This window comes from Sparus aurata, chromosome 12 (genome assembly GCF_900880675.1).
Source record: "Sparus aurata chromosome 12, fSpaAur1.1, whole genome shotgun sequence".
Classification (NCBI taxonomy): domain Eukaryota; kingdom Metazoa; phylum Chordata; class Actinopteri; order Spariformes; family Sparidae; genus Sparus; species Sparus aurata.
Genome location: NC_044198.1, coordinates 2,020,439 through 2,164,617, shown reverse-complemented (window position 1 = coordinate 2,164,617; position 144,179 = coordinate 2,020,439). Strand labels below are relative to the sequence as shown.

The window sequence follows — 144,179 nt, the reverse complement described above, 5'->3', positions numbered from 1 at the left end:
TAGGCCAGGACCCGACTGTACTCAGAGTCTGTGACTGAGAGGCGTCTCTCTCTCTCTCTCTCTCTCTCTCTCTCTCCCAACTCACTTCATGTTGTTTCCCTTTTAATACGCTGGCTTCTCTTCTCTCTTCTTCTCTGCCAAGGCCAGCTGCTCCTGCACTCGAAGCAGCTCATGTTTGGTAGAGATCAGGTTCTCCCTGCAGGTCCTTCACGAAGGCAGTGTATATAAACACATAAATAAATAAAAACATTTAAATAATTGTATTTGTTTAAATCTTAATTTATTTAAAACTGAATGAGAACTTTCTGTCTTCAGCAGCTGTAGGCTTACACACACACACACACACACACAAAACACACACACACACAGCGCTGTCCACAGTGTTGTGACGATTGGTCACCACTCACCATCTCCTGTTTAAGAAGACTGCAAGTTTATTTCAGAGATCTTGACTTGGTAGTGTAGGTGATCCAGGTGTTCACGTGCACTGCTGTGCCGAACTGTGCCACTGCACATGGTCTCGTGCCAGTGTGAAATATATCATGGCTCTCAGGGAATTTAATTGTGTTCATTTTTTTGTGGTCAGAAATGGCAGCATGTACAAAGCACTTGGTTTTACCAATGATCATCATTCCTATTTTAAATAACACGAATAACAAGAATAAGTTGAAAAGCTGCTGCAGTCTGTGCATTTTCAGCACCACGGATGTGTGGACAGCGGCGATGAGAGAGCTACATATTTCACTAATAACACACTTTTCCACTGATAAACAAAAGTGAAATACCTATCCACAAGAACCCCCACGGCCCCCCCACCTCTAAAATCAATCCAGCGCCGCTGGAATCATGCTGTGGGGATGCTTTTCTTCAGCAGGGACAGGGAAGCTGGTCTGAGTTGATGGGAAGATGGATGGAGCAAAATACAGGATAATCATGGAAGAAAACCTGTTAGAGTCTGCAAAAGACTTGAGACTGGGGCAGAGGTTCTATTTACACTCTCCATCCAATCAGACTAAGCTTAAGCTATTTTGCAAGGAAGAATGGGCAAATATTTCAGTCTCTATATGTGCATCGCTTGTAGAGACTTACCCCAAAAGACTTGCAGCTGTCATTGCAGCGAAAGGTGGTTTTACAAAGTATTGACTCGGGGGTGAATACTTTTGCACACCACACTTTTCTGTTTTTTATTTGTAAAAAAACATTTAGAAATCATGTATCATTTTCCTTCCACTTCACAATTATGCAACGCTTTGTGTTGGTCTATCACCTAAAATCCCAATAAAATAAATGTACATTTGTGGTTTAAACATGACAAAATGTGGAAAAGTTCAAGGGGGGGTGAATACTTTTGCAAGGCACTATAACTGTTGACCCAGATAATGATATAAGAGTCCTTTTTTTCTCATGCAATGTGCTTACTGTATGTAGCACTATCACATTTATCTTTTTTAAGTATGGCCCCTATCAATGAGATTTTCCACTGAATTGCACGAGTCACCAGCAGCCTAATTGTTAGTAGCTAGTAGCTGTGTTGTTACTTAGACAGAAAAATGCATTGGGGACCTCACAGCCATATCATAGTCTCTGAATTTTAAGATGATAGTAGCCGTTGAGCAACATTATAAAAATGTTTTACTCTGTGTTTAGATTAATTGGTACTACGCTTAATTGTCTTCACTATAACCATCACCTTACAATGTGATACAAAAACAACCAAAGTGATCACATATTCTCACAGTTTGAGTGAACTTTTCTGCTTCCACTCAGCCTCCTGTTTGTTCTGGTCTTCCACACCCTGAGCTATCTTCTCCCATCTGTCTCTCAGCGGCCCATTGCTGAATGACCTCTTCTCCTCCTTTTTTGACAACATTGTTTCCTAAAAAAAACAAACCAAAACAGATAATAAAATGGAACAATGTGTTACTTGTGGCGTTAGGTTGCATGACTGTGAAACATAGTCCTCTGTGGCTGTATATGGTGTGTTCAAGTGCTAGTGAAGAATCTCCAGACACCTGATACTTGAAGGTCAGGTGTTCACAAGCACGAGGATGTTTTGTAATTGTGTCATTTAAGCAGAATGTTAAATGTACATAGTCAGAAGTTCCAACAGCACATGAACACATCACAACATGTCGACTTTCTCGAGTCGTGCATTTGGGTCCATGCCAAGGCCCCCCAAACAGAATTAGCTTCTGGCCAGGGACCCCCAAACCCACAGACAGTGCTACAAAATATGTAAAGAAACATCAACTTTTAGAATGATTTTTCTTACTTTTATTCACTACTCAATAATTATTACATTTGTTTAGCATAAGAATATTAACGAACATCTAAACAGTGTTTGGGGGACTTAAACCACATGTAGTTGAACTGCATAGCTAAACTACAATTTGCTGTAACTCGCTGCTAGTTAAAGTACATTTATATTAAGTATTCAGTATACATTCATAAGTATTTCAACTACTTTTTGGGTCATTTTTTTGTAGTTGTACAAAAGTGTGTACTCAATTTACAAACAACAATTTTGGCCATTAACAATAAATATTTCTTTTATTGAATAAGACCTATATAATATACATTTTATTGTATTTTTCTTTGAAAAAAGGCATGAAACATGCCATGACATACTAGACCAATGCTACCTCTGATTGGCTTGCCCTGGCAGCACTCAAATACTTCACAGAGTGGGTGGGTCTTTGTGCCAGGAAGGCAGTGCTAATATGGCACAAGCACGTCATGGAAAACCTGTCGTGTCAACAAGCGATTCTACCCTGGCATCTAGTTCTAGTGCCTAAGTGTTAGTGCCTCTGAAGTTCCTGTGTCGTTGACCAAAAATGTCAGCTTTTGTTCTTTAAAAATAAAACTTAAAGTGAAACGCTCACCAGAAAGCAGCCGAGGCTTTATTTGTGGTCAAATATGAGTCAAGCCTTCATGTAAAAGTATAATTACGATGAAAGAGGCACTTTTAAGATTGACCATAGTTTCGTTTTCAGGCAAGCTAATTTTCAATGGGGTGCAGGGGCACCTTTACGCTTGCATCAAAATCTCTATTTTTAAAACACTAAGAAGGCTCGACACAACATGAAACTTTGCTCGTAGTATCACCGGGGTCTCTACACATGAACACGAGCATTAAGGTCATTGATTGTGTATACAGAGTTTACCAAAAAGAAGGTTTTTGGACAACTCACATTAGCAGTAGCATCTCCGGCGCGCTGCCGTCATGGCAGACAAAAAGTGTTGTTCCCCAAGTGCGACCTAAGAGGCAGGAGAGTAATGGTGGACCGCTCCTCAAGCCTTCCTGTTATGTCGCAATCGGGGATCGGCACTTTTTTAAAGTTGAGAGGCATATTTCTGCTGGCATGTGAATTTTTTGTAGGCTATTATATTTTGTTTCATATACACCATATGTTGATTTATTTAACGCTGAGTTAAAGGGATATTCCGGTGTAAGTTTAATCCATGGTCTAAATAACTGTGAAACTCTGTTTAGACTCCCTCTCGAGAGATCAAGTTAGCAGACCGCTAATTTACAGAGTTTTATCAACCTCAGAAACGACCGCACGACAACAATAATCTGCAGTAAAGGGATCCAAATATAAACCGCCACCAAAAAGCCACAAACAATGCTCAGAACAGCACCAAACTTCAGCAACAATACAAACAGTGTCTCAGCACATAGTCCGGGGCATCTAACCTCCGCTAGCTTAGCTGGATTTCTATTGTGAAGCAAAAAACAGATTTCAACTCTCCTCCATCAGCTTCCGGGTCGGGGAAGTCCCGACACGACGATTACCGAGTGCGGTTAGAAATGTTCAATTCCGTTCTTTTCCCTGTCCGCTCTCGATAATAACTGTTATAAACTGGCAGGTAAGACACATATGAACTTTGATTGCTTGTCCATGGAGTCATAATCATACATTTTCATCCATGAGCCGCAGAACTCTACTGCACTCGGTATTTGAGTTGTTGGGACTTCCTGTCAACAGGAAGCTGCTGCAGAAGAGTGGTACATTTTGTCAGCTTGTCAGTAGAAATCAAGCTAAGCTAGTGGAGTTTTAATGCCTCGGACTATGTGCTGAGACCCTATTTGTACTGTTGCGGAAGTTTGGTGCTGTTCTGAGCATTATTTGTGGCTTTTTGGTGGTGGTTTATATTTGGATCTGTTTACTGCAGTGTAATGTTGTTGTGCGGTTGTTTCTGAGGTTGATAAAACTGTTAGACCATGAATTAAACTTACACCGGAATATCCCTTTAAATGAGTGTAATAAATATAAGTAGTTGCTAAAGCTACTTTTTTTAGCAGTAGTTTTACAGATGGCATTTCTACAGAGCTAGAAATGTAGTTTGTTCAAACCACAGACAGGCTAAACTACATGTAGTTTTACAAGCTATGCTTGCAAAGAAGCTTCCCCAACACTGCATCTAAACACTCCTTTGAGAGGTTCTCCAGACAGAGGACGCATTTTGGGCAGTCATGGCCATTTTTCTGTATGGCTGTAAAGCCATACTTGACGTATGCTGCCATATATTTTCGGATTTTAGTTGGCCATGAGTTCTTAGGGTTTTTTCGCCGCAGAGTCCTCCACGGCAGGGCTGTTGGTCTGCTCTTTCGGTCTATTTGTTGTCAAAAACCTGTGCATTTTGCGCCAGCTAGCTACATGCTAGCTTGAGGAGCATATATGTGTATATATCATATATATATATATATATACATATATATATGTATATATATATATATATATATATATATATATATATATATATATATATATATATATACTTTTGGGGCCACAGCTGGCAAAAATGCTGGGCCTCGTGTGGCATAAAATGTGGGGCCCCAAGCTGTGTGCTCAGTACAGTGTATTACTGAAGACTGAATCAGTCAAACTGAGATGCAAGATGAGAGGCATCACTCTATAATTAAACATAGCGCAGCAATTTGCTTCAAGGAAAAACAAGGAAACACAAGTGTACTGAGTCTGTAAACACAGAGATATTGGTTCTAATGGTGAGTTTGAGATTTAAAAATGTGTTTTTTTCATTACTTAATAGGAAAACTACATTATTAAACTTACTTACTGATTTGCTTATTTAATTGTTTATACCTTATACCATGCTTTTATTGTCTCCCTTAGGAGAAATTTGTTTTGGACACAAGAGAATGTCACATGTTCACATAAAGCACATCACAAAACACAAAACAACAAAATTGCTGTGTACAATAAAGGTCACAGACTTTAATCCCTGTCTATCTGGAAGATCAGTTTGGGATTTACCACTGTCTGTGTTGATGTAATCAGGCCGATTTATCCAAATGACGATGTCTTAAAATTAGGAAATGAGTTCAGACCTCTGCCCACCACCTCCCTACACATGATGTTATTAAGAGATCCCCAATGAAAGCCGCTAAGAATCAAATTACAATGACCAGTGATTTTCTTCTCTCTTGATGGTGGTAACTACCAGTTTCCTTGTTGCTAGTGTTGCTAAAATCATGTTTAGAACCTGACTGAAGGGCTGGTTGCACTGAACCGAAATTAATGCCATCTTCTTAAAAACCCTTTTGGGCCTATTGTGATATTGGGTTAATAAACATTGACTTAACATATCTCTTTCTGTTAATCATCAGCTAACATGCTTATTTTATTCTGAAAGATAAGTGATTAGATTCATACAAAGTCTACTACTGTGGTTGCTAGGGGTAGGGCTATACCTTCGTCATCAGATCCCAGCAGTGTTTTCAATGGAATTGGTAAGCACTGTAGGAAGAAGCATTGAAAACACAGGTGTAGTGGTGCCAGAGTGCAATCCCAGCAAGCATACTTGAGAGCAGATCCACTTCCACCTGGGGCTAACTAGCTAGCTAGCTAACAGTGGTTATATTCTCAAAATGATGAAGTCACCCTAACATTTATTCGTGTGGTCAGTAATAACTGACTAATGTCTGTTAACTTGACACTGTAGGAAGGTCACTTCCAGCTGAAACTGTCTTGAGGCATCTACCAGACTTCACACAGCTCCCTCTTGAAACACTTAGCCCTGCATTATTTTCCCACAAGCCGTAAAAATCTGCATCACCTGTAGACGGACTTAGATGTCTAAAGCAGGATTTGAAATTGTCTTGGGCTTCTTTTGTCAGAAACATGATCTCTAGAATGTTTAGCCTTGCCCTAGCATAGCACAAAGACTGCTCCTTCAAAACTTAAAACAACACAGCAGAGCACAATTTTTGAACTGCATAATTATAATATTGTACATTTTCTGGTTAAATAAAGAGAAATCAATAAATCGATCTTAACTTACCTGATAGCGAGAAAAGTCTGCCTGTCTGACTGTTTACATCTCCTGCTGTAACTAATGACAGTATACATTAAGGTGAGCCAAGTCAAACCCACAGTATCTCAGCTTGTCTATCTCTAATCTTTACAGTAGCTACAAATGTACCTGTTCGTCTCTCTGCCTGTCTTTCTGCCTGTCTATCACACTCTGTCTGTCTTCAGTCGGTTTCAGCAGTTAACTTTTACCAGCTTACACTTAGTCCTTCCCGTGTGTTTGCTCTGTTGTGAGCAGGCTTCCCTCTCCTTGCTATTTTTACATCATACGTTGACAGATCCAGAGCTGCAGCTCTATATTTAGTGTCTGGTCAGGCAAACACGAGGAGAGCAGCCGGTAGCCTGGAAATGCAGAGAAGTGTCTTGAATTCAATGAAACACATATGTGAAATTAATCTGTATTCAACAGGTGTAATAACACAAACAAACAGGGCAGCTAAGAGCATGTCTGCGCCAATCAGAAAGCAGTGCTGTGAGCTAACCAGTGTCATTCTGCATGCTGAAACACAGCAGTGACATATGTTACTTTGGCAAGAATCCAAGTTGAAGCTTTCTCCCACTAGCGAGCAGCCAGTCAGTGGCTGTGTCCCAATTCAGGGTATGCACACTTCAAGGACCCACCCTTTGCGGTCTCACCAAATGAGTGTACTTCGGTGCGCCCTGCAGGCCGCGTCAACTCTTGTTATATGTGTCAGTCTACCCTTCACAGCATTTCCTGGTTGCGTCACCAGATGTTCCCGCCTCTACTCGTACATCACTTTTTCTGCAGCCCAGGTCCGTGAAAGTGACATGAAGAGTAAAGTTTGACTGTCAAATATGTTTGAGCTTCAGGAATTCCTGATTTTCTTTTCAATCCTTCTCCATGTGGAGGAAGAGAAGAAGCGGCTCTGGTTTATCTCCGGCTGAGTGGACTGTGGAGAGGTAAACCTGTTACTTAACCCTCTGGCCTTGTTCGTTTTGACTACCCTCTCAGCCAAAAATGGCCACCAACAGATTGAGTCTGTAATTTTTGGGATTTTGTATGTTTTTTGCTGCTTTTACTGCATAAAATGTTTAATTAATATCAGTTCTTGTCATAAGTACAAAAAATTAATTCATTTTTAATTTTTTAACCCCTCAAATGCCAATTTGTTAGCACAATGCGCTTGTTGGAAAACTACCACAAAACTGATCACTGCCTATCTTCTCAGTGCTACCGGTTTATCTTGTATTATCAATAACACAGTCTGAGATATGTAACTGATTAACACCAACATTGATTATTATGCATTGTTATTTTTGTGCAGGGAAGGCAAAGTAGATAAAACTCCCTCTCAGCTTGTTCGTGGCCAAAAGTGTCCACCTCTTGTTTACATTTCCAAAATGCTATAAAACTAATATACTGTATATATTTAAAAAATTCCATTTTTTTTACCAGTTTTTTAAATTTGCATCAGTCCTGGTCATGAAAACTAAAATTTCATTCAAATTCTGAATTTTAACCCTTTAAATGCCTATTAGATAACATAATGCTGATGATCTGTAAGGGAGAATAGCATTAAATCACCATTAAATCACCATGCTACCTGAATTATTCTTTAACCATCATTGCAGCTTAATGTGTGTCAATAATAAACAGTATCAATGATTTTTATGCTTCATTAGTTTTTTGTGCAGTGACAGAAAAACATAAAAACTCCCTCTCAGCTTGTTCGTGGCCAAAAGTGTCCACCTCATGTTTACATTTCTAAAATGCTATAAAACTAATACATATATAAAAAAAATTCCACTTTTTTAAATTTGCATCAGTCCTGGTCATGAAAACTAAAATTTCATTTAAATTCTGAATTTTAACCCATTAAATGCCTATAAGATAACATAATGCTGATGATTTATAAGGGAGAATAGCATTAAATCACCATGTTTTTGCAAAATAATACATGCTACCTGAATTATTCTTTAACCATAATTGCAGCTTAATGTGTGTCAATAATAAGCAGTATCAATGATTTTTATGCTTCATTAGTTTTTTGTGCAGTGACAGAAAAACATAAAAACTCCCTCTCAGCTTGTTCGTGGCCAAAAGTGTCCACCTCATGTTTACATTTCTAAAATGCTATAAAACTAATACATATATAAAAATAATTCCACTTTTTTTTCCCAGTTTTTTAAATTTGCATCAGTCCTGGTCATGAAAACTAAAATTTCATTCAAATTCTGAATTTTAACCCTTTAAATGCCTATTAGATAACATAATTCTGATGATTTATAAGGGAGAATAGCATTAAATCAGCATGTTTTTACAAAATAATACATGCTACCTGAATTATTCTTTAATCATCATTGCAACTAAATGTGTGTCAATAATAAGCAATATCAATGATTTTTATGCTTCATTAGTTTTTTGTGCAGTGGCAGAAAAAACATAAAAACTCCCTCTTAGCTTATGCATGGCCAAAAGTGTCCACCTCCTGTTTGCTTGCAAAATGCTATATACAAACACTATATACTGAAAATATTTGCTCCTTTTTTCAAATTTGACATCAGTCTTGATCATGAAATACAAAATTTTAATCAATTCCAGAATTTTAACTGGGTCGTTTTCCCATCTAAATCTCCATGCTCCAGGCATAGGAGGTTGCCACATCACAGGTGAACCAGATTTTAATGCCATACTGTGCAGGCTTGTTGGGAATATATTGTAGATGTCAGTGGTGTGCATGGGGGGTCGGGCAGTAAAATGCACACTAAAGTGCCCTCTTGGGTGCCAAAATGCGTGCTAAAGTGCCCTCTTGGGAGCCAAAACGCGCGCTGAAGCACCATCTTGGGAGCCAAAACGCGCGCTGAAGCACCCTCTTGGGAGCCAGAAAGTGCATTAAAGTGCCCTCTTGATTGGCAAAACACAACAAACTGCCCCCTTGGCTGGTTAAAACATGATAAACTGCCCTCTTGGGTGACAAAATCAGGCACTAAAGTGCCCTCTTCAGTCGCAAGAACGTGCTGTATGTGCCCTTTTTTTGCCTTTCGCCCCTGCCTTTCAAAAGGTCTGTGCACGCAACTGGTTGAAGTCCACAATGACCTATGAATGCAACAAGCTGCTCGTCAACACACACACATCAACCCCTGGATTAAATAAGAGGGAGAGGCAAGCAACCCACTTTTCCCACAGGATGCGAAATGCAGCGAGTTTATCATTCCTGAAGCGTCCTGGGTGGGAGAGCCTGTCATCAAAGCAGATGTTAGCGCTGATCTGAGTGAAGCTGTAGAGGGGCATCGTGGCACAAAACGTGGCCCGTCCTGTCTTGGCATCCCACATGCCATGTGTTGCTTCATGTCTTGAGCGGTAGACGCCAGCCAGAATCAGAATCCCAATGTAGACTCTCATCTCCACTTCATCCACATTCTTCCAATCCTCACACCTTCGCCTTCCATGCAGGTTTGTGTTGGTGCACAGCAGCTGAATGATCTCCTCTGTAATAAAATGGTCAAAGGCAGACCTCAGGTTGCTGATATGGGCAACTGCATACAGGGTGGGCCCTGGGGTGAAACCAGTGGATACTGGATTGTGGTGCAGGGTCTCTTCAGCAGTGGGAAACCACATAATTTTCCCATGACGAGACATCCACTCACCCGCCTGCCCCTCTGTCTCTGCCATCAGCTGATCGGCCTCCATCGCTGTGTCTGTACCGTCCTCTTCCCCTGAGGAAGAGGAACCAGGCACTGGCTGGAAGTCGTCATCAGTGGTGTTGCTGTCATCCTCTGAGGAAGGTGTCCCATCATCTTCAGGAGAGGACGTGTCCTCATCTTGGGTAGAAGATTTCTCCTCCTCAACCACAGAGGATTTCGCCCCATCTTTACTCTCTGAGCCAATCACATACTCAAGTGCTTCAGTCAGGGCATATGACCTTCTTGCCATCTTGCAGATAAAGAAGGATCTGGGAGCTGATAGGCTCACTTATAGCATTAGTACTGACTGCACCTGCAAAAACTCCAGGACAGATTTATAAACAGTGTCAGACTTTGTTTTTGTTTCCCCAGAAGCCAGAGGTCAAGATGACCTGTGATCCTTTTTTTTGGAGAGCAGCTATTTGAGTATGTAAAGGCTATTGTGTAGTTGTGTGTGGCATTTTTTATGAAAAGATCAAAGTTACAGGTGTTTTCAACCTGTGCATCACAGCCAGGTTTGCCTTGGAAACTCAAAGCTCAATAACCTGTACCAAGAGAAATTCACCGAAACTTGTATGGTATGATACACTGTAATTTATGTCACTTTATCTTGCTAATACTAATTTTTTTTTTCATGCACAAACACACATCATTACCTGACATCCTTAGGATCACACCTATGTCAAAATTGTGTCATTCATTTGCTCCATTGGAGTGCAGGAAGCCATCATACGCCCCTAGTGGAAACTAAGAATATTAACTGAAATTGCTCCCTTGCCCAAAAATGGACAAATGACACAATCTGGTAAAAAACATTAAAAACTAAAATTTTCAAGTGTTGAGTTTAGAATGAAAGCCATTTTACCTAAATTATATGTTTTTGTACTGTAAATCACAAGGAATTAAAAAATGTGGTTTTCATGGGTTTCAATTGACCAAAAGTATCCACTATAGAGCCATAAGGTACAATTGTAGATACACAGTATAATATTGACATATTTAAAGAGCAGGTTTTGAAAATTGAAAGATCAGCCAAAAATCCAGACCCTTGGGAAATATCATTCCATATGCATTAACACAGCTAAAATGATCAACAAAAAGGAAGTGAGGTGGACACAAATGGCCAGCATAGAGTCCAGAGGGTTAACCCACAGTAATGTTATCAATATTATCATTATTAGCTAGCTAACCGTTTGGCGTAATTAACATACCGATACATTACGTTAAAGCTAGAGTCTACAATCCTGGAGAGCTAGCAAGAGAGCTAGCAAGATTTGAAAGTGGCACCACCTCTAAGTTCCACCCCCCCTTCCCATCCCGTCAGTGCTCCGTCCAAAGCCACTCCCCCACAAACTTGAACGCGCTTTTGGCAGTGGGACTCAGCAGGGAGAAGGAGATGCTGGAGCAAGACGCAGCCATTCAGCTGAATTTACCATGGAGCAGACAGGAAGTCAAGCGTCAAAATAACAAACTACATCCGGTTACTTTTCAAAATAAAACAATCCTTGTTGACACTAGCACACATCGTGAGGCCAGCTGTCTACCGTACTGCGCCGTTGCGGACTCAAACCGCAACCGGTGGGGATTGCTGGAAGGCGGAGCAAAACCGGATCGGAGCTGCAACGCAGCAGACCCCTATCCAGTGGAAATTGGGCCGACTCATTAGCCATTCTCATGGCTAAAAACAACACACAAAGAAGCTAACGTTAGCATTGGGCTAATACGAGCTACAAACGTAGCCAAGTTGGCAAACCTCACATATTTCATGAAAATAACAAATCCCCCTGAAACAAAACAAATAATTACCTGTCCAACAGAAAGAGAGCAACCTCTGCATCACTTATCAGGCCCTTCACATGCCCCAGTTGTCTCCACTGCTCAAACGCCGCACCGATGTTGACTCGGTCGACTTCTTTCTTTATCCAGAGCCTTTTTCGTCGCAGCCTTTTCTGCCTCAGGCTTTCTTTTCCTTGCCTTTTTAGCGGGGTTAGCTGTTACAAGTAACGCTGGCTGCATTTTCTCTGCCATTGTTTCCAAATGAACGTCTTCTCCTGCAACTCTGTATTTCTGCAGAGGAGTGTGCAGAATATTTCCGGCATCAGTAAAATGTAACGTGTGCGCGCGCAGAGGAGGGAGGGACAGAGGACGAGACATGAAGGCATCTGACCAATCCGTGCTATCCGGGCCGGATGGCACAGATTGGTCAGCTTTTTCTCAGTCCTACAGCTGCCACAGAGGTCCGATTATTTTCGTTCCTTTTTCTGAATACATAATGTATTGACTACTCTCAGGATAGCAGAATCATTTCACCCAGTATAACAAAATGTGTTTCATAACAACTTTACAGACCATAGCTTTAATGTGGACATATAAACTGCTGATCGACACTTAGGGTTTTACTCAAATTTTAAAGTCAAGTCAAATTTATTTATATAGCACATTTCATACGGCAAGCGTAAACTCAATGTGCTTCAAGAAATTAAAACAAAGATACATTGTAGAACATAAAATAGCATATAGGATAAAAAAAATAAAATAAAATAAAATAAAATAGGAATAATGCCTTAATGCATGAAATATTTTTATTCTATTTAAAATGTTTGGTAGATAGTTTTGTTTGTTGTAATGATTTATTATTATAATTATATTATGAAATGGCCTCTTTCTTAAAACATTCTTCATGGCATGGCAGCCGTTGATTGAGTCAGAACTGCAGACCCAGTTGATTGACAATGTGGTGGACAGAGGAGACTGGACCCCCAAGCACCCTGAGTACCGACCCAGATGATGTCCCACTGACACCATCCAGCCCAGCAGCACTGCAGGGACTCCTGCTCAGCCTGTTACTGTACATCATCTCTAACTGTTTTATTATTGTTTTTAATAATTGTTTTTGTTAATAGTTAATAATAATCTGTAAATAGTTATTTATGCTGTAATTTTGTAAATAGTTGTAAATGTTAAGACCTTAATAATAAAATAAAAGATTCAATCCCTTGTTGTCCCTGAAAAGTAGCACTTGATGCTGTTTACTGTCATAAATTATACTTAAGCTGTAAATACTGAATGGAATAGACAATGTGTAACAATAGAACAATATTTTATTTCATGAATTATATAAAATGAACAATTATGAACAAATAATATAAAAAGTAGGGCCGGGACTCGATTAAAAAAATTAATCGAATTAATCAGAGGCTTTGTAATTAATTAATCGAAATTAATCGCATTTTAATCGCATATAAATATTTGACCTGAGAACAATGAGAAGCAATTTTTTTCACATGGATTTTAGTATACCATTGAATAATGACTGAATACAGAAGCTTAAGCAACAAAACATTGTTTTTGTTTTTTCAAGACCAACAGACCAGTGCAATTTTTAAATATTTTTTTGGCCTTTTGTGGCTTTATTGACAGAACAGCTGAAGATATGACAGGAAACAGGGAGAGAGAGAGGGAGGGGTGACACGCAGCAAACGGACCCAGGCCGGGAATTGAACCTGGGTCCGCTGCAGAGCCTCGGCACATGGGACACGCGCGCTCTACCCACTGAGCTAAACGCTGCCCCGACCAGTGCAATTTTTGCCATAAAGTGCAGCAATAGCATGCTCTTATCTACGCTGCCATCCGTCCGCTTTTGAAAACAAAATTTCCCATCCACGGGGCCGACCAAAGCAGTCTCATCTGCTTCTTCGTTCATTGTTGTTGTCTGAAGTCATGAACGTTAGTTGGTGCTCCAGTATAATCGGTACCCCTGAAACTCTTCCAGTGAGAAACGTTCCGCGGTGCAGAAAAAAAGTGCGATTAAAATGCGTTAATTTTTTTAACGCGTTAATTTTTGTGTAATTAATTAATCGTAATTAACGCGTTAAAGTCCCGGCCCTAATAAAAAGAACTCATACATTAACTAAATAACAACAGATATAATTTAAGGATTGTACTCTGAGAAAGAGGAGAGCCTCTCCATCCTCTCTGCAGCCTCATGTCCTCCTTCATCCTCCCTCCTCCTCTTCCTCCTCTGTGTTTGCTCCCTAAAACACAATGAAATGTAATGTTATGCCAACAGACAAAAGGGTTCTAATACAGCAATATGTATTTATATATATATTGCTGTATTAGAACCCTTTTGTCTGTTGGCATAACATTACATTTCATATATATATATATATAAATATATATTGCTGTATTAGAACCCTTTTGTCTGTTGGCATAACATTACATTTCATATATATATATATTGCTGTATTAGAACCCTTTTGTCTGTTGGCATAACATTACATTTCATTGTGTTTTAGGGAGCAAACACACACACACACACACACACACACACACATATATATATATACATATATATGTATATATATCATCATCATAAGGATAATCATAAACTTAGGTCTTATTCAAACCTTTAACTAGACTTTACAAGTGTTGAAAGAAGGAAATCAGATGAGCTGGAAGTTGGTGCCACAAAATGGCGTCATATACTGAAATACAACACACTTAGGAGTATAATGGAGCATCACACAAAGTGGATGCATGTGATGAATGGAATGGTGTTATATCCCTATGAGCTGACTGTGTTGTGAGGTACATAGAACAAACTGTTTTGCCATGCAATCAGACCATCACAATAGCTCTGTTTTTATGTTCTCCCAGTAAGTCATATCATTGTCCCAGCAAACCTGATGTTTTAAGAAGATTAGTGTTTTCTATATTATGTGATCTCCTGATTGTAGGCGGATCACTTAAAGCTGGCTTTTATTTTCACATGGATGTTTTACCTTAATATTTTAAAGGCTAGGAAAAATGTCTGTGTGTAGGGATACACAGGGTGGGAGAGGAGTGTGACATTCTCATGGTTGTTTACAGTCCCATGACTAAACAGATTCTTCACTGGATATTGCTCAAAATGAAATAAAAAATGTCACATACTTCAACCCACAAAGGTTGTCACCCTCCACCATTGTGTTGTTGTTGTTGTTGTTGTTGAGAATGTAGTGGTAAATTTTAATATTCAATTTTTACTTGAGATACTTTGTGTATTTTAATGTCTAGACCTTGTAATTGCATTTCAAGTTTCGGAGACACCCAACCTCTCACTTTCTCATGATATACTCAAACCCTTTTGTATTTTAAATTGTGTTGATTAGATCTCTCAATCACACTCCAGGATGTCGGTGCTGATACCTGTGAAAGACAAGAGTGTGAAAAGACATTCTGAGTAGGGGGCCGACCCCACAGCAGACAAAGGATGTAAAACACACCCAAGGGGTGGGTTTTTCCTCAGGCATAAATGTTCAAGTTTCCTGATGTTCAGGGTCTTTCTTCATTTTGAACTGCTAGCATGTTGATTGACCTTTTCTTTGCAAAGAAAATAAAACTTTGTTGGCCGGCAAGAAATCTCTATTTCATTCTTCACCAAGAGCAGCAAATTTCCACAACAGAGAATATTTGAGATTTGCTGAGAAATGTTTTATATTTACAGATGGAAACCTGGTGGAAACATGCTCAACGCCCCAATGGGCTTGACGTCATGATGTGTCATGCCAAGGTCTTCTCATTCGTAAAGACTTGCATGCTGTATGAAATGACACACTGGATTGGCGTTATGCCAGCCCCGCTTGGTTCAGTGTGAACAAACAAAGTAGAGGTGAGCCTTAATTGCGGCGCTATTGTGGCATCTCAGTCTGAAAAAGACTTTTGTTAAAGTGAAACTCTCGCCGAAAAGCAACCAAGGCTTGATTTGTGATTGAATATGAGTCAAACCTTCATGTAAATGCATAATTACGAAGAGAGAGGCACTGTTAAGATTCACCGTAGTTTTGTTTTCGGGCAAGCTAATAGCGTCAGATTGCCCCTGCACCCTATTGACAATTAGCTTGCCCTAAAACGTAAATCTTAAAAGAGCCTCTTTCGTTGTAATTATGCTTTTACACGAAGGTTTGACTCATATTCAATCACAAATAAATCCTTGGTTGCTTTTTGGAGAGAGTTTCACTTTAAGAGAGGGACAAAATGAAGTTTGATTGAGTAGATTCGGGAACTAAGACCACGCCTCTGAACCAGAAGCATTTAAGCACACCATATCCGTTTCTTTCTCGTTTGACTCAGTCTTCACATAACCGTGACAACACTGGCAGAAATAAACTCACCTCAGAAATGGACCAGGAGCTCCTCCTCTACCATGTAGACAGCGACACATTTGAAGGAGATGAGCATACTCCCAAAGTCCCATAAACCTCTCCATCAATTAATGGCAATATGCAACCTTCTTAGCCACCTCGGCTGTGCTCCATTATCCACATTCCCCTGTGCTCTCGGCTTACATCCTCCAACATCTCCAACATCTCTGACATCGTCGGACCTTCGCCTTCCAGCAGCCTAAGGGGAAGATCCCGTCTTCGGTGTCCGAGGGATGTCGGTCGTTCTACATGGCCATCACCAACCCGCTCGACATCCAGGCGCTCTAGCAGCAGGCGAAACAACTCTGGCCCGAATTCAACCCGCCAACTCTCCGACGGCGCCTCAGCTGCAAACATCTCCGACTGGACAGTCGCTTGCCTCAGGCACACACTCAGCCAACGTAGTATCCCCTTCCATCGCTCTGACAAGAAGGCAAAACTTTTTCAACTCCTCATGGACACACAGCAATACACAACTCTCCCCTGCCAGGCTTCCCGAGCACTTCCGGGTTCGCAATGCCGATGACGTCACAGCGCGCCACATGGCCCAAGACACTCAGCATTCCACATCAGCCCTCTCAGAGGGCCAGGTCGTATCAAACTCTGCACAAGCACTCCCTGTCCCAGAGTTATCTCAACCCTCCTCTTTTTTTCCTCAGACTTCACAAACAACCGGAGCACATGCATCCCTCCATCCCAGCATCCTTTCCTCTTCTCTTGCTTCTACCTTTCCTATTCCATTTTCCTGACCACCTCAGCTCCTCCCACCTCGATACAGGCCACCACTGTCATTCATGTTGCACCCTCAATAGCGACTTACGCCGGTGCCGCTGGCCAAAATCCTCCATTTCCTAATTTTTTCTCATTCCTCATTTCCCCCCTCCCTGCAGTTGAATTCGCATTCACATTCTCGATTTACCGTGACATCATTTGTTCCGCCTTCCCCGACCGCAGGTCAGAACTGGACGACTACTTGTCACTGATCATGGATCTGGCCTTGCAGTTCGACAGTTACGGATTTTACGCATACCACATCCTCTTCGCATCTCAAGCCACCGGACGCCTGCAGCAATTCAACAAGGGAACATACTGGGGAACATTAGACCCCAAGCTGTATTACCGCCTTTTCGCAGCTCGCTCTTTGTTGAATTGCGATCTGTGTGGCGCACCATCGCACCTGGCCACAGCATGCACCCTCTCCGCTCCTTTGCCTCGGGCCTCAGCTCCAAATGCCGTTTTCTGCAGCCTGCCCACGGTAGCCCCCCCGCGTCTATCAACCCGAAACCAGCCAACACCCAGCCAACCCCCCTCGGCCCTCTTCCCAAAGGTGTGGATAAGCGAGGAAGACCAATCCTCTACCAGGGCGGGAGAATGGTCTGTAACAACTACAACGACCTAGGATGCAGCGCTTCAAGTTGCCAATTCCTCCACACCTGGCTCCACCGCAGAAAGAGTTCTGCAGTGGAGCCCATTCCAGGCCAACCTGTCCTCATAACCCCAACAAGCGCAGCTTGTGTAAGTTTCTCAATACCCCAATTAAAATCAATGCCCTCGCTACTGCCTTAAAGAATCAATCATCCTGGCTGTCCATGGCAGACATCACCAGCGCTTTTAAAGTCCTTCCCATCCACTCAGACTTCTGGGGTCTTTTCTGTGTCCTCTGGAAGGGCGCATACTACTTTGCCGAGCGTCTGACCTTTGGATGCAAAAGCAGCCCAAAAATATTCTACTATCTATCTGAAGCACTCTGCTGCGTCCTGACAAACAACCACAAACTCCCTTATGTCCTCCACCTCCTTGATGACTTTCTAACTGTTACGCCACCATCTTCAACCCCATCATACAGTCTTAACACCCTTACCTCCACATTCCACAAACTCTAAGTTCCCTCGCCTCAGAGAAAATGGAAGGCCCCAGCCCTTCCTTGGAATTCCTGGGCATCATCCTCGACTCTGTTTCACTCCAAGCATCCCTGCCTTTTGAGAAAATCCACCAGATTGCCTTACTCATTTCAAATTTCTTTCTGGCTCACACATGCACTTAAAAGCAACTACTCTCACTGCTAGGCCACCTCAACTACGCCATCCGTATCATCCCCCAAGGTCGTTCCTTCTTGTCACACCTCCTCTCTATAGCTGCTTCCGTTCCATTTCTCCATGCCCATGTTCCGCTGGACGAAGCACCAGTTCTTCTCCTCCTGGAATGGCATCTCTTTTTTTTTTTTCCGATGACCACATCACCAAACTAGAAGACATCCAGCTGTTCACAGACGCAGCCCCTTCTGTTGGCTTTGGCGGCTACTACGGCGGCAGGTAGTTTTTAGCCATGTGGCCGCCAGAATTCTCATCTCTCATGCCCCAGTCCCACCGTTTTCAGCCACCATCTTCAACAGACCCCACAGTTGGAACATCTCGTCACCGCTCATTGTACATGACCGGATGGAATTGCTTCAAAACTTTCCATGCTGCATACAGCCTCTGGTTCCCTTCACTCGACGTCTTGACTCTCTTCAACTTCATCACATTTGCCCATTCCATCCTCAAGATAAAATCTTCCACCATCCAGGTCAGCGGCATTAACTTATTCATTAAACTGTCCTGAGGCATGTTAATGACAGGCCTACGTAAGGCTGAACCACGTCCTACGCCGAAACGTCTGCCCCTCACTTCAGACCTCCTCGCCCACTGTATTACTACTCCACACACCGGTTACCTGTCTACACACATTGATAAAGTCCTAGATTCCATGTTCCTATTGGCTTTCTATGGCTTCTTATGATGCTCAGAGTTAACTGCTCTACCAAGCAACTTGACACGCATCTCTTTCCCACGTTTCCATCCATTCCGCCGACACTCTCATCTTTAACCTCAAATGCAGCAAGACCAACCAGTCCGGTCAACCTCAACCCATTTACCTCTTCTGCCTAGACTCATACCTAAGTCCATATGAACCCATATGCAATAACGTAACTTCAAGACTAGCCTGTCAAGATTCCCCCCAAGACCCTCTGTTCATCTCGGAAACAGGTCAAGTTGCCACACGCTTTTGGTTTCACTACCACTTCCGCCAAATCCTTTCCAGATCCGGAGCTATATTCCAGACATTCATTCCGCATCGGAGCCGCCTCCACCGCTTCCAGGCATGGAATCCCCGACCACACAATTATTTGGTGTGGTCTGTGCTGGTGAAGAGACAATGGTGGTGCTCCAACCATGTGCTCAGTGATAGCACATGTAGGTGTGGTATGGTCCAGGCTGAGGAAAGAGTGTGTGTCAAATGGTGCCAGTTTAATAAAGGTGGTTAATTACATCAACAAAGTCAAGTGGAGGAGCCAACTACCAAACACCTGACTACACAGAGATCACAGTAATACCCAAACAGTGAAAATAGTACATATGTTCAGCACATTGTTACATCAACCAGAGCTAAACAGTCCTGTGCTTAGCCATGCTATGCCATGCTGTGTGCTAGCTAGGCCCAGTTTAGGCCCAGGGTCTAGTGATCCTCTAGCTGATTTCAAGCTGGGGAAAGTTATAGTTCCAGTGTTGTCCTTGCTGTGCAGAATCCGATGAGAAGTTGAAGGATACTCGTCACTCCTTTCCTTTTGTAGCAGCTCTATGCTTACACGGGTTGCATTCTTCTTGCTAGTGTTGGGACCCACAGATGAAGTCATTCATTGTGGATTTCAAAATGGACTCTGAACTGAACTCAGTGTCCCAGAATTCCCCATTCTTCACACCTAGGTGCAGAATTCAGGTTTGAGCTACTATTGGTCAGGGTGACAGACCCCCTGCTGATCAGGTAGTCAAAACCCCAGAGCATTCAATGTTCTCTCTCTCTCACTCAACACGCTCTACTCCTTCAACTTTGGATCTTCAAGGGCTCCTCTCCACCTCCCCCCACGGGGCTGCCTGCCTTCAGGATCCCTTCTTCTGGGCCCGACAAGCTGTGGAGAGCTGCAAGCTGCATTGGCAGCAGGCCCAAAGAACTTCTCCTCATTGCAGCGACACGAGGTCCTGCCAATCTGAGGATCTGAGGAACACCAAGCAGGTTAGCACCGAGCAGCTATCCTTACAAAGGAAAGGAGCGACCAGTTTCCTCCTCTGCCGACTTTCATCAAACCTTGCATAGCAAGAACAGCTTGTTCAACATTTGAGCCCCAACTTTCTCCTGCAACCACCAGCACCTTCTCTTCAAAGACTGGTAACGTTGAACTGGGCTTAGATAGCAAACCATAGCACGGCTAAGCACAGGACTTTAAACTCTGGTTGATGTAATGTGTTCAATTTATGTGTTTGTTCAATGTTTTGGTGTTATTGTGACCTCAAGTCAAGTTATTGGTGGTTTGCTTTCCTAGACAGCTAATTCGACAATAGTCGAGTTATGCTTCACGCAGACTCAGGGTCTCTGCATGCAACTAACCATCTTCTATAACCTGGCACCACGTCACACACACACACATACTCACAGACACACACATTCCTTGAGGCTAGAGCATATCACACCCACATGTGATATCATTGACCGCCATTGTTTCTTTGTTCTGCCAGGCACTCACACACACACTCACATCCACACACACACACACACACACACACACACACACACACACTTGTATATAGTACATGTTAGTTAGATTGTGTGTTTCCATTTTGTGTTAAATAAAAGACCTTGAACCTTCTTGCTGTCTATTTAATATTGTACAAGAGTGAATGTTGCCAACCTCTACACTGTCAAGAACTCCAAAATCCTTCAACCATTACTAGCTGTTATGGTAAATTTGGTTGTAGTTATTAAGTTAATTATTAACCAGAGTTATAAACAGTTCAGTACATTTTTATGAGACTGATTTAGTAAAATTGCTATCTTTTCCCGTATTCAAGGGTGGATCTAATGAAAATTGGATCATATTATTTATCATAATTAATAAATATCCCAAATAATCATTAATTATTATTGATAGCCAAATTTGACCTAAATCCCCCTTTTATTGTTGTTAAACACTCCTTAACCGGGCCTTGTGTTAGGCGAGGCCCAACACTAGTGGAGTTTGCAGGCAAGCTTTGTGTCACAGCAACTGGTGCAAACTGAACTTGGGTAATAAAGGGACCTTGCGTCACTGCTGAAGAGAGTAATTATGTAGACCTGCTGGAGCTCCAGGAGAGACCAGGAGGGAAGACGTCTGTGAAAAGAGCTAAGGAGCCACGAAGTGGGAGAAGAAAATAAACAAGGAGGGAGCTGGAGTTTTGATAACCTGACCACCTCAATAAAAGCTGGGTCTCTGGGCAGTTTTTGCACCTAGGTGTGATGACCGGGAGAATTCTGAGGGACTAAGTTCAGTTCAGAGTAGATTTTGTGGATCCCAACATAGGTGACCTCAGGTTTACACCACTTTGGTTTATTTGCAAAAACAGACAGTAACCACAAGGTAAGAGTGGAACCTTTATGCGTCTGCTCTGGACAAACTACAGCTGTTAACACAAGTTTGTGTCACTTAAAGTAGGAGAGTTTTTGCTGCTGCCGTTCACAGGTCAGTTTACTGTGAGGTCCTGCAGCAGCAGGAGACCACTTCACCTGTAACAGGATCCTCAGATCACATCCTGCAGGTCAACTCTAGCTGCAGACCAGACGGCCTCTCCGCTATTTTTACAACAAGCACTCTGTGTCAAACTCTAAGGACCCACTGTGAGTATCTGCAGCTGATTGTGTGTAAAAGGAGGAATGGATTTCATTAATATTACAATAAAATATGTATTTACATTTACAAATGTTTACAAAATTTGTCTGCGTTGATTGCATATAGCAGCAATCACTTTAACTTGCTTGGGTCAGACAATTTGTATGTATGGATACATTCAAATATATGGATTTGAAAGTGCTTGTGTGGCATGTTTAAAACATGTGTTTCAACATAAACCGTCACTAACCAGCTGTTATATTCAGTGTTACATTACATATTTTAGCCTTTTATGGCTTTATTGATAGAACAGCTGAAGAGGGTGAAAGGAAACAGGGAGAGAGAGAGGATGAGTGACACGCAGCAAAGGGACGCAGGCTGGGAGTCGACCTGGGTCTGCTGCAGAGCCTCTGCAAAAGGGACGCCCGCTCTACCAACTGAGCTAAACTGCACCCCCCATGGGTACTTTTTTAAGTGAGATACAGATTTCTGACAGTGTCCATTCACCGCATACCTATGGTGTCTCCACCCACTAGCTACAGCGTACCTTCCAGCAGGCCACTGGTGTGAATGTCTCTGCCCAAACAATCATAAACAGACTTCATGAAGGTGGCCTGAGGGCTTGACACCAGAATTGGCAAGTCCACCACTGGTGCCCTGTACTTTTTACAGATAAGAGCAGGTTCACCCTGAGCACCTGTGATGGATGTGAAAGAGTCTGGAGAAGACAAGGAGAACACTATGCTGCCTGCAACATCGTTCAGCATGACAGGTTTGGTGGTGGGTCAGTGATGGTCTGGGGAGGCATATCCATGGAGGGACGCACAGACCTCTACTGTCTATACAATTAATCCCTCTGTAGGCTGAAAACTTTTATTTCCATTAAAAGATGTGGCATCCTTTTGTTCCTAAGACATTGCCCTGTCCATATCTGTATAGATATCCAACATATTTTTTTTTCACATTGAGATCTGATGTTTTTTCAAAGTGTTCCTTTATTTTTTTGAACAGTGTAGTTACCTGCTACAAGAGATATTAGCTGCCAGACTGAGCCACCTCAAAGACACAGCATTTGCACACAGCTCTCTTCTAGGACTCTTCACTCACATACAGAAGTGAAGGGTTGTAGTGTTCTAGATTGCAAATTGCTTTTTTTTAAAAATGTTTTTATCAGAGAAAATTAGCTTTGATCACAGATATTCAATATACATCATTTTTAATGTTTCTTATCCCCACCCCCACCCATCCCCACCATGCTGCCAGTGCAAAAATAAATAAATAACAAATAAAGAAAGAAAGAAAATGAATAAATAAAAATTAAATTATGAGAATTCAAAATGCACACCTCAAATGTTACACTGAAAGGTTACAAACATGAGAAAATATACAAAATTAAAATAATGACAATATATGTAACAGAAAATAAATAAATAAATAAATAAATAAGTAGAAGGGTGGATATTCAAGACAGTACAAGCAGTGTATTTGCCCTCAATGATTATCACTACACAGGTTTTCTGAGGACCCTGAGTCTCAAAGTAGGTACAAGCACAACAGGATTTATTTATGCTTAATGTTCAGTCTTGTGGGAGGCTCCTCTAGAATAAGATAGAGGAGCCCATGTATCATGGAATTTTTGTGTCGACCCTCAGGTCTTTCATCCAGGTGAAAGCCTTGGGTGGATGTGCTGATTTCCACTCCAACAGGATTCTTCTCCGGGCCAGGAGAGTTGAAAAAGCAAGCACATTTTGAATTTTATTTGTCAATACCCTCTCCTGGGACTACAAATTTAGCCATTTCAGCACTGGGCTGGATATCTCTGTCAAAAGCTTCAGATAAAATTTGAAATATCTATGTAACTTATACAGTTTATTACAGCAGCCATTCTCAACCTTGGGGTCCCGACCCCAATTGGGGTCGCGAGATGATTTCTGGGGGTCGCCAAATCATTTTGAAAAATATAAATTTATTTATTTATTAGATTTTTATCAATATGAATGTAGCGTCCGACCGGACGTTAGAAGGACGACGAGTGGTTGGGCTCAAACAGGCATTTTATTACTCAAAACCAGTTACTGTCAGTCGTAACTACACCAAAACAACAACAACGAACCGGTCCACTTGTCTCATGTCTGCCCTTCTCATTCACACATACAGACACAGCTCTCTCTCTCTACCCGCCCCTCACCGCCATACGCGTTCACAGACAGTCTGAAATCGCAGAACTTAAACTTAAACATTAGGCTACTTAAACATTATAACAGTAGCCTAAGGGCCCCGGTGGACGAAACCGGTGGTGTTTTGACGGAATGAAGACCGCATTTCCCATGAGCCCTAGCCCTTTGGAAACTTTTTTTTTTTAGCAGCTATCTACAGCGTGCATATGGATGAGGTAATGTGTCTATTTGTATTTCTATGTGATATAATATGCCGCTGGTGAAACAAAGTAATGTTAAAACTTGTATCTAAGTTCTCTCTAAGTAATTGAATCATGCCTTGACCTGGACAAATGAGAATTTACACAGACATACATCTAAGTTCAGTAAGCCTACAACCAACAGTTTAGATAACTCGGTAGTAGAACTGTTTTAGTTTAGTTGTCAACTTACCTTAGTAATATTTTATTGTCAGTGCAATAACCCAGCATTGGAAAAAACTGCAGTAGCATTACCAACATAATACGTTACGTTGTAAGCTAACTGTATTACCGTGATGTCTGTGACATAGGCTAAACATGCAAAGACTGTACTATTGTCACTGTGTGTAATGCTGCTGTTGCACTGCAATTTCCCAGCTATAAATATTACCCACGGTGCTACAGAGCTAGCGTTACAGCAAAGTCACAGTGATTGTGATGGATGTTTTGTTCTAAGTAAGAAACTGAATCATTTATAATGACAGAGGATATTACCGATGCATCGTTGCAGGTTGGTTGGGCTGATACACACAGCTGAAATGGATGCGTGATCTAAGACGTTTGTTGTCGTTTTTACGAGTGTAGTATCAAGAGCTAATCTAGTGGTAACGTTAGCCAGCTTTGTTGTAACAATATAAATTCATGTATTGTTGTAAACTACGTCCCGCAATACATTTCATAAATGAAATAAAATTTACATACCTGTCTAGGAGGATTTGGACAAATTCTGGATCCGACTTGAATCCCTTCAAGCCCCGCCACTCTCTCCATCTCTCGAAGGAATCGCCAATGTTTATCCGTGTTTAGCCCTAGCTTGATCGGATTCCCTCTTGGCCTTTCGTTGGTCTTCGGTTCGAATTATTTTTCTTTTCTTTGTCTCATTATCAGCCATGACAAAAGTTTTAGCTCGGTTAGCACTGACTAGCGTAGCAACAAAACAGATATGCTGAGTGTCGTCAGTTCCGGTCTGACTGCCGTAAATCGCTTCGTCAGTGGTCCGACCCGACCAAGGCCTTTCAGAGGTATAGAATTAGACTACTTAGAAAAAGCGTATCTTCACACTGATGGGCTCATTTGCTGTTGTAGGTAACAGAGACACATCAGCAGAAAGCAGAGGCTTTTCTATATCCAGTTAAAAACTCCGTACAGGGGCTTTAATATTAAATCACATAATTTCAAACAGAGAGTTGTTTTAGTTGTTTTATACAGACACAGCTCTCTCTCTCTACCCGCCCCTCACCGCCATACGCGTTCACAGACAGTCTGAACTCGCAGAACTTAAACTTAAACATTAGGCTACTTAAACATTACAACAGTAGCCTAAGGGTCATTACATTAATATTAAATCACATAATTTCAAACAGAGAGTTGTTTTAGTTGTTTTCTGCTTCATTGTTTGTCCAAAATTGATTGTATCAACACAGCGTTTGTATGATTCTGATCTGTGCGCGTGAGATTATGGTCAGTGAAGCACAGTGGGGGGAAAAAAAAAAACAAAGAAAAAGAGAAAAAAAGACAGGCACGTTGTTTTTTTAGCCACAGCTGCAGCAAGTTTGCTAGCAGGAAAAATGGATCGATGGCTTAAAAGAAAAAGTGTTCCAGCACACGACAGTCAGCAGCAGCAGCAGGGGTCCCAAGATCAGCCACCAGAACCACCACCTGAGAAACTTATGGCACTGGGGCCGACACCGGCGGCTGATAAAGGTTTCGAGGCTCCGTAAATATCAGCCCAACTTTTTGAAATATGGCTTTTCCTGCACAACAAAAAACAGCATTGACTACCCACAGTGTGTCATTTGCTCTGAGCGTTCACACCGGAGAACCACTGTATTACAGGACCAGAACATATGGGCCAGGTCAGCCTTAGTGATATGAGACTGTTCACATGTTTCACTGACATTAGGATATAAGAGAGTCTGACTCTGCTATAATGGATTTGATCGAGAACCTTGAACTGAATCAGGCCAAGGCGAGCACTTGAGGTTGACCCATTTACTCTATTTAATGCACCATCCCAGGTTCCATCTGAGATATTTATTCCAAGTTCCTCTACCCAATCTGCTCTGATCTTATCGAGCATCGCTTTGTTGAGTTATGTGATACTATTATACATTTTTGAGATGAGACCTCTATGGTGCATGGGGATTTGCAGAATGATATCTATTCCTTTCTTTGGAGGAAAATTAGGAAAGCACGGGCTGATGGTACGAACAAACTGGCGAATCTGAGGATAGCGGAACAGGTTAGAGCGCTGTAAGTTAGATTTGGTGGAAAGAGCATGAAATGTAGCAAAAGTTCCATTGCCCACTGCCACTGGACAAAGACAGGATCTAATTTGGCTAGGAGAAAGACATGAGTATTGCAGATGGGACTATAAAGAGAGAAGTCTGTCAGATTTGAATTTTGTCTAAATTGTGACCAAATTTTTAAGGTGGAGATTACAATAGGGCATGAGGAGTGTTGTTTAGGAGAGAGGGGGAGCTTCGAGGTAACTAGAGTAGGGAGTGATGATGATATACACGCATTCATTTCAGGCTGGCACCAATCAGCATCTGGTCTTTGAATCCAATAAACTATTTTTTGTATGTTTGCTGCCCAATAGTAATACATCAGGTTTGGCAGAGCCATACCCCCTCTGTTTTATGCCTCTGAAGGAATAACTTGCGAATTCTAGGATGTTTGTACCCCACAAAAATGAAGACAACAGTTTATCAACAAGTCTGAAGAATGACTTCGGAAGGAAGACTGGAATACTCTTAAAGAGATATAAAAACCTCTGCAATATGTTCATTTTAATACATGTTCTTTTGCCTGCTAGGGATAGGATCAGAGCACTCCACTTCTGAAGGTTGCATTTACGATAATTTATCAGGGGAGTAAAATTTTTCTCATACAGACCAGAGAACAAACGGGTAACATTAATTCCCAAATATTTAAATCCTGATCTAGAGAGAGGGAAGAGCAAATCTGTTACTGCAATTTGAAGGGCTAAGTTATTGATTGGACAACATTCACTCTTTAAAAAGTATAATTTATATCCTGAAAACCTGCCAAATCGTTGCAACATATTCACAATGTCAGAGGCAGATGACACTAGCCTCTTTCACACTGCCGTTTGCATGTGGGAAATCCTGCACCAATTCGCCGCACTCTCCTCTGTGTGAAAGTTTCAGATGCGGAGAGGGGGGAAATTTCGCTCCGGTGCTGATCCGCCTCTGGAGGTAGTATCACAGCTGGCTTTTGTCGCTTGTTGTGCCATTCTGAGCCGGAGCTGCAGCGCTGACAGCAGCGCTCCGGTCTGCACCCCGAGCTCTGTACCACCATACCGCAGTACATGTGTAGCCTGAGCACCCTCACCCCTCCTCACAGCGGGGCGCTGTGTCTCTCTGGTGCACTGATTGATGGGCGGTCACTCCTCTATATAGCAGGTGGTTTCACCTGGCGCGCCCTCTCCTTTTGCCGTTCTGCTCGTCCTCAGTGGTGGCGGAGTGGATGTCAGCGTGGCAAAGCTCAGGTGGTGTGGCTCTGCTGGCGTTGGAGCGTCCTTGGCATCTTCACCACAGATGCACGTTATCTCTGCAGATGCACGTTATCTCTGCAGACGCACGTTATCTCTGCAGCGCACAGGTAAGGCGCAGTAAAGCGCACCGCTGCCTCTTCTCCCCACTCACTTGTCGATTGTGTAAATGTGACACAGTTGTCTCCGCTGCAGTGTGGCAGACTGCTGGTGCTGTGGGGCTGGGTCGTCCCACTGGAAGCCCATCTGGGTGTCGTTGTGTTCTCCACGTGGTAAGTCGGCGTTGTCCGCTCCTAGCTTTCCATTCTGTTGTTCCGCCTCCAGCTGATTGCTATTTTGTGTGTTGCCTTAGAATATTTATTCTGACTCTCCACGACGCTGTGCCGGTGAGGTCCAAAAACACCGAAGCCATCACCTCCTGGACCTACTGCTGTTTTGGTTATACTGCAACTGTGTTTTGTGTCTCCTTGGCTCTTCGGAGCTGCGTCGGAGGTCAATTGACCTCAGAGGCTTGTAGCGGAGCTGGCACCGGGGCTTAGATTGCTGCCCCTGGGAACTTCATTAATTAATTAATATAATTAAGATTTGTATTGTGTTTTGGGAATGAGACTCCTCTCTATTAATTTAGTTAACATGGTTTAATAACCTTTTTCTTGATTTGGGTCTTTGTTTATTTCCCTGTTATTCAATTAATGTATTGTTATTCAATTAATGTATTGTGTGTGTGTGTGTGTGTGTTAAAGTGGCTGTGCTAGGACTGTGAGGCTTGGTTATATTCTTTTTGTTTGTGGACAGGTGCTGTGGGCCCCTGACGGTGACCTAATCCCTGGTGGTGGACCCTTTTCTTCACGAATGTGTGTGTGTGCAGTTTCACGGTTGCTTTTGTTAATTCTCCCTCCCTTGATTTGATTTCGGGCACCAAGGTAACCTCAGCCCTGTTCACCCCTTCATTTGGCCACAGCCTAGCAGCAAGTGAGTCAGCCAATGATGTCTGTTTTATTAATTAACTGTTAAATAAAACTGTGTTTAGATTTTTCTAAAAACGTCTCTTGCCTGTGGTAATTTCGGACTGTGCGACCTGTAATAAAGGTAATCAATTATTCCTTTTACCACAATTAACTATTTCCTGAGGCGAAACTCCCCAGGTGGCGTTGTCGGTGACACCTTACTACCCTCCACTTGCCACACATGCATACAGAGACCGGACAATAAAGGAGAGTGCTTGGAGAAAAGTCAGAGAAGAAAAAAAAAAAAAAACCCAGCTCCGGCGTGGAACGGCACAACAAGCGACAAAAGCCAGCTGTTCTATTGTTGTGCTAACTGGGGCTAATGCTCCGTGCTCGGCGCCCCAGAGCTCGTTAACTTTGTACTATACTACCACACTCCATACGCATATAGAGCTCCGGGACAGAAACAGATACACAGAGACTTGGACAAAACAGGAGAGAGCCTAGAGAAAAGTCAGCGAGGAAGTTAGACTCTGTGTGGCCCAGAGACAGCCGGCACACGGATGCTAAAATGCCAGCAACAATCCGCCTCATTGGCAACATCCGTTGCCGTTCACTTCCTTTGCGAGTCACTTCCGTTGTGGCTTTTGTATTTGTGTGGTGGCTTTTGCATTTGTGTGGTGGCTTTTGCATTTGTGTTGTGATTTTTGTATTTGTGTTGTGGCTTTTGTAAATGTGTTGTGGCTTTTGCATTTGTGTTGTGGCTTTTGCATTTGTGTTGTGGTTTTTGCATTTGTGTTGGGATTTTTGCATTTGTGTTGTGGCTTTTGCATTTGTGTTGTGGCTTTTGCATTTGTGTTGTGGCTTATTATTATCACAGTTGATTACAAACCAGCTGCCAAACAGTTTTTTTCCAGTTCTAGAGCCACAAAATGCTTAGTTTCCTAAAGTGGCTTAATTGATAGCCATGAGTGATAATGGGGGGGTATAAGTAGTGTGTGTGTGTGTGTGTGTGTGTGTGTGTGTGTGTGTGTGTGTGTGTGAGTGAGAGAGAGTCTTTGTAAGAGTGGGGGATGCCATTCTGTTGTCCTTGATTGTTTGTTTCAGCTATAATAATAACAACAATGAAGCCGTTCTGGTGTGATTTGGTCAATGCAGACAGGATTTGGATGATCTACTGGCTTACAAGGCAAACATGCCCTGCGGTTTTCCAATAAAAAGTACAGCGAATCAGGGAATAGAGTTGATTGATTGAGATGATTAATGGCTTTCCAGTTACCCAGAGCACAAGCCAGCAGGGTAGGAGGGTTGTGTGTCCCTCCTCCAAAAAACAGTATCTCATCCCAAAAAGGTAGTGGAAGCATTGTCTGTTTATAACAAGACACCATGACTCACCAGTGATAGACAGTATAGAAGAAAAAAACCTTACTCTACTTGAAAGGGGTTGATTTAACTAAGCAAGAGGAAAAGGTATTAACTAGGGCTGGGACAACGGCGTCGTCCCAAACAGGAAGTGGTAGTACCTGCAGAGGCTGAGAATAGCCCCTCTCACACAGAGACGCTGCATTAACGCCGCAGCAGGGGTTCGTCAATTCTCCGCCGTTGGACATTCACACAGTGCAAAGCAGCGCTGGAATAAAGACGAACCGCCATGTAATTCACACAGAAAGCTGCGCTGCGGCTCCTAAAGAGACGTGGCGGTACACATCATGATGATGACGTCGGGGTGTTTCCCAGGTGTTTCCCCTGTCGATGTAAACTCGTGGACCGTTTATAACGTGTAGTGATTGAGAACCCGGCCCCCTAAACATCCTTTTCGCGCTTATTTACATTATTACATAATTGCCATCAGTAAACAAGTCGCTACGTGAATCTGTCACTTGCGGGGACGGAGGCTATTTTCTGGGGGAAAGTTCACTGAAGTCTCAGTCGGGAGGGCTGACCATTGCGGTGATTTCTTTCAACACAACCACTTGAGTGAGTTAAAGGTTTTTGCTGGTGACGCTGCTCCGCCTACAACTGCGGTATTTTTTTCCTCATATAAGTTACCAACGACAGTAACAGTTACTACGTTACTTTTGTTTGGTCATGTCATGTTAAAATTAATCGTTAGATTAGTCAACTAATCGAAAAAATAATCGCTAGATTAATCGTTTGAAAAATAATCGTTTGGGACAGCTCTAGTATTAACCTGAGGCTAAAGCTTGTGCCAATCATGGAGTAGGAAATTAAAGAAGTTAAAAAGAATATAAAGAACAATAAGTCACTGGGGATAGACAGGTGCTGCGGGGAGTTTTGTAAATGTTGCAAAGATGAGATCTTTTGATAAGAGTATTCAATTGTGCCCTAAATCGATCATTTTGGTGATTCACAAGAAAGGGACATACAATTGAAGGCAATATTGAGCACAATATTTGCTATAAGAATTCAGACAAGTATTAACAAATGTAAATTTCTCTTTAAAATATGTTTGTACCACACTGTAACAAAATTACCTTTAAATTTAAAGTAACTTGCTGGCAAAAATTAGCCAGCAACTGTAGAAGAGATATCAATTAAATACTGGGATTTTAGCTGTATTGACAATAATGTTTTATTTAACAGTAGAATAAATATCAATTAAATACTATTATTTTAACTCTATTTACAGTGCTGGTTAATTTACTGAACAAATAAAAACAGGTAAGCACTGTTTTTTGTGATATTGTATATGGTAAGACAGTGCAATTAATGGTAGGTAACAGTTTGTCACTGTTAATTCAGTTTCTCACTGTACAATTCAAATGCTGTATCACTGTGATTTAATATGAGCCATCATTACTAAAATTACCCCTATTGTAAAATATTTCAATTAACTGCAGAAAACAAGGAAATTATTAACACAATTTTTTATTTAAGACATTTGGTGAACAGGAATATCATGAAACAGGTTACCAAACTTTTCAGACCAAGTAACAGTACGAAACCCAATTTCCAAGTACTTCTTCAGATACCAACAATATAACAAGGATGTTTTTAAAGAGTGTAGTCATACACAATAAATCGAAAACAAAAATGCTAGTCTGGCCAACAAGCTCAAAATATTAACAGTCAAGCTTGCGCGTCCAGCTGGGAGCAGGCACCGGAGAAGACCCTGGACTAGGTGAAGGGATTACATTTCCACATTAGCCTGGGAATGCCTCGGGATCCCCCAGTCAGAGTTGGTCAATGTGGCCTGGGAAAGAGAAGTTTGGGGCCTCCCACTGAAGCTGTTAACCCCCACAACCCAATTCCAGATAAGCGGATGAGGATGGGTGGATCTTTAAATAAACCATCTTGAACTTTCAATTCAAAAGCTATTATCAGAACATCACCTGCATCTAGTCAGTTAGCCAAGTCTCTGGTGAAGGAGATTACATGCGGTTCATGTATGAAGTCTTCCGCTTCACCACTCTCCCAGTCTTCCGGCTCGTCTGCTATTTGGCACTGCACTTGGTGGAGTCAGAATTGATCCTGACTAAAAACCTATAAACATGAGTATAGGAGTTAGTGGGTGGGATAATATGTACATGTTAACAAATAACTGGTCAGCAAATCACAACTGGACATAAACCACTCTTCTTTTTCACTGTTTGCAGACCATCTGCTATGCAATGTTAATTTTGACAGCCGTTTTAATTTTAGTCTCAGTCCTAGTCTTCTTGACCAAAATACTTATTAGTCACATTCAGTCATTGCTATCCAGTTTTAGTCTAGTCATGGTCGAACAAAATTATTTCAGTCCAGTTTATGTCATTAGTTTTAGTCATACGAACACATATGCCAATACAGGTAGACTGAGATGGAGATGAAATGCTAACATTTAGTGCTCATGCATACTACTGCGACCAGTGTGAGCTTGTATATCAGCAATGTACACCGTGTGAATCCAGTGAACGACATAGAATAAATTAGGCTGTAGGCCTGGTGGTACAGTATGTGCTGCCTACACCAGATGCACACACTCTCAACCAAACAAGCCACTGCTCGCCGGTCTTTTTTGGTCAAGAGGAAGTATGTTGAATAGAACCCCCTGGAGTGCGACATAGCGTCTACAGCCTCTATTGTGCCCTTGTCCAGGATTAGAAGAATAATTTGATTAGTGAGAAATCAAGCTAAATGGCTGCACCCAAACTGGGTTATGTGATCTACATGTCGTTTGATTGCTGTGAAGGCGAAGCCTGATGAACTTAATGGGCCACATTGCATCCACTTAATTTCTCCCAAGGCTTTTACTTAAAAAGGAATATAGTGTGTTGTTACGGCCTCCAAACAATTAAACTAAGCAGTGGCTCAAATGGGAGACCTCAACATAAAAGGACACCAGAAAACAAGTTGTTTTAAAGGGTTTTATTACCCAACATTTCCCACAAGGAAATAAACGTTCTTTAATGAAATCATACTGAAATGCAATATAAATACTTTACCAAAATGAAGAAGTCAGCAAACCAAAAGAGACCTGGAGATGCAGGCCAAACTCAGGCCACCCCCTATAGGGACGTCGAAGCTGGTTCCCTCCCTACCTGACAAAAACAAATTATAAACTAAAAACTAAACAAAAAAGTAGGACTGCCGCCATCTCCAGGCCAAAATAAAACAACAACTAAATCAAAGATTACTGAAAGAAAAAGGTATTTAACAAATCATAATGTGGGACTGAGGTGTTGCTCAGTCTGAGCCTCCCGAGCAACTGAACATGCTGGCTTATAGCAGGCTGCTAATTGGGCGGTAGCGATTTGGATCTGTTGCAGGTGTGTCAGCCTGATGAGGAAGGAAGACATGGGGGCTTTAGGCATAACACAGTGATTGAATGTCTGAGTGAGTGAGTAAGTCATGGCCACATTTTCTGTATAACCCCATGTTCTCTATCGTCTTGAGACTATCTCTCAACTCCGTTACATATTCCATATGTACGGGATATGACCCCCGCTGCTTGTCAGGGCACTTGGATATTTCTTTAAGACACACCGGCTTGCCCGGCCACGCCCCATTGCGTAGCTATAAAGCACCTGCGCCGGCGTGTAATCACTGATTGTTTGATCTCCACTTGTGCGTCAGGGTGCAGTGTCACACGATCTACATAAAACAAAGAAAGGAAAGTAAGAAAAAGAGGAAAGTAAGGAAGGAGAGGAGACTGTACAGCTGTGTATCCGCTTACCGGAGTAAGTCGGGGCGTCTGTCTCTGGCAGCCTCCCTGGATTGCTGTGCAGAACTCTTTCTGTCCTCTCTCAGCGGAGCCATCATCCTGCCCGGTCGAGCCGGAGGGTCTCAGGCTCCCGGCAGTGGTGGCTGTTGGTTCTTCCCGGCGTATTGCTCGCGGTTCGTGAGCTGACGCGCTCGGTGGATAGAGCCGAGTACTGACAGTGTCGGACCAAGGTCCTCTCCCCGACGTATTGCTCGCGGCTCGTGAGCTGACGCGCTCGGTGGGGTTATTACACATCGTGCACCTGGTCTGGGCCAGCCGGAGGTCTTCGGCCCCGGCCTTGGCGGCGTCCTCTCCCTGGCGTATTGCCCGCGGCTCGCGGGCTGACGCGCTCGGCGGCGAGCGTCTCTCCCAGTTCAAGCACTCTCCCTCTCCCCAGCGTATTGCTCGCGGCTCGTGAGCTAACGCGATCGGGGGATACGCGCTGAGTACTGGCAGTATCCCCTCTCCGGCGTATTGCTCGCGGCTCGTGAGCTGACGCGCTAGTGGGGTAAACACCGCGCACCTGGTCTGGGAGCCGGAGGTCTCTGGCTCCCGGCCTCTGGGCGTCCTCTCCCTGGCGTATTGCCCGCGGCTCGCGGGCTGACGCGCTCGGCGGCGAACGTCTCTCTCCCACTCTCCCCCATCCCCTCGTGAGCGTACGGCCCTCTCAGCGGCAGGCACGAGTACACACACAAAAAAAAAACAAAAAAACAAATAACTAGCAAGAGAGCTGCGGTGCGGCCGGCTAGCAGATAAACAGGAAGTGGCGAAGCACTTCCGGTTTCGGCCCCTGGCAGTATGGCAGACCAGGAGGGGCATTGCTGTGTGGGCTGCGGGGTGGCCATGCCCCTAGAGGATGGGCATGATAACTGCGTGCTGTGTTTGGGACACGAGCATGCTCTGGTCTCTAAGGAAAATCCTCAGTCGTGCATGGATTGCTTTATCCTGCCTGCACGTACTAGGGAGGCTCGCTGTCGCTTCTTTGCTGCAAAGCGTACAGGCTCCCATGTTCCCATGGAGGAGGGAGTATCCAGGAGCCTGGCAGGCTCCATTGCCCCCTCTTCAGCCTATGGTGGTCCGGCCTCCGCTTAGCTCTTTCCCGCCCCCGGCTTCAGGGTCAGGCAGGGAGGAAGAAGAAGCCGAGGAGGAGGACATGGATGTGGAAACCGTTTTTTCCTCGGATGACAATGACCTCTCTTGTGCACAGCACACAGTGGGCGAGGTGACAAGAGGGGAGTTGGCCCACCGGTTTGAGGAGGTGATGAACAGGGCTTCCAGGGCTCTGGGCGTTGCCCTCCCTGAGAACCCTGGGACCGCACCTTCTAGGTTCGAGGAGGGTATTGAGGTGCGCCCTGCATCAACCCAGGTGCCCCTCCTACCTGACTTTAAAGAGCTGCTGTGTCAGCAGTTCCAGTCTCCAGCTGCTACCCACAGGTGGTCTGCGGCAGGTCGCCGTTTCTCCAACGTGCATGACAGGGACCAGATCGCTTGTGGGCTACTTCCCGCAGTGGACCGAACCCTCACTCCACTAGTCTCTCCCTCCAGCTCCATCCTCGGCAATGCCACCTGCCCTAGCAAGAACTGCAGGGTTATGGATAGTCTGCTCGCTAAGCTACACAAGGCTATGGCAGTGCAGACTCGGTTGGCCAATACTGGGGCCATTTTGTCACTCTACCTCCGTGACTTGTCTCATCAAGTTCAGGCGGACACAAGTGTAGGCGAGGAGCTGCGGATGGCCTCCTCATGCCTCTCCTCAGTGATAAAGGAGCAGGCTGAGGCAGCAGGCTGTGCCTTGGCTTCTTTCTGGGTGGCCAGGCGCCATTTGTGGCTGTCTCAGTCCCAGCTTCAGCAGGGGGATAGAGACTGCCTGCTTAAGGTGCCAGTGGAACCCACTGCAATGTTTGGGCCCCACGCTACTGCCTTGATACAGCAGGCTCAGGAGAGCCGTCGCTGTGCGAAGGAGGTCTCAGGTGGCCTGGCCAGGCGTGCCACGGGCCCTGGGAGGCCAAGACTGTCTCGGCCTCAGCCGGCACCAGAAGCCCTAACATGGGGTCGAGGGGACCTTAGACTCCAGTTGGAGGCTTCCCGGCAGCGCAGGTACCGCCGACAGGGCAGAGGGAGAGGACCACCTGCTAAGGCTCAGGGCTCCTCTAGGCGCCCCCCGCCCTCCTGACGGCCAACGGGCCCGGCTGGGGGCCCGGTGGCCGTTGGGAGGGCGGCCTGGGCGGCCCTGGGGGCAGACCCGTGGGTGGTCTCAACCATGACCCGCGGATACCGTATCCAGTTTCTACGACGGCCACCAGTAACAAGGACACCCACCTTTACAACAGTGGGCGATCCTCAACAGAGAGCAGTCTTGCAGGCGGAGCTGTCCACCCTCCTGGAGAAGGAGGCTATAAGGGAGGTGCCCGCTGGAGATCACCAGGCCGGGTTCTTCTCCCGCTATTTTCTGGCTCCGAAGAGAGACGGGGGGCTCCGCCCAATTCTAGACCTCAGGGGGCTCAACAGGTATCTCCGACCCCTGCGATGCTGGTTCCTGACAGTCCCCAGGGTGAGGCAGGCAGTCACTGCAGGAGACTGGTTCGCCACCATAGACCTCAAAGATGCGTATTTCCAGATACCCATCTGGAGGGGCCACTGGCGGTTCCTGCGGTTCGGATTTGCAGACAGGGTGTACGAGTTCCAGATGCTGCCATTCGGCATTTCTCTAGCACCACGGACCTTCACTCGCTGTATGGATGCGGCCCTCTCCCCCCTGAGGCAGGGAGGGGTCAGGATCCTAAACTACCTCGACGACTGGCTGGTCTGTGCAGGCTCGGAGGAGCAGTGTCGCCACCACGTAGCCCGGCTGTTGAACCACGTTCAGGGCCTAGGTCTGCGCCTGAACTACAAGAAGAGCAGGCTCGAGCCTTCCCAGGTGACCACCTTCCTGGGCATGGTCCTGGACTCGAGGAGTGCGACGGTTGCTCTGACCCTCGAGAGGCGGCGGGCTTTCAGGACTTGCCTCGCCCTCTTCCAGCTGCAGGCTCTGGTCAACTGGGGACTCTGCCTTCGCCTCATGGGCCTCATGGCAGCCATGGTGCAGGTGGTCCCCCTTGCCCTCCTACACATGCGGCCCGTGCAGAGATGTCTGCTGGGCTTGGGGCTGTGCCCTCAGAGATCCCACAAGACCAAAGTGGTGGTCTCTCAGAGGCTTCACCGGGCCCTCCAGTGGTGGAAGGTCCCAGCAAACATCAAGCTGGGCCGAGCCCTGGGTCCAGTGATCTATCGCCAGCTGGTGTACACGGACGCATCCTCCTCAGGGTGGGGCGCCGTACACGAAGGCTGTGGTGTCAACGGGGTCTGGACCGGCCGGGGGCCGTGCCAGCACATAAACCTCCTAGAGCTGAGGGCGGTTCTCCTCGCTCTGCGTCTCTTCCTGCCAAGGCTAAGGGGTCACCACGTCATCGTCCGCACCGACAGCACAGTGACGGCCGCTTACATCAACAGACAGGGGGGCCTCCGCTCCCCTGCCCTGTGCAAGCTCGCAACCATCCTGTGGCAGTGGGCTCACCCACACTTCCTCTCGCTCAGAGCCGTGCACGTGCCAGGGGCACTGAACTCCGCGGCGGACATCATGTCGAGGGGAGGGCCCCAGCCGGGGGAGTGGAGACTCCACCCTCAGGTGGTCTCCGAGATATGGCGCCGCCTAGGCAGGGCAGAGGTCGACCTGTTTGCGTCCAGGGAGTCGGCACATTGCCCGCTCTTTTTCTCCCTGAGGAACGACGATCCCCCCATGGGTTGGGACGCTCTGGCGCACCCGTGGCCCCGGGTCCTGCTCTACGCCTTTCCCCCCTTCACTCTTCTCCAGCCTCTTCTCCGAAGAGTTCTGGTGGAGCGCGTGCGGCTTATACTGGTGGCTCCTCTGTGGCCCCATATGCTGTGGTTCTCAGCGATTCCACCCCTGCTAGACGGGTTGCCATGGGAGCTCCCGCACCGGAGGGACCTGCTCTCCCAGGCGAACGGAGCCCTGTTCCACCCCTTTCCAGAGGGGCTCAGGCTGGTGGCCTGGCCCCTGAGAGGGACAGGCTCCTGGCCTTAGGGTTGCCGGAGCCCGTGGTGGCAACAATCCAGCATGCCCGGGCTCCTTCCATGAGGGCTGCCTATTCATATCGTTGGCAGGTGTTTACCACCTGGTGTGTGTCTCACCAGGTGGACCCATATTGTGCCTCGGCTCAGGAGATCCTGCGGTTCCTGCAGTCCCAGCTTGAGGCACAGAAGGCCGCCGTAACACTGCGAGGGTTGGTGGCAGCAATCAAGGCAGTGCGCATCGGGGAAGTTGCACTGAGTACGGAGGACTGCGTGCTCATTTCCCGGTTTCTTCGAGGGGCCCAGCGACTCACGGTGCGTACCGACGGCCCTGCAGTTCCCCCCTGGGATTTGGATATCGTCCTTGGAGCCCTTCAGCGTCCCCCCTTCGAACCTCTAGGGGGTGCTGACCTCAAATGGCTTTCCATGAAAACCGCCCTTCTGCTCGCTGTCACCTCGGCCAGAAGGGTGAGTGAACTCCATGCCCTGTCGGTGCATGGTGACTGCTGTCGGTTTTCCCCAGACGGCTCGAGTGTGGTTCTCCGCCCCAACCCTGCCTTCCTGCCTAAGGTCCTGACTGAGTTCCACCTGGCTCAGTCGGTCGAGCTCCAGTCTCTCTCCTCGCCCAGCGCAGGCGAGGAGGTTGAGCAGAGCCAGTCCACACTATGCCCGGTCAGGGCCCTGACAGCGTTTATTCGTCGTACCCAGGCGGTCCGGAAGTCCGACCAGCTTTTTGTGTGTTACGACCATGGGCGTTTGGGCAGGCCTCTGTCAAAATCCAGGCTGTCGCACTGGGTTGTGGACACGATCCGCCAGGCCTATGCACTGTCAGGTGCGCCTGTTCCACCAGGGGTCCGGGCACACTCCACTCGGGGCGTGGCAGCCTCATGGGCCTTGTGGCGGGGGGCTTCCCTTGCTTCCATATGCTCCGCCGCCACGTGGTCGTCCCAGTCAACCTTTACCAGGTTCTACCGGGTGAATGTGGCCGCCAGCCCCTCCTTTGGGGAGTGTGTGCTGGGCGTGGCCCGATGGTAGGCATTTTTGTCTCCCCCTCAGCCTTGCGTCTTGCGGGCTGATTGAGCGGTTGCTCCGTGAACAGGCTGGCCCCTGCGTCTTGCGGGGCCCTTGCCTGTCCCCTTTGGGTCAGTCTTGCGGCTTGCGGGTTCCCCGGCAGCCCTTCCCTCCCAGGGCCGGCCCTAGCGACTTGCAGGGCCTGCTCCGGGGAGTTGTTTATAGTGTACATTTGTAAATAGTTCGTTTGTTGCACATGGGATTGTGGGTTGCACCGTCTCCTCACGGGGTGTCTTAAAGATCTACCCCGTACATATGGAATATGTAACGGAGTGGAGAGATAGTCTCAAGACGATAGAGAACGTATGGTTACATTGTAACCTTGGTTCTCTGAGTGAAGAGACTATCTCTCCAGCCCCTAGGCCGCTCGGAGACACGTTTCGCTCAAACTATCAGTGATTACACACCGGCGCAGGTGCTTTATAGCTACGCAATGGGGCGTGGCCGGGCAAGCCGGTGTGTCTTAAAGAAATATCCAAGTGCCCTGACAAGCAGCGGGGGTCATATCCCGTACATATGGAATATGTAACGGAGTGGAGAGATAGTCTCTTCACTCAGAGAACCAAGGTTACAATGTAACCATACGTTCTGCAAGTAGTTATTTTTGATTAATTTGTCAATCATCATATGGAAAAGACTTACATTCTCTGACATTAAAATCACAAATGAATGAGCAAAAAAACAAACAAAATTGCAGGAAAACAGTTTATTATGCTCTGACATAAAGCAACAAATCTGCAATGAAAAACTCCCATCTAATAAACTGAAATCAATTAATTCAAACTTGTTTTTCTTTATAAACTGATGACTGAATGATTGCTGATTAATTTAGTTATTATTGTAGCAGCTCAACTAATGTTAATTAAAGCAACTGTAATCTCACCTCCTTTCAAGGACTGAAGAATCTTTCTGCACTGAATGGCTGTGAGCAGGTGTTTGATGTCTTCTTGAATGAACTGCAGACCATCTTGTCCTTCAACACCTACTTTGGTCACAAACCCATTGACCAAAGTTTCAAGTTTCGCTTTATCTAGCTGTGGTAGCATGGTCAACTGCATGGTCAACACTAGTGGTTCTCAACCTTTTTGAACTGTGGGTAGTCAATGCTGTTTTTTGTTGTGCAGGAAAAGCCATATTTCAAAAAGTTGGGCTGCTATTTACGGAGCCTCGAAACCTTTATCAGCCGCCGGTGTCGGCCCCAGTGCCATAAGTTTCTCAGGTGGTGGTTCTGGTGGCTGATCTTGGGACCCCTGCTGCTGCTGCTGACTGTCGTGTGCTGGAACACTTTTTCTTTTAAGCCATCGATCCATTTTTCCTGCTAGCAAACTTGCTGCAGCTGTGGCTAAAATAACAACGCGCCTGTTTTTTTTCTCTTTTTCTTTGTTTCCCTTCTCTTTTTCATTATGTGATTTAATATTAATGTAACGACCCTTAGGCTACTGTTATAATGTTTAAGTAGCCTTATGTTTAAGTGTAAGTTCTGCGATTTCAGACTGTCTGTGAACGCGTATGGCGGTGAGGGGCGGGTAGAGAGAGAGCTGTGTCTGTATGTGTGAATGAGAAGGGCAGACATGAGACAAGTGGACCGGTTCGTTGTTGTTGTTTTGGTGTAGTTACGGCTGACAGTAACTGGTTTTGAGTAATAAAATACCTGTTTGAGCCCAACCACTCGTCGTCCTTCTAACGTCCGGTCGGACGCTACATTCATTTTGATAAAAATTGAATAAATAAATACATTTATATTTTTCCAAAATGATTTGGCGACCCCCAGAAATCATCTCGCGACCCCAAGGTTGAGAATGGCTGGTCAGCACAACCGCCACACCTCGTCATCAAGTGGATTTTTGAGTGATCAAGTCTCCAACCCGAATGGGAAAGAGACTTAAGAGGCACCAGTTTTGAGGGAGTCCTGGCTGGCAAACATGATAATATTTCAGCTGATTGAAAACAGAGTCAAACTTTATTCCTCTGGTGATATCCTGGCTTAGGGCTATCGTTGCCACACTGTCTACTCTCTATGGTTCTTTTAGGACCAGATTTGGTGGGATCTGTTTGAAAAGACTCTGTCTATGATACAGCACAGGCAAAAATGTACGCTTTAACTGAAGTTTTCAGTAAACCCGCCGCAACTGTGTGACCCCAGATTATCTCCAGTAATGGCAATCACAGAGCCTTTTACCTTCTCCTCATCACCACATTCAATTCCATTTTCCTCCCTTTGTTTTTAGTCACTGACTAAAGTGGAGAATTTTTCTTGTCCAAAAAATTGGAAATCCTCCTCTCTGCACAACAGAACAAGTTGCATTGGATCAATGGAAGACCTGTGGCGCAATCTCTGCAAGTGTCATGTACATAGCCAGCATTTTGTGTTTTTTTCTGCCTGAGCCCAGTGGGTTCGCGACTTCAAATGAATCCTGATACAAGATGACTGACAATGAAGATGGTGAATCTCGTAAAAGTATATTCTCTTTCAAGTTTTGACCATCTCTCACATCTTCCAGAACATCAGGAGTTGTTTCTGTGTCAGCTTTAGTTTGGGCATACTGCTCTTTAACAGAGTTTTGAGTGAGGAGTGATTTTATTGTATCCTTGATGGGCACATACTGATAGAACCTCTCTTTGCCTTTAGCATCAATGCCCAAATAAGTCTTAACTAGCTAAATATAGCTAAATCTGCTCTTAAAGAGGGTTTTACGGGTTTGCTCACTCCTTCGTTGCACATTTTCAGAAGGTTAATGTCATCTTTTGAGAGATCATCAAGGAGGCTCTTAATATCCCTTTAGGGCACATTCAGCTTTGTTAACTCTTTGTGCATCCTAGACAAAAGATGAGTCAAAACAGTGTTGTGCACCTCTTGTTTTTCCTCTATTAAGGTCTGAATTGTACTGGCTGGTAACAACATTTTAGCCTGCATTCTGAGATAAAACATGGCCGGATTGTTCATAAAATCACCTGTGTCCACTTCATCATTTGTGTTATCATTGTCATCGTCAAAGAATGTCTCAAAAGTGTGACCTATGTCACGGTCTGCTGACATATTCATGCAGGCACTAGTGATGTTAGTAGCACTGGTAGATGTTTGGCTTTTTGGAGAACTGGAGATCTTTTTGTACTTCCGGTACAAGTGTGAGACAAAGGACGAACGGACACGAAAATATTTTGAACAGTTAGTACAGGGGCATGACACTTTTTTGCCATCTTTAATATGCCAATGAAGATGTTCACATACGGTTGAAAAATTTGCTGACACAAAGCTGCAACCTTCAACAGAGCAAGCCAAATCAACTCCATCAATTTCCCTTAAAAGTCCTGGTTTAGCAGTCTTCTTGTGAAAGCGATACATGTGGCTTTGAACTGTGCCATGTGTCACAAAAGTGGCAAAGCATTCTGCTACACCAAATCAGGGCTTGAAGCAGTTTATACTGTAAACTCACTTAGGTTTAAACTAACAATTATTCCCTCAATATTTGAGAAATCACTGGATATTAAAATATCAGCAGATTGAAAAAAATGCCTGGGTGTCTGGGCTCCGGGGGAGGAAAATTCGGAACATTTGCAATCTAAATGAATTAATCTGGTGCACTTTAAGAGTATCAATCACGTATCACATCAAGATGTTGGAATAACAATTTCAAAGTTTTTAATAATTAAATAAGAGCATCTGAAAAACTATCATTCTTGCATTGACATTTTGGCAAATTCGCCCATTGCCATAATCCCTATAGTTTAGAAATTATGGCAATGGGCGAATTTGCCAAAATGTTGAACTATCCTTTTAACATGAGATCAGATCACTCCCGATAGTTCCAAAATAGGCTGCCGCTGTCATGTTCTTCTATTGCTTTTGAACAGTAAAACATTAAAAATAAACCGTACAAAGGTATATTTACAACTGTTACTGAATTACTGTATGTACATCAATGTCAGCTCTCCAACAAAAGGACATTTTTTTGCTTCAAGGTTTTATTTGTCACTCCAAATTGAAGATTAGCCTGTCCTACAGTAAAAATGGCATACATAAAATAAAAAGAGCAATAGGCCTATATATATAATATATATATATATTAATACAATATATATTTTAGCATCAAAGATGTTCAATTAAACCCACATTATAGTTTGAAACAACGTTCAAAACACACACAGCCAGTATTACTAAGCATAAAGTCCGCTAACTTAATGCTAACGTATAATGTAAAACCTCACAGACGGGCTAACAGTAATTAGCATAGCTATCGCCAGTTCGCGGCAATCGACAGCGATAGCAGTAAAGCTGCTAAAAGCTGTTATAATTCTGGCTTTAGCACTGTTAGCACGTAACAGTTTAAATATTTCTTCATGCGAGAAAGTCACAGTTTAATCCAGTGCAGAGTCTGTGGGAGCCACGACCGGGGACCAGGGCAACGGCTGTCACAGCGTCAGCAGCGCCGGTCTACTGATCTGATCACCCAGGGCCAACCTCCGTTGTCATCCCGGGAGAGAAAATTGGTAGCTGGAACTATCACTTTAAACGACTGGTTACAGTTTAAAAAAAAAAAAAAACACTTCACCAAAATATTGCTACGCCGGATTTCTGGCACCGTGCTGGAGGTCTTCAAGCCCTGCCAAATGGAAATCCAAAGTTAGCTAGATTTCTGTGTATCCTCAAATGATGAACAAATGCACAAATTGAAGCTGTGGTGAATTTACAGTAATTGCATGAGTAATTCATTTTGATGGCAAGCTAACTGGTACGTTAGCTAACTCCTAGCTGGAAACCTGTGGTTCAACACAGCCTGACATAGGAGGCGCAGAGTGAAAAAATATTCCTTTGCTCCAAGTGATTGTTACCGATTTTCTTGAAGTCCTGACAAGTATTTAGTGGAGGATACACGATTCCAGGATGGACACTCCTGCCGAGATGAAGGGTGGGGGAAAAAAAAAATGCTTTCTCCGGGCAAATGCCAAACACTACAATAAAACGGCAGAACTCTCCAAGTGCTGCGTTTTTTCCTGGTTGCAATGACGTGACTGGCCCATTCGAAGTGTGACCGTTGAACTCTCTTGATCCTAATTGGATATTGAATCATAGACAGTACTGTTACTGTGTTTAATACAGTACATAACTGCAGCTTTCACAGCTATTATTTACAGTGTAATTTTCTTGTGTTATAACATCACATCACTGAAACAGTAACAATATGACAGTTTGAAAGTAGAAAATATGTACATTACACAGAGCCAAACACACACACATACACACACACACACACACACACACACACACACACACACACACACACACACACACACTCAACTTTCACCAGTATTAGATAGAATACAAATGAAACCAAGTATTACCCTGCACTGTTTACAATTTACAAAAAAAGTTAAACTTACATTTCTGTCCTTCATGACATTCATGTATGGTTCCCAGAGCTGAACAAAGTCCTTTTGCTTGCCCTAAGCAATGTAAGTTAGTCTTTCCTGGCTGATACAGTCCGAAAGCTCCCTTATTAAAATTTTCAATGATGGAGCATCCATACTCTTTCAAAATAATGCAACTGCTCTCCTGGCTTGAAGAAGTCCAAAGTCCAGAAGTTTAGCCTGTTTCAATGCTTATGCAAAATCCTTTGGATACAGTTACTTTCCTTAATATTTGGACAGTGACACAATTTTCATAATTTCGGCCCTGTACACTACCACAATGTACTTGAAATGAAATAATTGTGAGTCAGCTATTTGATTAGTAAACGATGCTGCTATCGTCCGAAGTAAGCTAGCAATCTACCACTCTGCTCCAACAACGGTAACTACAATCATTAAACTATTAATTTCATTACCTTCATCACATTGACGTTACAGTACCTCTATCTTCTTCACGTTTGTCCTCCCAGCCGAGGACATAAAAGGGGCCTGGCCTTTGAGAGGAGCGGGGGAAACATTGCTTTGTCTTTTTGTTCGGTTTGATGTTGAGACTGTTCTGAAATTGTTATGTTTGTTTGATGAAATTAAAACAACAGAAGCAAAACTGTAACACATAAACTTGCTTAAGCCATATCATGAGCGTTCTGATACACCTGCAGGTGGCGCGGTTGCACAACCTGTGGCCTTAAGTTTAATGTATCCTGCCTCTCCTTTTGATCCTTCGGTGGCAGCGCAGGAACAAGAGGGGATCAGGGCTCCTGACGACGGTGTTCTGCGGGCCAGTCTTAACAACTCTGAGACCTTGAAGCAACTTCCACAGTTGTTACAGCAATTGTCTGAGGACAAGCGTGCTGAGTTAATTAATTTGATTAACGAGTTTCCCATGCTGTTTTCAGACACTCCCACTCAGACCCATTTGTTGCAGCATTACATAGATGTTGGTGATGTTTCCCCAGTCAGACAGCGGTTTTATTGTGTTTCTCAGGAAAAACGTAAACACACGGACACAGAGGTGGAGTACCTCCTTAACCATGGACTGGCTGAACCTTTATCGTCAGCCTGGGCTTAGCCGTGTCTTCTTGTTAAGATGGTACATTCCGATTCTGCATAGACTATCAAAAACTCAATGCTGTCACAAAGCCTGACAGTTTTCCACTTCCGAGGATCAAAGACTGTGTAGACCAGGTGGGGTCTGCCAGGTTTGTTAGCAAGTTTGACCTCAAGGGTTACTGGGAAGTCGCATTGACCGACCAGGCAAGAGAGGATTCTTCATTTATTACATTACAGGATTTGTTCTCCTATAAAGTTATGAGTTTTGGGTTGAGAAAAGCACCGGCCACTTTCCAGCGCCTAATGAACACAGTTGTTGCTGCTCTTGGGGGCTGTGCGTGTATTTAGACAATGTAGTCATCCATAGCAATAGCTGGGGTGCGCACTTGGACATTATTAGAACTCCTTTCCATCCCCTTTCTGACGCCCACTTGAGCATCAACCTCGCAAAGTGTGAGTTTGCGAGGGTGACAGTCACTTACTTGGGAAAGGTGGTGGGTCCTATTCGGGCTAATTTTGGTTTGATATTGAGACTGTTCTGAAATCGTTATGTTTGTTTGACGAAATCATAACAATAGACGCGAAACTGTTGCAAAGTCTCTCCGGCCGTTTCTTTGTTACTTGAGCCAGTAACAGTGCTCTTACAGCCGTGGTTAGAGGCTCAGTTGCTAGCATGAACAGCAGTGGAGACAAATGACAACCCTGTCAGGTAGATCCTTGTATACTAAAGGGTCTTAGACGGTATTATTAGTAAGGATCTCAGTGGTTGGGTTTGTGTATATAAGCTGAATCAATCTGAGAAAAGTTTTGCCTAACCCAAATCTTGGAAGTTCTTCAAAAAGGTAATCCTATTATCCTATTACCCTATTATTATTAATAACCCTCTATCCTATTGAATACTTGACAAGCATCCACTGATAGTATTGCTGTTTATTTTGTATTATGTCTCTGTACATCTATTGCACTATATTCAAGAATCTTCCAATAACTGTTTGAGTAATAATAATAATTGGAATAACCTTGTCTATTTTGTACAAAACCTTGTTGATTATTAATAATCTGATCTGAGGAAGACAGTTATCTAATTTTCTAGAAAGCACTTTGCCAAGTGTTTTTGTGTCACATCCCATTAAACGAATTGGTCTGTAAGATGAGCCTTTAGTTAGGGGCTTATTTGGGTTTAGTATTAGGGTTATTATAGCTAGTCTTTATGAATCTGGGAGCGTTGCTTAAATGATAGATTCTTCATACAGACAATTTACCAAAGTCAAAAATATTATTTGTCTCTAATGGGTCCATAGTTAAGTTGCCAGATACTGACTTTATACTATGAATTGTTTTTTTACATCTTGAGTTTTCGTTATGCTGCGTTATCCTGTGCTGTTTGGTTTTAGAACTCGAAGTAACTTATAATTTCCTCTCTTAAACACCTCCCATCTGATGCTTGCTGGCCATTGTTTCATCTGTATTTAGTTCAAAGTATTTATCAATGCAACTTTCCACAAATTTAACAAAGGCTTGATCCTGTAACAAATGAACCTGTAACCTCCATCTTGAGCAATGCTCAAACCTACCCATATGGATCTCCATCAATACTGTTGCATGGTCACTAATTACTGTGCTATTGTACTAGCATTTTTGATACTGGACAGTAGTTCCATAGAAATGAAAAAGTAATCAATGCATGAATGAGTTACATATGAGCTTGAGTATCAAGAATACTCTCTTTTGTATGGGTTCTGCGTTCTCCAAAATTCAATCAATCGTATATCCTCAATACAGTTAATCAATGTTTGACAAGTTTATACATGAGTTGTATCTTTTTGGGTAGATCTATCCATCACTGGGTCGAAGGTACGGTAAAAATCTCCCCATAATAATATAAATTCACTCCAAGACACAGTTAAGAATAATCTTTTGAAAAATGATGAGTTGTCCACATTGGGCCCATAGATATTAATAAGATTTAGTTTCTGAAATTCTCTCTTGCCCCTCCGGGCTTCCATATAAGAAAGCATAGCTTTGCTTCTCCCACCATTTTAAAGTTGGCAGGGCCTTTGTTGGAAGAAGGTTAAGTTATCTTGGCTTAAAGTTAGTTAGTTCAGCAACATTTAAATGACAGTTATTGGGTTGTTTGCTTATATTGTCAGTCAAATCTTATCATACCACACACAAAGAAGCAGATTACTTCCTAGTGTTAACTTCTGAATTATATTTTAATTATATTGTCTTTCACTGTTGCCTCTAGTCATGAATGTTCATTGTTATAAAGAAATGCTTTACAAATCCTCAGCTGCTTTCTACCTAAGAACACACTCTGGATCAGAAAAATATTTTAGGTATGACTCTTTCAGACTTATTGTTCTGTAAATCATACAAAGTAATAATTGTAGTCTTAAAAAATTTCTATGTACTCAAGAAATAGAAAAAAGGTTCTATTTACTAGACAAAGATATTATGAAAATGGCTCTAAATTTACAAAATTACTGGCTAGGAAATTGAAAAAGCAATATGCAAATAATACAATACATAAAATATGGGACCCTGAAAAAAACAGTATTGAAAGCAAACAAGAACGGATACAAGAGACTTTTGAGTCATTCTTCAAGCAGCTTTATTCCAGGACAGTAGAAGTCCAAGAAGATCAAATTGATTAATTTTTGGAAACCCTAGATTTACCAGCTATGACCGAGGAACAGAATAAGGCCCTAAGCAAAGAAATAACACCAGGAGAGTTAACTGAGGCAATAAATAGACTAAAAACTAACAAATCACCAGGCAGCGGTGGTTTTACAACCGAGTGGTACAAGGCGTTCAAAGTGGAGCTTATGCCCATACTGTTAACTACATGTAATTGGGCACTGAAAAAAGCAGAGACCCCACCCTCTTGGAAAGAGGCTATCATTACTCTCATACATAAAGAGGGGAAAGACAAGACTGAATGTGGGTCATACAGGCCGATTTCGATACTTAATGTTGACTACCGTATATATACATCTATAATGGCCAAAAGAATGGAAAAATTACTCCCCAACTTAATCCATAATGACCAAACAGGGTTTATACATATGCGGCAAACGCAAGACAACATAAGACGCACTCTGCACATTATGCACAATATTAAACAACACAAGGTGAAGGCACTAATCTTGTAACCAATGTTTTTAGAGCCATTAGCCCAGCATATTCGACAGAATAACAAGATTAAAGGAATACAAATTAACAAGGTAGAGCATAAAATAGCGTGTTATGCAGACGACGTCATCCTGTACCTTAGAAAAACCTCAAAAAAACTGAAACCCTTGCATATAATTTTAGTCCTTGTGAAAAATTAAAGGAAACGTACCCTTTGAGATGGAAGACAGAATCTTTCAAATATTTGGGAGTGATTTTACCTAAAGATCTGTCAAAAGTATATGAGAAGAATTACCACTCCCTGAGCCATAAAATCAAAGAGGATCTAATAAGGTGGAATCTCATACCCTTTCTGAATCTAAGCTCGAGAATAGAAACAATTAAAATCAACATCCTACCAAGATTCCTGTATCTATTTCAAACACTTCCAGTCATGATTACTGAAAATCAATTTGCTGAATGGGACAAAATTATATCAAGATTCCTTTGGCAGGGGAAAAAACCTCGAGTCCGATATAAAACGCTACAGCTACTGAAACAGAAAGGCGGCTGGGGTCTACCATCTCTGAGGAATTACTACATCTCAGCACAGATGAGAGCATTACTCTACTGGTGTAATCCCGCATATAAAGCACAATGGAAAGATATCGAATGCAGCGTGATACCTGATTTTCATATACAAGCTGCTTTACCGGACAAAAACTTACAACAATACATAGATAGACTAGAGAATCCGTGGGTAAAATCCTCTCTCAAGATCTGGAGTTCATTAATTAGAAAACACAAATTGTATGAAGATATAAAAATTCTGAGTTGGTGTGCCTATGACTCGGATTTCACACCAAATAAATTCGACAGTAGATTCAAGGTTTGGATTAATAAAGGCATTACATCTCTATGTAGCATTACACAAAAGGAGGTTATTGTAAGTTTTCAAACTCTAATGGTCAACTTTCCTCTACAAAAACAAGACTTTTACAGATACCTTCAACTCCGGCACTACTACAATCATAAAATAAAAAACAAGGATATTAGAGAAGCCAGTAAACCTCTTGTTCAACTATTTACCAAAGCGTATGAATCAAACATTAAAAGAGGGGTTATTTCCCAATTATATAAAAGCCTACAAAATTTAGAAACTTCCTCAACAAAATACATACAAGAAAAATGGGAACGGGAAGGAGGTTTTACAATAACGGATAATGAATGGGAGGACATCTTTGTATTACAATGGAAAATTACAAAATCACATGCATGGAAGGAATTTTGCTGGAAGAATGTAACTCGTTATTTCATCACCCCACTCATGAAGGGGTACCAAAATAATGGTAGCTCTCAGTGTTGGCAGAATTGTGGATGTCGGGCTGCTGGTCATTACCATGTGTTTTGGGAATGTCCAAACATAAAAAATTACTGGAAAGATATACATAAGGCAATACAAGATGTTTTTAACACACATATACCATTTGATTTCAAAATCATGTACTTAAGTTATATCCCCCCTGAACTGAGTGCTATTGACAAATAGTTAATGGGTGCACTACTGGCAGCAGGAAAGAAGGCCCTAACTAAAAGATGGATGCTGCAGACTGGACCTACAATTGATAACTGGATAGATGTAACAATAGAGATATATACCATGGAAAAGGTTACTTTTTCTCTCAACCTAAAGTTAGACATATTCATGACACACTGGGAGAAATGGGTACATTTCATCAGACCTCTAAGACCAGATTTTGTTATGGTAACAAGTTGAAGGAACACTCCCTGTTTATTTGACTTCCTTGTCTCTGGGTTTCCCAATGTATTTCAGAAATGTGAATATAAATGAATGAGTCCAAACTGCTACAGATTTCCTACTTTCTTTTTTTTGTTTTTTCTCATTTTATGCACTTTTTCCCCTCCTTTTTACCCCTCTGGATGTAAAAAATTCATTTGTATGCTTTGTTTTCTTTCTCTTTCTTAACATATATATCTTTACTTATAAAAAGGAAGTGGACAGGGGACATTTGGAACAAGAAATTATTGATACAAAACCCTTGGTTCTGTACAATTTGGATGCTAACTACTATAAATCCACCTGTACTTGTCAATTGATGTGAAACTTCCTAATAAAAAGATAATTACAAAAAAAAAAAAATTATATGTAACTATGTATGTGTATTTTGGGGGTGCAGTGCAAAAATATACATTATAGTGCTGATGGTTTAATTTATTTGATTGAAATACAGTAAGTGGCATTACATTTACTTTCATAATTCCTTGTTTTTCTCCATACGTTACAAACCTTTCAACGTCACAATTTTAAAACTTAACTCAAAGTTGCCCCCTTTAGATGGTCTTGTCTTAATTATTTATTCATTTTCTCTCCTTAAATCGCTAGCAGCAGTTCTGATATGACAGTAACAAGAGTGTAGTGCTCTTGAACAAGACTTTGAATCCCTTCTTGGTCTTGGGACTCGAATTATTAATAATTATTTGTTTGTGTGTGTGTGTGTGATGTTAGTTGTGATTTTTGTATTTTGTTTTTGTTTAATACGTCCGTTGAAGCTAATTTTTTTAAACATACAAACCAGTAAGAAATTCCAGTGCTGTTTTTGTCAACTCTCAGCTGTTCATTTAACATCACACATAAATTCTCAACTAGTGGTGGGAAATAAAGAAAGACTGCAGGCAGTACAGCATTTTTATTATTATTATTTTATTGACAATATTTGAAAATGTTCCATCTGAAATGGCCAAGCTAAAACATGAGAAAGCGGTGCCTTCTATCTGGCCTTGGGGCCGTTCATCGTCTGGTACGGTGGAAGAAGGAACTTCCATGACTCATCCCAACCTGAGAGTGACTTGATAGACATCTGCTTTTTTAGATTACCAGGCCGGACCAAAAACCTCCAGGATTCAGCCCACTCTTCAAAGAACTTTGCCTCTTTGATTTCGTCATCTGTCTTAGGCTTGTTTACTGAGGAAGGGCCTTTCTTGGTACGCGGTTGGGTTTTACCCAACAGATGGCATCCTACCCACTTCCTGTCAGATTTTTTCTCCTTCTCAATGTTTGAGTACAAATGCCTCCTTGTGTTGATCTTTTTAGTCATAATCACCTTTGGGTCAACGGATTCCTTATGCTTAGTTTTGTCTTTGATTTGTGTACTGGCCCCCTGCAGAAATTGATGGGACTTTCCCCAAAGCCTGAAGAATGCAGGGTTGTTGCATAAGTTGGTGTTGGAGTTGATGTTTTTCTGGGTGTTTATTTCTTTTGACCACACGTCTGTATACTGACGTGGATTAGGAGAGGACTCCAACCAAGGCTGCTCCACTTGGGGCATGGGGTTTGCAATCCTGAATGGCATTCCCCACTTGGATCCATGCCCATTGGTAGTGACATGTTGCTGCAGAGAAGTGCAGCCAATTCTTTTCTCTGAATAGCTGCAATGACTCGGTTGATGGTTTAAAAGTAACTCAGCTTTCCATGAAGCGCTCCACTCTTTCTCAGGATATCTTTCCTTAAACATCTGTTTCTCAAAAGATCTGCTCATTTTAGCTTCAGCTCGCTGTATGGTAATGTTCTCTCTCTGGGGTTTGATCTCCATTAACACATCCAACCCATTCTCTCTGGACAGCTGCTCAGTCTGCTGCTCTGTGTTGAAGACAGACCCCCTCCACTGGGTTAAAGAGGGTATGTCATGTTGAAACTCAGTTTCTGAGACCATCCAGGATTCCTGCCAGTCAGAAACTGACCTAGCATGACGTGATTGTCTGACTGACCTGTGTACCTGTGAATTGTCAGGATGGTGGGAAGCCATACTAGACCTTCCTTGGCTGGTCTGTGCCCTACCCTGCCCAGGTTCTGATCCGGGCTGAGACCTAAATAACCTCCATGATTCTGTCCAACTCTGTTCCCCAGTTGGCCCATTCTTAGGGAGTTCAGAAGGCGTAAAGTGGTTCTGGTCCCTCACACGATCTCTTCGGATTTGGGGCATAGTGGTCCACCCCTGCTGCCATTGTTCAGATTGCTGATGCAGAGGCTGACAGGTGAATTTCCATGAGTCTTTCCACTCTGAGTTATTTGGCCTCAAGTCTACTCCATTTTCAGAGGCTCTGAAAGGCCTCAAAGGATCGGGTCTCATTCTTCTTCTCTCCATCCTCATTCTGTGTTTCAGTGTCTTCCAGGAATCTCTCCAATTTGAGGCAGACAAGCCGTTTGCCTGGTGTTCCAGAAGAAGCAGATTTGATCTGGTTAGTTCTCTTTTCGGGAGATATATCATGCTATGCTTCAGTTGCTCATAGCATGGGTCAGTTTTCTCTGATGTTGAATCATGCCTCATTGCATTCCTCTCCATCTTTTGAGCTTCTAAAGCAGTCTCCATCTTTGATGATGCAACCTTCAGGACTTTCATTAATTCTTCACATGGTTTAGAGTTGTTTTTTGTTACCTGCCACGACTTGTTCCACTCAGAGAGCGCCTCAAATTCTTCACAGAGCTGCAGGTACACACCTCTGTACTTATGCTCATGAGACACAAGCATGATTGTGTGTAGATCTGACTCTTCTTGCAGGCTGCACTCATTATAGGTATCGCTATAATCTTGCCTTCGTGAGAGATCAAAATTCTTGTGGTTGTTGAGGACCAGCATGGCTGCTCTCCATGAATTGGCCCACTCTGGACTGTGAGAATTTTTAACTTCATCTAGCTTGGATTTGTTGCAGCCATGGTGGTTGACAAGCCTCCAACATTCTTCCCAGTTGGAGCTCATTGCTCTTTTAATATCTTTCTTGTTAGAAACAGACCCATTCATTAGGCCATCATTTGAAACAGAAAAACTGTCCTGCTGACTTTCTGACTTCATTGATCTCCATGACTCATTCCACTCTGATGAGCACAAGTCTTCATTGTGACGTTGAGTCTCGACCAACAGGGTGAAAAATCCAGGTTTGGGGTTGTTCTTTTCATTTTCCGATGATGTATCTCCTTTCTTATTGTAGTTGTCAGATTTTTTCCAGCACATCTGCCACACCAGAGTGGGAAGACTTAGTTCTAACTCATGTGATTCCACCACCCTGTCAGGTTTCACCCAGAGATGAAGGCTACAGGGATCCATCAGGGCTGGCCCATTTAGCCAAGGTTTGCCTGGTTCAGAGTAAGGCTGCTGGGTAGCAAACATCCAGCAGTTGCCCCAGTTTGATACAGTGTCCTTTTCTGGTAGTGGCAAAGATTTGTTGTACTTCCATGACTTCCCCCAAACCATAGCAGAGGGTTGAGTCTGAGAGATGAACATCAGTAACTGTAGTCTTTCTAAACTCTTGATCTGTCCCTTTTTGTCCTTGTTGTTGGGGGCGGAGTTGGAGATGCCTTTTCTCTGGACTCCTGGTCGGCTGGGCGGACGTAAACCTGGAGCACGTGGAAGAGTAGGAGGAACCTGGGGTTGCTTGCTCTTCCAAACATTGTTGTTTTCTATTTGATTCTCAACAGGTTTAACTTTCCTCTCCACCCGTTTCCCTATTCCAAGTCTGACAGCCAAACGATTTTCCCAGTCCTTGTTAATGCTGTGGAGAAAAGGATAGTGAAAAAAATAGAAGAAAAAGGTCAGGCCCACAGCAAAAAAGTAGTTCTTACAAAGACAAAATCTCTTAAAGAAATGGTAGCAACCTTCTTGGAATTCTATACATGTTTAATGTGACCTAATTCTTGCACCTTACACCCTTTTTCTCCTTAAAGGAATAGTTTGTGTTTTTTTGAAGTGGGGTCACAGTACATATCTATAGTCGATCTGTTCCCTACCTTAATCACAGATCAGCGCACCCTCAGTTTGGAGAAGTAGAGAGCTGCTCCAGCCCAGACGCTCAGCTTTGTACTGCAGTAAACGGGGTCCAGAGAAAAAGCGAAAATTAACCTCCTAACACAAGGCTCACCTACAAAAATATATAACAGTTAAAGTGAACGTTGTATAGAGAAAATTCACAGCGCTTTACATCGCCATCAGACCACCCTTTCTTTTGGCACTACATGTTCTCAATCGTAGAACCTCCGTATCCCTACGCAGTTGCGCTAATGCATAGGGATACAGAGGTTCTACAGTCTGTTAAGTTTTCTTTTTATCGAAAGTAAACCTCTCGTCCAGCAACCGGGCCTTGCACTGTATTTCCGCTCACAGATCATCTGTTGCACAGTTGCGCTAATGCGTAAGGATATGGAGGTTCTACAGTTGAGAAAATGTAGTGCCAAAAGAAAGGGCAGTCTGACGGCGATGTAAAGCGCTGTGAATTTTCTCTATACAACGTACACTTGAACAGTTATAGATTTTTTTTAGGTGAGCCTTGTTTTAGGTGGTCAAATTTTGCTTCTTCTCCGTTCACTGCAGTACAAAGCTGAGCGTCTGGGCTGGAGCAGGTCTCTACTTCTCCAAACTGAGGCTGCGCTGATCGGTGATTACGGTATACGGTATAAAAATGGCAAGTAAAGGCAATTAACAATGGAAGAGAGACAGACAATCATAAAACTTAAAATGTTGGTCTTTACTTTAGAAAAATTGTGAAAAAGGTCAAGGTGTCAGTGAGTACAGCTTCCTTCACTATTAAATGGCACTCAGAAACTGGGGAAAACTCTGACAGGAAGAGGTCTGGCAGACCCAAAGCCACAACAGAATCAGAAGACAAGTTTCTGAGAGTCAACAGCTTGCATGAGGACAACAGCTTCAAGCACAGCCTAATTGTGGTCGTAGTAAGCAAGCCTCAATTTCAACTGTGAAGAGAAGACTTCAAGTTGCAGGTTTGACAGGTCAAGTTGCAGCAAGAAAGCCATTGTTAAGATGTCAGAATAGGAAAAAGAGGCTTGCCTGGGCCATGAAATACAGCCAATGGACTACTGAAGACTGGAAGGAGGTGTTATGAACTGATGCATCAAAATTTGAAATCTTCAGTTCATCATGCAGTTTTTTTGTACACCGTAGAGTAGGCAAAAGGGTGGTTTCTCAGTGTGGGACATCAACACTCAAGCATGGAGGAGAAAGCATAATGTTCTCGGGCTGTTTTGCTGGATCCAGGGTAGGTGACTTGTACAGAGGCACCCTGAACCAAAATGGCTACCAAAGCATTCTGCAGCACCATACAGTACCCTCTGGTATGAGCCTAGTTGGTCAGGGGTTCATCCTACAGCAAGATAATGACCCAAAACATAAGCCAGACAAAACTATGCCCGAAATTCCTTAAGGTAAATAGAACAAGATGATAAGCTTAAAAACATGGAATGGCCAGCACAGTCTCCAGACTTAAACCCCATCCAGCTTGTTTGTGATGAACCCGACAGGAGAGTGAAGGCAAAGCAACCTAGAAGTGCCACATATTTATGGGAACTTCTGCAACAGAGTTTGGAAGAACTTTCTGAAGAATATTTGATTTCCATTGTAGAGAGAATGCCATAAGTGTCTTCTGCTGTTATATCTGCCAAAGGTGGCTACTTTGATGAGTCAAATATTTTGGAATATATTTTGGCGTATAAATTGATTCCATGATTTATTTTTTAACGTCAATTGTTCATTTGTTTTATGCTTTCATTTCAGAGTAGAATGAGACATTAAACTGCATACATGCAAACATTAATAAAAAACTAGAACAAGTGGGGTGTTCTAAAATTTTTGACCACTAGTGTATATAGATAAACACACACACACACACGCACGCACGCACGCACAAACACACACACACACACACACACACATTTAGGCCTGTGGTGGGATAATGTTACCACACAATGCACTAATATCCTAGCAAAAAATACTGACAGCACTTAATAAAAACACATGGTATGGGTTATATTTAAATACAAGAGACTTTTTGATGCTCGGCCAATAAACTATGTTGTGAAGAATATACTACTACTTACTTAGATGTCATGTTACTCTACTCATGTTAAAGTAAAGATACTAGTTTTAACAAATGAGAAAGGTATAAACTGCAAAGTTTAAATGTTATACTAATGAACTATGAAATGTATGAAATTTGTTATTTTCTATTTCAAATGCTTAGGGGACTGATATACATACATACACACACACACATATATATTACATGTATAAATTATTATTATTATTATTATTATTATTATTATTATTATTATTATTATAATATAACATTTATACTTTGCAGTTTATACCTTCCTGTTGTTACTTGTAGTTGGACATCTAGCAAAATCACTTACATCTTGCTTTTCCTTATACTATGACCACACAAATCCTTGTTTAAAACATAGATTAAACAGACCACAAACAGGTTTTCAAACATGGAAGACATTTGACAGAAAGGACTCCCAAATTTTCATTTAGAGACAGCATGTATTTAGTTTAATCAAACCAATAACTGTATGAGAAGTGGGACATCAATCTACAAATTGATTTCTGGCTTCAGAAAATAGTTTTGTTATGTAAGGTGAAAAACATGAAAAGGCGTTGGAGCTGTTACTAAAATACTAAGTACTTGTACTTGTAAAATTATGCATTAATTCAACGTATTTGTTTCACTTTAGCAGTTTCAGTACCACTTCTCATTAATCTGTTAGCTGTTGGAACTGCCTAAAGAATCATGACATATAATCTATCCTATAACTGCTGTTAGAGCTCTGGTTAACTACCCTTCAGTGTGCTGATCTATCAATTTTCTTTCATTCAGGACACCCTCATTTTCACCTCTTTGAAAGTCAGAATTGTTTTTGTCAGCAGAATAAAGTGTTCTTGGCCATACCTCTATTCATAAATGAAGATAAGATCAAAATTTTACAGAATAAAAGAAAGAAGAATATTTTTGAAAACTTGGTGGCAAAATGTGAGTAATCATGACCCTGCAGTTCTTTCCCTGTCCAGCAGTCGTCCTCAGTGTCCTTATTCCTTCATCATCTCCTCAGAACAGTACATCCCCCCACTGGTAGCATTCCAGCCTTCTCTGTTATCCTGCCTATCTTGCTTTTAATTTTTGCCTTCTGGCTTATGCCTTTTTGGTTGTGTTATTAAGTCAATCTCATTGATATGGGTTGGAGAAAAATAATACACCTGTCAGTATAACTCAATACATTCCTATTGCAGATAAAACTACATCATGCAAAATGATCCAAAACGTTGAATGAGCACCTCTGTAAAACAGTTTTAACAAAAACTGAACATTATAACCTTGATGAAGGGGAAGGTCAGGAGTGTTGTATTAGACAGCATTAGTTTTCGTTCAACTCAGTGTACACTAGAGATGGACCAGATCCAATTGTTATTTAAGGAGATTGCACGGGAAGCATTCAGTTTTACCCACATTAATCTGCACAGTAGCCTATATCGCTTATATCAGTCTCAGAAAGGCAGAAATAAAAACAGTTATATGTGCAAATATATTTTTTCAAAGTGAATGCAGAGAGCCTGTACACACAGTCAAACAGTCTGCGTTCTTACATGGCCAGAGCGCTCTTCTCTTTTCGTTCCTGTTCCTGCTGTATCTTCTGTCCATATTCTCTCTCTCTGATCTCCCAGACGTTCCTCATGATGGAGGCGTCACAGCCTACCACCTCAGGGTTCTTCTCACTAGACATCTTCAAACTGCTTCAAACTTCCTGCACACATAGATAAAAAATGAATACATTTCTGAGGAAATTTTATGTTTGCATCTTTCTAGATGGTGATAATATTTGCCATATCCATGAGTGCCACAGAAGAGGTGATGTACCTTATAGTGGTGATCATCTGTGTTCAGGTCAGGCAGCTCAGTTCATATGTATATATACTGTCACTCCAAGTCATTAACCTACTGTTGCATGTTTGAGGGGCTGTCCTTACTAAAAATATAACAACCTCATACACACAGACACACACACATGCGCACGCGCACACACACACACACACACACACACACACACAGGAAGACCCACTGATCTATCTACAACATGACTGTAAGTGGTCTCCCCATTCTGTGGTCCAGATTTGGTGCCTAGAAACTAAAATTACCCACACTGCAAACTATCCCCTAAAAATATAATTTTATCTTCATCATAGTGATACCATTCGGGGACCAGGATTGCTTTTACATTTTACATACAGATTCACGCCAGTTATTTCAAATGGGACTCAAGTGAATCTTCTCTCAGATCAAAGGACACATTTCATCTTACAAAGTTATTCTTGTTAACATATACACTACTCACAATAAGTTAGGGATATTTTTATTTACATGAGTGCTTTTCCTATTTGGTCTGAATTTTAATGAAATAAGTAAAAGTTCCCTTTGATATTACTAATAATGAATTAGAAGAAACACCATCTTCATTAGTTAAATATTTATTACCCCAAAAATGTAGACAATAACAAGGATAGCCCCAAATAACAAAAATTGACAATGTCAGTAGTGGGTGTTTCCACCATTTGCTGCAATGACAGCTTGACAGCGACGTCTCATGCTCCTCACTAGCCTCATGATGTTGTTCTGAGGCAATGCGTTCCACTCCTCCACAAGTGCTACACGCAGTTCTGCCAGGTCACGTGGGGGTGGGGTACGATCATCCAGTCTCTGCTTCAGCTGGTCCCAGACGTGCTCTATGGGGTTCAGGTCAGGGGACATTGCTGGCCATACCATATGAGGCACTCCGACTTCCTGAAGTGGAGCTGTGACAATTCTGGCACGATGTGGTGGAGCATTATCATCCATGAATAGAAAGTTGGGGTGTGCTGGTGGAATTGGGGGATGATGATGGGTTCTATGATGTCTCTGAGGTAAGAATGTGCAGTGACTGGGCCATCTACAATAACCAAATCTGTTTTGCGCTGACTGGTGATGCCTGCCCAGACTGTTGCACCTCCTCCACCAAAGGGAACCCTGGGGACCATGTTGACCTCGGCGTATCGCTCACCTCGCCTTCTCCAGCAACGCTGACGACCATCATTTCTGTGCAAGGTGACCCGACACTCATCAGTGAACAGGACAGTCCACTGCTGCATTGTCCAGGTCACATGGTCTTGTGCCCACTGCAAACGTTCACAGCGGTGTCTTGGTGTCAGTGGAGTCACCTGCAACGGTCGTCTGGCATTCAAGCCAAAGCGGTGGAGTCGGTTTCGAATGGTTTGTCTGGAAACCCTAGTACCCCTCACATCTCGTAACTGGGCCTGCAGCTGTGTGGCAGTTGCATAATGATGTCTGAGTGCATAGGTCCTTAGGTACTGGTCATCGTTGCGGTCTGTCACTTGTGGGGCTCCACTCCTGGGTCTGTCACGAACTCTGCCAGTTGTTCTGTGTCTTGATGCAAGTCTGCTGATGACACTTTGAGACACACCAAGTTCACGAGCAACATCTGACTGCCTGCCACCGACCCAAAGACGCGCTATGGCCAGGTGGCGCTGCTCGTCCGTTAAGTGACGTCGTGTGTTCATGGCTGTTTGAATGATGAACTTGGAATGACTTACTGACAATACCAGCTTTTTATACCCACAGAATGTTGAAATTGATGCCACATTGAAAAGGGTTGTCTTTTGGTTTTTTGGTATTGGCCCCAATATGTAAGGCACACTGTACACAGTGAGACCATTACATGGAAAACACAAAATGAGGTGTGTCTATCACCCCAATACAATTGCCTCCCTATCCCAAAACTCTCTGAAGTGAAACAAACACCGTATGTATGGAATCCACTGAGTCTCTCACAATATCCCTAACTTATTGTGAGTAGTGTAGTTTATCTGATGTTGACTTGTTGGTGTTGTTCCATCCATCCATCCATTATCAACCGCTTATCCAAAATCAGGTTGCGGGGGCAGCAGCTTCAGTAGCGAGCCCCAGACATCCCTTTCCTCTGCCACATCGGCTAACTCTGGCTGGGGAATCCCCAGGCCCTCCCAGGCCAGAGAAGAGATATAATCCCTCCACCTGGTCCTGGGTCTACCCCTAGGTCTCCTACCAGTTGGACGTGCCAGGAACACCTCCCTAGGAAGGCGCCCTGGTGGCATCCTCATCAGATGCCCGAACCACCTCAACTGGCTCCTTTCCACGCAGAAGAGCAGCGGCTCTACTCTGAGTCCCTCCCGGATGGCTGAGCTTCTTACCCTATCTCTAAGGGAGACCCCAGCCACCCTGCGAAGAAAACCCATTTCGGCCGCTTGTACCCGCGATCTCATTCTTTCGGTCATGACCCATCGCTCATGACCATAGGTGAGGGTAGGGACGAAGACTGACCGGTAGATCGAGAGCTTTGCATTTCGGCTCAGCTCCCTTTTCGTCACAACCGTGCGGTGAAGCGCATGCAACACCGCACCCGCTGCTCCGACTCTCCTGTCAATCTCACGCCCCATCATCCCCTCACTCGTGAACAAAACCCCGAGGTACTTGAACTCCTTCACTTGGGGCAAGGACACATTCCCCACCTGGAGTAGGCAATCCACCGGTTTCCTACTGTGTTGTTCCTTGAACATCAAAATTAATGTTGCTCCAGCACCATAATTTCTGATTACTAAAGGACTAACTCTGCATTTTAAAGTGGATGAATGTTCTTCAAAATTATTTTCTCACAATATTACATTTCTCCTGATGGTGGTTCATAAGAAAAAATTGATTTGTTACTTGTTTGAAGTGGTTGTTAACTTCATTCCAGCAGCAAATTCCATGGAATCTCACTCAGAACAACAGTGATTTTCAGGAGCATTGACACAAACTACACTGTGTGCAGGTCTAGAATATATCATAATGGAGGTTCATTCTTCAATTAAGAAATTGTTTGACTTCCTGTCAGTATTTCTTACTGGTTGCTAAGCCTAAATAGGATCAGGGCTATCATGTGTTATTTAAGGTTTAACTTTTATGGAGCATGTAACTGGTTCACACACTGAAACACACACCACCGACTGTAAATAAATAGTTAGCTATGAAGAACAGCATGCTGGGAATGTCTGCCCTCCTACCTAAATCAACCAGCGATTGCCCTTTTTTCACTTCTGCTAAACCATTCACACAACCATCCACTTGTTTCAACCAGAAAACTTATTTGCTTCTATAAAAAGTGGAATATTGCACATTTGTTGTAAGGAGACATACAAAAAAAGCAACAACTGTTCCACCTTGTGTCAGGGAGTTATTACTGCTTATCCTTGACCTCCCCTGACTGCTTGGATTGGAGGTGTGACTCTGTGTTCCTCATGGCATTTTAAATGGATCACCTGAAATAGAAAAATGTCAATCACAATTTTGTGACTTAAACCACACTAGTACTTCTTGGGTAGTCGGCCTGTTAGTTGGTAGGCCAGTTTGAAATTTGTTCAACAGTATTGGATTGTTTCAGAAATTATAGTCTCTCAAGGATGAATCCTAATGATTTTGGTGATGCCCTGCACTACTCCTAGTGCCACAAACAGATCAAAATTACAAATGAAACCTAAATTAACTTTTGCAGTGTTATGAGTTTGTAGGGGTTCCAATGTAATATCAGCTATTTACAAACAGGCTCAAAGGCAGCTGACTGTGATGATCAAGATATATGCTATATGCTCTATATTAAAGATACAATGTGTAAGAGTTCTGCATTTAAAAGTCTTAAAACAACTTAAATACTTTGTTGAGTTGTGTACTTTCATTATTCAAAATGTTTCCAACAATATTCAAACCCAGAGAAATCCATAATTTTACAGAAGGTAACAGTCCATTTCATTCGTTCAGCTGTTGCTATTATAACCTCCAGGAGAGAGACAGAGAGTGAGGACGGAAGTCATTGTCTAAATTTCACCAAAATAAAACTAAAACATTAAACTTATATTAAACATTTGTCTGTGAACATTTTTGCCTGAGTCACATCAGATACATTTCATGTAAACACTGTGTTCACCACCAGCCAAGTAGAGTTTGACCACAGGATTATTTGTTTTAATTTCAGTTTCTCGCACAAGTATTTTTTCATTCTCTATGCAGACATTGTCCTTCACTGGCCAGTAGCCGTGTTGTTTCCTGTCCAGACTTTTCTTTTTCTTGGGCCAGCCTTTCATGTGTTTCTCACACACAGCTTGCAACGCGCTGTCTGCTGCCGTTGCCTTTTCCAGTTGATTGTTTCCTCACTCAGGGCATCTGTGGCCTCTAAGGAATACACAACTCTCATATCACAGGGGTTCTCAATAATATTGTCACCATCTCTGTTCATGGTGGCGCTTGAGAGTGTGTCGGCAATGTACATGTGCTTGCCTGTTGTGTATGTTACGTTTAGATCATACCTCTGCAGTGGTAGAAGCATTCCTTGTAGCCGCATTGGTGCTTTGCTCAGCAGCTTGTGCATGATGACCTCCAGTAGCACAGTAGCTTATGGTCTAACTTCCATTAACTAGTCTGCCATAGACATACTGGTGTAATCTCTTAGCAGCAAACACTATGGCAAGCAACTCTTTCTCTATTTGTGCATACCTCTTTTCTGTGTCAGTGAGCGCTTGTGAGGCATAGAACACTGGGCTGCCATCCTGCAGCAGACAGGCTCCCAGTCCATCTTTTGAGGAATCAGCTTGTTGAGTCAGCGGTTGCTTGTGTTCATACAGGGCTGCCAAGTTTCAGAAAATGACAAGAGTGAGACTTTAGTCATATGATGTGTTCGGCGAAAAAAAATTTGGCCTTTTTTAACATCGATTTATTCCTTAAGACTGATGTCCTCATCTCCATGCCAGCGGCTCTCCCTGCACTGTGGCCTTCTAATGCTAGTCTTAATTAACCAGAAATTTGTATTTTTGACAAAATACATTTATCAGGGTTCTTGCAGGTTTCAGTAAGTCAAATTTAAGACCTTTTTAAGACATTTTAAGACCATAACAATTAAAATTTAAGACCTTCACGACGCATTACCAAATATTTTTTAAAATCAAATAAATTCTGAAAGAATCATTTTATTACAATGAGTTCTGTCATTAACAGATAAACAGGCAAAAAACAAACTTGCCTTCAAAGAGAGCAGGGTTTCTCAACCTTTTGCAAGCTGGGCCCCCCAAAGCTGGTTCATTGCACCCCCCCCCCCACAGACGCGTCAGGGCCTGTTTTGGTGCATGAAATATCTGGGGGCGGGTCGGTAAGGTAACACTGAGTGGCCTTGATGCCTGTCAGTCATGATGAGTCGCATCTCGTCACCTCTCTGATGTGTCTGCAGCTGAGCACTGTGATGCATGTCTCTCTCCCCGGCCGGGAGAGTTATCATACCGTAAAATACCAAATAATAGCCAGGCTGGCTGCCAGGGCGTTTATTTGTTTCAATCACTTAACAGACCAGGCATTTATTTGGGACCAGGCGGCAATTTGGGACAGGCGTTTAATTCCTTCCTCACAATAATCCAGGATGAAAATGTCACAAACTTCTCCAGCTTCTCTGTGAATTTTCCGGCATCCTGCTGGGCAATAGTTGTCTTCTGCAAGTGAAGATGGTGCGGCGGAGGAAACAATTTATCCAACCAGCACTCGCTGCAAACTCCTCATCTCTGCCACTCATGGTGGCGTACATTTGTTTCACCATCGCCCTGATCATTTTGCGGGACACTCTCTCGTGGCGTGCCCGTTTGCTGATAACTCATTCCCACATGTTTATCTCAGGCTCCTCGCTAGCCTTCTTCCTCCATCCAGCAGGCAGCCTGGCCCTGTTGTTGTCCTCCTCGGACAGACGCTTGCGTGAGGCTACTGAGAGACTGACCGCCTGTGAGTGCTTTTGGACTGGGGAGGGACTCACGGCAGTATCCGCTGCTCGTTGAGCACAGTAACTGCAGAGTGATACGTACTTTCAAGTCAGAGTCTCCAAACACACACTCACCCATGTCTCTCTTTCACACACAGGAGAACGTCGAGAGGGTTTTAAATGTCGGCGGTGTTGTGTGTGAAAGATAGTTAGAGATGCCAAGACCTGCCTTACGTTGCTTCTGATTGGTTTATATTGCGTGGTGCCTTCCGTGGTTGGTTAGATTTAGGTACAAAGGACTGATAGATTGGTCTGGGATTGGTTATCTCGGTCAGTCAATCAGAGTTACTCGAACTACGGCAATCCGCGAGGACCAAAGTTTATTATCATTAAAAAAAATAGAGTATTGAATGGGGAAATATAAGCGTGAGAAATGTCAAGTGTGGCGTGTGGTGTGAGATTGGGTCAAATTGCGTGACTGTCACACTCAAAGCGTGACGCTTGGCAGCTCTGGTTCATAGTACCTTAGCACTGGGGCTTGTGAGGGTAGACTTCAGTGTCTGTAGTGCTGCGCTGTGTTGTGGGTACCACTGCCACGCTACATCCTTCATAAGCAGTTGTCTGAGGGGTGCCATGAGTGAGGTTCCATTTGGTATGTACTGTGCCAGGAATTTTGTAATTCCCAGCAGACGTTGGAGACCTTGTTTGTCATCTGTCTCACTTTGACCTTTGTGTTGTCCGCCCTCTGTCCTGCTACCGTGATGACGTGTATACTCCCATATACTTCACTGTATAAACTTTGAACTTGATTTTGTCTTTGTTAAACTTTACATTTGCAGTCTTTGCTCTCTCCATTACTTTCTGTAGGATTTCATCATGATCCCGCTCTGTTGATGCTGCAATGATCATATTGTCTGCTATGACGTATATACCTGGGATGTCGCCAAAGATCTCACAGTTCTTCTGCTGGAACACTTCACTGGCAGACTTGATCCCGAATGAGAGTCTGAGGAAGCGGAACCGGCCACACGGTGTGTTGAAGGTGCATAGCTTAGATGACGGCTCATCTAGCTTGATCTGCCAGCATCCGTCCTTCTCATCCAGGATGGAGAAGATGGATTTCCCAGCTAGTCTTCAGGAGTAGGAATGGAGTAGTGCTGGCGCTTGACTGCCTCATTCAGGTTGCAAGGATCCAAACACACCCTTAGAGCACTGTTCTTTTTCTTTGTGGCAACAAGACTGTTCACCCAAACTGTAGATTCACTGACAGGTGTTATCACCTTCCTATTCTGTAAGTCTTTGAGTGTCTCTCTCAGTGAGTCCATGATAGAGAGGGGTACGTCACAGATATAAGTAGTAGTCCAGTCCAACACAGTCGAGCACCGAGTGCTTGATCCAATATACCACAAGCAGCGATGCGTCTTCCCCTTTGGATTGCATGAACTCTTTGATTTCACCCAAAAGTGACAAAAAACATGCAAAACTCTTCCCCTGCCCAGACATCGGATCTCTGCGTGCAGTAACAGGTCACCATTTTCAGCTGACAGCTCATCTGAAAGCACCTTGTAGCTGGTCACTTTTGCACATAGCGCCTGCTGGTGAATGATGCAGCGGTAATGCAGGCATATTGGGAAGTCTGTGTCACCTCTGCATAGTGCAATGAAGCCTGCATGTCGGCCCATCATGGAAGCAGCCCTGTCTGTAGTCACCGACATCAAATTTTCCAATGGCATCTTTTTCTCCACAAACAACATCTTCACGGTGTTGTAAATGTCAACTCCCCTGGTTGTTGTCTTTGAGGGTCGTAGCGTCAGGAGTTGTTTTTTGTGGAGAAATCATCACACACTATTTAGATAAACATCATCATCAGCTGAGGTGCACTGCTGCTGTCCACAGACTCCTCACACTGGCTAAAGCACCTGCACTTAACCAGATCCTGGTCCAGCTGCTCTGTCAAGTTTCCGCACATAGCTGACACTCTTATAAACTATCATACTTGCACCCAGTTGGACATCGGAGAGAGCGGGGATGACATCGGGACCATTCTTTTTGTCTATGAACACAGGGTTTGCAATAACCATCACTGCTCTTTCCAAGACCTCCCTATTCAAAAAGGCTATCTTGTTCTGTATCAAAACATGTACAGCTCTAGATGAAGCTTCAGATGCTTTTTGTGAATTTTTCACTGGCCTCATGAAAAAAGACTGCTGTTTGCCCAATGCTGCCTTGAACTAACAGGCTTTTTTTGCCTGTAGTGTGTTGCCAGGTGGGTGGCTAGCTAGGACTCGCCACATTGTTCTGCTTTGCAAAATGAGACAAACACACTTTTTTTTCACTGTTGTAAGACTGTTTTCTACGGAGCCCCTTAAGGGACATGGGGGAAAAAAAAATGATGGGTGAAAAAAAAAAAAATGATGGGTGAAAAAAAAAAAAAGATGTCATTTTTGCGGGATCTCGCAAAGGTTTTGCGAGATCCCGCAAAACTTTTGCGAGATCTCGCAAAGCTTTTGCGAGATCTCGCAAAACTTTTGCGAGATCTCGCAAACATCTTTTAATTTATGTCAATGTATATCCGGGTCAGGGAAACCGGAAGTAAATCAAACAAATGCAAACATGGAGCGCGCACACCCGTGGGAGAAGTTTATGGAGTTTTATTTTGAGATTGGCCTCAAATATAAAGACATTAAATCAGTGCTTGGCAGTAGACACGGTTTTCTCATAAGTGAGAGGCATCTGAAGAGACTACTAAACGCAAGGGGATTCTTTCGTCGCAAAGCGTACTCTGATCTTGCGGTCCTGGTTGAATTCATAAGCAACCAACTGCAATACTCTGGACAGCTTCATGGGTACCGTTGGATGTACGCCAAATGCAGAGAATATGGACTACGAGTGAGGAAAGAGGATGTGCGCTTGGTGTTGAAGGAGCTGGATCCAAGAGGAGTGTCTTTAAGGCAAGCAGGACGTCTCAGACGACGGAGCTACTTCTCAAAAGGGCCGAACTTCATCTGGCACTTGGACTCGTATGATAAACTGAAGCCATATGGCATTTGTGTCAATGGAAGTATTGATGGCTTCTCAAGAAAAATAATCTGGCTTAATGCGTACACAACAAGTAGTGACCCAAAGTTGATCGGAGGTTATTACATAGAAGCAGTGCAGCGTTTATGGGGCTGCCCTAGAATTGTGAGAGGCGATTTTGGAACCGAAAATGGCTATGTTAGAGGCTTTCAGCGTTTCCTCGTCCCCGTTCACCCAGACGGCACCCATGATAGTTACTTTGAGGGAGCCAGCACCGCCAATCAAAGAATTGAATATTGGTGGGGTTTTCTTCGCAACCAGTGTGTAGAGTTCTGGTTATCCTTGTTTGCAGACCTCAGAGACAACGGGTTCTTTGATGGTGGATTTCTGGACAAAGGCCTCCTTCAGTTTTGTTGCATGGGACTCATTCAGGTGAGTTAATGCATTATAGTGTTTTCATATATGTGTGTGTAAGAGAGAAGGAGTAGGAAGAGAAGTAACAGAGGAAGAGATGCAGAGAGGGAGGGATGAGAGAGAAAGAGGCAGAGAGGAGGGGAGAGAAAGAGGCAGAGAGGATGGGAGAGAAAGAGGCAGAGAGGAAGAGAGAGAAAGAGGCAGAGAGGAGGGGAGAGAAAGAGGCAGAGAGGATGGGAGAGAAAGAGGCAGAGAGGAAGAGAGAGAAAGAGGCAGAGAGGAGGGGAGAGAAAGAGGCAGAGAGGATGGGAGAGAAAGAGGCAGAGAGGAAGGAAGAGAAAGAGGCAGAGAGGAGGGGAGAGAAAGAGGCAGAGAGGAGGGGAGAGAAAGAGGCAGAGAGGAGGGGAGAGAAAGAGGCAGAGAGGAAGGAAGAGAAAGAGGCAGAGAGGAGGGGAGAGAAAGAAGCAGAGAGGATGGGAGAGAAAGAGGCAGAGAGGAAGGGGTAGTTGATATGTATGAAAAGTTCTTCCTAAAAGTATGCATCTTCTTTTTAACAGGATGAGTTGGATGACACTGCACAGGTTTGGAACGCACACACCATCAGGCCATCGAAAAACATAAACGTCCCCAGCGGTCGGCCCAATGTGATGTATGCATTGCCTGAACTCTACGGAACAAGAGACTTCCTGTCCCCAGTTGACGATGAACATATCCAACTGTGCAAAGATGAATGTGTCTTTCGCCGGACGATTCCATGTGATTCAGATTTATATGAACTATGCAATATCTTTATGGCCGAGTCCCATCTGACTCTACCGACGGATCCGTATCAGGCTGTGAACTTGTATATGCACCTAAGAGAAACCATAAGTGCATCTCTGTAAGTCAGAAGTATTTAGTGGTGTCATGTAGGGGCCAGTGAGTTGACCTGTGAAGTGGAAGGAGCTGTTGGTTCCACAAGTATTTTTCCTTGCTTTCATATCCCTTTTTAAAGTTTGCTTTTAATGATATTCTCAGTGTTGGTCAACACAGAAACATGGGGTCTCCTGTAAAATGTAACCGTGCAATCCCATGCTACATATGTTTATCTTCTATTAGTATAAATTATTGGATTGATATATGGATCAAGGTACAACACCAATGAGCTGGTGTTGCTTTAGAGATAAAGCCTATCAAAGTGGAATCAAACCTGTGTAAAATTCAGAACTAATACTAAAACATAATGTCCACTTATAACTCCATCAATTGATGGAAAATAATGTTAAAATTCGGATAATAATTAAATTGTAACTGTTTACGCAAAAGGGCAATAAAGTTAGTGCTGAATGTGAATATTTTCTGTTATTTCTAGTCTTTTATGATGATTTATGAAGATCTTTAGGCTCCAGGAACTTCTGATGACTTCCTCACTTTAGTAAGTGATAGCATGTGTTTTAGAACTTCGACACAAAGACCACCTCTGTGAAAATTAATAGGACTTTTATTACTTCTAGAACCAAGTAGTACAAATATCAAGTGACAGTAGAAAAGCACAGGAAAATATTGTGCATGAACAATCTGGGTAGCCACTAGCCAAACCGCTGTAATGTAACTTCTCTAACACCTCAACATCAGCAATTCATTAACAGTTCTACCGGTGATAGACAACTCTATATTCTATCTTTTTCAAAACAACTTTTGCCTTCAGCTGAGTTAGTCTCAAATTGATGGAAATGAAAACTGCAGTCATTTTCAAAGGATAAATAAAAAAATTCAACCAATGTTAAAACTATGGTGGTGTACTATTGCACCACAGAAAATAGAATTTCAGACTGCTCACTATACGGTTCAGTGCATCAATGACAAAACAACAAAAACAGACAAAAAATTAAATATAAATAAAATATAATCAGCCATGCCACGATGAGGCTTGTTACTGTTAGGCCTGATCAGGACTGCTCTCAAGCTCAAAGGATATCCATTTCAAAGTAGTTGCTCGACAGGATGTTGTCAAACTCTGTGCGAAATTCAGGGTAGGAACTGTATGTACATGGCACTTCAAGTGTAGCCCCACAGGTATGAGCAACAGGCCTTCTGTTGAGCCCAGTTTCAGCATTAAAGCATATCATGATTTTGTCAACACATATGACAGAGGAACCAGTGCAGAAGCGCAGGATTTTTTCAGCTTTGGTTTGGTCAGCGTTTTTCACATAACGTTGAAGATGGTTAAAGGTTGACTGTTCGCTCTGAGACAGCACCATCTTTGTAGTTTCAAACAGTTGCAACACTCTTTTTCCTGTGGCCTTCTTTGACTCATACAGAGACAACACACTTTCCTTGTTTGACAGTTTCAGCTGTACAAGTGACATGGGTGTGGAGAAGCAATCGACTATATATTTTGGCTCTTGGAGAATGGCTTTATGAGCCATTGATTCTATGGCAGGCTTCATGCTGTTCTTTGGAGGTAGGAAATGGGAACCCATCCTTGTAAAAAGGTCGAGCAAGTCCTCTTCATCACTTTCCTCCATTGTGCCTTCGAGAGCCTTCTCAACAGCAGATCTCTCAACTGGAGGAAGGTAGTTGAGAAACGATGTCATCAGGATGTCTGCATCAACTGAGTCAATTCCATGAACGCAGGCTAAAATGAAAGCCTTTGATAGCCTCACTGGCATGACACCATGGTCTAGTAATCCTTTCACCCAGATCCGTCCAACTGCTTGCCATTCAGCCTCACAGAAATCTGGTCTCAGCCTCGGAACTCGCTCTGTTTCCCCTTCACACTGTTCAAGAAATTGCTCCCAGAATGCAGTGTAAACCTCCCTTGACACTCCAGCATCATCGATAGCTTTTTCATTCACAAAGTCCATCTTTAGAGTCAAGTTAATTATGCTGCTGTCCATAAATACTGCCAAAAGATCTTCAACAACCTTTATCCTGCAAATTGATGCACGTCGTGTGTTCTGTGGATTTCCTGGGTTGCTGGCTGAGGCTGATGGGGGAAGCGGGCTGCTTGAGAGTAAAGGCAAATCTTGTGGTAAGAAATTCAGTCCACCGTCCTGCTAGAAGAACAAAACATACACATTACAAAAACAGAGTGGTCAATGAAAGAAGAAGAGGCTAAGTATCCTAACTTGTAGTATGTTTATGTCATGGTCAAAATAATACTGGATCCTATGTTTCCCGTAATGCAGCTCAAAAGCATCTATTACGAACTGGACACATCCAGTTTATAACACATGCTTTTTATCCAAAATATGATATCTCCTAGCCCAAGAAAAGTTAACCCTGACAACATCAGTGTGACATCATCACAGTTACTTTTTCAGACTTGACAGAGTTTTTTCAAAGCCTCACAGGACATGATATAAATGATATAAAAAGCTCTATTGCATCACATCTTTACAGTTATGTAAAATCATACAGTAGTTTAAAGCATGTGTTCAGGGTTGTTTACCTGTGTAGTTTGCGCTGCCTGCTCATGTATGGACTGCACATCTAGTCTAGGCAGGCCATTAGCTGAAGGCAATGGGAGTTGTAAATCCTGCGAAGGTACTCCATTCACCTCAGCACTCTGAAGAATAAAATAAGTATAAACATATTAGTTGACAGCAGACACTTTGACCCTACAAGTCTATGATGTGATTGCAGACTGTAATTTCTAAGTCTTTCTAAATGAGTTTTCTACATCAAACTAACTTGTAGTTAAAACCAGGGACACTCAAGAGATAGTCTGTAAAACATCCACCTCTTTGGAGAAATGAAAAAAAGTTAAACCTCTCAAAATTCAGAGACAGAATTATAATTAAGTCACAAATCAGTGTTACAAAAATTGCTGCACAATCCCAGGAATTAGGTCAAAAGGACTCTGTTGACTTCCACTACTACAACTATTCTGCAGCTTGCTAAATGAAACAATTGGTATTTGTTTTTAATACAAGTTGTGCATGACATACCACTATACATTAGAAATTGAAGTTCAGGAAAAAAGACATTTAATTGAGAAATTTCAGTTGTTGAAGTTGTGAAAGCAAACATGCCTGGCTGAAGAGAGTAAAATCTTACACTAAGATCATACAGTGGAATTCCACAGGTTTTCCATCAGCTCTTAATTGTTTTTTTGCTATTTAAATGTTTTAAAGTAGCATAAGCAATTAAATGTTAATCAATTATTGTTGCGGCAAAATGAAGCTCTAAATAAGCATGGGGTGACCTAAGTACAATAGGTGTTCCACAGCACTAGGTTATTTCATTCAGGTGCCCATATAATACTGGGGGAACAGAACAGTCCATATGTCAAAAAAATATATAACATGGTCAATTTTTTCAAAGTATGAATGCACAATTGAATTTTTTAATTCATAGAATGAAATGTTCTATTAATGTAGCACTACATTTCTGTATTTTGTCTTTTTTTACTGGTTTTAATACCTGTATTAGTATTTCTACCTCCTTACCCCAAAACATTACTGATCTTATCATATTACCTGTGTGACATCCTCATTGTTGACGTAATTCAATGTTATCACAACTGTCTCATCACCGCCTGCTCCGCCAAGGTCATCTTCCGGATCCCATTCAATTGTATCTGCCTCGTCTACTTCTGGAACGTCTTCAAAAGTTTCATGACAGATGTGCTCAGGCTCTGTTTGTAGGAGGTCATTAGGAACTGCACTGGTCAGATCAATGATTTCAAAGCAGGAGCCCGGGAAATCATTAGAAGGCTGGAAATGATTGCAAACTTTATCTTCATCATCATCACTTGTGTCGGTGTCCTGCCCTTGGCCAATGAGAGTTTGTTTAATGTCTGTTGAATGAGAGGGACGTGATTTTCCTGGACCTTGTGCTGCATCGATGCAAGATCCATCTATAGTCAACTGTGAATCTGCTCCTTCAGTGATGCTGCCAGATAAATCCTCAGATAAGGAATCTTCAATACATTCATCCTCTTCACATGAGGATCGATCTGTTGAAGGTTCTTCTTCTTTTGTGCAAATGTAAAATCTAAGCAGCTTCAGTTTGCTTTGTTCATACAGTCTGCCAACAGTGTCATCAAAGGGAATCTTGTTTCTTTTAAAATCACAGATGTCAAAGGTAAACTCATCAGCTCGCCCTTTGGTTGACTGTCCATCTGGGAAAAATAGGTCCTTTCCCATTTCCAAAATCTGAGCAACAGTTGTCGTTTTTTCCACAGTTGCATGTCTTGTTCCTCCGCCTTTGCTGGTCCTTACTTGATGGTATTCATCACTGCCAAAATGAAGCCATCCAATTTCAATCTTCCTGGAGGTCTTTTCTCCTGCAGAATTTTTTTCTCTTGCCATCCCTTCACTTCTATTTTGGTACACACCTGATGTACCACGCAGCGCTCCTTTTGTCTTTGATTTCATTTTTCGCATTCCTATTTTATCTCTTAATCTCTGTATAAGAGTATCTTTATCGGTGCTGCACTTTGTTTGTTGACAGAAAGAGAGGACAGCTACTCGGTCACCATATGAAGTGATATATCTTGCCATTTGCTCATCAGTCATGATGGATAGCACTGCTTTGTCAACCTGCAAACATAATATAGAAGAAATACTTTTAATGCTTACTTTAAACATAAAAGATAAACACACACACACACACACAGATCAAAAGCCAGGACCCTCCTCATTCAAAATATTGTCTGTGTTTCAGTGGTAGCCAGCCCCTGGACATAGCTGGTCTTACAGTAATAGAGACTGTACAAAGAGACGCCAGATAGAAAGCTGGCTTACTTCACATGAAGTCAATTATATCCATTTCTATTTAGCAGAAATCTAGTTTTGTTTTCTTGTTAATTTATTGGGTGCAGTTTCCAGTTAATGAGTAGTAAATAGTAAATACAAGTGGCAGCACATTTATTTATTCTGCTGCAGAAAGGTGTTCATGGTAATACGTCAGCAAAAGACAGTGCTCTGTCAGTGATCATTTGGTTTATCCAATTGCCTGAATTATTCTGATGCAGTTTTGGTCTTGTTAAAGCCTGGCCAACGTTAGGTCATTCATAAAATCATCTGCAAATGGAGATCGAATTGTGTTTATTAAGATTTCTGCTCACTGCTCCCATTTCAGTAAGATCACTGGCAAGAGTTGCTTGCTAAATTCTATTTTGTGCAAAGCTTTTTCATCACTAGGACGAGCAAGATCAAAGCACTTTAAGCACAACACGTGTCATACCATGTATATTATTATCTCTTAAGTATTTGTAGTCACTGATAAATAACTGGCAGGGAATATTTGTAAACCTGGTCACAAAAGAGTTTAAAAAAAGAAGAAAGTTTTGTGATAGATGTAACGATATTTAATTAAACTAACGTTAGCCTCTACAGTAGTTTCTGGCCATGGCGTCCAAAGTTACCATGGTAACCACTTTTGATGGCGATAAACGACACATAGCTTGACATAAAGCAAAGTACAATTCATCACCAATAACCCTAACGACGAAACTTTATGACTGTTTGACTGGCATAACTTACGTAAGAGCAGGGAAGCGATGAGCGCTGATATTAGTTTAAGCTAGCGTAACATTAACGCTAACTCCCTTTCCCCCTAACGTTATATAAGTCACTATCCCAGGATCTGTGCTGTTACGTCAATTTATTAAATGACTTTTGAGCCCACCTTGTCTCTTTGCATACGCATGATGTCCTCTTTTGGGACCTCTCTTGACCGCAGGAAGTGCTCCAAATCCTCCTCCATGACTCATTGTTTTTGCTGATCCCCAAATGGCCAAGTGACCGGAAGCGACCAGCAGTGTTACAGCTTTTGCGAGATCTCGCAAAACCTTTGCGAGATCTCGCAAAAATGACATCTTTTTTTTTTTTTTTCACCCATATTTTTTTTTTTTCACCCATCATTTTTTTTCCCCCCCATGTCCCTTAAGGGGCTCCGTAGTTTTCTTCTTCCCTGCTTTTGCTTTTCTGCCACTCATCCAGCTCCCTATCATAGCTAAGCCTGCTTGCTTGTCTCAAGAGTGAGATGGAGGTTTGTTTTCCGTTCGAAACTGAACTTTGACCCCAGACAATGTCAGAGTTCATTTATGAATAAAACATTTAAAATGTTATATTCAATATTGTGCCTGCAGGCACCTGGTTGCGGGCACAATATTGAATTTAAAATTTGCCCATGGGCACCGTGTTGGCTACCTCTATTCTAGTATGTTCTGCAGATGTTCAATTAGTAGCCGTGTTTAGACAGAGCACCAAGCCGCCAATTTGCCCGTCCTTTTGGCATCTCGGTCCACGGTTTTAGACAGAGGCCAGCCAATTGGCCTGCTATCTAAAAACAAGGCGGCAATGTGCCGGCCTCAGGTGAGGTGGGCGGAGGTGTCGATGACCTGCACTGTTGTGCAACCCACAGCCGGGGAGTTTAAAAACCAAGTAACAGCTGATCACAGCAGTCAGTCCTTCATTTCATCTGCGGAAATTAAGATGAACAACTGGACAGCCGCTGAGATCCAGGAGATGCTAACATCTCCTCGGTCTCTGTAGCTGTTTGGTTGTGTTATCTTGATGTTGTGTCGGCAAGCTAAGGACGGTCGCTACTTTCAAATTAAAAGCCCCCCGCTAAGAACCCAGTTCTAAACTCCAATGGGGTGCAATGTAAAGCTCTTATTTTGAAGACAAATGTGTTGTCATTGTTCACAGCCCAACTTCGAGCTTCACGTCACGTCACATGTTTATGCCTACCTCAGAGGCGGCTTTTGGAAATGGAGGAATATTACGCCTCCGTTTTAGGAGGACAGGCCGGCACATTGCCACCCTGACCTTGGAGCAAATGTGCCGCCTTTTCTATCTAAAAAGGGATACTGACTACTAGTTTAAGTCTAGATAGACAGAAGGGAAAGGGGTTATGTATTTTAATACATGATAATAGTTTATGTTTTGCACACATTCTGGTCAATTCTTAGGAATTCATGTAAGGAGTGGTTCGAGTTATCTTTGCAGGACAGTGTGGGTTAATTTAGGAGGACTTTGGAGACCTTGTTTGTCTTCTGGGGTTGGCATGTCGACAATCACTTTGATCTTTGTGTTGTCCGCCCTCTGTCCTGCTACAATGCTGATGTGTCCCATATACTTCACTGTATCAACTTTGAACTGGACTTTGCTTTCGTAAAACTTCACATTTGCAGTCTTTGCTCTCTCCAGTGTGGGTTAATTTAGGACACATCAGGTATGTATGAAGTATGCAGAGCTGTCACAACAGCAGCATTATGGGAATTCTCTGCTTCAGGCAAGCGATGGGTGCAGTTGATAGCAATGTTATCAGTATTGCATCTCATTATTTCCTTTTATCTTGGAGCCACACACTTGTACAGATTTCCTATTGCCTTTCCACTTAGAAGATGTGATCGTCAGTTTGTTTCCAGCACTCACCAAGTTGTTTCCAGTAAGAAAAAATGACATTTTTTAGGTCAAAAAGTATAACTATTTTATTCACAAGGACAACTTTCTGTGTGCTGATTAAAGCTGGAATCACATGACAGTAGTAGAATCAGTGAGTTACAGAGCAGGTGGATGGATTTGATATTCCTTAAAAAGTCATGTTTCATGAATTAAAAATGCCGTTGTGTAAACAATGTACATCACCAGGCAAACTTAAGGAGGAGGAAGGAGTGACAAAAAACATAAAAGCTTGTTGAGTCAAAATTATGAGATACAGTCTTAATGGCACAAATGTAAGAAAATGAGTGAAATCAAAATTACAAGACAGTTAGAACAATTGTAAGATTGCAAATCAAAATTACACAATAGTGAGAAAATCTGAATCCTGAGATTACAAGTTAAAATTTAAGATCATGACATGTTACCTAATTATTTTACCATATTCTTGATTTACCTGTAATAATAGTTTTAATATTACTTTTAATATTCCATATCCAAAAGTGCCTGTACCAGTGTGCATGGGTAAAATATTACAAAACGTTTATACAAATTTTGCTCAAGCCATTTTTTAAGTACAGTCTGAAATTCTGATGTGACAAGAAACTCAGTACAACAAATACAGTGCCTTGCAAAAGTATTCACCCCCTTTAATCTTTTCAACATTTTGTCATTAACCCCAAATATAAATGTATTTTCTTGGGATTTTATGTGATAGACCAACACAAAGTGGTGCATGATTGTGAAGTGGAAGGAAAATGATACGTGGTTTCGATTTTTTTTACAAATAAAAAGCAGAAAAGTGTGGTGTGCAAAGTATTCACCCCCCTTTACTCTGATACCCTTAAATAAAATCTAGTGAAACCAGCTGCCTTCAGAAGTCACATAATTAGTAAATGGAGTCCACCTGTGTGTAATCTAATCTCAGTGTAAATACAGCTGTTCTGTGAAAGCCTCAGAGGTTTGCAAGAGAACATTAGTGAACAAACAGCATCATGAAGCCCAAGGAACACACCAGACAGGTCAGGGATAAAGTTGTGGAGAAGTTTAAAGCATGATTAGAATATGAAAAAATATCACTCCATCACCTGAAAATGGAAAGAGTATGGCACAACTGCAAACCTACCAAGACATGGCCATCCACCTAAACTGACAGGCCGGGCAAAGAGAGCATTGATCAGAGAAGCAGCCGAGAGGCCCATGATAACTCTGGAGGAGCTGCAGAGATCCACAGCTCAGGTGAGAGAATCTGTCCACAGGAAACTATTAGTCATGCACTCCACAAATCGGGCCTTTATGGAAGAGTGGCAAGAAGAGAGCCATTGTTGAAACAAAGCCATGCAGTTTGCCACAAGCCATGTGGGGGCACAACAAATATGTGGAGGAAGGTGCTCTGGTCAGATGAAACCAAAATTGATCTTTGTGGCCTAAATGCAAAACACTATGTGTGGCAGAAAACTAACACTGCATATCACCCTGAACACACCATCCCCACCGTGAAACATAGTGGTGGCAGCATTATGCTGTGGGGATGCTTTTCTTCAGCAGGGACAGGGAAGCTGGTCTGAGTTGATGGGAAGATGGATGGAGCCAAAAGACTGAGAGTCTGCAAAAGACTTGAGACTGGGGTGAAGGTTCACCTCCCAGTACAGTCAGAGCTACAATGGAATGGTTTAGATCAAAGCATATTCAAATGTTAGAATGGCCCAGTCAAAGTCCAGACCTAAATCAACTTGAGAATCTCTGGCACGACTTGAAAATTGCTGTTCACAGAAACTCTCCATCCAATCAGACTAAGCTTAAGCTATTTTGCAAGGAAGAATGGGCAAATATTTCAGTCTCTATAAGACTTGCAGCTGTCATTGCAGCGAAAGGTGGTTCTACAAAGTATTGACTCGGGGGTGAATACTTTTGCAAACCACACTTTTCCGTTTTTTATTTTTTAATTAAAACTTTGTATCATTTTACTTCCACTTCACAATTATGCACCAGCTTATGTTGGTCTATCATATAAAATCCCGATAAAATACATTTACATTTGTGGTTAGAATGTGACAAAATGTGGAAAATTTCAAGGGGGGTGAATACTTTTGCAAGCCACTGTATCTGCATGCGCAGCTGCCTCTTCAGCCAACAGTTGAGTGACTTGTGTCCTCAGTGCAGGGAATGTGGAAAGAGAGATGTAAGCTTAACAAAGAGGCAGAACTGTATGTTCAAATGCATGACCTACTTACTCATGTAGACATTGGATATGCAGTATGCACAAATGTGTGATGTATTTATTTATAAATACACATTGGATACACTGGATTGCATACACAAATGTAGGACCTATGTCGTCATACAAACTGTACATTGGGTCTCCTGACTGATTTACAGCTCAGACATTTGTGTGAAAGGCATATATATGCTGGCAGTGGCAGCATGTGGTGGCAGCACTGGTAGTAAAAATAGAGCTGTACAGTCTGTCCACATGTCTCATCTGTGACACACACCCAGTCTCGTAACATGATCCTGTGCATATCAGAGGACAGTATAGAATTAATTCTTGGTTTAGAAAATGTGACATGTTCACACCTAAAAACTCAGATAATTGGCTTTAATGGCTGACATTTTTTCATTTTTGTTTTTGTTATTCAGGAAAGCATTTATAGTTATTTGATGACTTGAGTGAGATATAGCACAGTATGTTCAAATAGATAGATAGAATTACTTTAATGATCCCAGACTGGGAAATTATTTAAATAAGATAGTATAAGCTGATTATTTCCTGTGCTGTTCCTGGAGGCAGCGGGGTTGAGTCCGTTGCTGAAGCTGCTTTTAAGCTTGTCCAGAGTTTTGTGGAGGGGCTGAGAGACATAGTCCATTATTGCCAGCAGTTTTGCCAGCAACCTTTCCGCTTCCACCTCCTCCAGGGTGACAAGCTTAGAGCCAACAACAGACCCTGCCTTTTTGACGAGTTTGTTCAGTCTTTTGACGTCCTTAGCTTTGATGCCAGCACCCTAGGACACCACAGCGAAGACAGACTGAGAAAACATCTGGAGCATCTGGTTGCAGACATTATAGAACCTGAGCCTCCTCTGGAAGTAAAGTGGGCTCAGGCCCTTCTTGTAGACTGTCTCCGTGTTTATAGACCACTCCAGTTTATTGTCCAGCGCAACACCCAGATCAGACGTTCAGACCCACAGTTCTGTAATCTCACAAACTGTGGCCTGTCTTCAGATAGTCACCACATTTTCTCCAGTTTGCCTTCAGCAGCCTGGGTTGGATGATGTTGAAGGCATTGTAGAAGTTGAAGAACATGATGAGGACAGCGGTGTTGGGTCTATCGAGGGGTGAGCAGGCTTCCTGCAGCAGGTAGATGATTGCATCAGTGACCCTAACATAGGGCTTATATGCAAACTGTAGGGGGTCATGTGATGGGCACACGAAGGGTCTGAGGTGTGCTAGAACCAGCCGTACCATGAACTTAATGATAAGAGAGGTCAGTGCTAAGAGAGGCCTGTAGTCATCCAGTGCCACAGGATGTCCTTTTTGGGCACTGGAACGAGGCAGGATGTTTTCCAAGCACTGGCTCTCTCTGAAGGTGGAAGCACAGGTTGAAGATGTGCTGCAGAACTCTCTCTCTATATATATGTAAATCTAATATATTAATATTAAGTGTTTATTTTTGTTTTTTTATGAAAATATTACGCCTGTAGTTGACACAGGCTTATGTTTGAAATTAGTGTCATCTTCATGTGTATTGAAATATTTAGGGCCCGAGCAGGTCTCGTCCTGTGAGGTCACTTTTGTTTTTCGAATGACCACTTTTTAGTCCCAAATGATCGCATTTTTCCTCGCCTGAACATACAGTAATATGTTGCAAACCTACTTTTTTGAACTCCTCCCACGTGATTTCACAGATTTGCACAAAACTTTGCACACAGCATCTGTGGACTCTCCTGACAAAAGTTATTAAAATAATTTTGACATTCCAAACAATACTCAAGTTACTAAATAACAATTTCCTGTACATTTTGCTCAAAACACAAAGAGTTGCATATCTCCACATTGCTCTGTCCGAATAACAGCTCTGTGCAAAACTTTGGCTAGGTGGAGCTGTTTCAATTGAAGTATTAGGCGTTACCATATCATATTCCAGGGGACTCTATCGCGCCCCCTGGAATATGAACAATCTAAGCCCCGCCTCCTACGTGCACATACATGAATGAAATTCGGTATGCATATGTATCATCACAAGACGCAAAAAAAAAACATTCACCGTACCATACTGTCACTCCAACAGGAAGTCGACCATATTCATTAGGGCCCGAGCAGGTCTCGACCTGCGACCTATGAGGTCCCTATTGTTTTTCGAATGACCACTCTTTCGTCCCAAATGATCGCAGTTTTCAATGCCTGAACATACCCCAAAACTCACTAAACTTGGAATATACGTTAAAAATTTCGTAATCTATTGTTGTCCTCAATTTCCACCACTAGGTGGCGCTATAATCCAGAAAAGTGCGTTTTGGGTTATAACTCCCATATACTTTGTCTAAATTAAAAATTTCCGCCAACCTTTTTTTACGCAAATTAGCGAAATGTTGCAAACTTACTTTTTCGAACTCCTGGGCAATTCACTGGTTTGCACGAAACTTTGTACACAGCATCTGTGGACTCTCCTGACAAAAAGTTATTAAAAGAATTTTGACATTCCAAACAATACTCAAGTTATTAAATAACAACTTCCTGTACATTTTGCTCAACACACGAAGTGTTGCATATCTCCACATTAGTCTGTCTTAAAGGAGTTGTAGGTGCCAGCTATAGTATTTTGTGTCACCACGGGGAGGAGTCAGGTGGGTGGTACGTCGGCAGAAGTAGTAAAATCAGCTGTTCTTCACCTGTTTAATGTATGAATGAACTGAGAGGGTGAAGGGGGAAAGGTCCTACTTTGCTGACCGCTAAAGTACATTGGTTTTGGATAATTTTTGTTTTTTTGTGAGGATCTTTCACTGTCTGTGTTTTTAGCCTTAATAAATATCTGATTCGGCATTCCTCTGGAGCTTAGTTTTTATTTTACGGTAGCACGTCCGGCAAGAAAAGTGTTTCCCTCGCTTAGCCTCTCGGCGACCACTATTGTTCCACCTAAAGTCGCCTAACATTGTCAGCAAAATTAGACAAGCTAAACTGGATCGAAGCAGCGAATGAAGCCACGTACATATCAACGCGGAGCAAATGGAAATCGGATGATTAATCGCACACACGGACGCCTCACAGCGCATCAGCCGGCAACAACGCATGGTGATCAGCGGTATGTAGCCTGCTTCTGCTGTTACGTTGGTCTGTTGGAAACAGTTTGAAATTGGTTGCTGATGAATGGAAGTCAGCGCGTTGCCTTGGTGTTTTCACTGATGCTGATGAAGAGGAGTTTTAAAGCAGTGTTTGGACTGATGCGTCCGGTTAGTGTGTGTTTGCACAGCGCTGGATTGATTGATGAAGTTATTATCACACACGATTCTTATGGCTGTTGATATTGTTGGCTTTGCTTTGGAATTTCATCGTGATCATTATTTTGTGCATGAAAAATGAGTGCTTCAAATGCTGGTTCAACAGTTGGCAAACATGAAGAGAAAAGCAAAAATAATTCTCACTGAAAAGGCCATGATGAATAAAATTGAATCAATTCAAAAGGAGCGTAAAAGGAAAGTGGATGAAATGAAACTCCTGATTTTCTCTCTCAAAAAGCTCATGGGGGATGAAAAAAATGTTTCACTGGTTAAATCTCAACTGTTTTCAAATGTTTTCAAGTAGGGATAAGAAATTACTCGATTAAAATAAATTAATTGCAATTAATTGCGTTTTGAACCCGTAATTCCCCGCCAGTCCACGTGAGGGCGCGCTTGACGCCAGACGTACTTGACGCACACGCGGGAACAAGCGAAGCACGGCTCTGACGACAACAACAATACAAACGAGAAGCGGTACACTGACAGGATGAAGAGGGCAAAACGGAGTGCAGTATGGAGCCACTTTAAGTTGGTTAATGACCACAAAGACGCCAAATGCACAATATGTGGAAGTATTTTAAAGTACAACAACTCCACAACTTCGTTGAATTACCACCTAAATATGTCACATTCAGCCGTGCTACAAGCAGCGAGTGGTTCTTCTCAGCCTACAATCACCACAGCGTTGGGACGAAGGGTATGTGACTCCATGAGAGCAGAGGGTATTACCCAGCAGATATGTAACATGGTTACTACAGACATGCTGCCGATAAATGTCGTTGACGGACAGGAATTTCGAGAGGTAATAAAGTACATCGAGCCAGGGTACAATATCCCCTCTAGAACAACCATAACCACCCGCGTGGAAGCAAGCTACGCGAGGAAGAAGGCCGAGTTGAAAACACAACTTGCAACCGCGAATGTAGCCCTCACAACAGACTGTTGGACTTCCTTGAATACAGAAAGCTACATCACAGTTACATGCCACTACATTGAACCGGACTGGCAGGTAATGTCAGCAGTCCTACTCACAGAGAGCATGTCAGGGAGGCATACGGCTGACAATTTAGCTGACAAGTTAAACCAGACTGTGGAAACATGGGGTCTCACCGGGCGTGTAGTTGCTTGTGTACACGACAATGCACGGAATATCGTCTCGGCAAACAGTCCCACACGAGTCAACTGGCACTCAGTTCCATGTTTCGCCCACACTCTGCAGCTGGCCATTAACGACGGTTTCGCTACCTACATTAACCGAGTCATTGTAGCTGCTAGCAGACTCGTACAACACTTCAATCATAGCAATCCAGCAAACAAAGCGCTCGCAGCAAAACAGAAACAAATGCAGCTGCCGTCTCATAAACTCATCCAATCCTGTAAAACCAGGTGGAATTCAGTCAGTGAAATGTTTAACAGACTAACGGAGCAGCGGTGGGCCATGTCTGCTGTTCTATCAGACTGCACAGTGACCAAACTCACAGACGCGAGAACGTTGGAGCTGAGAGATGAATATTGGCAATTGATGGAGGATGTGGCGCCAGTGCTGGAAACACTCAAGTGTGCAACGACCGTCATGTCTACTGAGACTGAGGTGTCCATATCAGACACGTATCCCATCACCTTCAGCCTGATCAACGTGCATCTCAAGACAGACAAGGGAGACACCAGCAAAGTGGGGGAATTCAAATCCAGAGTGCGCACTTCACTGGGTGAAAGGATGAAGGTAAGCTAAATCCATTAATTTAATTATTGCAGATATTTTTAACTGTATGCATTGGACACAAAGCACATTGTTTGACAATTGTAGTTTTTAACTGCTTCTACTATCTTTTTTAATTAATATTAATAATAAATATCAAGCAATCTATTACTGATTAATAGTGGCTCATTCATTAAATGATAAAACACTTAACCTATTAAAAACAAATGATGATTAAAAGCAAAATCACATTTAAATCTAATTTATTATCTTTTTCTTCACAGATTGCTTCTGATGACCTAACGTCAACACCACCAATGCTAGCCACCATGCTGGATCCTAGGCACAAGCACCTGGGATTTCTGACCCCACCAAGGAGGATTGCAGCTCATGCCAAACTGCTTAAAGTGCTGGCAGAAGCAGAAGCCGGACGTGGGAGCTCCACATTAGCAGATGCCGCTAGCGACCAGCAAGAGGTGGTCGGTGCAGTGCCAGTCCAGGGAGCTGTGCTTCAGAGACGCAGTGCTTATGCTTTACTCATGGGTGAAAACTATACCACCAGGAGCACCGATGACGTAGAAAAAGAAGTGGACAGCTTTCTGAAGGATCCGCCACCACTTCTTGATTCCAGTCCCGCAGCATGGTGGAAAGTCAATGAAGGAAGGTTTCCAAGGCTGGCAAACCTGGCACGAAAGTACTTGGCCATACCAGGCACGTCAGTCCCTTCTGAGCGTGGATTCTCAGCAGCTGGACTAACTGTTAACAGGCTGCGCACACGACTTACTCCTGACCATGTTGATATACTGATATTCTTGAACAAAAGTAGAAAGGTCAATCTATGCAATGAGGAGCACTAGGGATGTTTTTGTTTTGTTTTACGAAGACAGACACATCTATCATCAGGTAGCCTATATTTTAAGTTAACTAGAGCTACGACAGTTTAGTCCTGGTCTACTAATGTTAATGTGATACTGTCACATTTCCCAGTTTAAAGGGGATTATAAATGCTGCTAATAGACCACATGTGACATCTTATTTACTTTTCAGAATTTATTTCATTTATTTTATTATGCTGCTGCTAAGAGACAGTGCACTAATTTATTTTCATGTTAAAGTAGCCTACATAGTATTGTATTCTTCTATTCAGGAATGTATTTTTTTTATGCTGCTGCTATCAATGTTTCCAATGTCGCAGATAAGAGAATGCCCAATGTATTTTCATGTTGCCTGTGTAGCCTGTGTAATATTTTGATATTTTCTATTCAGAATATTTTTGATATGCTACCAAAATGTTATTCCCTGCCCTCAATTGAGCCCAGAATAAATCTTTGATTAAGGAATATGATTTGCATTTTTTCTTTATATCATAAGGAAGATATCATTTTATGTTATGTATACAGTAGATAGAACCTATTCAGAGGGAAATTCAGCTTCTCAGAAAAATTGCCGCTTATCAATTAATCGATCATCGATCGATAAGATGAAACAACTATCAATTAATGAATTACTCGATAATTTGCATCCCTATTTTCAAGCAACTGTCTGATAATGCTACTGCTTTGCATGAATCTTTGATGCCATTAATTCCCACGGATGAACAACAAAAATAAGAGCTATGGTTTTCAAAGGTCAATAAACACAAGGAAGGGTGCATTAAGGATGTTGAAGCATGGTTTAAAATAATCAACATACCTCAAGGTGAACCTTTGTTGGAAATTTACATGGCTGAAAGGCCCCAGCAACAGGAAGCCTCATCAGTGGAGAAGGATGCACATGAGGACGTGGAAACTGGACAACTGCCTCAATTTCACCAAAATCTTCAGAATGATGATCAGGATGAAATAGCACCATGTGACAGCATTTCAAATCAAGGCAGTATCAAAGAGAGCATAAAGTCTAATGTGTCATCAACTGCAACGTCTCAGAGCCGAGGCTGACATGGCTGCCTTGCTCACTCGGCAAAAAATGCTCAAGGAAAAGCATGCTCTTGAAGAGCAAGAAGAGCAAATAAGGAAACAAAAGGAACGGCTCCAACTTGAAGCAGAGATAGCCGCGTCGATGGCGAAGATTAATGTTTTGAGAACCTCTGGATCAAGTGTAGGGAGTGCTTCTTCTAAGAATCTGGATGGCATGGAGTCTTATTTTGAGAAAAGACTTAATATCCATGCAGACCCTTTTGTACCACATAAAGATGGAAAGGATGGAGGAGGACCACAGCCTGTGCTAAGAACTTTAAATCCATGCTTTGGAGGTGCAAGATCAAAGCACTCTGAAGGAGCCAACTATTTACATCAGGGGCCTTTAGTGCCAACAAACCCACAGGGCACAGTTTCTAAGGGTACAGTGCCCCCAGTATGTCAATTTCATAAGGCTAAAGCACCTTCTTTCAGGAACATCGGCAGTAAACATAACATGATGTCTATAATGGAAAAACAAAATGAAATAACATCAATGCTGGTGCAGCAGCAAAGTCTAGCATCACTGCCTAAAAGGGACATTCAGATCTTTGACGGTAATCCATTGCAATATCATGCCTTCATGCAGTCATTTGAACAAATAATAGAACAAAGGGCCACCAATGGAGTGGACTGCCTGCACTACCTGGACCAGTACACTAGGGGGCAGCCACAAGAGTTGATCAGAAGCTGTCAACATATGACTGATGGAAATGGATATGCTACAGCAAAGGCGCTACTCCATGAACATTTTGGAGATGATCATGTCATAGCATCTGCTTACATGAATAAAATAGTATCATGGCCATCAATTAAATCAGAAGATACAAAGGCTTTGCAAGCATTCAGTCTTTTCTTACGCACATGTTGCAATGCCATGAAAGATGTATATAATCTGTCTGATCTTAATACATCAGCAAACATGCTCACTGTGATTAAGAAGCTACCATACAGGCTTAGAGACAAGTGGCGTACATCAGCTTGTGACATACAGGAAAGGCGTCAGCGCAGAGCTATGTTCATTGATATTGTAATCTTCATTGAACGTCAAGTGAAGATTGTTATGGACCCTGTATTTGGAGACATACAGGATGCTCCAACACTGATGGCAGTCAAGGAGAGCAGCAGGGTAAAATCCATGCCTCGTTCAAAGGTTGGGGGGAGCAGTTTTGCCACAACTGTTATCACAGTTAAAGGGGCTACGCCAGACAACAAGAGGGATGGATATCAGAAGGTCTGCCTCTACTGTAAAAATCGTGGACATACACTGGAGTCGTGTACTCTATTGGAGAGGAAAGCTCACAGCGAAAAGATGAATTTCCTGAAAACTAATGGAGTTTGCTTTGGCTGCTTGTGCACTGGGCACATCAGCAGAGAGTGCAGGAAGCGTCTTTCATGCAGAATATGTGGCTCACAACACCCCAGCATGTTGCACATCCATCAAAAGGAAAATGAAAAGGAGGATAAGAGCAGCTCTGTAAAGGCATCAGACAACAGTATGGCTTAAGTTCAAACTGGTGGTCTCACTGGGGCCGGTGACCAGGATTGTAAACTTGCCATAGTACCAGTCAGAGTCAAATCAAGTAAGGGTCAAAGGTCAGTTGAAACATACGCCTTTTTGGATCCAGGAAGTACTGCGTCTTTCTGCACTGTGGGTCTGATGGACAAGCTGGGTCTTCCTGGGAGGAAAACAAAGATTCTTCTGCGCACAATGGGACAAGAGAAAGCAGTGGACAGTCATGTTGCATCTTGTTTGGAAGTTGCTTGGTTGGACAGTGATGTATATTGTGAAATACCAAAGTTGTTTGTACAAAATAGGATGCCTGTTGATAAAAGCAACATCCCACAGCAGCAAGACTTGGAAAAATGGCCTCACTTGAAGAATGTCTGCTTGTCAGAAATAGACGCAGATGTGGAGATTCTGATAGGCACAAATGTTCCTCGTGCTTTGGAGCCCCTGGAGGTTATCAGGAGTGTGGCTGGAGGTCTATACGCTGTTAAGATGGTGCTGGGTTGGACAGTAAATGGGCTGCTTGGTGGATGCAGTGATAGTTCTGGATGTCAGTCAGCAGTAATAGTCAATAGAATTTCAGCCATCACACTTGACGAGCTCTGGAACAAGCAGTTTAAGACAGACTTCCCCGAGAACAATCATGATGAACTGCTGGGGATGTCAAGGGACGATTGCAGGTTCCTGGAAATGATAGATCTGTGAAATTGGTTAATGGTAATTACAGCGTTGCTTTGCCTCTTAAAGACAGAAATATCAGCATGCCCAACAACCGCATAATCGCTGAACAACGCATTCTTAACCTGAAGAGGAGGTTTGTAAGAGAGCCATCATTTCACAAGGACTACATTGCATTCATGAATAACCTCATAGCAAGTGGATTTGCAGAGAGAGTGCCAGATATCGATTTGGAGCGCAGTGATGGCAAGGTTTGGTATATCCCTCATCATGGGGTATACCATCCTCAAAAAGGGAAGATACGGGTTGTCTTTGATTGTGCAGCATCATTCAAAGAGGCCTCACTTAATGCAAGGACCGGACCTCACAAGCACATTGACTGGTGTCTTAACCAGGTTCAGAAAGGAACCCATTGTTCTGATGTCTGACATTGAGGCTATGTTTCACCAGGTCCGAGTGCCAGAGGAAGATGCAGACTTGTTGCGTTTTCTATGGTGGCCCAATGGAGACTTTAGCCAGTGTATGGTGGAGTACAGGATGGTTGTCCATCTATTTTGGGCTACATCCTCTCCAAGCTGTGCTAATCTTGCTCTCCGAAGGTGCGCCGAAGACAAAAAACAGTTCTTTAGCCAGCAGGTGATCGAAACCATCATGTACAACTTTTATGTTGATGATCTCCTTGCTTCGGTGGCCTCAGAACAGGAAGCTATATGCCTGTATGAAGACCTTAAAGGGCTATGTGCTAAAGGAGGCTTCAATTTAACCAAGTGGACTAGCAACAGCCGCTGTGTGCTGGCAGCAATACCAGAGGAAGAAAGAGCAAAAGACATTAAGGACCTAGACTTGGATCAGGATATTTTGCCAGTGGAGAGAGCACTGGGAGTGCGATGGTGTGCACAGTCTGACACATTTGGATTCAGAGTATCCTTTCCAGATAGGCCGTTGACCCGTAGAGGAATCCTTTCAACTGTCAGCTCGTTCTATGATCCTCTTGGAATCTTGTCTCCTGTGATTTTTATAGCCAAAAGGATCCTTCAAGACCTGTGCCGCAGAGGGCTGGGATGGGACGATACTATATCAGCATCTTCTGCTGAGGAATGGACAGGCTGGGTGGAAGAGCTGCAAACACTAGATGGTTTCAGTACCAGCAGATGTTTGAAACCTCCCAATTTTGGAGAAATAGCCACCGCCCAGTTACATCATTTTGCGGATGCAAGTGAGGAGGGATATGGGAACGTCACCTATCTGCTGTTGCACAATCACCAAGGTCTTGCACACATGGCTCTCATAATGGGAAAATCCAGGGTTGCACCTTTAAAGCCTGTGACAATCCCACGTATGGAACTCATAGCAGCTGTGGTGGCGGCTCGTATGGACAAACTGTGGAGAAGAGAGCTGAGGATGGAGCTACTGGACTCTGTTTTTTGGTCAGACAGTACCTCTGTTCTAAAATATATCAAAAATGAAACTACATGGTTTCGTATCTTTGTAGCTAACAGGGTCACAGAGATTCTCAAGATGTCTAATCCATCTCAATGGAGGTATGTGTCGACCAAACACAATCCTGCAGACCTTGCTTCTAGAGGTGTGAGAGCGGAATCTTTGCTGAAGAATGAAATGTGGATGTGTGGTCCCCCATTTCTCCTGCAGCCAAAGGAAACCTGGCCTGCTGATCCAGATGACTTGGGAGGACTTCTGTCTGGAGACCCAGAAGTCAAGGTGTCTGCTATTGTGTCTGCGGAACAAGAGAGAGAGAATGCTGTGACATGTTTGATAAACCATAGTTCGTCATGGACACGTCTCCTAAGAGTGATGGCCTGGACACTGAGGCTTAAGGCCTTGTTGCTGGATATCAGGAAAAGGAAGGAAGTGAATGCACAGTTTCCTCAGCCTGCATCAAATGGGAAGCAGCATAAGGATCATCTCTCATTGGAAGAAATCAAAGCCAGTGAATTGGAAATAATCAAGTTCTGTCAGAGACAAAAATACAAAGAAGAGCTGTCTTGCCTCCAAAGGGGAGAAAGTGTGAGAAGAAACAGTCACATCTACAGGCTCAATCCAATACTGGATGACGGTGTTTTGAGAGTTGGAGGTCGGCGTAGTAAGGCAGCTATGCCTGAAGAGTCTAAACACCCAGCTATAATAGCTAAAGATCTTCATATCTCAGATCTTATCATACGCCATGTTCATCAGGAGGTCGGCCATGGTGGTAGGAACCATGTGTTGTCAAGGTTGCGTCAACGATTTTGGATTCCCTCTGCCAGCGTCTCCATTAGAGGGATCCTATCCAGATGTGTTGTCTGTTGCAGGGTGCATGGAGCTGTTGGTCAACAACGAATGGCAGATCTGCCTATGGACAGGATTTCACCAGATGAACCTCCCTTCAGTTACGTTGGGGAGGATTATTTTGGGCCTTTTGACATCAGGCGTGGAAGGAGTCTTGTTAAAAAATATGGAGTCATCTTCACTTGTTTGGTGATGAGAGCAGTGCACATTGAAGTGGCTTCATCTTTGGACACAGATTCGTTTATAAATGCATTACGACGCTTTATTGCAAGAAGAGGACAGGTTAAGGACCTCCGCTCAGACAATGGCACTAATTTCATTGGTGCAGAGCGTGAGTTGAGAAGAGCTATTGAAGGATGGAACCTGGAACAGATCAATGACACACTCTCATTGAAAGGAATCAAATGGACCTTTAATCCTCCTACCGGATCACATCACGGGGGAGCATGGAAGAGGTTAATTCGTTCCATCAGAGGGGTTCTTAATTCCACTTTGACAGTGCAAAGTTTGGACGAGGAGGGACTCCAAACAGTCCTCTGCGAGGTTGAATCGATCCTCAATAGCAGACCTCTTACAAAGGAGTCTACAGATCTAAATGACTTAGAAGCATTAACACCAAACCATCTTCTGCTTCTTAAAACCAAGCCCTGTTTACCACCTGGTTTGTTTCACAAGGAGGACAGTTATGCACGTCACAGATGGAAGCAAGTCCAATATATTTTTTTATTTTAGATTTATTTTGGAAGAGGTGGACTAAGGAGTACTTACCGCAACTACAGGAGCGCCAGAAGTGGACAAAGGTCAAGAGGAACTTCATTCCTGGAGACATCGTGCTAATAGTGGATGGTTCCGCACCTCGGAATTCCTGGATCATCGGAAAGGTCACTGAAGCAATTACAGACAGAAGGGGATTGGTGCGGCAGGTCCAGGTTAAGACCCGGACCAGTACTGTCTGCAGACCTGTCACCAAGCTCTGCCTTCTTCAGGAGGCTGCACAGTCATGAAGGCTGTTTTGACTTATTTGACTCAGACTTGACATGAGTGATTATTCACTAAGGACATGTGCTGGTAACCTCTGTCCGAGACATGACTTGACTTAAGAAGACTGGATCGAGATCTACAATGAACTTTATACATATGATGGACTATATGTAAAAAAAAAAAAATTAAAAAAAACGTGCAAAAAATGAGGAATGTAAATGTAGTGTTTTTCTATGTGGGTTATGTATTTGTAATTATTACTGTGGTAAGTGTAATAATTATGGGGCCGGAATGTAGGTGCCAGCTATAGTATTTTGTGTCACATCCGGGAAGGAGTCAGGTGGGTGGTACGTCAGCAGAAGTAGTAAAATCAGCTGTTCTTCACCTGTGGTCGGCGACCACTATTGTTCCACCTATAGTCGCCTAACAGGAGTCATCAACCGGAAATCTCAATTTCTCTTGTTAAAACATGCATATTGGTGTTGGACCTCAGTTGAAACTTGCCTGAAAAGCTTGAGTTTGAAAGTGGCTAATTTTTTTTCGCTTTGGCTCCTTTTCCGAACAGGAATAGCGCACAATAGTGCGCATTCCTAAAGCACGAGATTTTGACTCTGCTCCTGTGGTGACGTTACCACAGGAGGCTACTTGCATAAGCATCGGCTCACAGCCATCCTCAGCCAGACTTTCTGAGTGAGCACACCGAATCTGCTTATTTCTCTGTCATTTTCACGCCATACATCGTGACCACCAGCATTAAAACTCAGGTCTTACATGTAAAACACGAGTATGAAAAGTAAGAAGGAAAAAAAAAAGAATTTACCATTCAGAGACATCCTGCTGTAAACGTGTCTCTTCCACCGTCTCTGCCTCTTCACTCTCCCGCTCGGGTTCCGACTCCGGCTCGTACATAAATGCCTGAATTACGTAAGGTTCGTCATTTAGTGTGTGCGCCATGACAGGGGGCTGTTTATGTTTTGAAGTCTGTGTGCATGCAGGCTAGCCCCCCGTTCCGGCTCTGTCCTTTCTGTGGCCAATCAACTCACGCCTCATTACATATTAATACAATGCACATCCGGACCGGTCAAAACCTCGCGCATAATCTCACATGAGAAAGTCGCGGTATGAAAAAGTGTCAGAACAAGCTCTATGTTTGATTTTAATAAGTTTTAAGAATTGATCCAAAGCGATCCAAGAGGGACTGGATATGTAAAAAACCAGGAGATGACTCCTTTAATGACATGAAATACAGGTGACTACTTCCCCATGAACCACTAAGGCTCTGTGAAAAAATTATAGATTTACTTTTTCAAACTCCCCCTAGGCCATTTCACCAATTTGCAACAAACTTTGCAAGTAGCATCTGGGGACAAAACAAAAGCCTTCACCTAAGTCACACCTGGTTGCGCGGTCCATTTTGATGCTTCGCCATAAAACCATCAACTCATCATAACTTCCACATACAAATTGCCATCTGCTCCAAATTGCTCATACATGTAGAGGGTCTTGCCCTGAATAGATCGACGTGGCACACCTCGATGGCAGCATGCCCCGACGCGTTTGGACTGCGAGGGCCCGTTCATCACTGCTTGCAGCTTTAATTAGTGATGTACTTACAATGTTTTCTTGAACATATCTAGATATGCTCTTTATATTGACAAATATACGTATTATTGCAATTCTTCATAAATAAACATAAACTGTCTAGTGATATATGCAAAATATGATTTTAGTTATGGCTTTTAATATCAGTATGGTCATGTATAGTCATTATATTTGTTAGTGTGTGTGTGTGTGTGTGTGTATGTGTTTGTGTGCTTGAGTGTTATAAAATGGTTTACCAATAATGTTGTCGTGGGTACTAAATATTGCATTTGGTTGGTTGAATCAGATATTTTTCGTCCCATCCTAAACTGTATGAATGATACTAATTATGAAACACATAATTACTAGGGGTGGGAAAAAATTCTGATTTATCAATGCATCGGGATTCTCTCTAGAATGATTATGTATTGATGCAGATAAGTTAATAGTCAGAATTTTAAAACTGAAATTACTTCTCCCACTGCAACAGTTCACCTGCTGCAGAGCGTAACACAAAGCGCCTGCTGATTCTCTGCTGTACATGCAGTCGAAGCAGATTACTTTTCATTTTGAGTGTTTGCCAGCAATAATCTTGGTGGCTGTCAGCTTAGAGAAAATCTCTGATCGGGAAAAGCAGGGCCTGGAGCTGAGGGGAGGCTAGCCAGCTTGTGGCTAGCAGACTCCATGTTAAGTTAAATGGGAGTGACTGGAAAACAGTTTGTCGATCAAAGTTTGTTTATCTTCGCCACATCAGACAAGAGTTCTGCTGTGCCCAAAGTGTACCGCAACCAGGGCTTAAAAAACAGCTCCCCTTCAAATATAGCTTTTGCTTGTAACATGTCTAGAATGTCCATGTTAGTCCTTAAACATAAAAAGTGATGTCCTCAAACTGCATGCTGGTGTGTGCTTGGTCCGTTTTTGGTGAGTTCATTCTGTTGCAATTTAGTACAAAATAATAAAGTGAGGACCCAAAAGCAACCCATTAAGGAGGCAGGCAGGTTAATGAACATAGGAAGAACTTTATTTCACTAAAGCTGATAAATACATAAAAAAACAGAAACCAAAAGGTAAATCAAAGTTACAACCAAAAGGAGCAAAAAAGTCATGAACAAACAAGAGGAACTAACACCAGAAAAATGCCACAAGGTTACAATGGAAGACTAGAGAACAGGCTCAGGTGGAACTCACTGGAACATAGGACAAACTGACATAGAGATGAGGTAGGACACAGACTATATACACACACAAGCGCTTATTACAAAAAATTCAGGTAGAGAATGAACAAGGATAGGAAATCAAACAATGAGAGGAAATTAAGTAAACCATGTCACATGTGGGTAAATGTTCAAAATAAATAGGAAACCACAGAGGCACAAGCAGAATCATGACAGACTGTTTTGTTACTCACACCTGTAGCTTATTTCAATTAACCTCTGGTCAACATTTAGAGGTGAGCTGCCTGAATCTGATGGGACTGAGACCCCAAGACCAAAGACAGAGATTTACTGATACTGTAGCAGAAAGCATCTGGGACCCATGGAAGGAAAAGAAGGAAAGCAAAGAAAGAAAAATGTGAAGAAGATAGAGGTACAGAAACGTCAATGTGATGAAGTGAATGAAATTAGTAGTTTAATGCATCGTAGTTACTGTTGTTGGAGCAGAGTGTTAGCTTGCTAGCTTACTTCAAATGATAGCAGCACTGTTTAAAAATCAATTATTAGTTCGAGTCTATGTAAGTTAATGTTACTCCACCTTAAATTCATCGGGGACATTTCGAAAGTTAACGTTTGGCCTGTTCAGGTGTTATTTTAACCTGTTGGCTGTGTTTTCCTGCTTGTATGTCATTTAAAATGCTATTATCCCCTCTATAAGTAATAGGTTTGTTGTAAGCCTTCGGTTTATTGAGTGTTAAAGTGTATTTAGTGTGTGTGTGTGTGTATTACTGTTAATACCCCTCACCTTAGCTTTCCCATATCAATGAATTTCATTGCAATGACTATAAAATTGAATGAATTTTCATCATTATCTATATTAGTCTTATGTATAGCACACATCAAGCATCTGTGAGGTTTTATTAAAGTGTAACATCCAGTGGATGATAAACTTCTCTTCAGATGTACTTTTAAAAAATTTCACCACCAGCCTCAGTGACACAGCATCAGGTGTTTCTGTCCCCTCTACCTCAGCACAGCAGAGTGACACGGAAGGTTTTGATTTTGTATGTAAACATAATATTCTTTATTATACAACAGTTAGTTCTGACCACGTAATTTGATTGGACAAGAGGCATTCCATGAGTGCTGATAGTGGCTGTGTCCCAATTCAGGGTCTGCACACTTTGAATGCGCATTTGAAGTGCAATTACGTCACAACGCCGCAGGAAGGTTGTCACAATTCAAAGTGTTCTCATAATGCACCCCACAAGTGCGCCCTGCTTTTACCAGATTTCGGAGTGTGCACCGCTACTACCCTTTGTGGTCTCACATATCCCAAGATTCATTGCGCGCCCAAAGAGAGGAAATAAATAAATAACCTCAAGTGGTGCAGATCTCGTATTTATATTTAAATGTAAGTATTGGCTCTATACTTTACTCCTTTAAACATCCAACGCCAGATATGTTAAACTTCAAGGTAAAATACGTTGGTAATGCTCAGCTTGATGCCTTTGGAAGTAAAACCTTAAAAGCTTCACTTTCAAACGTAAGACGTTCAGAGGTTGACTTATATCTTATATCTTATTGTGACTGTGGAGATGTCAGAGACTCGTTTTACATACACTACTCACAATAAGTTAGGGATATTGTGAGAGACTCAGTGGATTTCATACATACGGTGTTTGTTTCACTTCAGAGAGTTTTGGGATAGGGAGTCAATTGTATTGGGGTGATAGACACACCTCATTTTGTGTTTTCGACCGTAATGGCCTCACTGTGTACAGTGTGCCTTACATATTGGGGCCAATACCAAAAAAACTAAAAGACAACCCTTTTCAATGTGGCATCAATTTCAACATTCTGTGGGTATAAAAAGCTGGTATTGTCAGTAAGTCATTTCAAGTTCATCATTCAAACAGCCATGAACACACGACGTCACTTAACGGACGAGCAGCGCCACCTGGCCATAGCGCGCCTTCGGGTCGGTGGCAGGCAGTCAGATGTTGCTTGTGAACTTGGTGTGTCTCAAAGTGTCATCAGCAGACTTGCATCAAGACACAGAACTACTGGCAAAGTTCCTGACAGACCCAGGAGTGGAGCCCCGCGAGTGACAGACCACAACGATGACCAGTACCTAAGGACCTATGCACTCAGACATCGTTATGCAACTGCCACACAGCTGCAGGCCCAGTTACGAGATGTGAGGGGTACTAGGGTTTCCAGAAAAACCATTCGAAACCGACTCCACCGCTTTGGCTTGAATGCCAGACGACCGTTGCAGGTGACTCCACTGACACCAAGACACCGCCGTGAACGTTTGCAGTGGGCACAAGACCATGTAACCTGGACAATGCAGCAGTGGTCTACCGTCCTGTTCACTGATGAGTGTCGGGTCACCTTGCACAGAAATGATGGTCGTCAGCGTTGCTGGAGAAGGCGAGGTGAGCGATACGCCGAGGTCAACATGGTCCCCAGGGTTCCCTTTGGTGGAGGAGGTGCAACAGTCTGGGCAGGCATCACCAGTCAGCGCAAAACAGATTTGGTTATTGTAGATGGCTCAGTCACAGCACGTTCTTACCTCAGAGACATCATAGAACCCATCATCATCCCCCAATTCCGCCAGCACACCCCCAACTTTCTGTTCATGGTTGATAATGCTCCACCACATTGTGCCAGAATTGTCAACTTTAAAATTGTCGACACTCCGACTTCAGGAAGTCGGAGTGCCTCATATGGATACAGCCAGCAATGTCCCCTGACCTGAACCCCATAGAGCACGTCTGGGACCAGCTGAAGCAGAGACTGGATGATCGTACCCCACCCCCACGTGACCTGGCAGAACTGTGTGTAGCACTTGTGGAGGAGTGGAACGCATTGCCTCAGAACAACATCATGAGGCTAGTGAGGAGCATGAGACGTTGCTGTCAAGCTGTCATTGCGGCAAATAGTGGAAACATCCGCTACTGACATTGTCAATTTTTGTTATTTGGGGCTATCCTTGTTATTGTCAAAATTTTTGGAGTAATAAATATGAAACTAATGAAAATGGTGTTTCTTCTCATTCATTATTAGTAATATCAAAGGGAACTTTTACTTATTTCATTAAAATTCAGACCAAATAGGAAAAGCACTCATGTAAATAACAATATCCCTAACTTATTGTGAGTAGTGTAAATGGACCAAGATGAACAGATTTCGATCAGGCTGTGATCCCTGCTTTATTTCCAGACTGTAACACTGTAGAATCTAGTTAAACATTTGGTTAAAGAGCTAAGTTTATGATTATCCTTATGATGATTAGGGTCTGGGCAGCTAAACTGCCAGGACACTATTGTAATCCTAGGAATTCTTTCTTTTATCTTCTTTCTTCCGAAGAAGTCATACTTCCCAAGGGTGAAAACTCACCAAACTTTACAGAAACGTCCGGCCCCATGCCAGATTTACTTAATTCCAAGGACATGTCAATATTCCTCCTGGGGGGCCACAATAAGCGTTTAAATTTTAAAAACTTTAAAAATACCTACAAAATCAACAGTACATGCTACAGTTTTGAAACTTTCACCAAACTGTAGCCCCAATACTGCTGAAACTTTAGTCCACTTAAACTCATACAAATTATGAAGTCCATCACTCAGTTTTTTTCAAAACCTGTAAAACTTATAAAATCTATCTCCTCCCACAATTTTTGCTCAATTGTCATCAAACTTGCTAGAGAGCATCTTCCCACCGTCCTCCACAAAACTTGTTCCTCGGATTTTTGGATTTATCCAAATTTAAGCCTACAGTGCATCAAAATGCTTGACTGTAAACAGTACTGTAAACATATACTATCAAATTCTTCATTTTCAATCTTCCTGAAAAAAATAAGAATATTTTGGAGTCATGGTTGATGAAGTTTGGCAAATATCAGAATTTTATCTCAAAAACTGAATTTTTGAGAACATTTTGAATTCTGCTCTCATGGGAACAACTGGAGTCAATGTAAGAGTGGCATTTTTAAACATCAGATTTTCTCTTATGAAGCAAAACACTTGCTAAAAACAAATCACCAACATTTCCATGCTGTCAAGATGCAATTTATGTATTATCAGATTTTTGTTCAGGTAACAGAATTTCTGACATTTTGACCATTTTTGAAATCTGCCTTGACAACAGCTGCCCGGACAGTGACTCCCTGAGTCGACAAATGAAACTACACAGCAGGTCTCACTTCTTCTAGGAGCTGGTTCTTGGTGTCAGGGGTTGTGGGTTCGAGACCCAGCAAGGATCATGATGATGATGACAGATGCAATGTCAGATGTCCTCAACATGAAACACAAGACAATTGTCCTGATGGTGGCATCACAGCAAGCCTCTAAATTAAATACATGCCTACAGTGCATGAAAATGTCTGACTGTGACCACTACTGTAAATATATACCTGCAAGTTGATCATTAAATCTTCAATGTTCATGAAAAAATTGAAAATTTTTTAGAATCATGGTAGATGATGTTTGACAAATATCAGAATTTTACCTAAAAAACTGAATTTTTGAGAACATTTTGAATTCTGCTCTCATGTGAATAATTGCAGTCAATGCAAGCAGCATATTATACATCAGTTATTCACTTATGGAGCAAATCAATCATTTTTAAAAACAACATTTTACAGTGGTTTCAAATCTGCCTGCACAACAGTGAATGGCTTACTCAATTTGTGAGGCCACTGCTGTATTACCACTTCCCAATGAGCTCAGAGTGATAGATGACAGTCTTTGGTTCCAGAAGTTGTGACTTCAAGCCTCAAGTGGTCCAAAATGAACATTGTTGTCAACTGTCTTGTCTTCCTATTCTCCTGTTTGTTGCTCAGAATTCCTGATCAGCCCTGAGGTGGGCATCGAGATAAGCTACAGGAAGGAGCCCACACCAGAGGCTCAGAGCTGACTCAACGTATACATTGTCATTAAAGTATAGAGAGACCATCCTGTCTACTTTAACTGACACCAGCAAAGTTGAGTAACAAACACAAGAGTTATTTCATAGGGGTTGATAGGCAGACCCATCCTTCTTTTCTCCCATTGGATAAATGAACCTTTAATCTATTAAAGTGACCAATTAGGAGAAGTAGGCAGGTATGGAAAATAGACTTTAAAAAAGGCCCCCACACCAGAGAAAGGTGGTGGTATTTGGTAGAATTCCTAAGATCGAAGGCGATTTTCTGATAGGGCAGAGGGCAAAGCGTTTGGCATTACTTTGCCATAGATTTGAGAACACGAGAGCACCAGATGTACGGCCACACTCGGATGAGATCTGTTTCAATAAAGACTGCTCTATCATTCCACCCAGCCAGGCCTCCGCAGAATTCTTTTATCAACATACTACACGCAGACATCTTTGATGAAGACAGCCCAAAAACTAGAACAGTTACAGATGATGTACATTAACAGGCTGAGCAGGAGTCCCTGCAGTGCTGCTGGGCTGGATGGTGTCAGTGGGACATCATCTGGGTCGGTACTCAGGGTGTTTGGGGGTCCAGTCACCTCTGTCCACCACATCCTCCATCAACTGGGTCTGCAGTTCTGACTCCATCCACGGCTGACATGCCATTAAGAATTTCTTAAGAAAGAGGCAATTTCATAACATAATTATAATAATAGAAAATCATTACAACAAACAAAACTATCTACCAAACATTTTAAATAGGAATAATGCCTTAAAAATTAAAATAAAACCATCTGTGGCGATCAGCAGTTTATTTGTCAGCATTAACTTAATGTATCAGTATGTTAATTACCCCAAACTGTTAGCTAGTTAATAATGATAATATTGATGACATTACTGTGGGTTCAATAACAGGTTTACAAAGGGCAGGAGGGATACCGAGATTCTACGGTTGACAAAATGTAGTGCCAAAAGAAAGGGCGGTCTGACGGCGAGGTAAAGCGCTGTGAATTTTCTCTATACAACGTACACCTGAACCGATATAGTTTTTTTAGGTGAGCCTTGTTTTAGGTGGTTAAATTTAGCTTTTTCTCTGGACCCCGTTCACTGCAGTACAAAGCTGAGCGTCTGGGCTGGAGCGGCTTTCTGCTCCTCCAAACTGAGGCTGCGCTGATCAGTGATTACGGTAGGGAAGAGATCGACTATAGATATGTACTTTATATGACCCCACTTCAAAAAACACAAACTATCCCTTTAATTAACGTTACATCAGTTGCCAACTTGTCTTGGATTGTGGCCAACTTTGCACCGCAAAGATGGACATGTTTCCTCAAATTACATTTGATTTAAATTACGAATGGTCAGACTCAGAGGAGAAAGAAAGGAAGGAGAGAGGCCAGGATACATAAGCGCAAACCAGGTGTGTTGATATGACATCAGCCGACCTCGACAAATTAGATAAGAGCAAAAATGAAGCCAGCACTGTAAAGCAGACAACCTGGGCTCTGAACTGCCTTCAGACTTGGCTGAATCTGAAAAATATCCAGGTCAACTTTCAGTCAGTTAGTCAGAGCGAGCTGAACACAGTGTTGAGGCAGTTTTATGTATCGATCCGGACAACTAAAGGAGAGCTGTACAGAATCAGCAGCTACCTGGGACTTCGGGCTGGGTTAAACCGTTACATCAACGAACCTCGGGTGAGCCGTTCATGGAACTTAATGCAGGACCCAGAGTTTATACCAGCTAACAATGTCTTCAAAGGAGTCGTCAAAGGGATAAGAAGGGCAGGGAAGGACAGAACAACACACCACCCCCCGATCTCACCTGAAGACCAGCGCATCTTAAAATACTCTGCAGCACTGAGTCGGACAATCCGAAAAGGTTTACTAAACAAGGTCTGGTATGATATTTAGTTGCACTTTGGATGCAGAGGCAAAGAGGGGAATCGGGATCTCAAACCTGACTCGTTCATCCTTAAATGAGCAAAATATTTCACTTTGATGTTCAATGAAGAATCATAAAGACCCACTGGAGAGAGACAGAGAAACCCGGAGGGGTGCTATGTATGAGGAGCGAGGAAATGCGCTCTGCCCGGTTACGTCACTCGAAAAATATCTCAAGAAAATTGGGCCTGATGCAAAGGCCCTGTATCTGCAGCCGAGGAGGGTAACAGTGGAGACAGACAGCTTCTGGTATACCGCCGTTCCCCTGGCAGTAAACCAGCTGTCACAGATGTTTCCCAGGATGTGCAAGGAGGCAGGGACACACACGTCTTACACCAACCACAGCTTGAGAGCCACTGTCATACAGAAACTGTCTGATGCGAGACTCGAGGCGAGGGAGATCATGGCAGTGAGTGGGCATAGGTGAGATGCTTTTGATTTATTGATACCGTGTCGCAGTCCCAACATAAAATACATATCTACACAAAAACTTGTTTTCGCAGGTCTGTAAGCTCGCTAAAAAGTTACTGGAGCCCATCTTTGGAGAGCCGGAAACAATGGAGCAACGTGCTGTCTGATCGAGCTGTTAATTCATCTGAAACACACATCATGCCACCAAAGCAACTGTCACTCGACTCTCATTTTAGTGGTTGCACAATAAATGGAAACATTCAGATAAATGTAAACAATACAAGTAGCGGTAATATGCAGCCACAGTAGCGGTCTGTAGGAAATGTTTATGTGTTGCCTGGCAGCCTAGTCTCCCTTCCAGTTAAAGAACTATTTGTGTTGGTGGAGCCAAATAAATGATTAACTTTATATTGTATGAAAGCAATATCACACTCGTGGTCGTGAGGTTGTACTGTGTAACAGCACTGGTGTGATTATCTACGACGGAATCACACCAGTGCTGTTATACAGTACAACCTCACTCCCTCTCGTGTGATATTGCTTAAATATGTTTGCGCAATGCCTGATTTATATTGTATTTCTAATTTATCACTTGTTTCTTTCTTCAGTTTTATTTGGTGTGATATTTTTGACCTAAAAGACAAAAAATCTTGAACAGACACATGCAGTTTCTGTGTATGTGTATAAAAATTGGGAAATTGATGGCGAAATTACCTACCAAATTGATCAGGGCCGGTACTGGCCCTACATATTATGCCTTGTTCTCCACCAGGTGTCACCCTTGTCTCAGGTTTCTTTTTTCTGTCAAGTTATTGGCCTGCAGTCCGCCTTCATGTAGTGGAAGGTCTACAGCAGGTTATCTAGATTTGTTTAACAAACTGTGCTGGAGGGTGATGTGGATGAGATGATGAGGGTTGCAGGAAGGCGGGGAAGTAGGGTTAGCGGAGCCGTCGTGGAGGAACTCAGGTGAACATATGAGCAGAAAACAAAGCAGAACGATGCTGGAAACATGACATACACACAAAACATGAAGTAACAGCACCATACTAAGTCACCTTATTGGATGCAACGATCTAGTGCTAAAGCGGTGGAGAAAACAGGTCGATAAAGGCAGGGGATGACCTGATCCTTCTCAGGTGTGCCACTCTTCTGCTGCAGCTGCCATGCCCACAGACACTCACAGAAGGAGCAGGTGAGAGAGAAAGGACAAAAGGCAGAAAATGGAAACACAACCAGGCTGCAACGGCAGCACAATGACAGTACCATCCCCACAAATGAGCAGAAAGCAAAGCAGAATGGCAATGGAGATCAGTGTAGAAGGCAAGAAAGGACATGAGCACAAAGGTAAGAACACTAAGTAGCAGCACCATGAAGTCACCGTATTGGAAGCAACTATCTAGTGCTGAAGCAGCTTAGAGACCAGGTAGACAAAGGCAGTGGATGACTAGTTAATCCTCCTCAGGTGTGCCACTCTTCGACTGCTGCAGCTGCCTCACCCGTAGACACACACACATGCCAGCTGTGTCTCAATTCAGGGTCTGCATACTTCGAAGGACCCGGCCTTTGCGGTCTTCAAAGGTGAGTCCTTTGGAGAGACCTTTTTAACCACATCAGCCATTGTTAAACAGGACTTGCCTTTGAAGACCGCAAAGGCCAGGTCCTTCGAAAGTAGCAGACCCTGAATTGAGACACAGCAACAGAGAAGGTGCAGGTGAGAGAAAAAGGAGGGGCGCAGAATACCAAAAATGGAAACACAACCAGGCTGCCACAGTAGCACTGTGACATTTGAGGCAGATTCTAATGTGCAGATGTGAATTTATATTTATATTTCTGAATCATTTGAGCAATTATTGTAAAAAACAAAACAAAAAACAATTTTTCAAAGGTTGACTTTTTTTTACATTTTAAATCATTTAGATTTTTGCATAAAGGTTTGGAATTGATATTTAATCTGCATGTATTTGTTCATGAAATGAGGTGTTTGGTTTAGTTTCTTTGTCCAATGAGGGCAGGTGTAATTCTAGAGTCTGATCTACCTCATGTGAGGTGAGGTGGATGCTGACTGAACTGATATGACCAAAAAGAAACATGGCATCAAATGTCACAAGACATATTTCAAATATTATTTTGAGTGCAGTACAGACGCAGTTATAATCAATTAAGTGGAATACTGAATACAGTTACCATTATATAATGAAGTGGCACATTGTCCTCTTTTGCTGCTGGTGCCACAAACTTCAGCAATGATCCTGAGGAAAGCTAATAAAGAGATACTTAAGACACAGTAACATGTTATTAATATCAATTTAAAATACTTACACATTATTGAATAAGAATTCCTCAAATTCAACTTGAATGTTCTTATTGGGCATGGCTTGTTTGTAGCATTGTTTACTATTTACATTTAATTTGATAGGGACAATATAATTTAACATAGTTCCAACCAGAGCATGTGAGCGGCGAGAATTTCCGCTCCCTGCTTACGTGGGTGTTCGCTCCTTCGCTTAAAGTAATATCAGACAGCTCCGCTCAAAGACCGCTCTCCAGTCACCTAAAATTTCATTCAGCTCCAGTAAAATCGTTCCACGCTCGCTCAAAGGTGATTCAAGCACCAAATGTAAAAAAAAAAATATTCAACAACATAACAATTTGTTGAAAAAGAAGTGAAATATCTATAAAAAATATCTGAAATATCTTTTAATTTTTAACAGCATGTTCTCAATGGTCCACATTCAAACAAGAACATAATGAAACCATAACTCAAGGAAATTGAATCGAACGCAACTGGACTTGGTTATATGTCTTCGAAGATGTTTCACCTCTTATCCAAGAGGCTTCTTCAGTTCATGTTCTTCTGACTAGGCTGGACTAGTCCAACTAGCTTGTATGGAGATCCAGGTATTTAACCTCTGTGGAGGTGGTCACAAGTCCAATGATGTCATCAGACCGTTATGACAACGACACTCATGACATCATTGGCATGGTGACCGCCTCCACAGGAGGTTAAATACCTGGGGCCTGTTTCAGGAAGCAAGTTTAACAAACTCTGAGTCTATCCCTGAACTCTGAGTTGACTTACTCTGAGATGGGAAACTCTGAGTATCCGGTTCCAGAACAGCTGATATGAATTAGTTCAATCAACTCTGAGTATGTTCACCTCGAGTTACGCGCGTGCACAACCACTATAAAAAGCCATCGTCAATAGAGCCCTGATACCACGAGTGTCACCATGACAACTGAAAAAAAGAGATTGAGTTATTTTACTCAAATAGAGCTGGAGGTCCTAATGCAGGCATACGTAGAATATGAACACATATTTCGGAGAAAATCTAATACCGCTGCAGCGGCAAAGGAGAGAGAGACGGCATGGGAGGAAATTGCTGCCCGAGTCAATGTGTAAGTTTGAACTATTCCATTGACTTAACATTTAACTGTAAGAATGTAGCACATAGGCCTAGCTATGAATGCAAAAAGGAATAAAATCTGATTTCCATTTAGGTGCAGTCCAACAGGGGAAAAAAGGACTTGGAAGCAGCTAAAACTGAAATATAAAAACATCATCCAACAAGGCAAGGCATGTTTTGCTGGGCGATTGCACCTCACTTTGATTTTATTTATTTTTTTAAATTGACTTAGGCTGTTAAAGTAAATATTAATTGAGTGGCTACTTCAAATAGTAATGTAAACCCCTAATCAAATTCTGTTTTAACACGTCCTCCCACTTAGTACACACTTAGTAGATTAAAACTTGATACTTGATTTTTATTTTATATGTAGGCTACATTTAAAATGTGACGATGTGTACAGGAACACTCAATAAAATACTAAGTTACTAACATTTAAGTTCTGCTCAGCCAACAGAAAGGAGGCAGAGGCCCGAAAAACGGGTGGAGGGCCACCTCCACCACCTCTGATGGAGGCTGAGGAGATGGCCCTCAGCCAAAACTATGGCTGACCAGTTGCTGAAGGCATCCCAGGGGGAAGCTCATCTGAGCCTGTCACCCCCCAGGGCACAAGTGCCTACATCAGATGTAAGTACACACTTGTGTCTTTTAAAAAAAAATCTAAAATGTGTATGTATGTGTGTATGTATGTATATAATTCCTAATTTTTATATCTATCCCCACCCAACAGTTGAGGACGGTGTCATTTGCTTAGTTCAGCCTCCGACTGAAACAATTGAGCACCCTGAAGCTGTAAGTATTCCATACTCAGACCTTGCTCAGATGGTAGTTCAAAGTAATCTTAAACTGTTTCTTTTCCTGCATCACAGGAGGAGGAGGATGGTGATGATGATGATGATGATGATGATGATGATGATGATGATGATGATGAAGAAACGCTGTCGGCTGCCACCACAGGGAGAGATCCAGAGAGGCCTACTGAAGTGTGTCTAAATATTACCGGTATGTATAGCTACTGGCAATGGTCTACCCATTCACATTCCTTTACACTGTCGAGTGGAATATAGTTTGACATGTAGCCTACACTGAAGTGATGAGCATGGATAATGGACAAACAACTAGCACATTCTTGTCTTTCAACAGAACATTGCTGGGCATCACAAGGAGGGTCCTTCAACTTCCACAGCACAGCTTGATACAGTGAGAGTTGCAGTCAATACCATGTTACATCTGTATGTAGAACTGTAGCAATTAAATGTTGTCCATATGTTTCCCAGTTACCAGTTAAGGAGTTATATAGAGTGCATCTAATGAAGACAATCGAAAAAACGGAAAAGGAAATGGTCTTCCTGGATTGTAAAATAAGAAAAACTGACCTTGAAATTCTATAACTGGAACGCCAGTTGAGGTGGGTGCACTGGTGAAATAGGTGAATATGTTAATGGTTGGAACTATATTACAAATCATAACTGTTGCTTTTGTACTTGTAGGGAATAAAGAAGAACCAAATCACACGTGAATTTGTCTTTAGTTGACTGTTTGAATCAAAAGTAATTCCTGGTAATTAGGTCCCTTACAGCTCTTCCATCCCGGACATCTGCAGGCTGGATGGGGTGGTCATCCTCAGGGTCATTTATTTGTAGGGCAGGGTGTTGCTCTCCTCTAATAATTGCAATATTATGGAGAACAACACAGGCCACAATGATGTCACACGCCCTTTCTGGGGTGACCCTGAGCCTACGAAGGCACTGAAATCGGGCCTTGAGCATCCCAATGGTCATTTCCACCCTGGCTCGTGTCCTGCAGTGGGCTACGTTGTAGCGTTGCTGTGGGCCGGGCTCAGGGTCAGGGTAAGGGGTCAGCAGATGGGGCTGGCAGGGGTACCCTCTGTCTCCGAGTAGGTAACCATCGAACTCTCCTATGATAATACAAGATACAGTTTAATGTTTCAGTTGCAATAGGAGGAAACAAAATATTGATCATAGGATATAGCTTTACTGTATATAAACTCACCACGGGCAAATCTATCACTCAGTGTAGACTCACGAAAAACTCGAGAGTCATGCACAGACCCAGGCCACTTTGCTTCCACATTGTTAATCATGTTGGCTGCATCACATATGATCTTCACAGTAGGGAACACTAATTAGCTGCATTAGCTGTACTGAAGTATATTTCATCTGAAATGTTAAAAGCTACTATTTAGGCTTACCTGTACATTAATGCTGTGGACAGATCGCCTATTCACATAATCTCCTTCATTTATTGAAGGAGCTATGATGAGAATGTGAGTGCCATCTATGCAGCCAATCACACCTGGAAACCCTAAAATATATTAAATTGACTGATTAGTGCTTCGAGTCTCAAAGCTTTATGACATTACATTAATTATTGCTTACACTGATACCTGCAATTCTGTTGAACACTTCCTTGAGATGTCTGATGGGTCTGTGACTGGGGAACACTACAAACGCGCAAAGTAGGCGTTTCAGTGCCACTGTCACATTTCTGACAGCCCGACAGACAGTCGCCTTGGACACATGCTCTGCATCACCAATGTTGTATAAAAAACTGCCGTTGGCAAAAAACCGAAGCGCAATACAGAAAATTTGCTCGGAACTGAGTGCATTTCCACGATGTGTCATGTGAGCGATGTGTGGGCGGAGAATATTGTTTAAATAAATTATTGATGGTGCAGAGAAACGGAAACGCTCAAATAGATACTCATCAGGGAATGATAACACATCCAATCGGGGTCTGATGATCCTCTCCCGACGGAGATTTCTGCGGAGTATTTGCGCTTCAACATCAACCGGCTCCTCGAGAAACGGACACGCCATGTCTGCCACTGCCTTCAGTCTGCAGGCTTCAATTTAAGAGCAGGGGAAACTCAGGGTTAGTTGAAGCAAACCTGCCAGCGAGCAGGTTAGTTTCATAGAGTATGTTGCCCGGGTAACTGACTCAGAGTTACGCTGAACTGGCTTTGTGAAACCGAAATACCTGAGTTTCCCTCATCTCAGGGTTAACAAACTCAGAGTTTTCACAAAACCCGCTTTCTGAAACGGGCCCCTGGAGAGTATGGAGGACTAAACCTGACTTAAGTATGAATAAATAAATAAATAAATAAATAAATAAATAAATAAATGCATAAATAAATGTATAAATAAATGCGTAAATAAATAAATAAATAAGTGCTGAAATAAATAAACATAAGAATGTTTTTCCTGGTTAGCGGACATGGCTGAGGATCCCTCTCTCTCCAGACGGGATTCTCAAACCACACCACCAGACACCTGGGACCCTTGCAAGTTAAAATGAACGCCAGTAAAATTCATTACTAAACCAGAGCTAAATGAAAAACAAATGTCAACAACTGCAGCTAACAGTTAGCTGAGCGGGCTTGCTGGTAGCCAGCAACATTCCTGTACAGTGTACAGGAATCAGCGCTGCTAGTAAGGCAGAAGTAGTAGACCCTCATCGAGCACACTCCTGTAACCAATCATGCTCTTGACTGAGGTTAGGACCTCCTACTTCATTAACATATGGACACAGAAATACAGAAATAAATAAATGTAGGTGAACAGAAATGTAGAAATAAATAAAAAGCATTTATTCTTTTATTTATACTTTTATTTATTTATACATTTATTTACGCATTTATTAATTTGTTTATCTATATTTAAGTCAGGTTTAGTCCTCTCCATAGGAGAGATCCAGATACAGCAAAAAAACAAACTATCCTGCGTTTAAATAAGATATCAAATATATCCCCTTAAGAGATATATTTGATATGTTAAGAGCTGCAGGTGCTTGCTCCTGCACTTTGTGCTCGAGAAAGCTAATCTATGCAACTAGCGGTAAAAAAGTGCTACCCCGTCACGAATCAGACCCCACTCATACAGCAGCTGTTTGCACTCTCCAACACACAACACGATTACCGGGAGCAACAACAACAGCTGATGTACTGGCATCAATGGCAGACCGCGTGTGTGAAAATACGACTTACGCGTGTGCACGTTCATCGCAGAACAAAGTTGCTTTGACAAAACTGTCAATGGAGTAAAACGTCAACACAGGAAATTGATTATAGCAATGCCTCAGCATTTATGCTGGTATTGAAACCAATTCTGCAGTGCAGATACATTCAGGCAGACAGGTTCTACTCCAGGACGGTCCACCATGCATGATGGTGGCTCAGGAAGCTACTGTAGTCTTTGTGTGACCTAGAAATTATGAAAGGTAAGTGAGTGATGAGAGATTAGAGAAAAGAGAGACTGCAAAATGACAACCTTGTTTGCCCAGTGTTCACACTTAATTGTGGTATTTCCATACAGCAGATATTCTCAGGTGCTGTAGGCCTTTGTTCACAATCGCCACAGGAACACCTGTTTTTAAGCAGAATTTTTATTATGCATTGGAAACTATGATCACTACTCAATCACGTTGCGTTGTTACTTCTGTACTATATTTAAAGTTTATAAACCGTTGTAACTGGTTAAATAACAATGCTGCTTGTAGAGAGGTGATGGGAGGCAACAGTGGATTATTGAAAACTACAGTTGTTGAAAATTCCTGGCAGTAGCTAATTACAGATCGTCACTGCAAATAAGAGAAGGTTCTTAATTGACTTACTTGCATACATAAAGGTACATTTAAAAGCATATCAGCTATTGCTAAATTGCATCTGCGTTACTGTAACTGAACAGCAGTAAACGCCAGCAAGGTTTGGCTAAGTTTTATGATGTAAACACTCGAGGCAGGAGAAGGGGGCTGTTATCTCTAACAACGCGGGGCAGACGGACAGTACACCGAAAATTTTTCGTTAGTCTGCAGTAACATAAAAGTAATGTCGAGGTAACAAAGTTAACTACTAACCACTTAGAAACATCAATGTTCATTCTTGACTGCTTACTTTCTTCTGGAGCCTCTTGTTGTTCTGGGTCAGACTCCAGCTCCAACATGTATGGTTTCACCGCAGTCTGTTGTCTGGCAGCCATTACTCCCACAAACTTAGCCGTTGCCATGGTCACACGATGCCGTCCTCACGTCTTCCGCAAAGCAGGAAGAGGTGGGCGGCACAAATACCGTCTTTGGGTGCGCACGCAGCAGCTCATTAACATTTAGAGGGAAAGGCACTGAAACCGGCCACCTGGAGCAGGGCTGTGAAACTGGTGTTTCATGAACCCTGCTGTGTTCAATCCTTCAGCTTTTTTCGACCAAAGCATGTTACTTACATTCCATTTAGACATCAAGGGAACCATGTCAAGAAGCAGAAATGACCATAATATGGGACCTTTAAGCAGGGACATTAAGCTTGTTGTAGTGCCTTCTAAGGGAGAAACATGTACAAACAAGGTTTGGGGTTGTATTTTTCTGTTTAAAATGAAATAGGTGTAAGGCTATTGCTTTTCTTGAAATTTTCTAAATCAATTTTGTTTCCTTCACTGCTGCTGTCCAGTCCAGTCCATCTACCTTTAAGTCATATGTGAACTGGCTCTAGTGTGTAGTAATACACTGGCAACTTTCGAAAATAGAATAGTTTCAAGATATACAGATAAAAAAAAAGCAGCAGAATTACATGAACTATCTCATATCAATACTGTATAATAAAACAGATAGTCTAATGTTAGAAACGCCAAACTATCCCTGTATCTTCACAGAATGCTCCAATTTCCCCATTCAGTCGCAGGTCTTAGACTATTTCGTGCCAGATGCTTCATTGACATAAATCCAGAGAGGGGGACAAAGGCCGCCAGGGGCAAAGTTGCCGCCACAAAGACGGGTGTGCTCTACAGTCACAACACACATCCCCACGCTACTGAAGAAGCTCCTTGACTATTGAATGGGACTTCATATAGGTCAGTGAGCTCTCTTTCATTCTCTCTCTGTTCATATGCTGTTTTGACAGACTGACATTGCCACATTAAGCCAAAAGAAAATTCTTTATATTAGCTTTATAAGCATTGGAATTGTATATTTCTTGACACCCGAGTCTCTGAGGAGCTCACTTACCAGTTGACTCTCCAGCTCCTTGGTCACTATGGATCCTTTCTGGGAATCCAAAGACACAGCAATAACTTTTCCAGAGAACCCTTGCCACCAGCTCAGCCTTCTTATCTTTACATGATAACACCTGATCCATTCTTGTGAAATTGTATTTAACATACATTGACAGACTTGTTTCTAGAGTCCTCAGTAGACCAAAAGTCAATACAAACTGTTGTTCATTTTTATACCACTAGGGGAGCTCTTACATGTTGAGATACAGTTTTGATTTTTCCCCTCTAAAGGGGCACGGAACACGACAGATGCGAATACAATTGCTTGAGACCCTTGTATCATGCCGCTTGATCATTTTGGACTATCTCGTCATTCGCACTTGTCACGCTTGACACTCAGGGGAAAAAAAAATGCTCATGCCCGCTCATTTTCGAACCGAAACTCTTTCCACGTCAATCGTGGCTGATATCACCACCGTTACTCCACTTTACCAGCTGTACAAGTCCCAGAAACGCCGGAAAACCGGGTTCATGAAGTCCTCCGGAGACGCACCGAGCTTGGGGAATTTCACTGTCTCCTCCAGGAGCTCCGTCTGGATGACGACCGGTTCCAGTGGTACCTCAGGCTGACCGGAGCCCAGTTCGAGGACCTGTTAGCTCAGGTCGGTGAAACACGGTCAGTAACGTAGTAAAACAAGTCACAGATAGCTTCAAAACTTACCAGGGAGTCTTACCTCCTCACTGATGTTCACCCACGCCTCCTCTTTTTTTTCATTTTATACCGGTAGAGGATGGCAGCGGTGTCGTAGAGCATTGGGTGCCCACACACAGCTACAATTAGCTTCTCCTCCATGTTGGTCTGAGTGTAAACAACTGTACGTGAGGGAATTGACGTCGTCGGCTTGAACTTGTCGCTGTTATGCTGTCCCGTGGACAGTTCCGGCCCGGGCGACTAGAGGGCTCTGCACCTTGGTGCGGAGCCTCCTGTCTGCCCGGGTTGGGGTGGTCTCTGTGGCGGTGCTCCCTGCGACCTTGGACTGGGATCTCTCCCAGTGTGGTTGGCCCCCAAAGGTAGCTTCCTCTAGCCTCCTCTGTACCTCAGGTCTCGCTGCCCGGCCATGTCTCTGTAGTGACAGCTAGTGTTTGTGTAGGTGTGAGTGTGTGTGTCTGTGTGTCTGTGTGTCAGCGTGGCTGTGTGTGTATGTGTGAATGTGTGTATGAACGTATACATATTTGTGTATGTCTCTGTGCATGACTGTGGGGGTGGGAGGGTTGGGTTCTTTTAACTTTCTTCTCCTGATTTTATTTGATGTTTCTCTTTTTCTGTACATCTCTGTAAGGCACATGCGATACTTTTCTGTATGAAAAGCGCCATATAAATAAAGGTTGATTTGATTTGATTTGATTCGGATGTCGCGGTGCGATTCCACCTTAAAAGTTTTATATTTCCAACTTTATTTGCAACGCTTCAGACGCTCCCGACACGCTGCTTCAGACGCTCCCGATGCCCCAGACGCTCCAGGCGCTTCATTCGCGCCGCGCTAGACGCTCCATTCGCGTCGCTGCCGCCTGGATCGCGTGTCATAGCGGCATTAACATTGATTTTCAATGTAATTTGCGTCTATCGCGTTCCAAATGATTGCCCCTTAAGAGGTGTACAAGTCAGCGTCTCCTGTTAGTGTTGTTCTCGAGCTCTGTATGTTGACGTATTTTTTTTTTTTTAACATATCTTATATAAGGGCTACCACTCGGTACATCATCCTTTGTGGTCCTGGTTATTATGCAAGTTAAAGGAGAACTTCGGTCGATTTAAACATGCAGCTTCATTGCTCAAGCTACCCTTGACTTGCCAGTACCGAAGACGCGAACAAATTTGGTCCAGCCATTACAGAGCTCCGTGAACGGAGATGTAGCATTGAACGCTAACAGCATGGGGTCAGAACTTTACATCTATGTTTTAAGCTGTCGTAACATGCTCCACATCTCACACCAAAAGTTATGCAACATCAGCAGACACCTTAGCAACACAGCACTGTAGCGTGTATGACTCAAAATGAATAAAAAAGTAGTTAAAACAGTGTGTTTGTGCAAGCAGCCACACACCTGTTTGTTGACATCCGTGCCTTCCGGTAGCTAGACCAAACTAGCATATCCATCGAGTGTGCACTTAACAGGCTTAACAGGCTATTGTAAGGCTCATGGCTCATGACAGGCTGTAACATGGACATGTACATTATGAACAGAAACACGAAAATGCTGGAATACGTTTCCGTCTCCGCCAGTGAGGGAGTAAGTGCACGCTCGACGGATTGACTAGTTTGGTCTAGCTACCGGAAGACGCCGATGTCAACAAACAGGTAAGTAGTTCCTTGCACAAACACACTGTTTTAACTACTTTTTTATTCATTTTGAGTCACACACGCTACAGTGCTGTGTGCTAAGGTGTCTGCTGATGTTGCATAACTTTTGGTGTGAGATGTGGAGCATGTTAAGACACAGTGTAAAGTTCTGACCCCATGCTGTTAGCTGTCAATGCTAAGTCTCCGTTCACGGAGCTCTGTAATGGCTGGACCAAATTTGTTTGCGTCTTCGGTGCTGGCAAGTCAAGGGTAGCTTGAGCAATGAACCTGCATGTTTAAATCGACCGAAGTTCTCCTTTAACACATATTTTTGGCGATGAGGTGAACCGGAAAAGTTGTTTGTTTTTAGCATTAGCTAAAACGCCAGTGGCCGCACCAGAGTGGAGAAGGATAAGCCTAGCACTGGCTACATTTGGGACTGAATTTGTAAAAGGAGACGAGGACTGGACGGAGTATAAGGAAAGGTTGGGACACTTTTTAGCTGCAAATGGAAAGCAGAGGAGGCTAAAAGCTGAACTTAGCCACACAGAGGAACCCGGGGACATTTAACATACTAAACTGGTTGAGCTCGTTAGCAGTCACCACAATCCAAAACTATCTGTGATAGTCCAACGTTTCAAATTTCACAGCCATTTTAGGAAGTCAGGTCAGTCTGTTGCTAATTTTGTTGCAGAATTGCGGCAACTGTCAGAACATTGTGATTTTAAGGATGTCTTAGATGACATGCTCCGTGACAAATTAGTATGCGGAATTAGTAAACAATGACAAACATCAAACAGCGCCGCTTGCTGGGGCATACTCCACCACTGACTTTCAAGAAAGCTCTAGAAATTTTGTTTGGGATGGAGATGGCTGCAAATAATGCCAAAGACATTCAAAACAGTCAGTCAGGATCACAGTCAGTGTATGTGCACCACGTGAACAGAGAGTGTGCAAAACCATCAAGGAAAGTGGAATGCTTAGGTGTGGAGGGGCACACTATGCAAATGACCCTTAGCACTTAGAGCACTTTGCAAAAAAATGCAGGAATGCTAAAAATAAGGCTAAGAATGAAAAATAGAAAGCCCCGTAGGCTCAAGCGCACACACATTCGCATTCAGCATGTTTGCAGTGGACACAGATGAGGGACCCTTGTATGCCCTACGATGCACCAGTGGCTGTTGAAGGAAAGGACATTCAGTTTGAGGTTGATTCTGGGACTACAGCATCATCATCAGTGAGGAGACCTGCAGGAGGACATGGGGACACAAGCCACCTCGTATAAAGCCTTCGACACTCAAACTAAGGACATACACAGGTCAGGCCATACCTCATTTGGGGGTGTTACATGTGAACATTGCAGCAGGAAATCAGAGGGCCGAAAGCAGGCTTGTAATAGCCAAAGGTAGCTCCGGAAAATACAGCTAAATTGGCATGAGATCAAGTATGCACAAATAACAGAGTGACGTGTTCAGAGACAAACTGGGCACACTAAAAGAGTGACTGTATAACTCTATGTTGATCCTGATGCTGCAGCACGTTTCTTCAAGCCCAGAGCGGATGCAATGAAAAGCAAACTGGAGGAAGAGCTGGAACGCTTACAGGCACCGGGCATTTTTGAGCCTGTCCAGTTTTCAAGGTGGGAGCACCCATTGGTCCTGTTTTGAATCCCAATGGAACCACAAGGATAAATTATGTGGTGACAATAAAGTTACTGTGAATCAGGTCTCAAAGTTGGAGGAGTACCCGTTGCCACAGGTGGATGATCTGTTGACCTGAGCAGCTTCTTGTAGAGGAGAAATCAAAAGAATGTGACCAGATAAATACACACAAAGGATTATTCAAGTTCCATCGCCTAGTGTTTGGAATTGCATCCAGTCCCACCATTTTCCAGAGGACAATGTACATTTTATTGCAAGGGATGCCACAAGTAGCCTTGTATTTAGATGACATTTTAATTACAGTGGATTTGCCACGCGGACGCTGACGGCTGCAGATAACCACTTGGACACAGAAGGTGTAGCCATCGTTTCTGCAGTAAAGCGTTTTTATCAGTACTTATATGGCCATGTTTTCAAAATCCACACTGACAATAAAACCACGGATGAGTCTGTTTAGTGAAACACGCTCCATTCCAAAACTAGCGTTAGACAGAATCCAACGTATAAATGACAGTTTAGTCAACAAGTAAAAACCAGATGAAAATGTTAAGGCAGGAGGAATGGAGACTCTACTACTCTACTCTCTTTGTGGGACAAGTTGGGAAGAAATCCAATCAGAGCAAATCTTTTGAGGGTAGGTTGATCTATGCAGAAGCAGCATAGCCATTTTAAAAAGCCGCAACAAATAAAGGCGCAACAGCTAAACAAACGGTGCAGCAGTTACACAGGAGGAGAACACAGACATTTAGTTACACAGCATTTACTGATTTCAGTTGACATTGCTCGTTAGCAACATGCTAACGTTTTGCAGTGCGCCTGGTCAGAGGGCAACGGCATGTCTTATGAGCAAAAGAAATGTCAGAGCTAGGTCTTGGACGAAAACAAAGAACTTAAATCTGGTTACACTTCACAAATATAACAACAACTACAACAAGACCGTCTGTAAACTGTGTGGAGCAAAAATCACTGGGAAAAACACCACCAACTTGAAGCAACAATTACATCCAGAAATACATAAGAAGGTAAGCATACACGCTAAGGTTATATTATCAGATAAACCACCGTGTTTTTGCAAAACATGGAATAAAATAGAAGCTAAAGGAAACCACCCCTGAACTGTATTGATTAGACAATTGTCATGCTGAGTATAAATATTCAATAGTGTGTGTGTGTGTGTGTGTGTGTGTGTGTGTGTGTGTGTGTGTGTGTGTGTGTGTGTGTGTCAGACAGGGAGAGATCTGAGGAGATCGAGCAAGAAAGAAAAAAAAAAATCACAACTTGATTCCCCCTTTTTTCCCCCTCACAGATACAGAAGACGTCTAATGACCAAGATGACCATGGGCCTAGGGGTAATAAAGCTAGTGCTGCTAGTGCAACCCAGCAGCAGGCCATCTCTACAGCTTTCTTAAGTTCTTCAAAATACAAAACTGAATTGAAGGATCAACAGACCAAGGAGCAGGCCTTAGATAGATGGATTAGACGCACAGGTTTACCACTCACAACAACTGAAGACAAGGACTTTGATGGAGATAGTAGATAGGAGACTAACATTTCCAAAGAAAACTAAAATGAGCAATTTGATTGATTGACAGTAGAAGACAGTAAGTTCAGTGTTGGGTGGTTATTTATTTCAATAATATTGTACTTCACCTTGAAAGAATGTCATGCATGCAGGGGGGAACAGGCCTAATGCTTATTTTATGTGAGATTATTTTTTATGAAAAAGCCACGGTCATGTTTTTGACATTACGAATAAAATAAAATACATGTTTTGTATTACAACCGTTAAATCTGTGTCTGTGTTTCATATTCGAACCTTAATACCATTCCATAACAGACTGATGGATACTTCCAATGACTGGAAATTCTGGAGAAACATTAAGTCGACTAAGTCCACTGTAGATTTAGTCGACTAAAATCTGCTAATATTTAGTCTACTAAAAATAGACTAAGACTAAAAGATTTCGGATGACTAAATGGTGTTTTATTCAAAAGAATAAGACTAAGACTAAATCAGAATTTGCTGTCAAAATTAACACTGCCTACCAGTACGCCATAGAGAACAGAGCTGGAAAAGAAAACACAAATGCTGATGCGTTTAGTGGCCTGCCATTGCCAGAGACGCCTGTCTCAATAAATGTGCCTCCAGAGAGTCTTTTTGTCAGAGACACCTGTCAAGGCAGCACAGGTCAAGCAGTGGACAGAGAAGGACCCAGTGCTGTCCAAAGTAAGCACTAGATGTGCACTCCAAATGGATAGACGCTCACATTATGGCCAACATAACAGCCCCCCCAACCACCGACAAGCTCAGACAAGTGTTCGCAATCCACGTGTGCCAGATACAGTGGTCATGGATAATGGTCCGACGTTCACCAGCGAGCTGGTTGGTGAGTTCATGGGACAGGATGGCATCCGTCACATTCAAAGAGCCCCTTTCCACCCAGCCTCGAATGGATTAGCAGAGCAAGCAGTCCAGGCGGTGAAGGAGGGTCTGAAGCAGATGAAAGATGACTCGCTCAGTATTAGACTTTCACATTTCCTGTTTAAATATCGCCTTACCTCACAGACCACTACAGCACGTTCTCCAGCAGAGATGTTGATGGGGTGTTGGCCTAAGTCAAAGTTGGACCTGCTGCATCCAGATACCAAGGTCTCTGTGCTGAAAAAGCAGGAAAAGCAGAAGGAGGGCCACAGTCAACATGCACCAGGAAGACAGCTGAAACCAGGTGACAACGTCTACTTGAAAAATTTCAGTAACAACTCTAATCAGCAATGGCTGCTCAGGGTTATCCTGATGCAGAGAGATGTGTGTCTGCCAAAGAGTAATGATTTGTGTCAGGCCTGGACTAAAAGGAGGACTCAGATGCAGAATGTGAACAGTTCAGGCAGGCTTTTATTCTGAGTATCACTTATCTTCTCTTAAGATAGAGAATTTTCATAGCCAGTTTTTGTCGCTCTAACTCTTCTATGATACACAGAGAAACAAGAAAAACACACAACAAAACCGGAGGAAAACCTCAAAACAAAAGGAACAAACAGAGAATCACTCCAAAAGGAGGCAAAGAAAAGGGCTGAGAACTAATCTACTCTTTGAGGATAAATACTATGAAAATTTGCAAACAAAAAACACTCCAACGGAGGAAGAAGAAAAGGCTATAAACTTAATCTGTGCTGCATAATAGAGCTGAAAAATGTATGAAACAAAAACCACTCCAACGGAGACAAGCAAAAACGCTATCAAACTTAAACTAGCTTCTAAACAGAACTGACAAAAATTACATCGAAAAATCAATCTTCAGATTTACAAACGTGGAGGCACTTGTCGTGGTTCAAGGGAAGGACTGTGGTCATAGGCCTGGGTACACGACTGAACGGAATACTCTGGCACAGGACAAAGGGAGACACGGACTATAAGACACATAAGGGTAATGGGGAACAGGTGCGAACAATTAGGGATCAGGGGAGACGTCAGACCAGTGACACATAAGAAAGGGCAAGTGACCTGAAACGAGAGGAGAGTTACTTTTCAAAATAAAACAGGAAATTCACGAGACAAAACTCCTGAGACGAGACACCTCTCACCGCGTGTCACAGTACCCCTCCATCAAGGGCAGACTCCTGACGGCCCAGACTGTTCAGGATGATCCTTATAGAAGTCATCAATGAGGCTAGGGTCTACGATGTGGCGAGAAGGGATCCATTGTCTCTCCTCTGGTCCGTAACCCTCCCAGTCCACTAGGTACTGTCTGCCCCAGCCCTGGCTGCGTACTGTCAACAACTGCTTAACTTTATAAACAGGACCGCCATCAATCAACTCAGGTGGCGGGGGAGGTGCGGCGGCTGGATCCACAGAGCTCTCTTTGGCTGGTTTCACCTGGCTTACATGGAAGGTCAGTTGAACTCGGAGGGACCGAGGCAGACAAAGCCGTACAGCTGCGGGGTCGACGATCCTGGTGATGGGAAATGGGCCCACGAACCGTGGCGCCAGCTTCCTGGATGGAACCTTGAGATGCAGGTCCTTGGCAGAGAGCCACACTCTCTGGCCTGGCTCATAGGCAGGAGCAGACCGTCTCTTGCGGTCTGCCGCTTTCTTGACACAACTGAACTGGGACGGGAACTGAGGCCCCTGCTCAGAAACGGTGTCTTTAGAGAATCCATGAACCCTGAACACGCTTTCACAGTTTCTGAACTGCACCTGAGTGGAGGTAAGAGCATGGAGGGGAGCAGCTATTGTGCTAAAGCCTATGTAGTATAGATGATGATTTTTCAATGTTGAAATGCCTACAATTAATCAACATCGTTTCAATAGCCCCATTCACACTGGCTTTTGGCTGGCTTTAGTACACCAGGTACACGAGGGGTGAAATCTCCGGCTCTGATCTGCCTCTGGAGGTAGTATCAGGGCTGTATTATTGGAGAACCGAACCAGTGTGAACAGTGTTGCTGCAGGTTTTTGTTCCAACCAGTCAAGAGCTCACAGTTTGAACAATCAAGTTTCTGAAGACTGAGATCAGTTTATTAAATGATTCAGGTCTGGTGTGCTGCTGCTTGGTTGAAGAGAAAACCTGCAGCCACACCAGCCCTTTGTGGAATAGTTTGGACATGCCTGCTTTAAAGCTACTGTGCTCTTATGTTCAGTTCATCTTGAACTGGGGTCCTATTTGTAATGTTTGTGTCCCCTGGATTTTCAATCAATAAAATGTTATTTGTATAGCCCTTTACAATAGCCAGACGGTACCCAAAGTGCTTTACATCAAAGCAATAAAATAATACAATAAAAACAATACCTAAAAACACAAGAAAGTGCTACAGTGCTGCAAGAAAACACAAGAAAGTGCTACTTGTGCTGCAGGGTGTTAAAGGCCCTCTAAAAGTGCATAAAGTAAAAAACAGGCAAAATAAGTGCACCTAAGAGCAGGACTACCCTAGTCAGAGTTAAATGCCAATCTAAAAAAGTATGTCTTCAGCTTTGATTTAAAAAGGCTGAGGTCAGTAGTGGTGCGAATGTCAGGGGGCAGTCTGTTCCACAGCCTGAGAGCTGTGACAGCAAAAGAACGATCGCCCCACTGTTTAAATCTTGACCTTGGGACCTCTAACAGGAGCTGGCCGGATATGGAAGTTAAATCAAGTCATTAATCAAGAGCATAGATTTTCAGTTTGAGAGCATGATTTCATTCCTTTTCAGTGACACAGCTCCTTCGCGTGCTCAGATTTTTTCTCCTCATGCTCACATTTTGTGCTTGCATTTAAATTACTTCTGCTTTCTTTCAAAATGTCTGCTTGAATTCAAAAATCACATGCCTGTGCTCACATTTGTCCTTCTTGCACACAAAAATTTCGCTCGCATTCAAATGTGCCCTCTGCGCGCTCAGATCTAAGTGCACACACTCAGAACACACACCTGCTCACAGGTCAAGTTCTGCTCTCGGATCTCTCCTCTGCTCACGGATTTTTCTTGTGTATCAACACTATCAACCAATAGAAGGCCGGCTACTGTTGACCAATCAGAATATCCCTGCTTCTTTGGGGATGCGTTTGCTGTACTTCAATGAGCGTCGCATACGGGCGGGCACTGTTTCTACCGGGTTTATCTACTTCCGTCCTCCAGGCTGTTAAATGTGGTGGTTCCCTTTATTTATGACGACTTTTGGAATAAAATATCAGTTAATCAATACACGAGCGCCCGTGCTTTTCATTACAGTAGCTACATCAACATAAAGTAGAACAATAGCGACTCTACTTTCGCCATATTAGCCAATAGCCAGCTGCCCAGGCAGCGGGATATGTTATATAGTATAAATACTGAGGGATTAGTATGTTTGAGACGATAGTACAGCGGTTAAGAACATCAATTTATGATGCTTTTTGCATCATGGGACGCTGGTTTGCATCCCGGCCCGGCGTACAGAGTTGGGTGTAAATGTACCGTATATTACCAAATAATAGCCGCGTGTCAATTAACCGCAGGGTCCCCTTTAAACGCCGATGCAGGTGTATATTTTGATAAATAACCGCTGGTTCCAAATAAATGCTGGGTCTAATTCATTTATTCTTTTTTAATCAAGGAAGAAGACGTGACCACTGACACTGTACGTTTTTCTTCTTCGCCTTTTTCACGCGTTGTGCTGCTTTCTGTCAGTCAGTATCACACTGATGATCGCCATGGCTCCAGTGCAGCAACAAAATAAAAAGTATGAATTGAAATTCAAACTTTGTCGTAAAATATGCAGAGGAAAACTCGGGAAAACCGTGAGTGACAGACAGCAGAGATGAGGAGTTTGCAGCGAGTGCTAGTTGGATGAATCGTTTCCTCCGCCGCAACTTGCAGGAGGATGCCAGATAATTCACCGAGAAGCTGGCGAAGTTTGTGACATTTTCATTCCGGATTTTGAGAGGAAGGAATTAAACGCCTGTCCCAAATAAACGCCTGGTCAGTTAAGTGATTGAAACAAATAAATGCCGCGGCTATTATTTGGTGTTTTACGGTATGATAGCTCGCTCGGCCGGGGAGAGAGACATGGATCACAGTGCTCAGCTGCAGACACAGAGAGGTGACGAGACGCGACTCATCATGACTGACAGGCATCAAGGCCACTCAGCGTTCCCTTACTGACCCGCCCCCAGATATTTCATTCACAAAAACAGGGCCTGTGGCAATTCTGGACAGCTGTTTTTTTTTTCTTTTTTTCTTCTTCTTCCTTCATGGGCCCCCTGACAAACGCTTAACAAGAGATGGTGGGTAAACATACGTGATTAAAAAGGTGTAATGAAAAATACGCTATGATGATAGAGTATTTTTCATTCATTACACGAGCGAGGGTGCCGGCCGGGCAGGGATGCGAACCAGCGTCCCATGATGCAAAAAGTAATATGAACAGGAGTTCTTAACTGCTGTACTATCATCACAGTCATGCTCACTTCTCACTATTTATACTATATAACATATCCCGCTGCCTGGGTAGCTGGCTATTGGCTAATATGGCGAAAGTAGAGCCGCTATTGTTCTACTTTATGTTGATGTATGTAGTTATTGTAATGAAAAGCACGGGCACTCGTGTATTGATTAACTGATATTTTATTCCAAAAGACGTCATAAAATAAAGGGAACCACCACATCTAACAGCCTGGAGGACGGAAGTAGATAAACCCGGTACAGTGCCCGTCCGTATGCGACGCTCCTTGAAGTACAGCGAACGCATCTGCAAAGAAGCGGGGATAATCTGATTGGTCAACAGTAGCCGGCCTTCTATTGGTTGACAGTGTTGATACACAAGAAAAATCCGTGAGCAGAGGAGAGATCCGAGAGCAGAACTTGACCTGTGAGCAGGTGTGTGTTCTGAGTGCGTGCACTTAGAACTGAGCGTGCAGAGGGCACATTTGAATGCGAGCGACATTTTTGTTTGCAAGAAGGAGAAATGTGAACACAGGCATGTGATTTTTTACTTTAAGCAGACATTTTGAAAGAAAGCAGAAGAAATTTAAATGCAAGCACAAAATGTGAGCATGAGGAGAAAAAATCTGAGCACGCGAAGGAGCTGTGTCACTGAAAAGGAATGAAATCATGCTCTCAAACTGAAAATCTATGCTCTTGATTAATGACTTGATTTAACTTCCATATATTACTCTCAAAGTTTGGAGAGAGGCTGAGCAATGTTTCTTTGCAATGGGAATGGGGTAGTTAGAAGCAATTGTATCTAGGGAGATACTCAGTGTTTGTATTCCTATGAGGATTGGGCTTTTTTTTTTTTTTGTATTTTTGTACGCAGACATGAGTGCGTATGTGTGGGTGGTTTTTTTTGTTTTTTTTAATTTGTTTTTTGTTTGTTTTTTTCTTCTTCTCCCCCCCTCTCCCCCCACGGCTCAGCAGATGATAGCGGGACAAGGGAGTGCCGATGAATGGTAGGAGCATCCGCCTCATCTCCTGGAATGTCAAGGGGATGAATAACAATGTTAAAAGCAACAAGGTAATATCACACTTGCAGGAACTTAAAGGAGATCTTTTTTTCCTGCAAGAGACACACTTGTGCAAATCTGAATCCTCCCGCATTAAGAAACCTTGGATGAGTCACCTTTTTCACTCAAGGTTTTCGGAGAGGGCTAGGGGTGCAGCCATCATCGTACACAAAGATGTTGCGTTTGAACCTTCCTCTGTTGTTTCTGACCCAAATGGGCGCTATGTCATGGTACAGGGCAAATTGCAGAATACTCCTGTGGTCCTGGCCTCAATATATGCTCCAACTTGGGACGACGATAAATTTATGTTCAAAATTCTTTCAAACATCCCAAACGCTGCAGGTCATCACATAATAATTGGAGGTGATTTTAACCAGGTCCAAGACCCTGATCTTGATAGATCATCCACCAAACAATCTAGCCTGTCTAAGGCGGCCAAGATGTTAAAGTTTCATGCAGATCAATTAGGCCTATCTGATCCTTGGAGAACTATGCACCCTTACACGAAAGCTTTCTCTTTTTTTTCACATGTCCATAGGTCCTACTCTCGGATCGACTTCTTCCTACTCGATAATAGATTGTTAGACAATATACAGTCATGCGAGTATAACAGCATAGTCATTTCCGATCACTCTCCTGTCTCTTTAAACATTAACCTTTCCCAGGGCAAATTGCCCGTCAAACCCTGGAGATTCAATTCCCACTTACTATCTGAACCGAAATTCAAGGACTTTCTAACCAATCAGATCAAGTTCTTCTTCCACACAAATGACACACCGGATATTGGTAGTGATGTACTTTGGGAGACCCTTAAAGCTTATTTGCGTGGTCAAATTATTTCTTTCATCTCTAGCTTTAGGAGGTCGGAGAGCTCTAAATTGAAACAAATATCAGACGAAATACAAAGGTTAGACACCCAAAACTCTGTCGACCCCTCAGATGCACCGTTTAAAAAATGAGTACAGCTCCAAGCTCAGTATAACTTGTTAACTTCTGGCCAGATTGAGAAACAACTCTTACACACCAAGCAACGTTTTTTCGAGCAGGGTGATAAAGCAGGCAAACTCCTAGCATACGAGCTGAGGCTGCTTCCAAGCTTATACCTAGGATTAGGTTAGCTTCTGATGACACCACATCCAACCCTACCGCCATTAACAATGCGTTTGCTGACTATTACTCTAAACTGTATTCCTCCGAAACCTCTCCGTGCGATTGGGAGGGCCCGAACCCCCTTGACCTGCTCACGTACCCTCAAATTGACCCAGTGGTTGCTCGGGTAAAAGGTCTGTTACCGCCCACAATGTCAGAGGCTTCAATTTCACTGCTATTAAAAAAGGACAAAGATCCGCTTCTTTGTAGTAGTTATAGGCCGATTTCCCTCCTGAACGTAGATTTTAAAATACTAGCGAAAGTTCTAGCTGGCCGTCTCCAGAGAGTCATGTCATCCTTGGTCAATCCTGACCAGACTAGCTTCATTTCAGGAAGGCATTCATCTTCAAACACACGTAGGTTATTCAATATTCTCTATTCTCCCTCTACTGATTCTCCAGAACTAGTTTTGAGCTTAGACGCTGAAAAAGCGTTCGACCGTGTAGAATGGCGATACCTTTTTCACGTTCTTAAGAAATTTGGCCTCAGCCCTGACTTTGTGGATTGGATAAAACTTCTCAATGCTTTCCCTTAGCCTCTGTCAGCACTAATGGTATTAAATCACGCCTATTCTCCCTGCACAGAGGCACTCGACAGGGTTGTCCCCTTTCCCCGCTACTGTTTGCCTTGGCAGTCGAGCCCCTGGCCATTTGGTTGCGGAGTGAGAACAGGTTCGAGGGTATCACGCGCCATGGGCAGCTTCACAAAATTTCTTTTTATGCTGATGATCTTTTACTGTACATATCCAACCCTTCTTCTAGTCTCCCAGTAATTTTAGATATTTTTGAAAAATTTGGGAAGTACTCCGGTTACAAACTTAATTTGGGAAAAAGTGATTACATACCAATTAATCTTGCCGCTGACCGTCTTCCGCATGGTCTTCCTCCTTTTAGGAAGGCCACAGACGGTCTTAAGTACCTTGGAATCCTAGTGACAAGATCATTTTCTGAACTATTTGCCAAAAATTATAACCCATTACTTGAACGTTGTAAATTAGATCTTGCCAGATGGTCCTCTCTCCCCCTCTCTTTGATTGGGCGGGTCAACTTGATAAAAATGTCACTACTTCCACGATTTCTTTACCTTTTCCAACACATACCTGTCTTCATAAGGAAATCTTTTTTTTCCAGTCTTGATCAGCTGATTGGTTCGTTTCTTTGGAGCAATAAAGGGGCACGAATTGGCCGAGCAGCTCTCCAGCTTCCTAAATCCCTAGGAGGATTGGCGCTCCCAGATTTCCGTTACTATTACTGGGCTTGTAACATCAACAAGCTTCTCCTCTGGAACACTGGTAAAGCAGTACCCGAATGTCCGCAGTGGGCTCTACTTGAAATTTCCTCATCACGTTCTTGCCTTTGGTCTGTGGTGTGCTCCCAGCTACCACTGTCTGTTAAACAGGTTAGTCCTAATCCAATTGTAACGAACACGCTGATGATTTGGAATCAATTCAGAAAAACTTTTGGCCTCCACATTCAGTCAGGTCAATCTCCAATTTTTCGTAATCACCTTTTTGCTCCTTCTAGCTCTGATCCAGCCTTTCGTACCTGGTCTGAGAAGGGCCTTGCGACGCTTAATGACCTTTTTTTTTTTAAATGGTGTTTTTTCCTCATTCTCTGACTTTGCAGCAAAGTACAATCTACCAAACACTCACCTTTTTCGTTTCTTTCAAATAAGACATTTTGTAAAATCTTGTTTCCCTCAGTTTCCTAGCAGTCCCCCAAACTCTCTTATTGATCAATTCTTAACCCTCAATCCCAGGAAGAAAGGACTCATAGGGATCATATACAAACAAATTTACACATTGTCCTCAAGTCATCTAACCTCACTAAGAGCTGTTCGGGGTCAGGACCTTGGAGTTCCCTTATCCGATGTGCAATGGGAGGGGATATTAAAAAATGTCCACTCGTCCTCTATTTGTGCGAGGCATAGCCTTCTTCAATGTAAAATTCTGCATAGAGCCTATTTTACTAATGCCAAACTGGCCAAAATCTATCCTGACAGAACAGACTCTTGCAACAGATATGGGCAGGCTCCTGCCGATCTGGTCCACATGCTTTTGTCTTGCCCTAAATTATCCGATTTTTGGGCAGCAATATTTGAAACGCTTAGTAAAACGGGTCAAATCATACTGTTTGATCCTCTCACGGCCCTCTTTGGTTTTTTCTCTCCACGCAATGTGCCTAAGTCCACACGAAAAATCATTGCATTCACCACATTACTAGCTTGAAGACTTATTCTTTTAAAATGGTCTCACGCTTCCCCCCCCCAACTCATAATAAATGGATTCAGGACGTACTGCAGTGTATTATGCTAGAGAAAATTAGGCTTTCCCTAAAAGGGTCCTCAAGCAGCTTCTATAAGATGTGGCAGCCCTTCATCACATACATTGACTCTCTGACTATTGTAGCAGAAACCAACTGAGCCTCCACCCTTCCACCCCCCCCCCCCCTTTTTTTTCCATTCATTAATTTATTTCTTGGGTGTGTATTGTATTTTGCTATATTACTTGTTTGTAACAATGTACCATTACGTTATTACTATGTATCCATATTTTTCCTAGTATCATGTTTTTTTTTGTTTGTTTTTTTTTTACTTTTTGTTTCCTTGTTTCTAATCTGTGCACTGCACGTGTATGTCGTAAGAGTGAATGGATTGAATGTGGGTGGGTGGGTGGGTGGGTGCCACTTCTGGGCTGATATAGGTTAATAAGAACTGGATCTTTTAACCTGTTCTGGAATCATTGCCTTTGTGAAAACTGAGATCCTGTCCGCTCTGTGAAAAAAACAATAAAGAAAGTTTGGATAAAAATTAAGGCCAAACTAAATAGGTAGGTTTAATTTATTTTAAGTCTCTTCTGAAGAGAATAAAGCTTCCTAATAGTTGGGTGAGAATGAAGCATTAAACATAGAATATAAGCTTTGAGCCAAACTGCAATGCTAGCTTAAATTTGTGTTGAAAAGCAGCTGATGCAGTATGAAGAGATGTTACAGTGAGAATGAATCGAAAAAGTCTGATTCAGACTGAGAAATTCAATAAATCTCAATATATTGATGATTTAAAACATTTCAATATTTGGAGTTCCTGGCTTGAATGAATGAATGAAAAGATAATAGTTAAAATGTTGGGAAACATACTGTGTGTGTGTTTTAGTTAAACTCATTGATAAATCTGTCTCTGTGTTGGCCCAGTTGATCTCAGTTGCCACGGTGATTGGTCCTGATAACGGACTGAGAGTTGATGATTTCAGCTGAGGCTCACCTCACATTATTATGCATTTCTCTGCAAAACAGTAACTGCTATCACTCAAATAGCGATAATGGTCGAAACTACGAGAGTCTTTTGAGCATTCTGTGAAGTTTTTGTGTGGTCAGAAATGTGTCTTATGGAGCAGTTTAGAAAAGTGGATGTGTTTGCTTGCCTCCAGATACTTTTCCTCTCAGTTTAATGGGACTCAATGCAGCAGTTGGTCGGTGTTCCTGTCACCGATAACCAACCGAGCCAAAAGTTTTTGGAGGAGGAGGAGGAGAAATTCCGGAAATCTGCTGAATGTACTGGAAAATGCATAAAACTATAAGGTTGAATGGTTGGGAATTTGCAGAAAAAGCAGAATTTTTCAAAAGCTGAAAAGGCAGAAAGGCTTAAAATTAACAGGTTAAATGGGCTAACAAAGTTGAACATTTTGATAGAACAGTTTCTGTCGCTGAACATAAAGCTGAATTTTGAAAAAGATGAAAAGAATAGAAAACTGCAAATCTATAAGCTGAAAGAGCTTAACATAGTGAACATTTTGATAGCTGAACATAAAGCTGAATGTTTGAGGGAGTTGGAAAGGCAGAAAGATGAATATCTGAAAAGGGTGAAAAGCTGTAGACTATGAGGGCTGAAAGAGCTTAAAATGGCTGCACATATGCTGGAGCAGTAGCAGAGCCAAAGATGAAAATGTCCCCATAAGAATGAATAGAAAAATACAATACACACCCATTATAAACTCAGAAGACAGGACAAGATTTTAAAAAACCGAATACAGGTCCAATAGTTCAAGGTTTGCTGACTCGTTTAAAGTTGGAATGGTGTCTCTAGCTCAAGGCTGCTCCTGGCCAAGTAGGTGCTTGAAAGAAGACACGTGATCAAGGGAAAATTTGGGTCCGGGGTACTAGCAAAGCAAAGCATCAGCTTTTTAACATCAACGCTGCGTTCCCAGCAGTATCGGGGTCAGCCGACGACTGCGAGAAACGGTGGTATTCGCCGCATTCTCATTCGAGGGCTGAGATTGCAGCCTACAAACGAGCCATTGAGAAAACAGGTGGGAATTAACATTGCTAATTTACAAAAGCCATATACAAAATAATCTTCATATTCACAGTCTTGGTAGACTGTTTTATCCCAAGTGCTAGATTGATATAAAGATGTTTAAATGTAAGGTAGCCTATGTTTTACATATTACATATATTACAGGAGCAGGTTCAGCACCAAAGCCTTTGGCCCCAGTCGTGTCAGTGGTGTACAGCGTGCTGGGGTCAGACACAAGTATAACTGGTGTTGAGGGTGCAGCTGACCCAGCTATGCTGTTATTGTCAGAGATAGAGGGGTAAGCATTATGCAATAATCATGTTACGGCTGGAGAAAACTAAAAGGGGGTGGACCCAAACGCAGACACACAGGAGGCAAGATAAGAGTGAACAAATAGCGAGCTTTAATAACACCAAAGCTGGGAGATACAAAAAAGACCAAGTGAACAAACTTTAAGGAGTCAAAAGACCAAAAAAACAAAGTAGCAAAATAACAATGCTAAACAAAGTCCAAATCCAAAAGAACAAAGTAAGAAATCAAAAGCCAAAACATACCATCAGGAAACACGGGAGAAGACGCAGGGAACATCACTGGGAAACACACACAACAAACTGACTAGGAGTGAGTGGAGAACAAAGACTTAAATGCACAGACACTGATGAGGGGATGAGGCGCAGGTGCGGAGAGAGAGGAGAGAAGAGGGCAGGTGAGATAACGAGGGGGAAGCACAGAGGAGATATAACGCTGGCAGACAGAGGGAGACAAACATGCACAAGGTGGAAGGGAAAAAACAGAGAAGACACTGACCAGACACAAAAGGGCATAGAAATCAAAACATAAGGCACAACCAGACACAGAACCATTGTAAATCAGACACTAAAATGTATGCATAGTGATATTTAATGAAAGAGGAAATGACACCCAGCTCCAAAAAACGTGTTCACAAATAAGGATCCTAATTACAATATCTCTCCCCTACAGGGAGGATCAACACCCAGAAGCTGCAGGCCCCCCTCTTCCTCTCCCATATCCTCTTCTCTCTCTTCCATGTTCTCCTCTTCCACCTCCACGTGCTCTTCCTCTTCCTGCAGCTCCTCTTCCAGCTGCAGCACCTCCCTCTTGGGGCTGTGGGTCTCTGTCACCTCCTGCCTGCCTTCCCCTCACCCATGATGGAGAAAAAAATTAAGCTGGAAATGCGTGTGCTTAGACGGCAAACTAAAGTTTTGAAAGAAAAAGAGAAGGTCATGAAATTGAAGACTCAATATTACAGTTAAACATGAATAAATGGCTTTGGATTAAATGTGGTTTGCTGTATTTTATATAATTTGTTCTTACCATTGTGTATTCACAAAGTGATCCCTGTATGCCAGTCTTTGTTTCACTTCATCCATGTGGAACACATTGTCATTATCATTACCATCATCACCATCATCACTATCATCATCATCACTATCATCCTCTGGCTGTGGGATATTCCTTTGTTGGCAAAGGTTGTGAAGAATACCACACACTAGCCTCTTTCACACTGCCGTTTGCATGCGGGGATCCTGCGCCAATTCTCCGCACCCTCCCCTGTGTGAAAGTTTCAGATGCAGACAGGGGGGAAATTTTGCTCCGGCACTGATCCACCTCTGGAGGTAGTATCAGGGCCGCATTATTGGTGAGCCGTCCCAGCATGAAAGGATAATCCGGAAGCACGGAGCAGGGGCGTGTCAGTCATGCAAGTCTGATAACTGTACAGGTCCTTCACAGTACTAAATACAGAGAAATGTCCCACAAAGCAACATTACAGGACCGAACAAAAGTAACGTAGTAACTGTAACTGTCTTTGGCAACTTATATGAGGAAAACAAATACCACAGCTGTATATGGAGAAGCGTCCGTCCTCCCGCCTGTCCTACCGACTCTTCCTCACATTTCTGCTCAAAAAACAGCGTCTGTCACAGGCAAAAAACTTTAACTCACCGAGTGTTTGTGATGAAAATAAATCACCGCGACCGTCAGTTCTCCGGACCGAGACTTCAGGGAACTTCCACCCAGAAAACAGCGTCCTTCCCCACGAGTGAGGAGTCAGACAGCGTCCTGTTTACTGATGGTGATTATGTATAATTATGTAATTTAGCGCGAAAAATTTAACTCACTTTCCAGGATGTTTGGTGGGTCAGGATCTCAATCACTACACATTATAACAGCATCCATATGATTATAAACTGTCCGCGGGTTTAGATAGACAAGGGGAACACCTGGGAATCACCGACGGCATCAACATGACGTGTACCGTCACGCCTCTTTAGGAGCCACAGTGCCATCTTTCTGTGTGAATTTCACACGTGAAGGCAGAGACGCTTCACTCTGTGTGAATCACCATCGACGGAGAATTGGCAAACCACCGCTCCGGAGATAATGCGGAGATGCTGTGTAAAAAGGGCTACAGTGATAACTCTGCTGGCTCTCTCTGGGCTTAGTCTGACTTCACTGTGTAGCACATGAAATCTGCATTTCATTTGACCAATTCCTCTCTCCACAACACTACGTGTCCTCTTGTGTGCTCTAAAATACACCAAGAAACCCAAAACATTGCACCTTTTGCATGGATACCCACTGTCCCCCAGCAAGTGACATCCAGCTGGTACATGGTGCCGCTCAAAAATATGCATCAATCCACTCTCCATTAAAATTCGGGAATCATGTGTTGATCCGTGCCATTTCGCAACAATGTCCGGTATATTGTAATGTGTGTCAAAGACAATTTGTGTATTGATGGATTGCGACTTTTTCCAATTGACAAAGACGTCGTCATCCTGAGAAGGTGCAGTTATTTTAATATGCGTCCCATCAATGGCACCGAACACACCGGGTATACCTGCAATTTCCATGAATTTGGCTTTGATTCTTTGTTGTTGGCAATTGTCTAAAGGAAACCGGATAAACTGACGGAATATATGGGGTCTACAGAGTGCGTTGATGGTTTGGTAGATGGAGCAGCTTACTGATGGCTGTGATATCCCTAAATTATCCGTGTTGCAGAGTTGCATTTTCCCCGAAGCCAAATACCAGAGTGTTGCCAAACATTTTAAGTCTGGCGTTATTGGATTGTTTCAGTTGGTTGGGGACGTTATTGCATCCCTCACCAACTCAACCACAACTTTAATCCCTTCGCGGTCCATCCAATATTGTTTTAATAATTCCCTGTCATTTAGCGTCTCCAAATCATCTGGTCTTGGATTGACTGCAGCCATTTTGGGACTTTTTGTGGCTAGGTCTTAGCGAGTTAGGAGTCCTCTGGACTACTTCTAAGGTCTCCTAGACTTAGGTGCTACTTTTAGGCCTAAAATGTTGTGTAAAATTCTCTTATTTTAAGAAAATAGAAGCCCTAAAGTTACGACTGACTCGCCCCTTATTTTTAGGCAAGGCAAGGCAAGTTTATCTGTATAGCACAATTCAGACACAAGGCAACTCAAAGTGCTTTACAGGCGCATACAAACTACATTAAAAGACATCAAAATTTCATTTAAAAGACATGAAAATTTCATTCAAAAAAGACATAAAAACAAGTAAAAACGTTAAGAAACAAACGTCAAAACAAGCAGGCTAAAATAGAAAAAACTTAAAAGAGACAAGACTGGAGAATAAAAGTCACAATGCAGTTCAAAGACTTGAATTGCTTCAGTTAAAAGAAGTGGCAAAAAGAAATGTTTTAAGTCTTGATTTAAAAGAGGTGAGTGTTGGAGCAGACCTGCAATTTTCAGGGAGTTTGTTCCAAATATGTGGCGCATAGCTGCGGAAAGCTGCTTCTCCATGTTTACTTCTGACTCTGGGGACTGAAAGCAGACTGGTACCTGATGATCTCAGAGGTCTGGATGGTTCATAACGCGGCAACAGATCAGAAATGTATTTCGAAACCATTCAATGCTTTATAAACCAACAACAGGACTTTGAAATCTATTCTTTGATAGACAGGAAGCCAGTGTAAAGATCTAAGAACTGGAGTGATGTGATCTACTTTTTTGGTTCTTGTTAGGACTCGAGCAGCAGCGTTCTGAATCAGCTGCATCAGTCTGATGGAGTTTTTAGGGAGTCCTGTAAGGACACCATTACAGTAGTCGAGTCTGCTAAAGATAAATGCGTGAACAAGTTTCTCCAAATCCTGCCGAGACATAAGCCCTCTTATCCTGGATATATTCTTAAGGTGATAGTAGGCTGATTTTGTAACTGTCTTAATATGGCTGCTGAAATTCATGTCTGAGTCCATAATTACACCCAGGTTTCTGGCTTGGTCTGTAGTTTCCAACATTACAGACTGTAGCTGACTAGAGACTTTTAGTCGTTCTTCCTTGGATCCAAAAACAATTATTTCAGTCTTATCTTTGTTTAACTGAAGAAAACTCTGACACATCTAATCATTGATTTGTTCAGTGCATCTACTCTAGCGTTTGTATGGGATTGTAGTCCCCTGGTGATATGGTTATATAAGTTGGCGTGTCATCTGCATAACTATGGTAGCAAATGTAACTAGTTTTCATTATCTGAGCTAGAGGGAGCATGTAAATGCTGAATAGTAGAGGCCCCAGAATGGAGCCCTGGGGTACTCCCCTTGTGATTTTCATCTGTTCAGATGTGTAATCACTAATAGACACAAAGTAATCTCTCTCATTTAGATAAGATTTAAACCACTTTAGTGTTGTACCAGAGAGTCCAACCCAGTTTTCCAGTCGGTCCAGTAGTATATTATGGTCGACTGTGTCAAACGCAGCACTGAGATCCAGTAATACTAAGACTGAGATTTTTCCACTGTCTGTGTTTGAATGAATGTCGTTGAGGACCTTAACAAGAGCCGTCTCAGTGCTGCGATGTGGCTGAAATCCTGATTGGAAGACATCAAAACAGCCATTTATTATTAAGTAATTGTTTAGCTGTTGAAAAACAGCTTTTTCAATTATTATACTTAAAATTTTCAGATTTGAAATGGGCCTATAATTATTCATTACTGATGTGTCTCGATTTCTCTTCTTCAGGAGTGGTTTAATGACTGCAGTCTTCATGGCTTGGGGGAAGACACCTGAGAGAAGAGACCTGTTGACAATCTGCAGCAGATCTGAAATCATGCAGTCTGAAACTTTTTTGAAGAACCCTGCTTGTAAAATATCAAGACAGCAGAAGGAAGATTTCAAATGCTGTATAATGTCTTGCAGTTTTTTGTCATTGATTGGATTAAATTGTGTCATGGTATTAGAGTTGGTTTTAGATGGACAAAACGACAACACACCTCCAGTACCTGGTAGAGTGGCACTGACCGCTTGTCTGATGTTCTGAATTTTGGAGTTGAAGAATGATGCAAATTTATTACAGGCCCTGGTAGACAGATGTTCAGAGGCTACTGGCACATGAGGGTTTGTTAGCCTGTCGACAGTAGCAAACAAGGCACGAGCATTATTTTTGTTCTTGGTGATAATGTCTGAGAAGAAGGACTGCCTTGATTTTTTCAATTCTAAATTAAACCGCCTGCGCTCAGCTTTTCGACATTCCCTTTTTTCCATCTTGACAAGTGTGGCGTTTATCCAAGGAGATTTTTTCTTACCAGAGACCACCTTCACTTTAGTGGGTGCAATGGCATTCATGACATTTGTAATTTTGGAATTGAAATGATGTACAAGGTCATTGACAGAGAACATGGAGAGGGGTGGTGTGGAAGAGAAAGCCTCAAAGAATATGTCATCAGTGATGTATCGCTGTGAAACAACCTCAGTTTGAAGATTTGTGTACACAGATATATCACTCTCAAATAAAACACAGTAATGGCCGGAGAGAGCAACATCAGATATCAGAACCTTAGAAATGTTCAGACCCTTTGAGATAACTAAGTCTAGGATGTGGCCCCTGTTGTGTGTGGGCTGTGTCACCTGCTGAGTCCAAAGTTATCAAGGACAAAACACAGTTCTTTAGTCCACCTGTCCTCAGGTTTGTCGACATGGATATTTAAGTCACCAACAATTAACACACAATCAAAGTCAGTGCAGATAAGAGACGGTAACTCAACAAGTTCATCAAAGAAATCCGTACAGTATTTAGGTGGCCTGTAGATGTTTAGAAATATAGCTCGAGAAGATGAGTTTACCTGAAGAGCCACATATTCAAAAGAAGTAAAACTTCCATAAAACATATGCTTGCATTTGAGTAACTCATTAAACAGAATACTAACACCTCCTCCTTTTTTATGCATTCTAGTTTCACTTATGAAAGAGAAATTTGGAGGACTTGATTCAATGTGAACAGCTGCACTGTTATCCTGGTCTAACTAAGTTTCAGTTAAAAACATAAAAGTAAGATTTTTTTTTCCTGCCAGACCCTTATGTTTAATTGAACTATATTTACGGTATCAAAACCAACTTTGCAAGACTGTAGAGATAAAGAATGATTCAGTGGAGGTGGAGAGGCACGGTGACGTTTTGGCGATGGAAGTTTCAAGCGTGGCAGATTTGGACGGGGTGTGAGTCTCAGTCCAACATTGACAAGCTTTTTCATCTCATCCGTAAAATCCAGGAGGGGGGAAGAGTGGGAGAGGCTGAGGCTGGCCGGAGAGGGCAGAAAGTTGGTTGGCATTGGTGGAGAGTGGAATTTCCCTCTTGTTGAGACTGGGGGGCACTCCTCCTTAGGGGGAGAAGATGGCAGCAAGGACTCCTCCTGGCACAGCTGACTTGTCTGTTCGAAGCTTATCTCAGGCAGAAGTAGTTCTCCTTCTAAGGGCTGTCTTATCAGTTGTTTTGGTTTGTCTTGCCTGCTGTCCTTGGAAGGAGGAACTGATGTGTGGTGCACTGAGTAGAATATGTTGGAGGTTAACAACCTTACTCCTGACTTGTTAAGGCAGAGTCTATCTGCCTTAAAGAGGTGTCTGCGTTCCCAGAAAATGTTAAAAATGTCAATAAAGTTCACCGTTTGAGCATTCATAAGCTCTTTCTGTGGTCTTTTACTTTTGGATTTGGTCTCATATCTCTCCTTGTTTGTTGACGGAGAGCTTGCAAGGTCTTGATAAAGTGGAGCAAATCTGTTCTCCAGTATTTTTGTTATTTGGGTAGGTTTGTTCTTACTTTTTGTTTTCACTGTTGTCCACAGTTGTTTCCTCTTTGGTACTGGTGTTGAGGAGGCCAGTGCAGGCCAACCAGTTGCATCACAGATCTCAGGGCACTGGGCTCTGCCTGTAACTCGTTCTTTCAAAAATGATTTATCTTTCGCCAAGAGTATTCCAGCAAGGAAGAATGTTCCTGGGTTTTTTATCCAGTCCCCAGAACTCCTGTTTTGTCGAGTCATTGTCGGGGCTAGTTGGCCGTGTGTTAGCAGGCTCTTGTCTGCTGTTTTGATTCCATGGGAGAGTAGTTTTGTTCCCACATAGTCCACTCACTTCCACATTTACTTCTATCTGGTGGATCTTGGTTTCCAGCAAAGCAAATTTCTGAAGGATCTTCTGAAAGTCGTCCATGGTAAAGGGAGGCATTTTGATACTAATTAGCATTAGCTGCTATTAGGCTTGTGCTACTTCGTAGGCCTCATTCTGAAAGTACTGAGTTCGGAAAAAAAAAATAGTGAAATAAGGCAGCAGCAGCCAATTAATTGTTGTCCCAGTGGTTTGTAAATATCCAGGAGTCGCTGCCTGTAATCTCTCAGTGAAGAGAAGGAATAACAGTGCAAAAGAAAGCAAGCAGAAGCGAGAGGGAGAGCAAGCAGAAAAGCGTCTGAACCCGAGCAGATACAGGAAGTTCAAGTTGAAATTTTAGGAGTTGCTCCTAAATTCGCCTGTTAGGAGCTACTTTTAGCATTAAGATTCTTTGTGAATAAGGGCCCTGATTTACAAACGTGGAGGCCTTTGGCGTGGTTCAAGGCAAGGACTGTGGTCATAGGCTGGGGTACACGACTGAACAAAATGCAAAATAATACAAAGGGAGACGTGGACTATAAGACACATTCAGACCGGTGACACATAAGGAAGGGCAAGTGACCAGAAATGAGAGGAGAGTTACTTTTCAAAATAAAACAGGAAATTCATATCAGTGTTTCCCCTACCATTGCCCGCCAGGCCAAAAAAAAAATCAATATGCCAAAAATAAGCCACCTATCAATTTATTTATAAATCAATAATCATTTACATTAGGAGCGCCTCTGTGCAGCGCAACGCTTGTCAACCTGCTTCATTGCCTAGTAACGATGCGAGTACCGCTGCTAAGAGTGCAGGCATATATTCTGGGATGTTTAAGGTTTGTTAGCTAACCAACTATGGAGCCGCCGAAGAAAAGAAAAAATATTGCCTGTGACAGACAACTTTATATAAAGAAATTCTTCTGCCAAACTCCGGAACCAAGGAAAATAGATGAAGGGAGAGTAACAGGGGCAACTCCAGAAAAAATGACAGGTGCAGGTGAGACGGAAGAAAGGGGGGCAGATTGCAGTGGAGAGGGGGGCTGCTCGAGGACCGTTACTGCCCCTGACACCGGTCCGACTGCCGACCCCTGTCCGGCGGGTGACCGCGGGCCCGGACCAACTGGTAACGTTGACCCAGAAAAAAAGAAAATACAGCTAAACACAGAACATCTGGCTGCGATCCCGAATGGCTTAATAACCATAACTACAGCCCTTGGTTGTACCACACTCCCCATGGTGAGTTTACAATTTGTTGTTTAGCTTATATTTTTGTTCTGATTGAGGAGCTTCTCTCTCTCTCTTTTTTTTTTTTTGGTAAGCAATAATGATGAAAATAACACAGACAATAGGCTAGTTTTCCCAGGCATTGTCAAAAGTATGTAATTCTGTTATAATAAAATGAATAAAAAATGTATGTGTTTGTTAAAAAAAATATTTATAACTGATAGAGTCTCAATTATGTGTAGGGAAGTTTTGTCGCTTATGCCCTCAGCATAAGCAGCCCGTTAAAAGAGGACCATCCCAGAGGGTTTTCATTGAGATCCCTTCTGCAATGTACAGAAAGATGTTCTTGATGCTCATATGGGTTCAGACCACCACGCTGCAGCCTTTCAGGCCCATGCAACTTTGATTAAAAGTTAGATTAAGCCTAATGATTTCATTTAAGTGATGTCATTCAGCAATATAGGCCTACAATGATTTTTAATGTAAATGTTTGTTATTGCTGTATTTCGCGTCTCGTCTGTTTAGGGTTTTTTCGGTGGGTGCCACCGGGCCTGAAAAAAATTCTAGGGGAAACACTGCATATATATATATATATATATATATATATATATATATGTACACGTGTAAAACTGTACACAGGTACACAGTATCTGTTATGGTTCTGTGGAGACCCCTGTTGGTGTTTGACAGTGGGGTCTGGAGTAGGTTGCTGGTTGGCAGGGGTTGGGCCAGCCTGGCAATCTAGTAACTGAGGACACCTGGGCCAGTGATCTTGTGTGCTATATAAGCAGATTCTCATTCATTGTGTTTCTCTCTCTCTTCCTTGCAGACAGACACCTGCCTCCACAGATGATGCGGCAGCCTTAAAGGTCCCATATTATGCAAAATACACCTTAGAGCGGTTTTCTATCAGTAATATGCATCCCCGGCCTGTCTACAATCCCCCCTGGTATGAAAAAAGTTCATCCTCTCCCTTTTTTGCTTTCTCCGCCTTTAGAAAATGTGTGCTTATACAGGCCAGTTGAAGATAGTCTGTCGGTGACGTCTCCGACAGATTAGACGCGTCCCCCTAGGTTGGTGGCACCGCCCCAGGTGAAGGTTTGCCACACCCGAAGGAATTATCTAAACGGCGCCATTTTTTTCCGCTCGGTTAGAAAATGGCGAATGTACGACCGGGAAGAAGCGGTTGCCCTGTCGTTGGCTGCACTAACGAGCACCAGAGTCTTTTTAAACCTCATCGGGGGTCTTGAGGACTCAATGGATGGATTTTATTTTTAATGGGAATGTACCCACAGCAGTTCCCAAAGTGCTGTATGTGTGTGCTCACCAGACAGCAGTGTTTCACAACGTTGTCGCTCAGAGCTAGACACACAATTGCTCTGTTATTGGTGTATAAATCAACAGAAGTGCCTATATTCTGTCCCAGCTACAGAACAACAGAAGAGACAGTGGTCGTGTTTCATTTTTAATGACAACGTGCCGGCTGCGGTTCCTGTTAGCTTGTATGTGTGTGCTAACCACCTCACGTCGGACTGCTTCAGTAACGAGAGTCAATACAAAGCTGGCTTTGCCTCAACACTGACCCTCGTAAAAGGATCAGTCTCAACCATACTGGACCCAGCAACTGCACCCGAGCCAGCGATAAGTGTCGCCGCGGTTTGATAGCATTTACAGTTGCCCACGAGTATGGTGAAGTCAGCTTGAAACTGGCTAACTAGTTAGCTCCGCTTTGGTCCGCTATGCAATGGCGTTTGAAGCGAGTTTAATGTTAATAATATTACGAGGGAGCTTTGTTGTCACAGTAGAAAGTCTGGAAACATGTGCAGACTGGAGACAGAGACGACGCGAACAGTGTATAACAGTTTGGAGACTGTGTTGGAGACAAACACAGCTTTCGCTAGCTTTTAGCCATTAGCTACATGGCAGTAGCTGTAACAACACATACAAACGAACTAATATTATTCAGCCAAACTAACCATTCTGAAACGTCCTGCTGCAGCCGCAGAGTCTGTACTTCTTCCGGAGCCTCTACTTCTGGGTCCGATTCTGGGTCAAACTGGTTCGGTTGAACGAAAAAATCTCCGCGAGCCATAGTGTTACATCCACCGTAAACATTAGCGCATGCTACCGTTAGCATAAGGGCTCCCCAAGTAGGCGTTGACAGACGCAGCATATTAGCATTTAAAGGTGCAGGCACAGAAACTGTGCTGTGAACAGAGCTCAGCAGAGCGACTTTTAGACTGCTGGAGTTCAGGACCATGGATGTGTTTGGGGCAATACATATCGAATATAGATTTGTTGGACCTCTGACAGCTGTGTGAAATTGATGAAAAACAGTATAATATGGGACCTTTAACTTTTGGTTTCTTTGGTTTTCTTTTATGCACCACACAACACCCACACACACCATATTTACCATGCATGCACATCTTACACCACTGATTATACTGACTCTCACACCTCATGTTATTATATTACCTGATTTATCCTCAATATTGATTTAAATAAACATCTTTTTGTTATGCCTTTAAACAGTTAAACAGTGCATCTCTGTTGTTTGTCATGGCATTGAGCCAGCTGTGAGAAATGGGGGCTCGTCTAAAGTTAAAGTTTGATTAATTGGATTGTTTGAAGTGTCTGAGATTTGTTTGGCACCTGTGTCTTTGTTGCTTTGTTTTGTTTACGCATGTGTCTTTTGGTGCGCATTTAGTGCTTGAATTGTTTTGCTTTTCTGCTTAATTTTGGGAGATGCACCGTTGTTAGAGAGCTCTGTAGTTTTGTTTGAGTTTTTGCAGGAGGATATTTTGAAGAGATCTGAAGAGACTGTAAGTGGTACCCCCCCAGTCGCTGTTTTCTGAGTTTCCCCGTTAGGCTTTAGGGGCACTTTCTCCTTTGGGCAGTGTCGTTTGTTGTTTTCCTGTTTAAAGTGGTGGCGATGCGGTTAGTGTCGGGTGTCCTTGGGCAGCAGTCTCGGGAGCACGTCCAGGGGATTTTGTGGGGGTGTCCTGTTTAGGTAAATACCCACCGCGGACCCACACGAACACTAGGGGTGAGTTTATTTAGCTTCAGTTAAGCAGTTAGGGGGAGTACTCCCGGGGCCAGTTTTGCCTCAAGTGTGCGTCTTGTGGGTGGTTAAAACTGTGCATGCTCTTCGGTCCGGTGGTTTTGATTTATTACGGCTTCCGTGTCGGAGTTTGTTGCTGCGCCTTCAGAGGTCTTTTAGAGTAGCTGTGCGAAGCAGCAGTTATTTCAAATAGCTGATGATTACGAAATTAAGGTTGCAGACAAAAAGTGAAAGTATGAGATTAAGTTTGTTATCTTGTCCGCATTAGATAGTGGTGTCTTGGGAAGGGAGAACCTGTTTCGTAAATGGCTGCTCTACCTGTCAGTTCAGCTGGTGCGCAGGGCTCCCTGCCTGTGTCAAACTTAACGTTTGAGCAGCAAAGGGGACTGATGTTTTTGCAGTTTGAGCAGGAAAAGCATAAACTGAGAGTGGAGATCGAAAATAGGATGGAGCTAGAGAAAGTAAGGCAGGGCACTGAAAAAATGAAATTGGAGTTGCAGAAATGTAAATTGGACTTGATTAGAGACGGGAAGCTGTCAAGTGAATCGGGAGCAGAGGCTGCCTCTGTCTCTGGTGCTGTGCCATGTTCTTGTGATATGGGCGTAAATGTACGTTTATTGCCGAAGTTCAATGAGAGGGACCCTGATACCTTCTTTACGCTGTTTGAGTGCATTGCTGATGTGAGAGGATGGCTGGATGTGGACCGGACTCTGATGCTTCAGTGTGTGCTTACGGGTAGGGCTCAGGAGGCATACTCTGCATTAAGTGCGACTGACTGTTTAAGTTATGCCAAAGTGAAATCATCGGTTCTGAAAGCTTATTGTTATGATTTGAATTTGATCTGAACCCAAAAGCACGACTCAAACGACGGATGATGGTGAATAACAAGTATTTTAATGATCTGCAATGTGAAACTAGTGCAAGAGGGAAGGGGTGGTGCGAGGTCCCAGGGACCCGACGTGGCCTGTAGATTCTCCAGGAGTGATGAGGGTGAAGGTGTCGTGGTGCAGCCAGGCGTGGTGAAGTCCGTCTTCTCGAGCGTACTTGTTTGGCAGGGAAACACAGGAGAAGAGACAGCGTGCAGGCAAAATCCACAGGCAGGCAAGGCAGTAGAAAACACAAAGCTACAGCGTCAGCACGGCAATCTGGGGCAAAGCAGGAGAGGCACAGAGGCATTAGCTACTTTCACGGAAATACAGCACCAAATAATACTGGAGCGCCAAGATGTGAACAACCACGAAGACTGACGAATCGATCTGGCAGCCAGCAGTAGGGAACCCAGAGGCTTTAAAGGGTGTAGATTAATAAGTGGATCCACCTGGCTGCTGCCTGTGGAAGAGAAACCATGCCCACATGCAGACACACAGAACAGACAGGGGGAGAGACACAGGAGGAAAAAAGACAGGGAAAACACACACACACACACACACAAGGGAGAGGGCAGGGCTGCCATGATGGAATCATGACACTTATGAGTTAGTCCCCGAGGCTTATCGGCAAAAAATTTGGATGATGGGTAAAAGACTAACGTGGAGTTGGCCCGTGATTTGCTATGTCGTTTTAACCGCTGGTGTACCGCTGCTGATGTTGACACTTTGAGGACTTGCAGGAGTTAGAGGTGTTAGAGCAGTTCAAAAGCTCGATTCCTCAGCGCATAGCTACTTGTGTCGCTGAGCAGAAAGCAACCACTGTTCTTAGAGCAGCCGAGTTGGCGGATGATTTTGCTTTAACACACAGTGATGTATGCTCTGGCGGGGATGCTGGTTTTGAGCCATTTATTACTAGCGCTGTCGTGTCTTTAGTCGGCAGGGATGAGCGTGTGTCAATTACGATGTTGCGGGACACAGGTGCGAAACACTCATTCATCTTGCGGTCAGTGTTGCCTTTTTCATCTGTTATGGAGACGGGGGATAACATTGTGACCCGTGGGATAGAGATGGGGCTGGCTCCGGTGCCACGGTATAATATGGTGCTTGACTGTGAGTTTATTCAGGGCACTGTTGCAGTGGGAGTGCGCCACGCGTTGCCTGTGGATGGTGTGGAGATGATTTTGGGAAACGATTTGGCTGGTGGTGCTGTATGAGCTAATGTGCCACCTCCTCCTCTGGTTACTGCGAGACCGTTGTCGGCTGGGGCGCGGGATGACAGTGGCCGGAGGTTTCCAGAGGTTTTCCCTGTTTGCGCTGTGACACGCGCTCATGGCCGTGCTTCTCCAGACTCAAGTGAAAGTGAGCATTATGGGGAGTGTGAGTTTGTGGTGCCTTTGCCTGATCTGCCTCCGTCTGTTTCTCAGGAGGAGTGGATTGAACGTCAGCAGTCCGACCTGACTCTCTATTCTCTGCTGGATAGTGTTCTTCCTGGAGAGCAGGTGCGGGAGGTTGTGCATGGCTGTTTCCTCCAAAAGGGATTGCTGGTGCGGAAATAGGTGCCATTTGAAGGTGATTTTGTCGGGGAACCATGGCTGCTCTACCTGTCAGTTCAGCTGGTGCGCAGGGCTCCCTGCCTGTGTCAAACTTAACGTTTGAGCAGCAAAGGGGACTGATGTTTTTGCAGTTTGAGCAGGAAAAGCATAAACTGAGAGTGGAGATCGAAAATAGGATGGAGCTAGAGAAAGTAAGGCAGGGCACTGAAAAAATGAAATTGGAGTTGCAGAAATGTAAATTGGACTTGATTAGAGACGGGAAGCTGTCAAGTGAATCGGGAGCGGAGGCTGCCTCTGTCTCTGGTGCTGTGCCATGTTCTTGTGATATGGGCGTAAATGTACGTTTATTGCCGAAGTTCAATGAGAGGGACCCTGATACCTTCTTTACGCTGTTTGAGTGCATTGCTGATGTGAGAGGATGGCTGGATGTGGACCGGACTCTGATGCTTCAGTGTGTGCTTACGGGTAGGGCTCAGGAGGCATACTCTGCATTAAGTGCGACTGACTGTTTAAGTTATGCCAAAGTGAAATCATCGGTTCTGAAAGCTTATTGTTATGATTTGAATTTGATCTGAACCCAAAAGCACGACTCAAACGACGGATGATGGTGAATAACAAGTATTTTAATGATCTGCAATGTGAAACTAGTGCAAGAGGGAAGGGGTGGTGCGAGGTCCCAGGGACCCGACGTGGCCTGTAGATTCACCAGGAGTGATGAGGGTGAAGGTGTCGTGGTGCAGCCAGGCGTGGTGAAGTCCGTCTTCTCGAGCGTACTTGTTTGGCAGGGAAACACAGGAGAAGAGACAGCGTGCAGGCAAAATCCACAGGCAGGCAAGGCAGTAGAAAACACAAAGCTACAGCGTCAGCACGGCAATCTGGGGCAAAGCAGGAGAGGCACAGAGGCATTAGCTACTTTCACGGAAATACAGCACCAAATAATACTGGAGCGCCAAGATGTGAACAACCACGAAGACTGACGAATCGATCTGGCAGCCAGCAGTAGGGAACCCAGAGGCTTTAAAGGGTGTAGATTAATAAGTGGATCCACCTGGCTGCTGCCTGTGGAAGAGAAACCATGCCCACATGCAGACACACAGAACAGACAGGGGGAGAGACACAGGAGGAAAAAAGACAGGGAAAACACACACACACACACACACAAGGGAGAGGGCAGGGCTGCCATGATGGAATCATGACACTTATGAGTTAGTCCCCGAGGCTTATCGGCAAAAAATTTGGATGATGGGTAAAAGACTAACGTGGAGTTGGCCCGTGATTTGCTATGTCGTTTTAACCGCTGGTGTACCGCTGCTGATGTTGACACTTTGAGGACTTGCAGGAGTTAGAGGTGTTAGAGCAGTTCAAAAGCTCGATTCCTCAGCGCATAGCTACTTGTGTCGCTGAGCAGAAAGCAACCACTGTTCTTAGAGCAGCCGAGTTGGCGGATGATTTTGCTTTAACACACAGTGATGTATGCTCTGGCGGGGATGCTGGTTTTGAGCCATTTATTACTAGCGCTGTCGTGTCTTTAGTCGGCAGGGATGAGCGTGTGTCAATTACGATGTTGCGGGACACAGGTGCGAAACACTCATTCATCTTGCGGTCAGTGTTGCCTTTTTCATCTGTTATGGAGACGGGGGATAACATTGTGACCCGTGGGATAGAGATGGGGCTGGCTCCGGTGCCACGGTATAATATGGTGCTTGACTGTGAGTTTATTCAGGGCACTGTTGCAGTGGGAGTGCGCCACGCGTTGCCTGTGGATGGTGTGGAGATGATTTTGGGAAACGATTTGGCTGGTGGTGCTGTATGAGCTAATGTGCCACCTCCTCCTCTGGTTACTGCGAGACCGTTGTCGGCTGGGGCGCGGGATGACAGTGGCCGGAGGTTTCCAGAGGTTTTCCCTGTTTGCGCTGTGACACGCGCTCATGGCCGTGCTTCTCCAGACTCAAGTGAAAGTGAGCATTATGGGGAGTGTGAGTTTGTGGTGCCTTTGCCTGATCTGCCTCCGTCTGTTTCTCAGGAGGAGTGGATTGAACGTCAGCAGTCCGACCTGACTCTCTATTCTCTGCTGGATAGTGTTCTTCCTGGAGAGCAGGTGCGGGAGGTTGTGCATGGCTGTTTCCTCCAAAAGGGATTGCTGGTGCGGAAATAGGTGCCATTTGAAGGTGATTTTGTCGGGGAACCATGGCTGCTCTACCTGTCAGTTCAGCTGGTGCGCAGGGCTCCCTGCCTGTGTCAAACTTAACGTTTGAGCAGCAAAGGGGACTGATGTTTTTGCAGTTTGAGCAGGAAAAGCATAAACTGAGAGTGGAGATCGAAAATAGGATGGAGCTAGAGAAAGTAAGGCAGGGCACTGAAAAAATGAAATTGGAGTTGCAGAAATGTAAATTGGACTTGATTAGAGACGGGAAGCTGTCAAGTGAATCGGGAGCGGAGGCTGCCTCTGTCTCTGGTGCTGTGCCATGTTCTTGTGATATGGGCGTAAATGTACGTTTATTGCCGAAGTTCAATGAGAGGGACCCTGATACCTTCTTTACGCTGTTTGA

The 144,179-nt window shown here is 43.0% G+C and overlaps 6 protein-coding genes and 2 long non-coding RNA genes across 9 annotated transcripts in view; 3 read left to right on the top strand and 5 right to left on the bottom strand.

The window, feature by feature from the left end:
* The window catches only part of LOC115593364 (uncharacterized protein DDB_G0284459-like), a 17,761-nt gene extending 11,114 nt beyond the window's left edge, over window positions 1–6,647 (bottom strand). Inside the window, exons 1-3 of the mRNA XM_030436880.1 lie at window positions 6,307–6,647; window positions 5,717–5,762; window positions 1,737–1,876 (exon numbers count right to left, since the gene is read on the bottom strand). Coding sequence (XP_030292740.1) covers window positions 1,737–1,876; window positions 5,717–5,725 — 149 coding nt within the window. The 5' untranslated portion in view covers window positions 5,726–5,762; window positions 6,307–6,647. The remainder of the gene's footprint in view (window positions 1–1,736; window positions 1,877–5,716; window positions 5,763–6,306) is intronic.
* A 44,712-nt stretch (window positions 6,648–51,359) lies between these two features.
* LOC115593355 (uncharacterized) lies at window positions 51,360–58,418 on the bottom strand. Its single transcript, XM_030436870.1, has 3 exons — window positions 58,352–58,418; window positions 58,081–58,238; window positions 51,360–54,199 (listed from the first exon to the last, which is right to left on the bottom strand). Exons 2-3 carry the CDS (start codon window positions 58,215–58,217, stop codon window positions 51,424–51,426), a joined length of 2,913 nt encoding a protein of 970 aa, XP_030292730.1. The 5' UTR covers window positions 58,218–58,238; window positions 58,352–58,418; the 3' UTR covers window positions 51,360–51,423.
* An 8,482-nt stretch (window positions 58,419–66,900) lies between these two features.
* LOC115593270 (uncharacterized) lies at window positions 66,901–68,782 on the top strand. The gene is made up of 2 exons (XM_030436767.1): window positions 66,901–67,742; window positions 68,282–68,782. Exons 1-2 carry the CDS (start codon window positions 66,906–66,908, stop codon window positions 68,606–68,608), a joined length of 1,164 nt encoding a protein of 387 aa, XP_030292627.1. The 5' UTR covers window positions 66,901–66,905; the 3' UTR covers window positions 68,609–68,782.
* A 402-nt stretch (window positions 68,783–69,184) lies between these two features.
* LOC115592404 (uncharacterized) lies at window positions 69,185–74,496 on the bottom strand. 2 transcript variants are annotated; one of them, XM_030435078.1, is made up of 4 exons: window positions 74,343–74,496; window positions 72,188–73,252; window positions 71,158–71,274; window positions 69,185–70,762 (listed from the first exon to the last, which is right to left on the bottom strand). In XM_030435078.1, the coding sequence occupies exons 1-4, from the start codon at window positions 74,418–74,420 to the stop codon at window positions 69,671–69,673; spliced, it is 2,352 nt and encodes a 783-aa protein (XP_030290938.1). In that variant the 5' UTR covers window positions 74,421–74,496; the 3' UTR covers window positions 69,185–69,670. The 2 variants fall into 2 exon arrangements, with proteins under 2 accessions (XP_030290938.1, XP_030290939.1); XM_030435079.1 differs by having other exon boundaries at window positions 69,185–70,759.
* An 8,539-nt stretch (window positions 74,497–83,035) lies between these two features.
* LOC115592950 (uncharacterized) lies at window positions 83,036–98,364 on the top strand. The gene is made up of 3 exons (XM_030436230.1): window positions 83,036–83,320; window positions 83,581–84,007; window positions 98,291–98,364. Exons 1-3 carry the CDS (start codon window positions 83,036–83,038, stop codon window positions 98,362–98,364), a joined length of 786 nt encoding a protein of 261 aa, XP_030292090.1.
* A 6,669-nt stretch (window positions 98,365–105,033) lies between these two features.
* LOC115592446 (uncharacterized) lies at window positions 105,034–105,540 on the top strand. The gene is made up of 3 exons (XR_003986147.1): window positions 105,034–105,102; window positions 105,263–105,319; window positions 105,397–105,540. It is a non-coding gene; the product is annotated as an uncharacterized LOC115592446 (long non-coding RNA).
* An 88-nt stretch (window positions 105,541–105,628) lies between these two features.
* On the bottom strand, window positions 105,629–109,127 carry LOC115593064 (putative nuclease HARBI1). Its single transcript, XM_030436394.1, has 2 exons — window positions 109,032–109,127; window positions 105,629–106,037 (listed from the first exon to the last, which is right to left on the bottom strand). The coding sequence occupies exons 1-2, from the start codon at window positions 109,114–109,116 to the stop codon at window positions 105,664–105,666; spliced, it is 459 nt and encodes a 152-aa protein (XP_030292254.1). The 5' UTR covers window positions 109,117–109,127; the 3' UTR covers window positions 105,629–105,663.
* Window positions 109,128–116,105: 6,978 nt separating this feature from the next.
* Window positions 116,106–128,110, bottom strand: LOC115593179 (uncharacterized). The gene is made up of 3 exons (XR_003986263.1): window positions 128,065–128,110; window positions 116,678–116,777; window positions 116,106–116,609 (listed from the first exon to the last, which is right to left on the bottom strand). It is a non-coding gene; the product is annotated as an uncharacterized LOC115593179 (long non-coding RNA).
* Window positions 128,111–144,179: the final 16,069 nt, after the last annotated feature.

Coding starts and splice junctions, on each gene's coding strand:
- LOC115592950 (XM_030436230.1), top strand. CDS start 83,036: ATGTCTGCTGTTCTATCAGACTGCACAGTGACCAAACTCACAGACGCG. Junction 83,321..83,580: donor CACTGGGTGAAAGGATGAAG/GTAAGCTAAATC, acceptor TTTTCTTCACAG/ATTGCTTCTGATGACCTAAC. Junction 84,008..98,290: donor AAAGTACTTGGCCATACCAG/GCACGTCAGTCC, acceptor TTTGTTGCTCAG/AATTCCTGATCAGCCCTGAG.
- LOC115592404 (XM_030435078.1), bottom strand. CDS start 74,420: ATGGAGGAGGATTTGGAGCACTTCCTGCGGTCAAGAGAGGTCCCAAAA. Junction 71,275..72,187: donor ACAATGAGGATGTCACACAG/GTAATATGATAA, acceptor TTTATTCTTCAG/AGTGCTGAGGTGAATGGAGT. Junction 70,763..71,157: donor AGGCAGCGCAAACTACACAG/GTAAACAACCCT, acceptor TTGTTCTTCTAG/CAGGACGGTGGACTGAATTT.
- LOC115593270 (XM_030436767.1), top strand. CDS start 66,906: ATGGAGCGCGCACACCCGTGGGAGAAGTTTATGGAGTTTTATTTTGAG. Junction 67,743..68,281: donor GTTGCATGGGACTCATTCAG/GTGAGTTAATGC, acceptor TCTTTTTAACAG/GATGAGTTGGATGACACTGC.
- LOC115593064 (XM_030436394.1), bottom strand. CDS start 109,116: ATGGCTGCCAGACAACAGACTGCGGTGAAACCATACATGTTGGAGCTG. Junction 106,038..109,031: donor ACAAGAGGCTCCAGAAGAAA/GTAAGCAGTCAA, acceptor GTATTATCATAG/GAGAGTTCGATGGTTACCTA.
- LOC115593355 (XM_030436870.1), bottom strand. CDS start 58,217: ATGTCTAGTGAGAAGAACCCTGAGGTGGTAGGCTGTGACGCCTCCATC. Junction 54,200..58,080: donor GAGAAGAGCGCTCTGGCCAT/GTAAGAACGCAG, acceptor TTTTCTCCACAG/CATTAACAAGGACTGGGAAA.